This window comes from Thermobia domestica, chromosome 9 (assembly GCF_964235325.1).
Source record: "Thermobia domestica chromosome 9, izTheDome1.hap1.1, whole genome shotgun sequence".
In the NCBI taxonomy this organism is placed as follows: Eukaryota; Metazoa; Arthropoda; class Insecta; order Zygentoma; family Lepismatidae; genus Thermobia; species Thermobia domestica.
Window position 1 is genome coordinate 237,519,110 of NC_137462.1, and position 144,179 is coordinate 237,663,288.

The window sequence follows — 144,179 nt, forward strand, 5'->3', positions numbered from 1 at the left end:
CTATTACGGCTAAAATAAAACTCTTTGTGGTACAATCCTGTACTAACCAAGCACTTTCATACGACATACAAAAATCATGGGTACCCGGTGTATTAAGTCGTGATTTGGGGGCCTGTTTGATCTGGGCCCCCATTTTGTTTCGTTAATTTTTCATAATCCAGAACGGTACAAACGAAACAAACTACGGTACAATCCGGTACAAACGAAAATCCTTCAAATGAACCAAATAAATCGATCCTAGGACAATGTGGGGGGGCTGCGTGAACTTGGCCCCCCACTTTGTTTTCTTAATTTCTCATACTGCAGTACAGTAGAAACAAAAATATTTGCGGTACAAACCGGTACAAACGAAGTACTTTTTATTGATATGCGGAAATCGTTTGTACCGAGAGGTGAGGGGGCCAGGTTCACAAGGGTTAAATTTTGTTTGAAATTAAGAATTACCTCTATTGCTTGAAACACAAATCAGTCAGAGACAAGAACACGATTTCATATCTACGTTTAAGAAGCGTACTTAACGCTAGCTTTCTTTTAAAAATTATCGGATTTAGTGATAAAGCAGAAACAAATACAGCATTAAACTTCTGAGAAAACCTGCCTTGTATTTGGGTGTTTCCACAATTTGAACCACCCTGTGTAATGACTATATGTTACACAGATGCTTAACATAATAATGCTGTGCAAAAATGATTTTATATCAATTGAGTTACCAAAGTGAAGAAAACTTAAGAAAAAAGTGAAGAATAGAAAATGAGTTTACTCAGAGTAGCAGTGATTCTACTCGTAAAACAAGAAAAAGCTATTTTAATGAATGTAATGCATAGGATTTGCTTTAATTGAATCGGGTGTAAGTAGGCGTATACCAGTCGACACAATTTGCTGGTTTTTGTCTTTCTGTCTGTCCAAGATAATTTTCTAAAGTTGACCCTGTAACCTCACTAAAATGTACCAGATTTTTATGAAATAATGCATGCTTTTTCTACACATCTTCACTAAGATCTACTACTTAAGGTAAATTCAACACCATTTTTAAAAAAACATTCTAAACAACAACTTTAGTTGAAATCACTACATTTTAATGAAACATTGGATATGCTTTATCTAAATCCCAACTGGGCATATAAGCCTGGTGTCCGTTAAGAATAAGTGGGTGAATTTTTATCTGTATGTACGAGAAAGTATAAGAAAATGTTCCAGGGTAACTTTCATAAAACGTCCTGATTTTCATTAAACATAACTCATGTTTCTTTTGAAGTTCAGGAATTATTCCTGACGATTGGAATTGAAATTGATTAAAGATTTCTTCAATTTTAATAAAGAATAAATCCTTTATATAGTACACAATATTTAGTTTTGTATACTGAGAAGTAATTTTTATGTCTACCATTTAAGATCATCATCTATTATTTTAATGTGAATTTGGTATGAATTATGTGGGAATATGTATGCAAATACATACGTCCTTGAAGATTTTTATTACTTGAGAGTATAACAAGGGTCATATTTACTTTCAGTCTCACACTCACACAATCGTTTAATAAAGAAATATGTTATTTAACTCCATAAAATATGAAAGTGTGTTGTCACATTGCATAATATCTACTTGTTTTCAGTGCTATGGCACTTATGAATTATGCAACACTATAATGAATACGTTTCATCTGTGTAAATGTCATTTGGAATGTGCACTTCTTCATTTACGGTATCGTAGTTCGTGTTAAAATTAATTTGCTGTGTGTTCTTCTTCTCTTATCAGAGCTCATATCTTAATTAATACTTTCGACAACAAAACTGAGGGAAAACATTTTATTATTTGCATTTTTTATATTTGTTCAGGCTTATATTTAAAAGTATTTGGAACTTCTTACGCTTCAAAAAATTACGACTTGTGTTGGACTTGTATGATTATATGTTAAAATGATTTTTATTATTGAAAGTAGGAAACGAAACTGCAGAAGTGACAAGTGATAAATTATTTAAATAATAAATATTTGTAAAATTCACCTATTTCATATACAATTTAAGGGATGATAACAAAATTTAAGGAAATAATATATTGTTAGAGAAAAAGAAGATGTTACAGTACTAACCATTTCAACTTTATGGTTTGTAATTATTAGTATATAGTAGGCTAATACACAGCCACATAAAAACAAATATTCACACGTCGAATGTATGTTACACCTCTCCTACTAAAATCAGACATCCTTTGAATGGTCTAGATCCTGGCAGTCTGCAGAAGAATTTGTCTTGCTTCATTTTGGTTGTCAATTGTTTAATATTAGTAAATCGAAAAATCGTGAAAGTTCACACGTTCAAATTTCACTCTATGACACACTTCTAACTTCCTGTCACTTCTAGAAATTTTTAATTTTGACATCATTTTGGAGAACTTGAATTTATTTATAGTTTTGTTTGTATCGGTATTACTTCACTAAAAGAAGTACGGACAATCAAATTTTAACTTAAGTAGTACATATTAATGAATCCAAAACATTCAGAATAGTATTTGTATCAGTAATATTCGAAGAGTTGTACATTTGCAGGTTATTCATAAGTACCAGTCGTATAAAGTTGAAGCATTAGAACTACAGCTTGAAATAATGTTTCCAAATGGAATCTCAAACAGAAATTTGCCATTTTCTCCTAATCTGAGATGATTTATATTTCTCCATCACAGAAACTGTTTCTTAAGTATTCGTGTTTTAATATCTTAAGAGTTCTAGCCACTACAAGTATTTTCAGTTATACTAGTAGCAAAATATATGTATATCTTCCCAAACAGGAACACTTTCAAAAAACATGATAGAAGTTTAAATTGTTGCTACATAATCATGCGAAATATTTTGCTTTGTCCTGTTTGAAATCACCGGTGTGATTGTAAGAAAAATGTAGCAGCTTTAGTAGCTAATCTACTGTACTGAAAATTGTTAGAAGATTGTATTAAACAGTATCAGAAATTGTATTAAAAAATAAAAGTGTTTGCACTAAAAAAAATCTGCCCATGATATAAGTCAGAACCAAAAATGGCGTGCTAGATATCAATTGGTTCAGTTAATATACGAACGTCATTACTATGACTTTGAGGACAACAATCGCAGTAATTGTTCACGCAATTTTGAATTATCATTTTGTAACAATTGTTTTTTCATATTAGTACTTAGGGTTCTCTGATGGAATTATTGTGAATAACAATAGCAATCGATACAAGCTCAGATACACTGTATATGCAGAGATAGTATGGAAAGCCCCTGTCCAATTTTTTATTTTTATTTGTTACCAAAGCAATACGAGACATGAATCTACAGCTTAACATAGATTCCAATGAAGCAAGTCCATTCCTGTTGTTTACTGTTCCTGTGTAATATAATGTAAAGAGTTACAACGTAGTTACATCCCTTTTATTTTCTCTGACAAATTCAAGGTTATACTGTCTATTATTTTCAGTTCCTTTTAGGACATTATGAATTTCTATACTACATCACCTAAAACTGAGAAGAGAAGACGATTACTTTTCTGACTGAATGTACAGCCAGTGGTATTGGTGAATTAAATTTAGAATTTACTTTCGTAACTATTTCGTACTACCCTTTACTTTAGACAACTACAAAGAATTGAGGAGCAATTGCAGAGAACTCAAAAAGTACATCTCAAATTTCCGCCAGTAAAATACAATAATGTCGCAAAATTTTGGCCACTCAACTACATACGATATAGCACATGGATATCTAAAAACAATTGTTATAAGCTACTTCCTTTTATCTTTTTAAAAGAGATTCTCCGAGAGATGAGTTTCAATTCATCAGATTCCGTCTTGTCATTACTATGGTTCCCTATTTCAGAATTGATTGAAATAAATAACATAACATGGAGTTTGAGGTTTAAGATTCCACTTTCCCTTCCTCTCTTGAAAAAGCTTAAAGAAGGAATGTATGATCTTTCATTAAATATTAAATTAATATTCACCATAATAAATTTCAGCCAAGTACAACATTTAAACTGTTCCAGCAGTCAGTACTGTGATATGTGACTGCTTAGTACTGTGATATATTTGGGATTGAATATCTGTTTTTAAAATGTAGACTATGAGAAGTTGGTTTCAAACCACAAGTACTCCCATCAACATCCCACAGGTGACAATACTAACAATCGAGCAAGAAAGAATAGAATTTAAATAAATAAATCACTCCAACTACGATGAATTGATATGTGTCAGTGTGTTTACATGTTTCTATATAGGAACTTCAATTATTCCTGTATCCTCCACCGATTTTAGTGACGCTTATGAAACTTCCTCAGGACAAACCAGAAAATAGATTTTGTGTGATGTGTGTGACTTTTCTATTTTACCATATTCCGATATATCTTGCGATAAAGTTCGTTAATTACGTAGTGATGTTATGAGTTCTTCAGGCTAGCGATCCTCTTCTATCTCACTAATTTTAACCGTAAACAATATGATCTACAACAAAAGAATACACTTCATTCTAATAAAAATCGAATGTTTTAAGCAAATTTTCACTGAAAATATTTTACTTAAAATCAGGGAGGATTCACTCAATCATTATTAACACATTTCAGCTTCAAGCAATAAAAATGACAGGAAAAGCTCAAATAATAATAATAATAATAATAATAATAATAATAATAATAATAATAATAATAATAATAATAATAATTTTGCCATATTAAAAATACTTGATTTCTTTCGAGAGTTATCATATACTTTAAACATGAGAGATTCGGTGAAACATAATGGAATGTTATATTTTCTAACTTTTCAGTAAACTGAGAAAGAAGGTTTGACATTCGCAAGCAATTCAATGCAATGACATACATCAAACAAGCTTCCTTTACCATCTGCAGGTGTATTTCCCTAATTAAATTGCCTACATACTCTTCTGTGGTTCAATCCCAACTTATTCCACCCAATAACTTAATTTCACCAGAAGTGGAGCTTACCATTATAATCGCCCCAGCCACTTACATACAGGGTGTGCAAAACTCAGAAAAATTAAAGATGACGCCAAAAGAAGCAATTTAAAGATAGGAACGAGTATCCGAAAATGCGACGTTTTGGAGATAGGGGCCACCGACAATTTGTCGCAACGGTACAAAAATGGCCATAACTCGATAAGGAAATGTCGAATTCAGGTCCGGTCAAAGGCAGTGTGCATTATTTTTACCTGCAGATTTCCTTAATGTTGGAATGGATTGAAAGCAAGCACGGAGCAAGGGTAGGCTTAAAAGAAATATAGGATATTTCGAACATCTGCAACAAACATGCGACAAGAAATTGGTAACTGCGTTCATTACAGATGTTTCGCATAGTCATGATGCCACTAGGTTAATATGAGCTGAACACAGTACCAGTATGCTATGAAAGAAAGAGGTAGCTACGTGATGGTGACTGTGCATGTGGAAAAGATGGTGAGGGAGGGAGGGCAATCACAAAAGATGGAATCCGAGGTGAGGAACTAATACTAGCAATGCGACAGTACAATAATTGCACGATAGGAGTGTGAAAGAAAGCTGTAGCAGGGCGGCCCGCGCAGACGAACACAAATGATTCTGGGAAACTGGTTCGGTGCAGGACGTCATATGTGTACAGGGAACGTAAAATGAGACGACAAAGAAATATGACTGCAAAATCCTTTAGGAATCCTACATAAAGAAGGCGAATACGTTTGGCACACAGCACAAAACAAAGCCCTTAGACATTACTCGTAAGACAGAGCCAAATAAAGTCTACTGTGTAAACATAGTAAATGTGCGGTACATAAAACATAGAGACTGTACTTACTATGTGTAGTTTCACAGTAGATGTTCAAAATGACGTTCTCTGGCGTCGATGAATGCATAACAGCGTCGGACAAAGATTTGTCGTACACGGATGGAGTGGTTCGGATGATGTCACTGGCAGCGAGGATGCACGCCAGGAGGTCCTCTTCGCTCTCTACAGGAGTTTCGTAGACAAGGCTTTTCATGTAGCCGCACAAAAAGAAATCAGGTGGGGTGAGGTTCAGTGAACGAGCGGGCCATCCAACAGGACTCTCTTGCCCGATCCACCTGTCTGGCAGCAAAACAGCAGTAAAGTGGGCTTGTGCTCCGTCATGATGAAATCACATCTGCTATAGAACAACAAGCAAGACAGTTTCTAATAGTTCTGGAAGAGCATGCTGCAGAAACACCGCGTACACGGTGCAGTTAAGCGTGGAGGAAGAAAATAGGGGCCTAGTAAGTAGTCACCAATGCCTGTCCACATTTCACTGCAAATTTCTCTTGATGGCTCCGTACAATTTTTGCGCAGGGCCGTCGCGTGAGTTCTAAGTACTCGGGGCGAGAATTCACAGGCGCCCTTCCCCGCTTCAGTGAGTTATGAAAAACAACCAGAGTTTATTCTGTACTATAGTGCGACACAAATGACGTTATGTTTCAACACCAATTTCTGCGTGGCGCTAGGGTCAGTTAGGCACTCTGAACACTCCCCACTTTCTCTCTGACAAGGCCGTGTTGCCATGTTCTCATCCTACCTTCCGTCCCTCCAACCTTCGCTCTTCCTTTTACCCAAACGCCAAAAATTAGAAGGGCGAAAGATTCTGTTCACTCAGGATCATTTGATATTGTGTTTCTAGTGGATACAAAATTTAATTTCAGTTTGTTTTGTAAAACTGTTTGCAAATTACATGTGTCTGTTAGTATTTAGGATCTGTATGAGTTTTTTTCACGTTAAGTATATATACCGGCACGTTTAGGTATATATTCTGCTATTCTTTTATTATAATAATGAATTTAAATTCTCGTGCACTTTGATTCCTTAACACAATAATCACTGAAGATAAAATACTACGAAAGACTTACTAACGGTACAATAAACTGGTCTTTCTCACCTCATTTTATATCACGACCCCTTTTATCACATCCTCTTGCCTGTAATCCCCATAATTAATTTCCGGTTTCCAATAAGTTTTTCATTATTGCTGCCAATCGCTTACAGTTGTAAGTTGTATTTTTTTTTGCTTCTGGTGTTTCAATTTGCAGTTTCTCACCAGTTTCTCCTTCTTTTATTCCAAATGTTTTTTTTAACTAATCTTTATTTGTTTAATATTCTTTGCTGTATTTGGTAACAAAGTATAGAAATAAAAATATGTCTATCAAAATAAGAAGTTTAAAATATATATTTTTATATGCATATTTTTCTGCTACTAGGTCCTAATTACAAGTATCGTTTTCATTTCCCTTCGCGATCCCAAGTTGAGAAACCCCCCAAGGGACAAAGTGGACAATTTATTGCGGAAAAAGGATGAGCTTTTTAGTTTAACGTCCCACACATATGCCCTTTAGGCTAAAAGAAACAGATGATTGATTTTGACAAATTATTTTTTTTTGCTGTCCCACCGGAAATGGAACCAGGGACTACGTGCACCAAAGCCATACGCGCTAACCACTAGACCAGCGGGAAAGGCTAATTTGTGATATAAAGAAAAATGAATTATGTTTGCAAAATAACCTTCAAAAGGCATAGCCCTATTTGTTTAGTTTATGTAGTGGTGATAAAGAATCGACCTGAGGAAAGAATGGAGAAATGGTTACTTTAAGACAACACAATATGGATTTCGATTTGCTTCATATAATACAATATCATTGCACGCCTTGATTTTTATTAATATTAACGTGTTACAAGAAAAATGCAGTCGACCAATGTTTTTGTAAAATAAAAAAAAAAGTTTTGTTTTCAAAAAAGTAGTAGTAGTAGTTACATACGGAAAACAAATGTTATAATATTACTCCCCCAAGAAAACAAGAAATATTACGAAAACACTTCTAACTTTTCTAACCCCAATTTACACACTGGTCTGTCTAGATCAAAATTCAAGGGGGGAACTCCTGAGGAATTTTCTCTGTGGAAGCAAAGTTCTGGATTAAATTTTGAACACTGGAATTAATAATACGGAAGAAATAATACATACATACATCTTGCTCTAGGAAAAATGTTTCAATGATTTTATCATTGGTTTTAGACATAATTCGGTCCTTATCATGTGGGACCAGTGACGTACACAGAATTTCTTTAACGACCTCAAAACTTAAAGAGTTTCAACTTTCAAAATACGCGCGTTACAAGAGGTCAACAAAGAGTGTGATATAACAACATTTCTTATTTTAATATAATGATTTGTATATATTTGAACGTTGGTAAATGTTCTTCACTATATTCGCACAGTCACTTTAAAAATGTATAGTTTTTATACTATAAATCATGTAACACTAAAACGATTTTTGCGATCTAAGCCTTCGGTGAACTAGTTTCCCCATTAGATTTGAAAGATCTTGATAACAATACAAGGATCATTACTTGTATGTTTCTCGTCTCCTCTCTAATTTGAAAATGCACTCGTCTCGTGCGCAACACAGGCCCCCAACCAGCCTCAGAGGTTTGAGGGGGGCATGAATATGGTAGGGGGGCCAAGTCATTAAAAAATCTCTTACACATAACTAAATTGTGTTTTTTGTATTAATAATAGCATTTGGTGTTAAGGTCTAGGGGGGCCACGAAAAGTTTGGGGGGAAGGTTCCTTAGCCCCCTCTAGTTGTGGGCCTGGCGCAACACTACCTACAGGCCTACTTAAAACTGCCATATCGATGCAATTGATATGATAAGGTTACATTTAAAGAGTTATGTAACATGAAAGAACACTAATTTTGCACTAAAGAATGTCGAAAAACTTTGTTATGATGCAATAGACAAAGTTGACAATTTATTCTGGAATAATGTAATGAAACATGAATGGGACTTAATACAAAACGCTTGGACAACGCGAGGAATTTTTAAAAATTGTCAACAAACGTGTCACAGTTAGGAAACAGTGACAGCAGCAATGATGATGATGATTATTATTATTATATCAATATTAACTCTCCATGATGGAAAAGACGATGATGATTAATATGTACTGTACATCAAGTGAGTTTGTCGCCACGGCATTTTATTTTTCTTTTCTTAATAATAAAAAAATGTCGTTTGTTAAAATTGCGTGTTCATTTGTATATCATTTTAAGGCATTATGTTCAAATGATGATAGTAAAAAGTTTAAATTAATATTCTTGGCGAAAGCGTATTTATGGTTACGGAGTACTTTTCCGCCTCTCTGCCAATTTTTTTCTCTCTCTTTTCTTTTCATCTGTTGAGAAGAGCGCGAGGGGCAGATGTGTTAAGTATGGCAACTCAGCTCTGTTGACAGTCGCTCTGGGGGTGTGTAATGTGTTTACAACCCCTATTGGTTGAAACTTTCTTGTCGTCTTGAAGAAGAGCGTTGCAATAACTGAAAACATTTCACTACTCCGATCCGATATAGAGTGATGCTGGCATAGCTGCTAAGTTTACGATGAATTTCATAGTTCATTTAAGCATTGACCGGTATTTTAACAAAACTTCTTATTTACACATATAATCTTTATGAAATCGAAAAAGGACTGAAATTAAAATAGGCCTATATTGAAAATAATAAACAACTTTTGTACTTATAATGTGTTTCGGGTAGTAAGGGCAAACAACATTGGGTCTGCTTTTTTATTTACTCAAAATGAAATGAAATAAAATCTTGAGTTTAACGTTCCGCGTTTATGCCTGTTAGGCTAAGGGAGACTAAGATTAAAGGAAATGAATAATGGGAGAATTGGTTGAATGAGAAAGTAGGAGGAAACGGGAGTACCCTGAGAAAACCCAAGAGCACGATATTGATCACCACAAGCTTACTTGCCCGAGCATCGAACCAGGGACCTCACACACTATAGGTAAGCGCTCTACCACTGAGCCACCGTGCCCTTCCTATTTACTCAAACAATTAATAAAAACAGAACTTAAACAATACTATTAACTATTTGGCGCGTTAGATCAGGATTCGATTCTCGTGGAAGCTCATGTAATATTGATCCTATGCTAAATTGTAGGTTTACGTTTCACTTAACTTTGGTGCTGAAAAGGACGCTAAACTCAAATCACCACCAATAATAATAACTAATTGATAGATGAACATTTTGTTGAATATGCTCTTATGAAGACATTTTAAAATACGCTTTTACCAAAGTAAATTTTTGTTGAGTTGACCATAACACATATCTTTTTGCATACATTGAGCTTATATCGGACAGTAATGTTTATTTATATACTTAATCAAGTTCCTGATACATTTTGAGACGGCCATTTATGCTGGAAAAAAGCAACAAACGGACTTGAACATGGGATCATCAGATAAAGAACCAAGAATGCTAATTATATATATAGGCAAATGAACGGTGGTTTAGGCAAATGAATAACGATAGAAGAATTGGTGGAATGAGAATCTGGGAGGAAACGGAAATACTCCGACAAAACCCACGAACACGATGTTGTCCACCACAAACTTACTTGGCCGGGGATCGGAAAAGGGACCCCATGATTCAGAGGTAAACGCTCTACCACAGATCCACCGTGCCCCTCCTGATAAAAGGCTGAAAATAATATATTACTCTACTCAAAAAAATCATTATAATAAACAGGTTATATCTATTTAGCTGCATAAGTTTTTTTTAATTTTTTAGTTGAACGTTCCATGTTATGGTCTGAGACTAAGGAAGACATTGATAAAAATTAAGAAAATGATCAAATAAAGAAAGCGGGAGGAAGCAGAAGAACCATGAGAAAACCCCGCATACGGTGTTTTGTATGCGTCCTACACAAAACATACTTGGTGCGAGTTGGAATCGAACTAGGAACTCCACATACGAGAGATGCGGTAACTGAAATAATTCTTTCAGAGAAGTAACATACTCCATCATGGTTATATAGTTTTGTCTTCTCACATTTTTTTATGAGGCCTGGGTTCGATTTCCAGTGGGAGCTTATGTTTTCTACTTCTAAGTTAAATTGCCTTACGTCGCCAACGCTCGCTCAGTTCCCTCTCTAGCAACTGAGTTACGAATCAAATCTTGTTCAAACATACTAAGCGAAATTTTTTTTTTTAAAAAAAGTGATTAATAGATCAAGAGATTTTAAATAGACAAGGAATTAATTTTATTCATAACTCGCTCTATTTATACTCCTTATATGATATATGGGCCTGCAGATCGTTCAACCGAAAAGTAAAAGGATATATTTCTCGAGTACGACTCGACAATGAAGCGGAAGGGAATAACATGAACAACAAAATTGAACATTTTTTTCTTTCTGCATTAATAGCACAATATAGTTCTTATAACAACAGTAACTACTAGAGTTCATAAATTTGCAACACTGTTTTTAGTTCGCATATTTTCCGTCGAATTTGTCATCTGTGTCGCACTATACTAGATACCAACATAATCTGAATTCCTTGAATTTTGTTGATTTGTCGTTCCGGCGCACCCTCTGGTCGCGTCGCCGTCCCATTGCCCCGGTCGCCCCGCCCACGCGACTGCCCTGTTGTTGCGTGAGAGTTTTCAGCGGCCCACACGCTACTACGCTTTCACACTATTACGACTATTAAACACACCGTCTTTGGTAAAATAGGTTTCATCGGTGAACAACGCCTAGGCATGAAACTAAGGATCGACCACACAGTGTTGCACAAGTCATTCACAAAATAAGATACGAGAGTAGAAATCAGCTACAATCAATGTTTGCACTTTTTGTGGATGGTAGAGATGCAATTCCTGTTCATGTAGTTAGGGCTGTTCCGATAATCGAGTAATCGATAAGAATTCGATAACATTTCAAAACCGTTTCATCGATTAATTTTAATTTTATCGAACTTTCGAGACTCCCGAAATGTTTGAGACTCTCGAAGTGTTCGAGACTCCCGAAATGTTTGAGACTCTCGAAATGATCGAGACTCCCGAAATGTTCGGGACTCTCGAAGTGTTCGAGGCACTCGAAATGTAAGAAACACTAGACAACTTCGAGACAATCAAACTGCTCGAGAACCTTGAATTGTTTGAAAGCAGCAAATACAGAAATATATCAATATGATCGCATTTGTCGAGTCGCTTGAATATTTAGAAAAGTTCGGGATTATGTGAGTGTTCGAAAGAAACGACGTATTCAAGGTTATCATAGTTGTATATAATATGTATTACATATATGCAGAGTGTTCATTTTATAACTTCTCTCCTTAGCAATGTAGTGAAGGAAAAGTTTTTCCCCCACAGATCTGTACAAGGTTTAAGCAGTCTGTCAGAAGAGAGAAAGAGGAACAGAAAACATGAATCACCCGAATGAAATTGGAATCATCCAAGTCAACATTAGTCTACTAATAGTCACTTTGCCGATTGCGCCAATAACGGGGCAGGCAGAAAGATAATTTTACATATGATTTCGACAAATACAACTTTGCAATAACTTATCAGATGAAAAAAGTTGTTTGACTAGTTTGGCTGCAAGAAGAAATCATTGGAGAGGTGAAGGAACCGAACTGTTCATCACTACTTTTGATAATAACAGAAACTTCGATAATACTCGAAATGTCGATAATACCCGAAACTTCGATAATACTCGAAATGTTGATAATACCCGAAACTTCGATAATACTCGAAATGTCGATAATACTAGAAATTTCGATAATACCCGAAACTTCGATAATACTCAAAATTTCGATAATACCCGAAACGTCGATAATACTCGAAATGTCGATAATACCCGAAACTTCGATAACATTCGAAATTTCGATAATACCCGAAACTTCGATAATTTCAAATACTCGAACGGTTTCGAGTAACCGATGACAACTCGATAAATTTTCACTCCCGAAGTTCGATAGGTCTTCAGCCTTATCGAACACCCCTACATGTAGTATCTTTTGCACAGTACTGTGTGCCACACCCATGTCATGTGCTATGGCCCGAGTGTTTGTTGAAGGCTGCTCCTCCACACGCGCAAGCACCTCTTTTTCGAAGGCAGGCGTCCTGGTAGTTTTGGGTCCCCCGCGGTTATGAAATTATGGTCGCAACTGTCCCGTTGCCCGCAAACGTGGGAAAACGCGCGAGAATATGAAATGCGTGGGATGTGTCCTTTGCGGAAATCGTGCACGATATAGCCTCACCGCTTCAAGACTGTTTCCATACACCATTCCATACGTAAAAACCATATCTGCAAACTCGTCAAATGCAAACTCCATTACACTGAAAAGGTAATTCACAGAAACTACAACCGAACGAACACGACACCAGTCGATCAACACTAACCAACACAAAAGACGCTTTATCAACCGCATTAGACGAAACACCTTGCAGGCGTCTGACAGCTGATGCGGTAGACACGAAAATCATTCTAACTACAATAGAGAGGGCTTGCTTACGTTCATTCTATCGTTGGTGTCTACAGGCCCTTTACTTACTCTCCCTGTGTTTGTCTTGTTTCAAACAAAACATCTGTTCACAGCTGTTACGTGTAAGAAAATAACTGTATTACTTATTTTGTCGATACACGCAATAAACGTGGACTGTTACTTTTGTGATACATTAACATAATTTCAAGTAGACCAACATGCAGCTAACCAGAATCAGCTAGCATGTGTTCGTCTGCGCGGAGACTCGGAGTGGATCAGTGGCCGTGGGTCATGTAAGACAAGTTTGAGCGTAGATCAGTGGGTTGTGAGTCATTTCAATAACCCACGAGATTCTAAGTCCTTCTATGACCCACGAATCACAACGGACTAACACTAACCAGAGAAATGACGCAACCCACAATGATCACCCACGACCCACCACGACAATTGACCCACTTGAACAATATTAAATTTGTGGGTCAGACTGAGTCAGTCGATTTATATGGCATGGTGTCAGAGTGGATCGTGGGTCAAGGCTAGTGGCATCATGACTATCTGAAACATCTGTAATGAACACAGTTAACAATTTCTTGTCGCATGTTTATTGCAGATGTTCAAAATATTTCTTTGGGGGCTACCCTTGTACTGCCCCTGCTTTCAATCCATTCCAACATTAATGAAATCTGCAGGTAAAACTAATGCACCCTGCCTTTGACCGGACCTTATTTTGAAATTTATTTCTCGAGTTATGGGCATTTTTGTACCTTTGCAACGAATTGTCGGTGGCCCCTATCTCTAAAACGTCGCATTTCCGGACACTCGTTCCTATCCTTAAATTGCATATTTTGGCATCATCTATCATTTCTCTGATTTTTGCACAGCATCACGGAAACACCCTGTATATTTAATCAGGAAGGGTGGATAAGAAAATCCTCATATTTGACTCACTTCAACTGCGAGCAGTGAGGATTAAGAGAAAGCCTCATTAAATTTATACAATATATTGTTTCAAAATCGATTTCTTTCGATTAGTAATAGTAGAACATAACTTTAAACCAGTAAACTATATGTGCCTCTTATTGATCTCAATTCACGCCACTCTTGACTATTTTAAGCATAATAAAATCCCTGAAAGATTATACATATCGCACGAGATATTTCTTTTTTAAAAAACATATTGTCTTGGTGAGGGGTAATTCGCTCACGCATTCTTACCTGAATTTGAATCCAAGCAATTGTGGTGATAACCTGAGAAATAATACAGGGTTAGCCTAAATGATTCATCGGGTTTCAAAGCACTGTTTAGTTACAAGTATACGACGTGCAAAGATGGGTGATACGTCAAAAGATAGATACACTTATCAAGTTACTGGTACATTCTACAAATGTTCAATGTATGTGCCCTTGGTCACTGGGACACATCCAAACGATAATCTGGTACCGTCCATACGCTCAATATCATGTTTCCGTGAATGTCCGTCACAGCAACAGTGATGTGCTCCTGCAGTTTTGGCAGCGATGCTGGCATTGTAAGTACATAAACTTTGTCCGCCGCCGCAGAACATTCCTCATTGTTTTCTGTGGAATACCTAGTTCACGGCTTACGAACGGTTTACTTTTGTGAGCTGCCACAAAACTTTGTCTTACGCACTCCACGACTTCCTCCTAGACACATAGCCGTCCTTTTTCCCTTTACGTAGACAACCAGTAACACGAAATTGGAGAAACCAATGCAAAATGCTCTGGTGACCAAGTGTGGTTTTCCGTATTTGCGTATGAATGCACGCTAAACGCTCGTAACCGACGAAAATCTCGCACATTCGAACAAACAAAAACTCTTCTCCTGTATTGCCGCCATCTTGGAGAATGCTGTCATAGACCTGTTATCTAGCGTGAACGCGAGCCACGATGCGGGCTTTTTAAACTTAATGAGAATATCTATCTTTCCATTTATCACCCGTCTTTGAAAATCATATATTTGTAAATAAAAGTACTTTGAAACCCGATCAATAATTTAGGTTAACCTTGCATATTATGGTTACAGAAAAGAAAAAAGAAAGAAAAGAAAAAGAGAAAACAGATGTGAGAATTACCATCAGTTGGAAATATGAAATTTGGTACATAAAGTTTCCTTAAAAATTAGCGTACACATGCTGTAGCCTTTCCAAAAATTAATTTTCCACAGGAGGAGAGAAGAAATTTCCATAATATTTAAATTTTTCGTTTTATATTTATTCAACTTTAATCTACCTAGGTAATTGTGTGAAAAATTGATATCTTTGATAGAAAACCTATATAATATCAATAACAATATAACTTACCTTTCTATTTCTCTTCAAGAATTTCAAACACATTAAACGTTCCTGATCCCATAGTGGCTCATGTTGTCTTGAGTGTTTAATGTTTCTCAATATTAAAAACTGATTTGGTCGATGCACTGTGCAAGAAACACGGACCACCATCAACATAAAAGCGGCGAACCATTTATCTATCGATATACTTATTGCTCTTTTCCCTTTTCAAACAATCACTTTAGTCAGTGATTGTGTATTTAGAAATGAACAAGAATAATCTTTCCCAATTGGAGGTCCGCAGGCCCTTAGTGTTCTGTAGAACCAATTTAGGGGGTCCTTGCAATTATTTACATCTCATAATTCATAAGACGTTATAGTGCGTCCAGTAAGAGAACGTCTCTGACAGCTCGCAGTGACATTGCCGCTACTCGCGTGTCAAGGTTTTTTTCGGTGCAACTGTAGTTGCAATTTAATTAATGGTATAAGACAAAGTGATCGTGGTTGGTAACACTGGTATCAAAGTAGGGGCTGCAATGTCCCACCGAATGTGGTAAGAAACGTCAGAGACCATCTCTTGTTGGCCGTGCTATAGTAATGCCATAGATTCCACTGCTTGTGAGTATTTATATTGTATGCTTATAACGTAATTAAAATTCTGTAATTAATTGCTGTTAACATTGATACCTACCTCTAAACTACTTCTAATACACGTGCGGGGTCTGTACCTCCGAAACTCTGAAGTATGCTAATTGGTAACCAATGCAGTATAATATTGTACTGTACCAGATTAGATAGAGGACGAGAGAACAAATTACATGTTGTGTATTCTCAGTCTTCCTTCATCTGCCACTGAAACTTAACTGTTACTTAGTTTGCAACACTGGTCTTCGTTGCTAGCTAGGGCACAGAATCTCCATACTCAAGCATACCGTTGCAAAGCTACGTAAAATTTTGGAGAACTGAATATTAAAACCGCTTATCAAGAGAGAGAGAGGTTTAAAGGACAAACAAATGGAAATGGAGAGTTATAGAATAATATTACCAAGTACGAAAGAAATTTTCTAACTTGTCAAATTTTCTAAACGTGATTAAGACTTTTTCTACTTTCTTTGTAGAAAACCATATCACGACATGTTACAGTTAAGAGAAAACTTTCGAATTACCATTGGGACCACGGTGGTTCACTGGTAGAGCTCTTATCTCTGATATGTGGGCTTCGTGGTTCGATCCCGGTTAAGTATACTTGTGGTGGACAACAAGGAAGTATGTGTCATATTTGTGGGCTTCCTCAAAATACTCTAGTTTCATCCTACATTCTCATTCTACTAATCCCTCCAACATCATTCAATCGCCTTAATTATTTACCTCCCTTATCATAAAGGACATAATCATGGATAGTATTAACTGATAGTATTAAACTTTCGTAGCAAAATTGAATTAACTGGACTAATGTCACTCTGTACTAGAGTGAGTGGGTGAGAGAGAGAGAGAGAGAGAAGGAAAGAAAGAAAGAGAGAGAAAGAGAGAAGGAAAGAAACAAAGAAAGAGAGTGAGAGATAGAGAGAGCTCAGAGATGTTAATGAATTGAAACACTTTAATATAAAATAAAGACTATAACCACCACTTAACCACAATCATTTCACGTACTTACCCTTAATTAAGAGCGGAACGCCTTGTGCTACTGTGGGTGTGCGCTCACAACATACCAAATTACTACGTACTGAACATATATATGGAAGTGGACTCTTCTTCTACATTTCATATTACGGGAAAAAATTACCTTCTCCAATGGACTTGCTGCGAATAGTAATAATCGGCCCGAAAGTGACCACTAGTATGAGAAAAGCTTATTCTACGGCAATTATTTCTCAATGTACATGTTTTGTAAAACTATAGTAGAATTTCCAGCAGAATTAAAAATGATAATAAGGTGAAACCCTCGTTTAGAAAGGTGTTGAAAATAATAATAATAAAAAAAATACGATTTTTTAGAAGTTAACAAAGAAAAACGTCCTCTCTCGAGAAGAATATATAAATGTGGTTTATTTTGAGTTATTAATACTTCCATGTAGGATTGACAAGAGTTAAAAGTTGCTTAGGAATGTATAAATAGAGCTAATTTCGATAGATTTTTTTTAAAAAATATTTCCACATTTTTGTTTCAATTCATAATCGCCTTAATTAATACTGAAATTTAAGTAAAGCAAATCACTTCTAATAAATAGCAGTGTTACAGTTTCGCCAACGTATCATTGCTCTCATCAGACAGCATCGTGCAATATGGGTACACCATGTATGTTGACTATTGTTTTATTCTTGTGATCTGGTTCAGCACTGTAAAGGTCTGCATTGATGGTTTCAAGTAGTCTCGGAGAGGCATGATGGATTAATCTCAACGTAGACCACTATACCAGCAAGAATATCTGATGTGGGCAGAAAGGTGGTGAAGGAAACTATTCAGAACGTTGATCAGATAAAACTATTGTTCTGACCGTTTATCGTTGTCATTAGCAGATCCACTTTTCATCTGAAATTACAATCTTTTACTGGAAAATTTCCCGGTTTCCTTAAGAGATCTACGAGGTACATACCTCGAGATGGCGATTGTTGTTGGTGGATGTCAACTAATGTGGCATCCATGAGCCCATCATTTTTTTTAAACCTAACCGATTGCATATGCCGCCGAACAACAGTGGTATGTTCTATCTAACTCGTCTGCAACGGTACAAACACTTTTCCGAGGGTCTGTTTCCACGGTGATCTTGAAAAGCTCATGTGGTCACTTCCAATGGGGCTTATTTCATAATATTGTGTCACCGGAACGAAATTCGACAAATCAACTGCGAATGGTGCGTTCATTCGCTATTCTTGGCCCAAACGCACTCCTAATGTTTTTGCTGCTTGCTGTATACAATATTTCGATTTCAATTAATAAAGAATTGAGTCTCTCGTAGTTCTGTGTTCTCCATGGTGCACTTTCATAAGACTGCCTGGATACCCCACCCTATTTGCTGGACGTGTAGTGAATTTATCAATTTAGACATGCTACTTTAGTCCATTTGTATGAAGCATTACTGAAGTGAGTTTCATACGATATGTCGAATTTCCTAAAGTGTTTATGGTTATTATAACTGCATAACATGTTACATAATTCTAATAAGAGCTCTTCAATTTATTAGATTAGTTATAAATTGCCATCATATTTTTAATATTACTTATCCTTCTATAAGCAAAGCTGTTTCGCTTGGGTAACCTGGAAAAAGCAACTCATTTTCAATAACAATTCATTGTAAAAACACTTTCACCGATGCCGCCTCTACTATGAAAAATCATACTTATTATGTGTATGATTATATTACGATCTTTTGTTGTTGTCTGTATATCATTACGTATATAGCACCTGCGTTGCTTTCTTAGAAAGGTTCTTGTAACAACTTTAAAATTAGACAGTAAAATATTGTACTACCTCGAAAATTACATTTACGTTCGCACGTTACATACGAAATCGTATTTCTTATCATTTACAATGTTTCTGTCTTTCCGCTTTCACATTTTTCTCTCTCTCTCGTCTCTTTGTATTTAGTGCCAAACGAAGAGGGATTTTGAAAGCCCTTCAAGAAAATCAAGAAGAAGTAAAGACTCACCGATTCTTGATCTTCCTTTTCTTAGGAGATTCATTTCGAGTTTCTATCATTTTATGCAACGGCACATAACACACAAGCTTTGTATAAAATAGACGAAGATAAGAAATAGCACTATTCCTTGAGAACTAGATTTTAGGTTGGGAAATAAGTACGAGTTACAATTTTAATTTTAGGTTCCGTTCTCTGTATTCTTGTGATTACAATCTAACTATCGCCGATTCACATAAGTTTCCATGTAATTGACCGGAAAAGAATCTTTGAGGAAGTATGATATGTGCATTTAGGATTTAACACTGAATTTTATAATACTCATAACAAGCTTAATATTGGTGTAAATGTTCAAAATATTGCTCTAAACAATTAATCAAAGCACTAAAAAATTATGGTTGGGTAAACTGAGATATGACGTCATTGAGATGGCTGACGACAGAATTTATCCTTCAAATTTTAAAACGCATCTTCTCGATTTTTCAAAATAGAAGCTTCACTCTTACTTCAATTGACAGAGAATACATTAGAAATGATTATTTATAACTACAACTTTTCACATAATATTATCATCTTAAAATATAACACCTTCAAATGATTTGATTTGTTTTTCAGCGCCTCTTTCAACAGCGAGGCTATATGAGACTTGAATCTACAGCTTAATATGGTATCCGAAACACACGAGCTCCCAAAACCAAACCCAGATCTCCCAAGCCAAAAGTATGTACGGTAACCGCTTAGCAATGAGGAAGCTCACGCCTTAAAATGAACGTGTATCCTCAATTTATGCTTTAAGACTTAACTATTTATAATTATCAAACGACTTGAAAATGTTCTTAAGTAATCGTCATCGTCGTTTCAAGAACTTTTCAATGACCTCAAAACAATTGTCAGGTCTCTAAACTTAACGAAGTTAGTCAATTTTATATAAGAGGTAGCTGTATAGACTTAATACACTACTGTTGAAAATTAACGCATCATATCACTTGTAATGCTGTAAATGGTAGTAAACAATACTTGTATTTTTAGTAACAACTACAATATTCGGGATAATTTTTGCTATATTTCAACAACAAATAATGTGAAACATCTAGTTCAGGAAATTTCCTTAAGAGTCATATGTATGCCGTCATAATTCATGTTCAATATTTTCATTATCCATTTTCAAATAGAGATAGACAAATTACGAATGAAACGAAGCGACGATTTATATAACTATTAGGATTAGCGTTACCCAGAGACTGAAAAGTATGTTTATTATTATTATTATTATTATTATTATTATTATTATTATTATTATTATTATTATTATTATTATTATTATTATTATTATTATTACTGATGAAAATTATCCTGAATATACGAGGGGCGTCCAATAAGTTGTCTACCTAGACAGAAGAGATTGCAGATAGGCTCACTTGGTCATCACTATTTGTCGATGTAGTCTCCATGGAGGTCTATGCACAGTCGTCAATTTATGAGCAGCGAAGAAATTCCAGAGAAACAATAGTCTTTGTCATGGCCTACAAAACCACTGGGAAACAGCCTGTTGGATCTCGCTGTTCTACGAAAAACGTTGTCCCCGCAGGTGTTTCTTCAGGTCGCTTTCACCAGTCGCTCATGGATCTCCTTTGGTCCCTTCCGTTCTTAAGTGAGAAAATTGGTGACCTGGTGGTGCTCCAACTTCTGCAAATCCATTGTTCACAGCGTCACAGAAACATTCTGTAATACAAACACTCTGCTTACGACCATTGCGTTGCTTCGACTAATCTCAAATTGAGCAGCGGGGTTTTCCAAAGTGGCCTTGACATACGTATCAGGCATCAATACGCTCCGCCCATCTCTCCCTGTCTAGGTAGTTAACTTATTGGACGCCCCTCATAGCCTAAGACCTAGGCTATTTGAGAAAGCGTTTTTGATGCGTTACCCCCTGTAGCGAACGCGGCCAAGGTGGCTATTCAGTAATTTTACTTTCACCAGAGTTGTAAATCATACCGTTGAGCCAGTCAGGGTTTCCGGGTCTTTTTGCCAGGTCCAGGTGTGTAATAGCAGAGTTCCAATACTCTGTACAAAGCACCTTTCAACCAGCTGTTTCTTGCTACAATCCTCTTGCCTGGCAACACGTCTTTCCTTTTTTTTCTTTCCTTTTGAAATCTTTTAAACAGCAGATGGCCTATTGTTCCGAAATGCACCAAATACGCTCGAGCTGACGTTTTCTCCGCGTTTTTATTGCTTTCGAGCTTGTGATTAGCCATCCACATTTAACTACATGGTCAGCGTATTCCAAGCGTACGCATGAGCAATAAATACGCTTTGCGATCGCCCCAAATAGCCGGGTACTAAAACTTGAAGTTATGTTGCCCCTTGCCTTAGAGTGTTTCAACGTCAACTTAACGTTATATGATACTAATGGTTCGTGTTTTAATGGGCATATTTGGTGACAACAATATTAGTTTACGTTCACTAGTTTAGCCTGTTTTGTACTTGTTACCTGTATAAACTACTCAGAGTGAACGACGACTGCTTGACAGTAATACATAGTATCATTTACAATTGCTTCCGCTTTGGAATAATTTGCATGCGACCATACATGTAACTACAACACGTTTTCATTAAAATGACGTTGATGTTCTCACACTCATTTACATAGTAATATAGTAGCATTTTATCACAATGTTATGCATCGAAGAAATTAGAAAACGTAATTACTTGTTTGTGGAAAAGTTAGAGTCAAACTAAATTGCAAAATGACATGAAGAATATAATTAACATTACGTGACATGTGATAAACGGAGAAGTAATGCTTTAGTTATGTTCGCGTAACTATGACAATGAGTAAATCTGAACTTTCTTTCTTTTAGAAAATCCTTGATAATTTTAACATTTTAAAGACATAATTTTAAAAATAATTTCCAAATTTTCAAATAGACTAGCTTGGAATAAATACCATAAAGAAATAGTTCTTTTTGAACGAAAATTTGATGACGAAAGATTCACAAAATAACTAAATGCATTTTTTTTTTATCAACATATTAGACACACTCTCTGGGTCTTGAACTAAAGATAATCGAAAAGAGTCTGAATTAAATTTTGAAGAAGAGATGTTTCTATAGAGATGTTTCTCCAACTCTACGACTTTCTAAGTGCAGTTTCATTCCTATAAATAGATGAGCGGGACGCACAAGGTAACGCCTTCTCTTGGACCAGTGATATCAATTTAAGTGTAGTAAAAAGCCATTAGGAATTAGTATCAGGAATTATTTATTTATCGATTTACTGTCATTGATACATAAGAATGCGATGAGAGATGAGGTTATGATAACAGCGAAGTGTTGTTCATATAAGGTCACGTGATGTTATCTGAGACGAGGGTGTTCATCTTCTGCTCTGGGGCTATCAGAGAAGGTTGAGACAATAAGAGCCCTGTTAATAAGAACAAAGGAGTGCAAGAATGAATTTATGTGCAATAGATGTGTGGATGATGATGGTAAAAGTGACAATGTCGGTTGTAAAGAGGAGTGGCCTGATCACGTTCATGGAGTACAAGAAGATGGTCGACTGGTGAATATGCGTAACGTGACACAGCTGGAACTTGATCTAATAGTTCACGAAATGAAATGCAATTTTTGAGTTTTAGGTCCCACTGTTATGCTGGTTAGGCTAATGGAGACGGTAATTATGAGAAATGAATGAAATGGTGGAATGAAAAAAGTAGGAGAAAACGAGAGAACCCCGAGGAAACCCACGCACACGGTGTTTGTCCACCACAAAGTTCACTTGGCGGGAGCAGGGTTTGAACCCGGAACCCCATGCACCAGAGGTGAACGCTCTACAACTGAGCCACCGCAGCCGCAATATATTTCAGCATCCAGATAACCGGTATGTCGTGTCAAAATCTTGATAAAACATACCGCCTCCCCTTTTTTCCACTTCGAACACTGTTTCGGGCTCTTTCATCTGAAAGCAGCAGTTAAGGGTATCGCTAATCTTGAAGATGAATTCAAAAAGGAGAAAGAAACGAAAGTCTCTGGACGGTGTGATATATGTCCGAGTCAAAAGGACAGGAAAACTCAATCATCACGTTGCAATTGCAACAAGTTGGTCTGCGGGAAGCAGAGTTTTGTGTATTGTGAAGAGTGTGCTCCCGATTAAAACTTTACTCTTCCACTTGAAGCATGGGCGAAATGACAGTAAATGTGTAGTACACTTAGAAAAATCTCTAATCTCTATTTTGTTTATTTTATTTATTTATTTATGACTTCTTTTACGTGGCGAAGTTAAGGCTCTGCAGCCTTCTCCGAGCACTTAACCACGTGCATACATTTTTTTTTTAAAAAAAAGCACCAATATATAGAAAATATTAACAATTACAAAAGAAAAGTATTGAACCACATAAAAAGAAGAATATACTACTTAAGTAAAAAAAATAGTTAAACACTTCAAAAACAAAAATTGAAAATAATATACAATATAGGAAACAAAAATAACATGGAGAAACTTAAAATCCATATATCATATCGCGGTACCAGAACTATGAATACATAAGTTGTACAAATTAACATAGGTTACCTATTGATTGTGTGTTCATATGTGGGTTATTAATAATCTCGTAAAACGAAGATGACTCATGAGCTACCAGTATCCTTATCTTTACTTAAGAGAAGGGAATTTACAGATTTTTTAAATTTGGCAACTGTGGAAACGTTGTGTATTAATTGAGGTAAATTGTTCCAGAGGCGTGTAGTACTTACTGTGAAGGATTTTGAGCATGAATCAGAATTGTGACTGGGTATGGAGAGCAAGAAATTATCTTGTGATCTTGTGCTTCTAGTATGAAAGTCTGATAAATATAAAAATCTACGGGCTAGATACGATGGTTCTGACGTAGTAAGTATTTTGTACAATAGGGTAAGATTATGTAAATTTCTTCTTCCAACTAACGTCAGCCATGACAGTTTTTTATAAAAGGATGTGAGATGTTCCCTGTAAGTTATATTGAAAATAAATCTAACGCATGCATTTTGCACTCTTTGCAAGCGCTTTGATTGATTTTCTGTTAGAATAGACTGAGTCGCAATAGTCAAGATGTGGAAACACCAGTACCTTGACAAGTTTGATCTTCAGAGATATTGGTAAGAAATTTCTTAGTCGATTTAACGTATGCAGGGCACCAAATGCTCTCTTACAAACTCCATTTATTTGATCTGACCAGGAGAGATTTTGATTTAGTATGACTCCCAAATTTTTGACAGTTGTGGAAAATGGAATAACAGTATTGGACAATTTTATATTCGGGAGCTGATAGATATTAATAGAAGAGAGAATTCTTGGAGAGCCAATTAAGATGCACTGCGATTTTGTTGCATTTAATTTTAACCCATGAGCCGTAGACCAGTCGCTGATTTTGTTTAACTCAGTATTTATTTTCTCAATCGCATTATTAATATCTTGTTGGGGAAAAGAAGCATATAATTGAAAATCATCAGCGTAAATATGGTATTTACAATAGGTGAGAATTTTAGGGAGATCATTAATGTAAAGGGCAAAGAGAAGGGGACCTAGTACGCTACCCTGCGGCACTCCACTGTTGATACAATGCCATGTCGATATATGATCCTGATTGATCACTACTCTTTGTTTACGTTCGTGAAGGTAAGAATGAAACCATTTAACCACTGGTTCAGAAAAATTAAACAATAATGATAATTTCTGAAGTAATATGTCAAAATCAATCGTTTGAAATGCTTTACTATAGTCAAGTAGAGTCAGGAGCGTTAGTTTTCTATTATCAATAGCCCATCTTATATCCTCCGTTACGTTTACTAGTGCAGTGCATGTGCTATGATTACTTCGAAAACCAGATTGAAATGTATCCAATAAATTATTTGTTGTTAAGTATTCCCGAATTTGATCATTTACAATATATTCAAAAACTTTTGAAAGCACGGGAAGGACAGTGATAGGACGATAGTCTGCGATATTGTCAGCGTTGTTCTTTTTTGGAAGTGGGCGGACCTTAGCGAGTTTCCATACTGTGGGAAAAGTACCTGTGGAAAGAGAGTAATTAAATATGTCAGTGATAGGATTAAGTACATGCGGTAGGATTTTCCTGATCATGGTTATTGAAATATCATCTGTACCAGTGGCTTGAGATTTAATTCTTTGGATCGCTTTTAATACATGTGCAGGCTGTACGTGAGAAAACGAGAACAGAGAGTTAATTTCCGAAGTTACAATGTTATTCATTGTTTGCAGTTTCATGGCGGCTGGTATCATACTGCTTTGGCAGAAAAAAATGTTCAATTCATCTGGCGTATAGTTAACCGCGTTCTTGGCTATGTTTCTCCCAACACCTAATACTTTTAGCCGTTTCCAAAGAACTGCTCTATTATTTTCGAATTCAAGTATTTCATAGGCAAAGCGCCGTTTTGCCTTCCTTACTTCTTGAGTGCAACGGTTTCTTAATATTCTATAGTTTTCGAATTTTGTATTGGGACTTATTGTGCTATCACTGGAGGGATCACTATTTTTAACATGTCTCCTGTATGCTCTATAAGCTTTATCTCTCCGCGCCATTAACGAACGTAATTCATCGGTTAACCATGGTGACGGAGGTCGCGAAACGCGTTTCTTAACTACAGGGGCGTGCCTATCATACAAATTTATTATTAAAGAATTTAGAGTATTTACCTGCTCGTCAACTGTAGGGAGGCAGTTTATTGAGTGCCACGGCAAGCAGGCAGCATCGATGTTCAGGTCTACTTCATTCATGTACCTAAAGTCTCTGTATGATGTGAATTTAGTTTTATATTGCGGAACTCGAAGTTTGTAGGATATATATAACATATCATGGTACGAGATGCCGGGTGTGTGGATTTGACCGTGGCTAATTACATGTTCTTCCTTGGATACCAGTATCACATCTATCCATGATTCTGAGTTCCTTATGTGATGGGTTGGACCAAGAGGACAGATAGCAAGGTTAAGGCCCGAGATCGTATCCCGATATTGCAAGACTTCGTCATATTTTCATGCCATATGATATTATTCTATTTTCGTTCTGCATGATATTAAAATAATTTCATATATTCATTTAGTGGAGAAAGCTATAGTACATGTCGTTTTGAATATTTGTAAGTAATGAATGTTTAATGCTATTTTTCTTTTAAAAATTGCAATGAACATAGTTAAAAAACAACTGTTCGGAACAAAAAACGGGAGTTGTTTAATATATTCATCATCTTAACACATACGAACACTAGAAACACTCACTAAAACTTTAAATATATATATTAAAACATTTTGTAACAACATATAAAAAGTGTAACATAAAAACAGGGTGAAAATAATTTTCTTAAAAAGTGGCAAGGAAATCAAAAATCAACCGGAGAAAATGATCATATCTCGTAGAAAAGGTCAATTTTACATAATTTTAGCCTTAAATCCCAAACACACACAATATATTTTATGTAAAAAGATATAACAGACGGGATGTAAAACACCCCGTGCGTGTGTTTACGTTCTAAAATGTAGTACGTGTGTATGAGGGTTAAGAGAGGATTTTCAAAAATAAGACAGTCTACACTGTTACTGATACATATTACGGTAAATATTTTAACGTATCAAACAATAAATTGAGTAATCGAGAGCCCAGATCATTTCATTTCAGAAATGATGTTAAAAATATGTCTTAATTATATAGCTATTCTCTTGAACTCTCTAGTCAAAATAAAAGCTGTAGCATTATGGAATTTGACATACCTTCGATCGTGTCGTGGTCACGTACTATGGAGGTATGATCGAACGCACTTTTGGTATGTTCTGACACCAATATAGCAGATGAAAACTTAATGTTACGAAATTCTATTGTTGTTACTCAATGTTTGATCATAAAATATAATCGTCCAGCATGCAAGTAGCACACTAAATGAGAACAGAAAACTCGACTGCTTGACCACTGGTTGTAGTTGATTTATGTAGAATTCTTGTTACGGTTTTCGTCGTGACAAAAGACAACTCGCTACAAACGACAAGATCCCAGAAACTCAGAGCATCCAACCACTTCCGTTGAATGCTCTTTCTTCAGTTGACAGCTTTATCGTGACATCCTACCTACTACAAACACCTGACAGATCTGTTACGACTCAATTTAATATGACCTGCCAACTCAACAGACTTGTAGCATGCAATTTCTTCGATTCGCCTGTTTTGCAGCTCTCAGTCGTCGTACTATTGTCCTGGCATTGTCTTGTAATTTTTCTTATAGATACTTTTAACCGCACTCACTTAAAATGGGATCGCCGGATCTTCAGCAAATGGGAAATTTGCTTTTACTTTATATCGTTTGGGCTTACCCAGCTACACGTTGTACAAATTCAACCATACTCATCTTCAAATTGAATATTTAGAATTGTATTTGCCATGAATTCCGTAGTCTGGCCTATTTTAACTATTTGATATTTATGTTTCAAGAAACCACTTAATTGTCAGGAAACTGAAATTTAGATAGTTATATAAGCCCCGGAGTCAAAGTGTAAATTGCCTTACACGGAGCACAGTATATTTTGTAAAATGTATTAGTACCTGTGTAAAAATGAAACTTGATTTTGAAGTAATTAATAACTACTGTAAATTTCTTGAACTAAGAAAAGACATTGTACGTAATACTAATTTGCACGTCCACTTATCAGCACAATCTTACATTATGAACACAAATTATTAAAACTTACCTTATTTGCAATAGAGCAAATTATTCTTGAGATTATACAAATATGTGTATTACTTACGAATAACAAAGGAGTACTTGCTATATACAATAATATAATAAGATCAATGTAGGTGAAAAGTTATAAATAAAAGAAAATCATTATTGGATATAAATAATGATTCACTAAACTATTTTCTTTTTAATTTACAAATACACATAAGAAAGAATGAATCATTCAGAAGTATAGAAATATAATATCAGATACATTTCCTCCTTATAAAAGACAGAAGAAACAAATGAACTTTAAATATTATCATGCAAACACTAAAACATTCTTTTTATACATTTCATTAAATAAATAGATATATATACATGAAAATTGTACAACATATTGACAGTTTGGTTTCTTATATATAATAGGACAAGGTTTGAGAAATTGGAGGAATTGTCAATTGTAGTGGCCAGTAAAATATAAATGTGGGTCATAGTGTAATGAAATTGTCCTGTCATTCAGTATATGTGTTTTCTTATGGCACTGAATATTTATAAATTCACTAATTCTTAAGGCAAAAGAATTCTAAATCCAATAGAAACAAAGCATTTGTAGCATTTCCAAATCTAGTTTTCGATTTTTAAAATTGTGTTTTCTAATCCAACTTATAAGATAGCTAGAGGATGTTTTATAAGTGAGTCAGATCTTTTATTTAATAATTTTTTAAATGTTTATTTAGTGTGATTTTTTGCTGATTTTTTTTTCTTGCTTCTAAATAAAAAAACCTACCTTGAATTCTATGATCAAAACGTTTTACAAAGTATAAGGTACTATTGTGCACGCTGAGAACTACATTTGTATAATCTCTATTGTCAATTCGTACTAACATGAATGTAATTATAGTAAGTAAAATGGTTATCTTCTTTTACTCATATTTTATATATGTACACACTAATATACTAACTTACTATAACTATTAAAGAAAAAAGTTTTATGATTGTTTCTTCTTTATAACTTTCAGCTATAGATGCCACTAATCCGTAAGACAAGAAACAAATTGTTTTTAAGACTTACTAAAACTATTAAGAAGTTTAATGAATATAGTGTAGTCTTTAAGTCCAATAGTCATTCCTAGAACTTCAGCTACATCTAATTTCAGTAGAAGGAGAAACGAGAAATTACGAAGTTGATGAATTTGAGAACTTTTAAAGGGTGAAACGTGCCTAGATTATCTTCCGTACTTACGTCATTATGGTCTTCAGACTCGTAATGTGTCTTTAAAGGACTTTCTAGACTTGGTATTGGTGGAGGTGGAGGAGGAATGTATTCAGGAATAGTTGGCGCGTGGAAGTTATTAAATTCAGGGAAATGATGATGCTGATGCTGAGGCTGATGATGATGATGAGGGTCAGGTATTAAATGGACTGGTTTAGGTGTAATAATTTGGGGTATTTGAGGTTGTTGCTGTACCGCTAAGGCAACAAATGGGTTTAGTCCATTACTGTACGCCGTCTTGAACGGTTGTCCTAATTCATATAATGCATTAATATCATTAACGATAGGTTTGGTTAGCACTTCAAGATGATCGTTTGGCACTGGTTTTGGAGCGGCCACTACCGGTAGCGTCTTAACAGAGTGTAATTTTAAGGATTCAAATGGTGTGATAGGAGTAGCGTGATACACAGGAGTTATTGGTTGTGGGAAATGTCTCGGAGGAGGACTTTGTGCAACCGAATAAGCTCTTCCATGCCTTGAACCGAAGCTTTTCTTTGTAGATGCTCCGTTTGCATTACACTGTACAGTTGTCCATATTAGAAGAAGAAACTGCAAGAGAAATAAGAAATAAAAGTCAATTAGAGTATTTTGATATTAACGCATTCTGTATATAAATAAAGTTAAAATGCATAATCAAATGATAGAGAATTAAAAATCAAACACTTTCCAAAGATAGTACACTTGATAATAATATAAATTATTATATTTTCAACAGCGTGTTACAATTTCATGTAACAGAAATCAGTGGCGTTCATGGCTGTAAAAGAAGCATGTACATATAAGAGGAAGTGCTTCCAGCTCTCAAGTGTTACTTCAATATTTAAAATACATTGACAGATAAATATTTTCGTTTCTATTTCCATAGTTATTACTTTTAAATTTGTTATTATTACTATAATAATCAATACTGATAACTCGCAAAAGAAACAAATATGACTCAACATAAGTTTAAAAGTTATTTCTACAAAAATAATCTAAATAGGTTTTATGCAGGGGTGCCCACAAGGGGGGGCTATGACGCAAACTGCGTCATTGAAATATTTGGGGGGGGTTAAAAATCTATATAAATATGTTTGATGGGGGGGTAAAATTAATCGAAAAGAAGATTTTTTTCATGGAAGAACACCTACGGATAGACAGTTGGGGGGGGTGCGTCATGGACATAAGGGGGGGTGGACACCACTGGTTTTATGAAACACAATTAATTAAAATATAGCATATGCTATAATATATTAAATACATTTTACACTAATTAAATGTAGTATATATATATATATATATATATATATATATATATATATATATATATATATATGAAAATAAAAGTCAGTATGTTTGTGACTTAATAACTCTTGAACCATCAGACCGATTTCGATCAAATTTTCAACATGGATGGGGTTCAGGCCTGGAATGTATTTTTTTTTATTTCACTTCGATTGTGTAACTTAGGGGAGGGGGAAGGAGGGTATTAATGAACTAAACCGACAAACTGTAAGGTGATTCCTCACATGAAAATAAGAGATATAGTTCAGATGGACCTGTGAGAAAAAGTGCATAGTTTCAGAGTTTGGCTGTCCAAAATCGCGAAAAAGAAAAATTTCAAGAGCCCCTATTCCGAATTCCAGAAATTGTGGATGGTGGTTCTTATCAGCGTAAAGGAACTCATGCATACACAGCTCAAAAATGCACATTTCATTAATGTTCAATGGGTGAACAGAGTATTCCTTGCAGGGTGAAATTCCCAGATAAGCCATCAACCGAATTTTGAGATATGCTCTGAGTTTATGATTGGTCCAAAATAGGCAAACGATAAGTCTTGCTAGCAGTGAACACGAAATTCTTTGGCGTGATGTCAGAAGTGTTAAGGATCGTTAGCAGGACGGTCTCTCATACTAGAGAAAACGTATGCTGCGATGTTTCCTTTCATGCTTATAAGTGAAGAAAACGTGAAAAACACCACGACGAAATACATTGCATCACACGTTACTCTGAACACTGATAAACATGGAGCTGCCTGTTCCTAACACTACCGATTTCCCTCCGAAGCATTGAATGTTCATTCTTGTCAAGGCTAACCTCCTGCCTACTTTGGACCCTCCTTGAATTCAGGTCATATCTAAAAATTCTATTGAGAGCATATCTGAGTATTACACACTGTAGGAAATACCTTGTACACCTATTTAAAATTGACGAAATTTGTACTTTGGGATTGTGTATGCGTGACTTCCTTTACGGTGATAAGGACTACCAACCACAGTTTCTGATATTCGAAATTTAGTTCGAAATTCGAAAGTTAGCCTCCTGAAGTTTAGCTTTTTCGCGATTTTGGTTAGCCTAGCTCTGAAATTATGCACTTTTTGCCATAGGTCCAAACGAACTTTTTCTCTTATTTTGATGTGAGGAATCATCTATTACAGTTTGTCGGTATAGTTCATTAACACCCTATATATATATAAATGCATAAGAATTAAAGTGGCTTGAACCACCCGACCGACCTCCATCAAATTTCCAACATAGATGAAGTTCGCTTCCATTATGATTTTCATCATTTCACTTTGACGATGCAACTTCGGGGAGAGGCAGAAGTGAAAGTTAGTTATAAATGATCGAACATGACCGATATTAGTATCGAATCCATAATTTTCGGAGTTGCGGCGATGAACAGTGACACTTCTGATTCCATTTAAATAAAAATTCAGTCCTTTATATTAAAAGTGGAAGGTATTTCCCCGTGCGAAGAACGGATATTCTGCTAGTATATAATAATGAAATTTATTTTGCACTAATTAAATGAAATATAGTAGTATTCTATAATACATGAAATACATTTTATACTGTATTAATTAAATGAGATATTTCATGTATGTTGTATACATGAAATAATTACTTTTTAATGTTCCATTTAATTTACGGAATTAAAAATAGAGGCAGTATCTCATCCTCCAAGTACAGTTACAATTAAAAAAAGACAACAATGCATAGAACCTTGCTTTCCATTGGACTGTGTTCGCAAACTTTTTTCAAATAGTTCACCCGTTCTTCCCTGATGCTGAGAATGACAACCTCATAGTCATTTCTATACACGTATATTCAGAAAGAAGTTAGAAAAGTTCCAATTGAATTTCTCTTGTTAACAGCAGAAATTTCTATTGTTAACATGTTAATGGAGTTCGAGATATGGCCATCTTATAATAACAGTTGCAACTTCCATGTTTTGTACTTCCCGCCTTTTTCTTCCCTTTTGAAGCAAACACACACACACACACACACACACAAAACGCTAAAGCACGTCTTTAATTATTTTAAATTAAAAGTACAAATACCAAATTTCTTTCTCTAACCATAAAGGATTTCGAGATACCGATAATCGTGTAATAAGAATTGTAACATTACGATTTTTCTTCCCTTATGCGGAAATATCAAAACACGATGAAACTTGTGCTTTAATTATTTAAAATAGAAAGTCCATATACTAAATTTAATGGTTCTACGCTTCAGAGATTCGAAGATTTGGTGCTGGTTAGGCTAAAGGAGACGGTGAAGATAAGAAATGAATGAAATGGTGGAATGAAGTAAGTGGGAGGAAACGGAAGAGCCCCGGGAAAACCCATGAGCACGGTGTTTAATAAAACGAATACCGCCCCTATTTCTTCCCTCTTCCTCGCCGAATTTCCAAAAACCCTTCCTCAGTGCTACTTTACGCCACATATCCTAAGCATTGTGAACATCTCAGGTTTCTAGCTTAATAGGTTTGGCCTAGGCGTTGACTAGTCACTCAGTCACTCACTCAGAATTCGAAACAAACTCAGTACGTTTCAGACAGTACTCTCTCTACTCTCGTGAAAGTAATTGGAATTTGGTTGTACGCACCAACAGCACGCTTATATTGGTTTGCTTTTGCAAAGTGTCTGTTTTCGTATTTTTTCAGCACTTGCCCACGAGAGAAAAACATGTTGAGTAAAGTGCTGCTACGGAGAGAAGGAAATTCGTAATTAATATATAAATAGACAGCCGGTGACTGATCATCTATCTACAATATGAGAAGATAGCAGCTATACAGGTATTAATGTGGTCTTTAATGTTAAGAAATAGGATCTCCTTGTCATATACCCCAGAACACTAGATGTAGTTGCAGGGTTGATGCAATTATAAACGTAAACCACTGTCCTTGTTCCAGCTTTTTTTATATGTTTTTTGTAAGATGTATAAATAGTCTTTCATTGAAGAGAGAAGTTTTAGTTTTAAGCAAACTCTATTTCAAAAACATGTTTTGAAATTGAAAAGTAGGCGGTTGCCCAAGCATACGTACAACCAAAGCAGCCGCCGCGCCTGATAGAAATACAAGTGCAGGATACTAGTGCTGCGCACGAGACAAGATTTGAGGCTGTCTCGTCTCGAAAATGTGCATTAAAAATGATGTCTCGACTCGAAAAGTGTATATTTCTCTATTGGTAGAGCTGTGTCTCGATTCGAATTTTGTCCGGAAAATTCTGTCTCGATTCGCCCCGTGCGCATCCCTATAAGATACTACCGTATATTAAAAGGGTAACTGGTTTGCTTAATTGTGCAAGCAATATAATTTCCACAATTATCCATATAAATGGAAAGGATATAATAGGTTACTAGTAGCTAATATGTAATCATTTATTTATGATAAATACAAAACTTCAGATGTTCTACTTATTTGAATTCTCATTACGAGTATATGTATTATGTATCTAGTATGAATCCAAACAGTATAACTTATAGAAAGCACAGACCTCATTTTCTAAAGCAAGATGAATTTCCAACCATTCAAGAAAAATTAGTTGTTTGAATTTTGGCATACCAATGAACGGCTGATCAGTTTTAATTTTTTATCAGGTAATGCACGTTATCCCCAAAGTTAATAACATGTTACATACTATACATATATTAATGTATAACTCTTTGCGGACGGCTTTAAAAGCATCATCTTCTCCCAAAACACGAAGAAAGAAAAAAGTAATCGAAGTCTTTTTCTTTTTTTTTTTTTTAAATCTTAAAAGCATTTCCGAAAACTCTAAAACTTGCTCTTTTAAAAGTATAGACTTGTTCAATTTGCAATAAATGCTCCAAAATTTAAAGATCTTCTTTGTTCACATTTTGTTTTAAAAAAACATTATATTAACATTTATTATACAGATATTAATAATAAATAATGCTGAAATATTTTATGCAAAATATCTTTAAAGTATTCGTGTTTCACTGTATTACGAAATTATCAAACTGTAATATTTAAGAAGTTACACAATCTGATCAGCATCGAAATTGTTCGACTCCATTATCAAATAGCATTAACGCCAACACGACACGTGTTAAAGTAAGCTTCTCTTGTGACACAAGAATGTATATGTACTGTCTAACAGCTCAAACTTGAACAAAGCTGTGCCAATAAATATGCAGAGAAGACGCGGTGCGGATGTACACAGAGTGCTCACTGAATTGCGATCACTCTTCCACACAGGGAAGTGGCCAGCAACCAAGCTGATTGATTACATGACCACCCAGACTGATAGTACTGCAGAAAAAGGACACAATCGAGGCTACATGTTGGCCGACAGCATACTCTATAATGGGAGGTGGACAGGATTTATCCGTATTCCAATAGGGCATGATTGTTGGTACCCAAGCAATAGATGCATCAATAACCCATGCAGCAATACTTGTCGCATGCGCCCGTTCTTGTGTAGTGAATGTGTACAAGGAGTGGGAAGAAAATGGGTAACAGTCTCCAATAGACGGAAATACAGGGGTGTATGGAAGTTCAATCATGGGGTGAGTGCAGCGTCAAACAGCCCGTGACAGCCAAATGAACCATCAATGTCCGGAAATTACGTGGTCAATACAATGGTGGATGCACAACACCCGTATCCCATGCAACTATATAAGCGTACAATGGCACACATAAAGTTTCACGGCAAATGAAACACTCTTTATGACTCGTAACGCTTCGACTTCGTTGCGCTTGAGCACAGGAGCACGTTAATTGGATCCCAAACGAATGGAAGAGGGTCTGTTGGTCCAATAAATCACGGTACGTGCTACTCCTCTCAGACAGGTATGTGCCCCAAAAGCACGAAGCTATGAGCCCCTCGTGCATGGTATATACTGTACATGCAGGTGGGGGTGGTTGTATGGTTTCAGGATTCTTCTGTTGGTATGGACTGGAACCGTTGGTGTGCATGGACCACAGCGAGACATCCGTTGTGTACCTGCATGTGTTAGGGGATCACGTAAACCTATAATGGAACATCTCTACCCACACGAAAACAACATTTTTCGCCGCCAGGCCAAGCCCTTGCTCGTCTTAAAGAACATTCCACTGAGCTGTAGCATATGAATTGGCCCCTAACTCACCGAATCTTAATCCTATAGAACATTTATGAGATATTGTAGAACGATCTCTTCGCATCATGACTTTTGCACCAACATATGCGGGCTAACTGTGGACGAAGAGAACATTTTGCAATTATCGCTTTTTTAAATATTCCCAAATTTAGAATTTGGTCGTAGATATCTTTCCCAAAATTTAAGAGGGAGTAATCAATATACTCATATCCTGTGAAACAGAATGGACTCTATTCATCCATATAACCATATAATGCAATAAAGCCTTAATAGAGGAGATAAACTAGGTCAAAAATATCCAAATTTTAAATTTTTTGGCATTCCGGAATCTAAGGGGTTATCCTAGGTACCCATCCCAAATTTAAGAGGAGAGCATCAATGTAAGCATGTCTTATAAAAAGGGCTAGATTTCTGTACAAACCCTAGAAGCATATAAGTTAATAAGGCCAAATCAAAGAGAATACAATATTTTATCAATCTCCAAAATTTGAATTTTTATCAAGGCCGTTTAATCAAGGCGACAACCATGGTTAGGGAAGGGATGTATTAAAATACGTACCATTGAAATAGTGTATAAGCAATAACTGAGGTTTCTTTTTTCGCGTTCTTATACAACATCGAGATTACGAAGGAGGGATCCGACTTTTATAAGTTGCTCGATTGAACTGAACGTAAAACCAGAAACCAGCGACATTTATGTAATTGGGAAACCAAATTTGAAAGTACAGTAAAGTTTTTTTTTTTCATCTCTCTACCACCATCACTTCTAACACGTTTAACCGGTAATGACTTCAGACTGTAGAGCAGGAGAAATTATTCCCCAGAGTAGGGTCTATTCCAGTTTTGCTCAACTTGGGTTATTTTCGGAGCACTGCTTTCACTCCTCGTGAATGAGAGCTACCTCAACTCTCACCCGAACAAAATCTTCTGAAATTATCACTGCTTATAACGACTGTAACTAATAACTAACATAATGTATACCGTGCCAAACTAAACAAAATATCAAGAAACGTTAGTGTGACGCCTACCCTATTTCCATATCTGAAAGAAGTCGTCCTGACTGAATGCTAATCAACACTTACAAGTAACACTTTCTAAATGTAACACTCCGATTTTGATGAAATTTGGTAAATAGATACTACACATAAAAAAAACAATACTTTTTTGTTTTTGTTTTTTTTCTTTTTCGGAAAAACGGTTTTAGGAAGCAAAAGACTACACCCAGAATTTTGGAATTTGACGCCCGATAGGCAAGAAGATGTGGACCGAAGTGAATGAAATTGTGCACAAATATTGTAGAGGTAAGATGGAGGAATACGTGTTTCGTATTTTCCTGAAAAGAAACAAAAACTGTTGAGTGGACCGAGGCGTTGAGTGGCGGAAGGAGTGGAACGAAGCGAATGAAATTGTCTGTAGATATTGGATATGTAAAATAAGGCCTTCTGTGTTTCACAAGTGTCTCCATTCGATTTCTTCAAATTTGGCAGATCAACAACAAGTACAAACAGTATAGCCTATTTTATAGTACTTCAGGAGGCAACTTTAATCCTTACAATGTTTTTCCGCATAAGCAAAAACACGTATGGATTAATTTCCTGTTTGCTGTTGATGTGCCAAATTTGAAGCAAAACGGATAGGAACACTTGAGAAACACGAAAGGCCTTATTGTCCATAGGGTCTATACAATATCTACACAAAATGTCATTTGCTTCGGTCTACGCCTTCCTGCGCTATTGCGGTAATATTTACTTTTCTCCAGAGGGATCCTAGTCCCCAATACTGTTTTTCCGCACAAATTAAAACACGTTTCATTTATTGTTTTGGAAATTGTCTTTATACGAAGTTTCGTTGCAATTCTCTATATTCTTTAGGAACTTCTGACGTATACTTAATTGCACTTTTGAAATTTCCGTGCCCCACTCAACCGCTTTTTTTTAAAAAAAGGAAAATACGAAACCCAATTACCTTATTTTACGCCTACAGTATCTGTGCACAATACCATTCAATTCGGTGCACATCTTCTTGCCCTTTGGGCCTCAAATTTCAAACTTTTGGGTGAGGGCTTTTACCCCCCTGAAACCGTTTTTCCGCAGAAAATAAGAAAACCTGTATTCATTTAGTTTTAGCGTATTGTCCATACACAAAGTTTTGTTGCAATTCTTCATGTCCTTTACACACATCTGGCATATTGTTATTAGCACTTTTAATATTTTGTGATCAAAGTTTTGGAAAGGTCCGTGCCCCACCTAACCGTTTTTTCCAGAAAAATACGAAACCCGTATTTCGTGATTTTACGTCTACTATATCTGTGCACAATTTCGTTCACTTCTGTCCACTTGTTTTTGCCTTTCGGGCGTCAAATTTCAAAATTTTGGATGGGGTCTTTCACCTCCTAAAACCATTTTTCCGCAGTAAATAAAAAACGACATGTTCGTTTATTTCATGTGTGGTAACTACCTACCAAATTTTATCAAAATTGGAGTGTTACATTTGGGAAATGTTACTTGTTAGACCAAGCCACTTGAGATAGACACTTCAAATTTGAACAGTACGTGATATTTGTGGCGTAAGTTTGCACTAACACGTAAGTAAGTTCTTTTTTAATTCGAAGAGGAAGGGAGAAATGGAGTGGGAATTATTATAATACGATGTCCTTGGGTCACATACTGCAGCAGACTCTGCAAAGCAACGCAACGTGAAATATGCCAAAACCTATTACAATTGCTAAGCCGATTACAGAAAACTAAACCGCGAATTTTGCGGTGCATTTACGCAAACTGATACTGAATGAGGCTCCATATTCTCGTAATTTCTGAACCTTAAAAAGATGAAGTTCGGTGTTTGGTCTTCTCGCTTAAAATAAATAGACACGTGTTTTAACGTTTTCTGATATTGACCTAGAAGAAAAGAAAACGGGATGGGAAGAAAAAGTAGACCCGATTGGTCACCAATGAACCTATATAGCTACAAAGAAAGAGCTTTTCGGATCGAGTAAATGAGCACAAATTGTCATCATGACTAGATTTAATCTAATTAGTAACTCAAAATCTATCGAACGTGTTTATATGGTGTGACCTATCAAACAACTCGTCTAGTTGACGAATATACAATGAAGGTGCTGATCTGACAACGTACATAGGTAAAATCGAGGAAAATATAGAAATTAAAGTTCATTGAATGTGCTGTATCTAGCCATAGCAACGAGTTGTATTAATTGCGATACCAAATGATTTGCTGTTTACTGGATATTATGGGTATGCTTTTCTCATCTTTATAGGTCACTAGTATTGGAAGTTTATAGTGAAATAATCTTTTCTTCTTATCTTATTACCTTGATATAGGATGATATTGTGTAGTGTATATTATATTCTTTGTCTACTAGTCATGCGGAACACGCTGATATATCTATAGGACATATAGGTCAAACTGGTCTATATACAGGGGTAGACAAAAAATCTAAAAACACTTCATACAGGACACGTAAGTTTGGCCTTCCACTGTACAACGCGTGTTGCAGTTGCCGATCTTATTTTGTTTGTTTGTTTGTTTGTTTGTTTTCAATGGGTCATGTGAATCTTCCTTTTCCGTCAGCACTTACCAGTTCACCTGTGAGTGTCGTGGTGTGAAAGTGGTGCGATAAAATAGGCGACCTGACAGACTTCCAAAGAGGCATGATCGTTGGTGCCCGTCTCGTTGGAGCTTCAGTGGCAACAGTGGCGAACATTATGAGGATATCGAAAAACACTGTCCAATGTCACGAGGGCATACACAATTCATGGGCAAACGACGTCTGCAAAGCACAACAGTGGTCGAAAGACAATCCTGTCAGATAGGGACCGGAGGGCATTAAAACGGATTGTAGCAGCTAAAAAGAAGACCAGTGCAATGAAAATTACGTCTGAACTCAATTCCGGCCTGCAAAACCCGATTTCATTGAAAACAGTGCAACGGGAACTTCATAAAATTAAAATTCATGGCAGGGCCGCTATCGCCAAGCCCCTGGTCACAGCAGTAAATGCGAAGTGGCGTATCCAGTGGTGCAAGGACCACAAGGCGTGAACTCATGAGCAGTAGAAACACGTAATGTGATCCGATGAATCGACCTTCACTTTGTTTCCAACAACTGTATGGAGAACGTATGGAGAACACCGTCGCAGGCGTATGATACAGACTGTCTGCTCCCAACTGTAAAACATGGGGGTGGTTCTGTTACAGTATGGGCAGTGATATCGTAGTTTTCTATAGGTCCCCTCATAGCCCTGCATGGAATGATGAATGCTAAGGCGTATGAGGCCATTTTGGGGGACTAGATTCTACCCATGGTCCAAATATTGTTCCCTGATGGTGATGGCATCTACCAAGATGATTTGGCACCCTGTCACGCTGCAAAAACGGTGAAATCATGGTTTGAGGAGCATGATCAGGAGCTATCATACCTCCCCTGGGTTCCACAATCATCAGATCTGAACATCATTGAGCCATTGTGGTCTGAGTTAGAAAGGCGTGTTCGCTCTCATTGCCCTCCACCAGCATCCCTTAAGGAACTGGAGCATGTTTTGGAGAAATAATGGTACAAAATTCCACACACCACTATTCTGGAGCTGTATACGTCCATTCCACGTTGGATCCAAGCTGTTTGGACGCAAAAAGGCCCCACACCATACTAGGTATGATTTTCACACTTTTGCAAACGTTTTAGTTTTTTTGTCCTACCCTTGTATTTCCATCACTGAAGGGGCGGTTTTACTTCCGGGCAAGAAATTCAAATCTGTTTTTGGAACTTACTTGACAAACCCTTTCAGGAAATATGTAGGTTGTGTCAAGATTCAAGGTTCAATTTTGGAATAACCCCGGTTGGTTGAAAAAGAAATTAGCTTCTACTGTTTTTTAAATATTTTTTTTAAATTTTACCTAGAATAGCACAAGACTACTTTAAATCTTTTTAAAAAGTGAGATTCTCGTACTTAAATGTATTAATAAGAAAATCCAAGCTTGAATTTGCAATACTGCAAGACCAATCTGAGAAGTCTCGTGCGAGACGCGTGATGGAAACTAAAATAACTTGGCGAGATGCAACTAAAATAACTTGGCGAGATGCAACTAAAGTCTGCGAGATGAGAACTTCTGTTGTAACTGCGAGACAAGATCTTCTTCATTTCTCGTCTCGCATGGTCTCGCGTCCATCAGTAGATATCTATATGTCAGTTTCTTTTTCTCTTGCTTCCTTAAATTATCTTTGCATTGACACCACAAAATCACCAGAACAAACATGTCCTACATTAAGATATAAGGGTCAAATATAATCACGTCAGTTTTACATTTTTTATTATTTATCATTTTTATCAATTATGATGTGTCATTAATTACATAATTCAATTTCATTATATTCATAGATCATACGTAGTAGACAGATTCCTGGCATAAACCTAAATTGGAGAATTTGCCAATAAGTGATCTCATGTATGTGTAAAATGTACTTTTTATATTTTGTCGCAAAGTCGTGTAACCGCAAACGAGAACGTCCACCATTCTGGATTGCAAATATTATTTACAAAAGACATTGTTGTATATACATCATATGTTGGAATTAGCTCAATGGTATGAACATAAGACACTTAAAAAATAATCAATGTACGACGCCTTTCTATATACCCAATTTTCGTATAACGTTTGTAATGTTTATGCACTCTACTCCGTGGCCCGTTTTGTAACCCGGAAACATTTTTGAGGTCGTTCCCAAGAATAATGATCTCGCACCCAATCTTCGAATTAATTCCAAATTTCATTTCCCAGAAAATCGCCAAAGGGTCTAATGATGTTAAATAATATCGCAACGCACAAGGTTCGCTACGTGTTCGTTTGATACGTTATGTACTTTTATTTAAACATTACATTTCTATTTGTTCACGATTTAGATTTCAAAGTTACATATGGCATGGACCTGCAATTCTTACTGGATTGGAACCATGTTTCCTTCAACCGATAATCAAACACGAGTTCCCACGCCAAAGTCGACAATGTTAATTAGTTATTCTTTTTTCTCTAATTTTTGAAACCCCCAAAGTTCCAACGAATTATAAAAGTAATCAAGAAAATTCGGTTTCTTTTTCACCCACTACCTTCGAACATCGATATGTCACCGAAGACGTACCTGGAAGATTAAAAATAGTTCCCATCAGCATCGACAATCTTCTGCCAACGTTCTGGAAGGCCATGGATTCCATCGCGGTAGAACTTGACGGGCCGTGAAGCGAAGAAAGTATCAAGTGCATTTTGCACCTCTACTAGGGATTTGAAATGGCGTTCATTAATGTGATTGTCCAAAGAATGGAACAGGTGATAATCGGACGGTACAATGTCTGGGAAGTATGGCGGATGCAATAATGTTTCCCATACAAGGCGTAGAATGGTGTCCCGGGTCATCCTAGCCACGTGCGGCTTAGCGTTCTCCTGTAACAGGAGGACCACTTTGCGATTCAGAAGTGCCAGCTCTAGAGTTTGGAGTTTTTCTTGAACACGGCTCAATTGCTGACAGTACACAGTTGCATTGACGTTCTGACGAGCTGGTAGCAATTCCCGATGGACGATGCTGCGACCAGTCCTCCAAGCACATAGTAGGAAATTCTTCTGGTGCAGTACTGGTTTTGGAACTGGTTCATGGGATGCTAACCAATGATGATGACGCGGTGGAGCTTCGTACAGAACCTACTTCTCATCACATATCAACACCTTGTCCAGAAATGGCTCCTTCCTCAGACGAGACAGCAAAGAAACACGGATGTCTGCTCGCGTTGCCTTTTGGTTCGGAGTCAAATCATGTGGGACCAATCGACTCAACTTATAGTGGTTCCTAAGTTGATGAAGATGCTGCCGAATAGTTTCTGTACTCAGAATTAATTGTGGTCCCAGCTGCGCATATCTTAGGCCCCACGGAGATCAAATGTTCACTCTGTCCTTACGCAAGTTCACGGTGTAACTGAACTGACACAACCAGATAGTATGTTGGATATACCCACATTAACAACTGATGTTCGTCTTACCTCTATTCGCATTCAACTAACGGTATGAGGATCAATTGAACACAGACCTCCAAAGAAGCGACAGAACTTTCTTGTTTAACTTTATAGAACAATAATTTAACTGTTTTATGCTGTTGAAATAGATAATGATTTGTCATATCTTACGTAACATGAAAGAAATGAATTCGAATTCGAACTGATCCTATTTCACTTGCTTCTTGAACTTTGTCGTTTTGTTCAGATGAAACATGAATGTAGTAAAGTGCTTAATTAAATATAAATGTAGCAATTAAAGGTAAACGAAATGTTTATCTTGCAATTTCCAAAATAGAAAATATTTAAAAACAAAACCATAGGAAATCAATCAATATTTCTTTCTTATACAAATAAAAGAGAAATTGAATTTTAAAAACTGTACTGAAAAGAATGTTACAATGGTATTAGCAGTATGACCAAAAAAGGGCAATGTATAGACAGGAAAATGAGGCGCAAGGCTAACTTCATCATAAACTATATTTATTCCATTTATGTAACAAAGTGGAAAATTTGTTTCGTATTAAAAAAAATGCTTATATGATTCCAGTTTTAATACAAGTAAACAATACAAAATGTGTACCATGTTCAAATGGATTATTCTTGCGTACATTATTTCGAAAGTGTGTCATTCGTAAGTGTGCTTGTATTTTATAGGTTATGCAGCTTCATGTGTGCTGCATCACGTCAGAGACAATCGTAAAGTGAAATGACCCGAGAAGAGCTTTTATTGTGTAGGAAACAAATTATTCCATTAGTTTTATTGCTGAGTCTCTCATGTATCTTGTAAGTATAGATTACAATAAAAGCAATGTAACACTAATGTTTGTGACTTTCATCCCTAACTAAATATTTTAAAACATTTTAAAACAAATTATGTTAAAATTAGTACTTCTTTTTAAATATACTTGTCTTTGCAAACGCAATCATATGAAACAGTATTTTATATAACTAATTACTAAGTATTAAATTCATTAATTTAGATCTATTTAGCTGCAAGAACTTAAATTTCTCATTCAAAATACACGTACACTCATATCCAAAACGATTGTCGCATATCTATAACTGTCTTCTTGTAAGAATATAATTTGATAATGATTTTGCAGAGTACTTTTAATACTGACACTATGTATATAATCGGTAAATGTATATTTGTGATAAATTTCGTAGGAAAAGAACTATGAATACGAAAATTAGAATAAGTAAAACAAAACGTTGCTAAATGGACAAGAAAGTTTAATTTTCGTTTTATTGTTCTTATTTACTGCTCTTTTGACATGAAATTTGCCACATATATGTCTTTGCCAATTGTACACATACAAACATTATAAGAAATACCGGGCGAATTCGTTATCAAATTATATTCCTACAACAACATATAGACATGCGACAATAATTTTGGACATGAGTGTACATCAAATGGTATTTAAAAAATGATCAATTTTTCGATTGCAGACCACTCCTTTTCCTTAAAAAACTGTCATGAACATGTAACATGGATTACAAACTTGTGCATTTATAGGATGGATGATCTTAATAAAGTATTATACAGAATAAACTGAGAGTAGTTCTTGAGGATAAGGTTGTGTACGAGACAAGGCGAAACAGACTTATTGTCACAAGCTTTGAGACTAGACTACAGGGTGTTTCAAAATGAATATCGGAGATTGAAGGCTTTGTAATATTTATTACATTTAACATATGATATAAATAATACATGAAATGAAAGAGTAACTCAAACAATTTTTGCTATAAGTGTTCAATGTGAGCATCATTCGTCACATAGCACATATCGAATCGGTACGTGAGTTCTTCCTAAACCTTGATCAGTGTCCTTAATTGTTGCAATAATTGCTTGAAATCCTTTTTCTTAAATTCCGCAATCTTCTTAAAATTCTCCGCATAGATGTCACTGAAATTGCTCATTCACGGCTAGCCTTCCGAATTGATTTCTTGGGGCTAAGCGTAAAAGATTTTCTCACTCGCTCAACACATTCTTCAGCCACCCTTTGTCGTCCCATACTCGTCCCTTTCCACAGACAGTCGGTGTTTTCAAACTAATGATACCACTTACGGATGTTATTATTACTTGGTAAATAGCAATTGAATTTAATTCGAAAGCATGTTGCAATGTAACTACAGATTCAATCTTTGCAAAATGTAAAACACAAAAAAGCTTTCTCGTCACTAGTCACCATTTTTGCTACTGGGGTTTTCTAATGACAGACAAAAGAAGCAGTGCATGTGCATACGTGCGTTCAAAACTGTTTGAGTTGCTTTTTCATTTCATGTATTATTTATAAGTTAATTGTAATAAATACTGCAAAGCTTAAAACCCCGATTATTCATTTTGAAACACCCTGTATTGCATACTCTTCCAATAGAAACAGATGGATTTTTCGAAACGAAACATCATTTTGATAACACATTTTCGAGACGATATTCTTCCCTCATGAATGAACTTACTTGAGGGAAATCACATCTGTAAAATTCAAATCTTATCACTACAAACTAATACAAACTAAGGGGAGAAAATTTATCTCATGTACTAATTCTTGTTTGCAAAGGTTCGTACTTTGGATAAGTTTTCTTCTCTTTGCTGTAGCGATAAGATTTTAAATTTTATCAATGTGGCTTCCATCAAGAGCTGTCATTGCATATAAGTTTATTTTCTTTGAAATGTTACAAGGAAGTTAAACGAACGATATAACTGTCTTAAGTTTTTGTATACCTTATGAGAAAAGTCGGTAATTTGAAATTAACTGTTATAACCTGATATGGTAGCTATTCATTATCATCCATGTCTTGTCACTGGCGAACAATTGGAGAGACTTGCATTGCAAGACGCTGCACGAATTTCCGTTAATTGCCATTCATTAACTGCACTCGTCTTCTCATATTCATCGTTTCCCTTCCAAAATTTAGTTTACCACGTCCTTCAGAAGATCTCAAACTATGTTCTATCCAGTTTGTTTTCGTCCTCTTTCTCCATTATTACTTATAAGGCTTTCTCATTATTTTCCTCTTCCACCATTTAACAATATTTTTTCTTCATACCTTCATACCTTCTAGAGTGACTACCACTATGCGGTGTTAATTCAACACAGACCCTGCAGTGTTGGCGTTTAAAACAGTGTGTGTGTTACGTTTTTAACAATCAACCAGCGTTAAATTCGCATCTGTGTTAGTATTTTCTGTGTTGATTGGACACCATGTCAGAGTCGGTAGTCTGGAGAAAAGTGTTGAGTGTTACTTGTGGCGGTGTTGCACCAACACTAAGAAAGTAACACAGTGTGTAGTGTGTTATTATTATGTGTTAATATTACACCATGTCAAGTATCAATTTAACACAGTCCCTGTGTTATCTGAATATCATTTTCTTGTTTCAACACACAATCTGTGTCATAACTCAGGTTCAAAGTCGTATAAATAACATCGTTTTGGTGTTAATTCAACACTCCCTGTGTTAAAATTCATGGTCATACCACCAGATTTTTTTGGTGTTAGTTCGACTCCACTTCTGTGTTACTACGACACCTATTTCGGCGCTGAAATAACTCTATGTGCGGTGTTGATGTAACCATGTGTTGAAAAAGCTTGTGGTGTGCATGCTTACGCTTACCGAAGATTCTACTTTTAAAATAAGAATAGTAAACTACAGAACATTTCATTCAGAAACTCTTCATAAAATTTTTTGTCGTCCTCCCCAACATTTATTGTGAAGTATTTCTTGATAGTGCGAAACACAACCTTTATCAACATCTTGTTCAAGAATGATGGGAAACTCTTGCCTATATTGTTATTATAGGCCTATTGTATGTTTCCTCTTAATCTTGTTCCTGCTTGTTTTCCGCCATTTTTGAAACCAGTCCCCGGTGTTGACTGATGAGCTCTAGTACAATGTAGAAATGACACAGTAATACAGCGTTGTTTCTCGCTGTTGGCATATTTCTTCAAAAACATTATGTAAAACAATTGACAATAAATCGCATGTTGAAATTTTGCGAATACCTGGATTTGTTTCAGTATTTCTTTCTATGTGTTTGTCTGTAGCTTTAGTACATAAACCTTTATTATTAGATGCCTAACATATTTGGCAATCACGCAAAAATCAACACGAATATTCTACACTTGTGCCATTTCAACTACCAGCATTTGACACACAACTCCAAATGGAGAGTGAGTTGTTCTAACCACCTGTTTGTGTTATATTTTAACACAATCGTATTAACACAGGCATGTCGTTGAAATAGCACAACACTTTTTAACAGTGCGCCAAACATACTATATCCATTCTATTTAGTAACAAAATATACTATATCTATATATAAACCCAAAAGGTACTATCCACAATTTCTGAAATTTTAAATATTTTTTAAAAAGCCACTAAGTACATGTATGTACCGAATTATGTATCAATAAAATAAATTATAAAATATTCTACCTAAATAAAATTGAATTACTGTTCTACAGCAAAATTTAATTATCATATTTGTGTTTTCTGTTTCCTGAAAAAAATCCCAAGTGTGATATAGTACATTTGGGAAACAAACTACCTAATTTTATCCTCCCCTAAAAGTGTATTTCGTAGAGTTTACGGAACTTCTTCTCACGTTTAGCAATGTGCCACAGCAGCAGGTTGTGAATCTGGTATTTTTGTACCCACCACAGCTCAGAGGGAGACAAATAATGTGACTGACAGTGGACTGCGGCAAATTTAATTTCTGGGTCATGTCACGTTGGTGTGGCGGATTATCCTGGTCTGCCAGTCGACGAATTTTGCGAAGTACCTCAGACTACACTATCGCTATTAAACTCAAACGGGTTCGTTTTGTTGGTGGACGTTTCTTCGTGGGCCCCTTTTGTGTTTGACTACGTTATTTTAGTTGTGGTCACTTATTGGCTGAGGAAATAATCTCTCAATATAATTGTTTCTATTCATTGGAACATGTACACACGTACATGTTATGTATTGTTTCTAAATTTCCTGCTTAATGAAATTTCTCGAAGATAAATATCTGAAATTTTTCATGCTTTGGCTTACTAAATTCTCAGTCTTTCCAGAAAAATAAGAACGTATTGAATCATATATTAGGACACGAACAACAGAGAATGTTGTGTATTATTATTATTATTATTATTATTATTATTATTATTATTATTATTATTATTATTATTATTATTATTATTATTATTATTATTATTATTATGTGAGTCCCTATCACCACAGCATGATAGCGTGCGCACGTTCTCAGATTGCGGGTCGAGGAGAAGATCCCTACATAAAAATATTAGCTATGAAAATATTGAATAGGCAATCACGGACAGACCATAAGAGACGGTCTTTCAGCTTGGAAATTTGGTGCAAGCCTAACAACCTCATACTCTGAAGTAAGCATTTGTTCGGACATATCAAGACAAGCCTCGGACCAGGACTGATAATTTGGCACAACCTGAGCATGAAATATAACAAATCTTTATAGAGTAAATGCATTAAAAGTAGTAACGAATATGTTAGAAAAATATACAATGGATCTGACAGTTCAGGAAGTTAGATAGAAATGAAAAGGGCAGTACCGACCGGAAATTTTGCATTTTTCTTTTAAGAATTAAAACGTATATATGACCAACCCTCACGATACAAAGGCAGAAAGAGAGGATATTTTCAAACCCATTATTGAAAACAAAAGTTTGCATAAGTAAAGTAATGGCAACGGCGTTAGACTAGTGAACTTCATCCACCTATTCCTCCATCCTGGATTTTGAAGGGCGACCACTTCTCTTAATTTGTACTACAGAACCTGTGCCCAATAGCTTCGATTGGCAACTCCCTATGTTCTTTGTAACTACCGAGACACGAGGTCCTTACACACTTCACCACCACCTCTGTAGTTGTAAGACGGACTGGCATAGTTAATACCGGGATGCCAGCTGAATCGAAGGCTAGACTTGGCGCCATGGCTCCGCCAATAATACATGCAATAACTTAAATAAGATATCAGGTAATAAATTCTGTTATTGTAATGATGCAAAATGATTTTTGCTTCTAGCCAACATGGCGTTCACCAAAAGTCATGAATATGAACTTTTAGCGATTGAGTTGGCACTTATGTATCCCGGATCGAAGGTGGAGACAAATAATAATAATTTTTATAATAGTGATGGCGTGGAGTGGCCTGAGTACTAGGGTTTTTAAGACGTACGTCATCAAGTTGGGTATTGGCAATCGACTGTGCGATTATATACAAGCAAGCCACTGTGCTTGACAGCATATTCGAGAGACTGATGATTGATCACAGGCAAGTTACAATGGAGCTGTAAGTCTGCGAGGAGGAAATTGAGGCTATGTAGGTGACCATTGTGGTTGACGTCAACGGGTAAAGAATGTTATTAAGAATCATTTCATGTTATTTCAAATAATAATAATAACCATTTCAGTGCCTCAAATAGCTTGTGAATAAAAATTAAGGACATTGCCTGACATCAGGATACAAATACATACACTATGTAATCAAAAGTATCAGGACACCCCCAAAACATACGTTTTTCATATTAGGTGCATTGTGCTGCCACCTACTGCCAGGTACTCATTATCAGCGACCTCAGTAGTCATTAGACATTGTGAGAAACCAGAACGGGGCGCTCCGCGGAACTCACGGACTTCGAACGTGGTCAGGTGATTGGGTGTCATTTATGTTAGAAGTCTGTACGCGAGATTTCCACACTCCTAAACATCCCTAGGTCCACTGTGTCTGATGTGATAGTGAAGTGGAAACCTGAAGGGACACTTACAGCACAAAAGTGTACAGGCCGACCTAGTCTGTTGACTGACAGAGACCGCCTACAGTTGAAGAGGGTCGTAAAGTGTAATAGGCAGACATCTATCTAGATCATCATACAGGAATTCTAAACTTGCATCAGGATCAGGAAGTACTATGACAGTTAGGCGTGAGGTGAGAAAACTTGGATTTTATGGTCGAGAGGCTGCTCATAAGCCACATATCACGCAGCTAAATACCAAACGACGCCTCGCTTGGTGTAAGGAGCGTAAACATTGGACGATTGAAGAGTGGAAAAACGTTGTGTGGAGTAACGAATTACGGTACACAATGTGGCGATCCAATGGCAGGGTGTGGGTATGGCGAATGCCCGGTGAACTTCATCTGTCAGCGTGTGTAGTGCCAAAAGTAAAATTCGGAGGTGGTGGTGTTATGGTGTGGTCGTGTTTCTTTTGGAAGGGGCTTGCACCCCTTGTTGTTTTGCGTGGTACTGTCACAGCGCAGGCCTACATTGATGTTTTAAACTCCTTTCTGCTACCCACTGTTGAAGAGCAATTCGTGAATAGCGATTGCATCTTTCAACACGATCGAGCACCTGTTCATACTGCACAGCATGTGGCGGAATGGTTACACGAACATAACATTCCTGTAATGGACTGGCCTGCACAGAGTCCTGACTTGGATTCTATAGAATACTATTGGAATGTTTTGGAACGCCGACTTTATACCAGGCCTCACTGACCTACATCGTTACCTCTCCTCAGTTCAGCACTCGGTAAAGAGTGGGCTGCCGTTCCCGAAGAAACCTTCCAGCATCTGATTGAAAGTATGCCTGCGAGACTGGAAGCTGTCAGCAAGGCTAAAAGTGGGCTAACACCATATTGAATTCCAGCAGTACCGATGGAGGACGCCACGAACTTGTAAGTTATTTTCATCCAGGTGTTCGGATACTTTTGATCACATAGTGTATGAAGGACTCTGAATGAAAACATGGTAAGTGACAAATGTAAGTTTAAAGATGCTGAAAGTTTTGTGTTTGTGTGAAAAAACTCTCAAATTAACATATTTTATTTTTTATAGCAAATATAATTCATATAAATGTTTGCCATTGTAGCATTCCATGCCTTATATATTTTCTTACAGTGCAGTAAACTTTTCAATTCAGAACAGGTACAATTGTTACTTACCATGTTTTCTTTCTAGCTTTTAATACATTTAAATAGTAACACAAAGAAATATATTTTTTAATATTACACATAATAGAAAATCAAAGGCAACTAAGCAGAATATCAAGCACAATATCACGTAGTATTAAAAGTATTAAGCCCTTTGAACACGAGATATTATTAGTGTCCGCAGGCTGAGAGTACAGGAGTTGTAGCGTGTCATAGTTAACGCCATTTGACAGCTGACAGTTGAAACTAGACCTCCTGAAAATGCTGGAATTCTCATAATCATGCGTAAGAGGATGGGTGAACTTTTAGCAAAATCGTGCTACATTTAACAATTTTACTTTGAGGAAGGGGAAAATGCTGGTAACGGCCCTGAAGAATTTTATACTGTTTATGGAAATGATATGTTATCAAAAGCAGCAGACAAAAGATGGTTCAGTCACTTTGTTTCTGGAGATTTCAATGTCTAAGATGTTTCTCGCAGTGGGCAACCGTTGTTTCTGGAGATTTCAATGTCTAAGATGTTTCTCGCAGTGGGCAACCGATCACAAAAAAGTGAATGATATACTGGCAAAAGTAGAGGATGAACGGTAAATATTGATCAGCAGTGTTAAACCATTTGGAGAAATCTGGCTAAAAAAAAAAAAAAAAAAAAAAAAAACTTCGACTTTTTGGTGTCACGTAATCTAATTCAAAAACGTCCATCGAATTTTCATTTGTGAATCTCTACTGAAACGTAACGAACTCAAGTTATTTGTGAAACAACTCATCACAAGTGATGAAAAGTAGATAAGCCACGACTGCATACGAGAAAGATTGTGTTCGAAGAGCACTGACGACCAGGAAGGTTAAGCTGTGTGGTTGGTGGGATTCGAAGGACATCGTGCATCACGAGTTGCTGCTGTCGGGCAAAAGGAAAGACTCAGATTTTTACTGTCGACATCTAACGCGAGTGTACCTAGTACTTCAAAGAAAACTCTCAAACAAAATTGATCAACGCAAAGGGTATCTTATACCATGCTGCTAATGATAGACCATTTATATCTTTAGCGACCCGTCAGAAATTGAGAGTACTTGCCTGGGAAGTTCTAATGCATTCCCATATACCTTTATACAGTACCGTTGGACTATAATCTCTTTTGATCTCTGCATAACTCCCTGAATGATGTTAAATTAGTTTCAAAAGAGAACTATGAGAACCACGTGTCAATTAACCAGAAAGTTCTTAGAAGTTCTATAGGGACAGGATCATGATGTTGACGGAAATATGGTAGAAAGTCATTAAACGACATGATGTTTATGAGGTTCTATAAGTTATTTTCAAATCACAACAAATGTGTTTTCAATTCTCACATCCAAAGACTCAATAATTTTTAGATAACCTGATTCAAACGTAGCTATTTTCTGTAATTTTAATTCGTTAACGGTACCGGTATTTCTTTAAGACACGGTTACGCTTCTTTTAATACATGGCGAAAACGGAGGATCAATGGTAAAGTGCTCACCTTTGGTATGATAGATCAGTGGTTTGATTCCAAGTAGTGTGAGCTTGTGATGGACAACATGATGTCCGTAGGTTCTCTGGGATTTGTCCTGTTTCCTCCACAATCTTCCAATTACAACAATTCTTCCATATTCTGACTCCTTTAGTCTAAAGGTCATAAGAATGGAACGTTAAATTAAGTGTTTCATTTTTCTTAATACAGTTTCCCTACTAGAATTATGAACATGTGTAAAAAACGATTCGAAAGTCGTTCTATAGAAAAATCATAAGTTATTTTCGATATATTTTGACTGTAAAATATAATTAAATTTAAATAGTGGCAAATTAACGTGTGTTGCTAGATGCAATGGTGTGTTGCTAGATTACTCACATTGGCTACTGCATACATAAGTTATGGATACTTCTAAACATAGATTTGAGCAGTAAAAACATAATGTACATATTACAAAATGAAATGGACAGCATATAGACGGGACAAATATACTTGACTTTTTCTCTTCGAAAACGAAAAATAACTTCCGGCACTAACATTTAATCGTTTGCTTTTGCTGGAGAGGAATCCATCATGTTTGCAATAACTTTCTAAAAACAAGCGCTTGAAAGTACCACCGCTCTCTGCGGAAAGTGACTCGTTTGGAATAACGCTCTGAGATATTTGCACTCGATTATAACATAGTTAAATGAAACTGCTTGCAAAATGAAAAAGTAATTTATAAGCTTCAATTGTAGAAGAAGTGTAAAAGTGAAAATTATCAGAACAAACAAAGGTAAGATATACACATATTCGTGTTGTAGCATCAAATTTACATGCTTTGAACAGAAAGAAACATTTTAACAACATTTTGTCTGCATTTACCTGTAATAAATGTCTTGGATTTTAACCCTTAACATACCAAGCGGGGTCCTCTAGGGACCCCAGAGGGTGATATTTGGTGATACTGCTGCAACTATAAGAACCATTTTATTCTCGAATTTTATATGTGCTTTGCTCTCTGCATTCTTGTGTGATACCTACTACATAATTAGATCAATGATACGTTCGTTAAAAAAGTACAAAAAAATAAGTTGAGAAATTAAAATAACACTTGGGGTCCCCATAAGACCCAAACTTGGTAAACAAAGTTGACGATTTAGGCTTGGTGCGTTAAGGTTTAAACCCATAGAAAGGAACAAGATAGACCACTCAAATTTACAACGGTACATATATTGGGTCCTAGAGAAAATTTACTATTTTTTTGATAATTTCCAACTGTAAGAGGTGGTCCTATGTACTCCTTCCAAAATTAAAGTGGGAACATCTAAGTACCCATCCCTTTGAAAAGGAATTGGTCCCTCCACTTTACCATATAACCATATAAGGTAATAATGCCACACCAAAGAGAATAAAATAGATCAAAAACGTCCAAAATTTACATTTTTGGTAACTTTTACTCATAAAAGGGAACGATATGGTCCATTAAAACTTACCTACAAGCTCCGGTCCTATACCACCATGCCATTTTTTTAATTTTACAATTTCCAAAATTCCTTAAATTTAAGGGAGAGGTCCTATGTACCCCTCCCAAAATATAGGGGGGAACAAGGTATCCCTTCCAAAATTTAGAGGGGGTGGTCCTAGGTACTTCTAGATCATTGAACTGGACCAGGAACCATGACCTCTGAGCTAGAGACCCATGGCACAAAGTTCCTCAAGCAACAACCATACTACTGCGTTCTTTACCAAATGATGGTTTCAGTTCCATCCCCTCACATTTGAAGAAAGTCTGATTAAAAGAAATTCATACAAATGCGATGTTTTCATTAGAATGATGAAGCAATGTTATACGTCATAATAACAATTCATTCAACAATTCGATGAATGAAATTGCTTTTAAACCATTACCGTTACTACCGCAAATGCTACTATTAATAGCAATGATAATAACTTGAATTATATTACTATTACCATAAATAATAATAATAATAGCGGTAGTAGCAGTAATACTAGGAATACTATACATAATAAAGGTGAGTAATATATTTTTAATTTGATATAAACTTCACCTTATCCTCACCAATTTCAATTTAAACTAACAGCAGTAATTTCTCCGTTTTAAAAACTCAATCTTATTTCAATGTAAATCATTCTTTTTTCTGAAATAATCTTGACACATGATTATAAGGATGTTATGTATTTCCTTCCCTTTCCCTAAGTGATATCAACAGTAAGAGGTTAAAGGTGTGCAACATTCATCCTATGTAAGTTTCCCGAAACTTACAAGTTTCCCTACTTAAATTAGGACAAACGAATAAGTTTTCTTCTTCATTTTCGGTAAAATTATTATTTTTCATTCAATGAAATATACATTTTCTTTGAAGATTTTCAATCGTCCAGACTGCATGGAGTTAAAATTGGTCATGAGGTTCAATTTAGTTGCCACCAATGTTTGAAAGAAGTTAATTTTCATAAAATTTATTTAATTGTATACAGCAATGTTTCTTCTTCAGTTGTCAATGCGAAAATTAGTTTGCAGCGTACACAAATACAATAATGCGTATATGTTAATTGAAGCTTTTACACATTTTTTGCAACTTAGGGTTTAAGTCAAGCATGAGGGTAAATTTACCCCTCCACCAGTTTTAAATATATTACAAACAGTGTAATTAAAATTGTAGGGCTTTGATACAATATGGTGTATTTTTTGAGTCTTTGGTATAACTCTCACCGGTTGGTATTCAAATCAGTTAGGAATCCCCTCCCGATAGTATTACACAAAAAATTATTACAAAAAATAATAATCAAAATGTCATGAAACATAGTGTGTGATTTGTTCTAAATTAAGACTTGTTGCTATTGTTTGGAGGGAGAGTAATGAGTTAATACCATCCTATGAGGATAAGTTAAGAATAACTTTATAAAATCATCCAATTTCTATTAAGCATTGGGTATACTTTCTTTCATGCTTCTAAACGAGGCCTATTGCTAATGTTCGACATTACTGAAGGATAAGGGGTAAAATTCACTCCAACTTTCAGGTAATCCTTAAGGCTTACTTTGAAAACTAAAAACATGATTTTCATTAAGCAATCGAGTATTGTTTTTTCCTTTAAAAAAAAGATAGAGAGAAGATCACTGCAGTTCATTGAAATTGTTGAATGCCAAAGCAATGTAAATAATCATATTAAAAATCTGCCAGTTACTGTAATCTAAAACGCACGCCATCAGTTCTCCTCTCTCTTCTTCTTTGTTTCCTCCTACTTATACTACTATTACTACTGGGATTAATAATAATTATTATAATAATCACTGTCGGACATTGCTTTTTCCATATGAATACTTGTTAATATTACAGCACTACAGAATTCATATTTTATCGTTGTTTCTACTCACTATCAGGTATATTTATTTTCTTGAAACTCTTTATATTGCATTTGGCACATTTTAGTAGTCTAAGAACGGTCTTTCAACTAAATGATGTAATGCTACATATTTCATTGAGGTCACTGCTAGTGGGGGTTCAAAGTAATAAATTTCTATGCAAAGAGTGCGTCCAGGCTTAGCCCCAATTTCGTCTCCCCATGAATGTGCCCTAACGTGGTTGCAATCGGTAGCTTTCGATGCGTAGAACACGACTGTGAAGGAACCAGAGTGGTCAGATGCACTGTTCCTGAGATATCGCGTTCCAAAATTGTGGGATGCCACGAGATGGCGCCAGCATCGAGGTTGAGATCGACGTGGCACTTTGGTTTATGAAACTCAATCAGAAACATCCTCATCACCGGAAGCATTTTCAATGCAAAGAGAAACATTGGACTATCGATGACCAGGCATAAGAAACTCAATTTTTTAAACAAGAGTTTCTTTCATTCCCATTCAATGGATGGGCGGGCCGTAGAAAACAACACCTTCTCTGTGGCCAGAGATATTTTCAACTTTTTTGAATTAGATGACATGGAGAATGATTCAGGCTATAGAATAATGTGGATTGGAGTAAGGAACTAATAACAAATCAAGTTGACGAGGATGCGTCAGAGGTGGCTATTGTGTTAAAATGTTTCTTGGGTACATGTACGGAGGTTATGAGCAATATATATGTGGATTTCGGTGGTAGATACGGCGGTCAGGATTATACTGATCTATGGCTTCGGTGCATTCGTATATTGCTAACAGATGATCCAGTGGTGGGTAGGCATAGCGTGGTACAGCAGGAACTTGGTCTAACAGCTCATGGACGATGGGATGTGCCAATTGGATTTGTGTCGCTATGTAGCGTTGGCGTAGATGGTAGAGGTGTGGCAAAATGGTTGGAAATTGCGCACGACGATATATTTCAGCAGTGGGAATATCGAAAGCGAGAGAGTAGGCCAGACGTAAGGCATGTCTTTCGAGAACTTTCAGACGTTCATAGTAAGTTGGTGCTGCTGATAACCAGGCACGTGAGTGCTGGGCGTACAAAGACTTTATATGTTAGCAGGAGAAGTTTTGTATTAAGACCCCACGTGGTGCCTTTAAGATTTCGTAAAAGATTCAAACGGCGCCGGATATTAGCTTCCAATTGTTTTAGATGAGGCTTCCAAGTAAGATGTTTGGAGAATATTACTCCCAGATATTTGAGACTATTTTGAATTGGGATTGGAGAGTCAAAAAAGGTTAAATGTAGACGTTCCGGATTGCGACTGTTACAGTATTTATTGCGTTTGAGCCCACAGAGAGTCATTTGAGTCTTAGTTGAATTCAGCTTGAGCTTCCATTTCAGGCACCATGTAACTAGTTTGTCCAAAGCTGGTTGTAGGAGTTGATTAATGCGATCCACAGAAGATCCCAATGCGACATAAGGGGTATCATCAGCAAATTGTAAGGCATATAGTGGGGGCTGAGGTTGAGGCATGTCGGCTACATAAAGAATATATAATAGAGGAGATAAAACAGATCCTTGGGGCACACCGGCGCGGAGTTGAAAGATGCGTGACTTTGCCCTGTTGATCTGAACGAAAGCCTGGCGCTGATGTAGAAAATTGGCTATTAATCAGACATAGCTGTGAGTAAGCAGACGTTTGAGTTTGTAAATTAATCCCTCATGCCAAACAGTATCAAATGCACTTTCAATACCAAAGGAAATCAAAATAGATGGTAAACGCTTATTAAAATGGTTGACAAGTAGTGTAGAAAGTTTGAGTAATTGGAAGAAACTCATAGTTGTGCCCATAAGAGAAGTACAAAATAATAGTGATTATGTGTGAACAACATCCTACTGTACGTGCTCCAGACTCGCAACAATGAGGTTGATGAACAAGTTTAATACAATACGGAGTTATATCTGTGACCACAACAACGTGATAGCTTCATACTTTATACAAATACCCTCGAGGCGCTAAGAGGCGATCTCGCAGCTGAACCTCGATACTGGCGCCATCTCGTGGCATCCCACATTTTGGAACGCGATAACACAGGAACATTGCATCTGACCACTCTGGTTCCTTCAGAGTCGTGTTCTATACATCGACGCTATCGCTTGTATACTCAAGTTCGAGCAAATCCATGGAGAGATGAAATTGGGGCTAAAGGCTAATGCTTTGCTGACCTCACTCTTTGAGGAAAAAACATACAGCCATTTATATTACTCATTCCGTAAAATGCCATGTATCTTTTTTTAAGAGTTCAAATTAGGCTACTATTTAGCCACATTTTAAGGTCCAAACGTTGAAATTTTGAAACTATAAACTAAGGGGGGAAAATAGGTTAGAACTTAGAAATTTAAAGTATTGATTTTCCATTTAAAAAGCAAATGGCTTCCTTCATAATCAGGGGAAAAACAGAAGTTATTCTCCTTACAATTAATATTAAATTTTATATATACTATTGGACTTAACATCACAACAGATCGCGCTGGGTTTTATGATTGACAATCACGCGATTTTCTCGATGATTTAAATGAAAAAGAAAACTGTCCAATTATTTTCTACCACAAAAGATATACAATTATCAGATACAGCACAAGTATTATTATTAAATATGGAACATGGAATTGTTATTAATCCTTTAATTGGCAAATATTCATAAATTTCTGTCAATATGTATTTTTTTTTAAGTTTTGAAACCTAAAGACATATTATCTTTCTGATTGTTTTCGTAACTTTTGAACTATTTTTGTATTTTGGATACAGAATACAGAGTTATATTTCCAAGCAACATTGGCCTAAAATAGGTATAATATGTTGCTAGTGAGCAACATTGTCCATAACATGGTTAATTATAATCTGGATTATTTATCAGAACGAATGTTTAGTAGTAGGCCTAGTTTCTTTTAAATATCTACCTACAAAACAAAAAACCACAAGCAAAAAAGTTCTTCCTTATTCGGGAGGTAAAGCTTTTGCAGTACTGAATCTGACTGTGTCCTAGTAACGAAGATTATAGTTATCTAAATAAGTGATCTGTAAATCACGAAAATGAATACTATAAGAAAGCAATTAAATCAAAAGATCACTAAAATTATCATTCATTCACTGTAAAAAAATAATTTCTTAAATTTGAGAAACCGTTTCTTACCTGTGCACAAAGAAAATATTTTCTTAGAAATGAGATTGGACAATTCTCATTCATAAGGAAAGTAACAGTATATTTTCTCGTTTCGCTTTATACAACCTTCTCTACTTTTTTTCATTTCTCATTAATGAGAGTTTCAAACTCTTGTTTCTAAAGAAGGATATTTTCGGTGCACAGATAAGAAACAGTTTCTTAGATTTAAGAAAGTATTTTTAAAGTGTGCGTACGAGGAATGACGCAATTAAAAGCGATGTTTCTTCTTAGCTGCGGGGTCAAATAAAGGTTTGACTAGTGATTCTGTGCATCGTAGAAGCTAGCGAATTCTTTTCAAAACACTTCTTTCACCTTACTTTTAATCAATTTCAATCCAAATCAACAATATTAATTATTAACTAATGACAATTAACAAAATTTGCTTCATTAAAATCATACTTTATTTTATTTTATGAAAGTTGATCTTTGATCTATGAAAATTTATCTTGAAGCGTAATATTAAACTGTTACTAAATTTCTCCCCTTTGACCTATAGTGATATAAACAATAATCTTCATTCGGAAGTCTAAAACAAACCATGCATGAAGAGTTGTAAAAATCGCGTTTTTTTTTTTTTTTTTTTTTTTTAAGATGGAAACTTATCCTAAACATGCTTTCTAACATAGAAGTTAATCTTTCCTTTGACTATTTTAAAGTTTAAACAATAGCAGTAAATCTGTAATTAAAAAAAAAATACTATGCTTCATAAAAATCTTCGCACTTTTACAAGAGCATCACTAACATATTTAACTCGAAGGAGTTGGCAAATTCTCTCATTATTGCCCCATTTCAATTCCAAGCAATAGAGTTGAATTCGAAGCATTGGTAAACTACTGTATATACCTTATTCCAACAAAATGGAATATTTTTATGAAAGTTATTGTAAAAAATTCTTTTAAGTGAGAGGGGACGGGATAATTCACTTTTCGCTCTTGACTGATTTGAACCTCGAGCAGTGTAGTGTGCAGATGTTTCAAACAAAATATTGAACTCAAATATATGAAAAATAATATAACTTTTAGGATATTTTTTTTTGAAAGTTGTTTAAAAATATCGTAATGAAAGAGCGGTAAATCCAACTCCCCATTATCGACTAACATTTAATTCTATGCAGTGGGAATTGTTGGAAAACTACCAACAAAATGTACGTAACCTTCCACCAAAATCAATTTAATAATATATTTACATCGTGGAAAATATTTTGAAATTGGGTGAAGGTGCATAACAAATTACCTTCACATTCTTGACTAATTTTAAATCGAAGCGGCGATGCAGTTGATTACGGAGCCTTAGAAATAATATGCAAAAATCGAATATTATTTTGCATAAAAATCGAATATATATTTTCAAAAAATTCTTCGTAAAACATGTTTTTATAAATCTGAATAATTCAGGTCTCATTACGGTATATTTAACCACAAAATCCTGATTGAGTTTGACCCCAGACAGTGGAAATTGGGGAAACCCTCGAAGAACAGATACACCATATTGTATAAAATCAAACTATTTTACGAAAGTTATCTCGTCTTCTTTCCAATATATCGCGCGGAGCGAAATAAATTCAATACCAAAAATTTATCCTTGACGGTTTTTAATTTCATGAGTGGGTATGATTGTGAAACCGCAAACAAAATATACTCCACAGTGCATCAAATGTGAATAATTTTGGTAAACGTTACCGAAAAATGAAATGAAATGAAATCTTTCAGTTTAACGTCCTACGATTATGCCTTTTAGGCTAAGAGAGACGATGGTTAAAGCAAGTGAATGATGATGAAAGAATTGGTAGAATGAGAAAGTGGGAGGAAATGGGAGAACCCTGAGAAACTCCCGAACAGGAACCCAGAACCCGGACTCGATGTTGTCACCCACAAACTTGCTTGGTTGATGATGGAACCAGGGATCCCACATACCAGAGGTAAGCGCTCTACCATTATACTACCATGCCCCCTGGCTACAAACGTTATCTAGAACATTTATTTTCTTATATTAAATAAAGGAACTTCAAAACGTAAGGGAAATGATCCCCTTTTACTAGCTAATCCTTCATCGATTTCAACTCCAACCAACATCGATGTTAAGAATTTAATAGGAAATGTGCATTTATTTTTATCAAATTCGATTAATATTTATGTAGTTTGTGTTTGTAAGTTGTGATGTATGTATACATGCAAAGTCGGAGCATTCGGTAAATCAGCTTTTATTCCTTGATGTTGGTGAATTGGAACCAATAACAATAATCTTATTTTGAAAAGTTGAAGGAAATCACATACCAATTTTACGAGAGATATCTTGGGATAGGGAGACATAAAATCGCTGATTGAATCGAATAGCAGGAGATCATTTTGGTTGTTTCAATAATGACTAAAGAGGAAGAACGGTTTTGTAAGGTTTTTAACGTTTGGTAATTGTTTCATATATATGTCTAAATCGACGATAACTTTGTTGTTTGAAGTGAAGTTTCAATTTTGAGCCTTCAGTAGGACAATTTTCCTGTACAAATTCCCTTCTACAGTATTGGTAGTAGAAGAAAAGTTCCCGATATTTCCGTTTGCTTCTAATTTAATTCCTCTACACTTTATATTTATCAGTGTTCTTTCCCCCTGTTAAGACCTTGACAATTTGAACATATAAAGATAAAGGAACCATTTTCGATTAAAGTAATTACAGGATAAACGACTTATTATTATTATTTTGACATACCTGTGAATGGAAAACGAAACTTTTCCAACTGTTTAGCCATATCCCTTTCAAAAATTTAGGTGATCTGTATTAAGGAAATGTAGACTAGACGAATATTCAAACCCAAGAGGAAAGGGAATGGGCAATGGCGTAAATTTCATAACTAGGAACTACATAATTTATACATAAACCGAACGTTGTTAGGGTCTTCAAATCTGGGAGGCTCAGGTGGGCTTATCATGTAGCCAGAATGGAGGAAAATAGAAAAGATTTTAAGGTTTTAACTGGAAGTCCAATCGGAAAATTACCATTAGGAAGACTTAGGTGCAAATTGAAGAACAATATTAAGATGGATCTCGCAGAAATAGGAATACAAAGTAGAAACTGGATCTAGTTATCTAAGGAAAGAAGTCAATGGAAATATTTTGTGAACGCGGCATTAAACCTCTTGCTACCATAGGCTTTAGAGTTAGTTAGTATTAAGAAAATGGAATTATTAATTTGACGTCCGATACCTATCCGCTTTCTGTTGAAGGAGGCTGATGATTAATGAAATTGAATGACTGAAAAAGAATATGTGTAAACAGGATAAGGAAAAAACGGAAATCCTGGGCAAACTCATTAACAGCAAGTTATCCACCACAAACTCGCATGAACTGGAATCGAACCATGGAACCCTTTCACCACAGGTAAGAGCTCTATCGATGAGCCACATGCCTCTTCTAAGTTTTAGGAGAAGCAAACGATATTACAGTAGAGTGTCGATTATCCGAAGTAATTGGGGGCCATGGGTGTTCGGAAAACTGGTTTGTTCGGATAATCGAACTGCACTGTGCTGTACTGTACTTCTACAGTCAGTGCCAAACCGACAGAAGTGTGCTGATTGTTGAAACACAGCGACTGGCGGCTTGGCCGGTCAGTAGCGCCTTATGAAGGCCCCATTAGAAGCAATGTTCCGCCAGCGGTGGCTCAGTGCGGCGACTACTGTGGGAAACTTGGTTTGGGAGTGAGTGGGGGTAGGGTGGGAGAGTAACAGGTGCGAGCGAGTACACAGTTCGGTTAAGCGGTCGTTCGGTTGACCGACGTTCGGATAATCAACGCTCTACTGTATTTAAAAATGTCGCCTAATAAAATCTTGCATCTATGTAGTTTACCATACGTTTACCCTATTTGTAGTTTGTAACTTAGCTTCTCTTGAAAGATATACTGATATCCACACTTCTGGTTGCTTGGTTGATTTAGAGTTTAACGTCTCTTTTAACGAGTCGAGTTTTAACGTCTCTTTTAAGCACAAGGCTGCAAGAGACGTGAAAATACAGTTTAACGCGGAACCCCACAGCGGATGAACTCTAACGGAGCCCACAAGTAATATATTTAATACTGTCAGATATGAAGTTACACATAGAGTAAAATATAATACCTTTCTTATTTACGATTGTTTAATATTTATTTCTTAATACGAGTAATTAGACCATTTAGTAACCCATATTTGAAAAGCCACCTGTACTTATTACTAGATGAAACCCCAGTTTGCCTCCGGTCACATATAAGATTCCAAGAAAACTTTAGAAACATAACAATAGCTTCTAGTATGAAAGTATGAAAAAATGAAAACTTGTAACAAACTAGAATAAGTGTTTTGAAGTACAGTTAGAGATACTTAAATACAAAGAGGGCTTGCTCTTCTCAGCTCGCAGTGAGTTTCACCCATGAATTCGAATGAACTTTGCATGAAATACCCATTACACTGAGAGGAAATTACAGAGTTTTGTCTAAGAAACTAAAATTAATACTTTTATCTGCAGTAAACATAAATGGTTCAGTATGAAAACAAAATACTTTGATTACCGTATTAAAATACGTTTAGTATTCCAATAAGAAAGAAACGTACGAGCCTCAAACAATACATTCGGCATTATTCAGCCAAACTAACCGGCATTCACTCTTGATCTCAGCGGATTGTGAAGGCTTTGGGAGGGAAAAGTGAGAGGATTACAACAATAACATATCTGTTAACAGTGCATTTGTCATCTCGTACTTGTAATTGTAAGTTTGTCAAATGGATTAACGTTAGTAAATATAGTTTAATTTTAAAAATTATTCGATTAATCCAACTTATTAACTCTATGGCCTATGGAACCCAGAGGTTCAATGCCGCGTTCACAAAAGCTCTCATTGAATTCTGTCCTTAACCAACTGGATCCTATTTCCATTTCTGCGAGATCCATCTTAATATTATCCTCCTATCTGTGCTTAAGTCTCTAATGGCCGTTTTCCGATTGGATTTCCAGTTGTAACTTTGAAAGTCTTTGTATTTTCTTCCATCCTGGCAATAACATGATCTGCTCACTTGAACCTCCAAGACTTAATGACCCTAATAGTCTTTGGTAAACGGTATAAACTGTGTAGTTACTCGTCATGAAGTTTCCGGCATTCCCCATTACCTTTCCTCTTGGGTCTACGTAAAATAAATATTTCAGTTTAACGTCCCACAATTATGCCCTCTAGGCTAAGGGAGACGTGGAGACAATGATTAAGGCAAGTGAATGATGATGGAAGAATTGATGGAATGAGAATGTATGAGGTAAGGGGAATCTCTGAGAAATCCCACGGACACAATATTGTTCACCATAAACTTACTTGGTCCGGGATGGTACCAGGGTTCACACGCCAGAGGAAAGCGCTCTACCAGTAAGCCACTGTGCCCCCTTAGGTCCTGCAATGTGGGTTCCTATGACCATGTCATGGGACGTCCTCAGATTGCGGATCGAAGAGGAGACCTCTAGATATGGAAGTTAACTGAGAAATATTGAATAAGCAGTCGCGGACAGACAACAAGGGTTGGTTCTCTATCTTGAGGGTTTGTCATGAGGTTAACAACCTCAACCTGTAAAATAGGCACTTGTTCAGAAACATTCACATAATCTCGATTTATCCAAACTGCTCGTAAACCGAGAATTAATTTTTGATATATCCGTGTTTAAGCGTTTAGAAAGCACGAACGGAATTGTGAATGTAAATCACTTATATTAAGTAATGGTTCATCCATCTCGTTTCAAAATATGTTTTAATAAAGGAAAATAATGCATTTTCAATCTTACAAAAAGTATTCCAAGCACGTAAAATTTATTATGTAAGAATAAATAGTGTATATAAATATTCAAGTGGCTCGTAATTTTAAGCTCTTCCTCTATATGAACATAAATGAAACGTTTACATCTGTATGTAGTTTCCTATTAGTATTCAAGTTATTTTATATCTAAGAGATTGCAACTGTTTTAAGCTGGACAGCGATGATAAGTGGAATGAGGTATGACCTACATATTTCATCTGCCTACTCAAGTGCAATGTAAATAAACGAAGACTTTCTAATGGCCACACAATCATTGGCACCGTTATATCAGGGGGAGGAGGAAGTAAAAACATCCTTTCGTTTTCTACAAGATCATTCTGTTACTTGTTTCTTTTGGAATGATTTAACTATTTCACACAACGCAAACCAGAGCCACAATGTTTAAACTTTGAAAGACTAATTTACTTTGTTAACAAAAATGGTATTCATTCTGTAAATTCTGAAAATTCCATACTGCTCATTAATTTTTGATATGACCAAACATATAACCAAGGTTCAATTGATAGTTAAGGGTGAATCGGGAAGTCAGCACTGCACGCTGCAGTTATTTGCTCCGTTCCGGAAATGTCCAAATATCCACTTTGTGTTACCAGTGAATTTAAAAGTTGTATGCACTTAAATCCAGAAAAGGAATAAGATACTTGAATTGTATTGTATCGAATACTTTCTATTAAGGTCAGGTGCACAAATAAAACCGGTTGTCGATTCCACACTTGAACGAACTAGCCTCGCAATTCCACAAGTTTCTAATATTTTTAGATGAAAAGTTTTGGATATGATCTCTCTACAAAGTAACAAATAGTTGGATTAGATTAACATTGAGTGAATGTAGTGGCCAGATGTAAGATGTCACTGATCATATTAAAAATCTGTATTCGTTGTAACTAAAACATGTTACAACTATTTGCGACAAATTATAAGGACATTTGCTTATAAACATAATAAGACAAGTCAATACGTATGGATAAATAGTAATCAGAAGAATTATTATATTAGCAGATTAACACAATCCTTTTCGAGGATAACTAGATTTTACCTTTTTATTTCCAAAAGAAGTCTCACCACTTTACATTTCAATAATCGTTACTTCACACATATCTATTTATTATTTTTTTTTACCTAGCAACCTCAAGACATTTCTTTTTATCTTCTTTTTCGCATAGCTGCTCCGCTATGACGCCTCTGATCCTTTTCATGAAACAGGTACAGATTGACAATAACGATAACCGAACCGTTGTATATAATGTCGCCATGGACGGGAATTCCGCAGTAGCTTTACTACGAAGGAAAGAACCCTGGATTAATCATTACAGAACATTCACTTTTGGAATAGACCTCGTATTAAATAACGTTACATTGACACGAATATTTACTTCTCCATACCATATTACAATATTATATTCTTTTATATTTACAATTATTCATATATCCATATATAAAAAAGTCGATGGATCTATTCAATAGGGTTCTGCAAGTTTACTAGTTAACTACTCCTTCCTGCAATATGCGAAAACATCCATGTACAATCGGTATTGTTTACAAATAAAGATCATTATCATATTAAAGATTAGCAAAATCAGAAGGCAATATAGCATGCAAACATACTAGCGATTACCATTTAGTGCATTAGTAATTGAGGTTACGAAAATAGAATTATGTAAACTTTGCAAATAACGCAGTAAATTAAAGGAACTTCAATTCAAGATCGATATCAGGAATTTTAACTGAATACAATCTGCCCTCTCTTGAGTATATAAAATAAATGAAGATAAACATAACATTGGAAGTCATTACAATGAGAAAATAAATTAACAACAAGAAATAATTAAGATAACATATATACTATACAATCATTTCATACGGTATCAAGTTCAAGCATTGCTTAAACGCGTACATATAAAGATAGATTAACGAACATTTAAATTCAATCAAGCATTCCTCAAAGAATACTTCACGAACACACTGTCTCACTAAAGGTTCCCGCGACAACTGAGTGACAACCATGAACTACGCTGCTCTCAAAACCTCCTCCGCTGTGGGAAATTTATTGCTGGTGCAACTTCTAATGGCTCGATAGGATACTGCTCTACTTCATGTCGCTGATAATTATCACGTAAAGTTTCAGCGAACTGCTCAGCACTCAGACCAAACTTTTTCACTAAACCATCAAGACCAACTTTCCTACATATGGCATAGGGTCCGCTTCGAACCGCTTGTTTCACAGTCTCGTTGTCATCCACTGGCTCTTCCACGTTCTTCTCTTCTTCAATCTCCTCTTCCTCTTCTTCGTTTCCTATCCTTTTCTTCTTCTTTTTCCTTTTCCTGTTTTCTCTGGCCCGTTCTCGCTCTTTCTGTTTCCGTGCCTGTTGCATCTCAGTAATCTCGTGAGAATAATACAGAAGGAAGCGTAAATACACGTCCTTCAGTTCTTCTGCGGGCTTGCAGAATGCCTGCTTGTAAATCCATTCTGCTTCTTCTTCTGGTTCATCCGAGCCTTCAGGGAAAGAAGTAACTGGTACATCACGGAGTTGCATACGCTCAGGAATATCTGTATTCCTTACCTCATTATCAAGATCTGTGAAGTGGCCACGTTTCAATTCACTAGGCTCGTAAATTTCAAATATAGATTTCTTTGTAGGTTTCTTGCGCGTTGCTTTCTTTGCTCTTCGTCTTCTTTCACCTTCTTCTCCTTCTTCATCATTCATATATTCATCTTCTTCCATATCATCCTCATATTCAACATCGTATTTATCAAATTCATCATAATCGAAATCAACACCGAAGATGTCCTGAGCCTCTTGTAATGCAGCATCAGTAAATATTGGTCTTCTCTTCCGCCTTTTCTCAGGCCTGCCTTCATCATCCACAATGAAGCCATCTTCATCTGAATATTCACCTTCCGATTGTTCATCATCATATTGCTCAGCTTCAGCACGCTGTCCGGCCTCGGAAGTTTTCTCTTCTTCATGATCTGATCCCTCAAACAGCTGATTTGCAATAGCGTCTCTCTCTTGCTGTTCGTTTTCTTCTGCTTCACCTTCGGAATGTTCATCCTCAACTCTACGAAGACGTTTGAATCTTTTCCTTTGAGCATTGACACCCAAGTTTTCTTCCAGCAAATCATAATCATCTTCTGATAACCTATCTTCTAAATTATCTTCATCATCACTCTGCATTCGCTTTAATTTCTTCAACTTTTTCTTTTCATGTTCTTCCAACTCCTCCTGCATATCCTGTATCAAAAGACTATGGTTATGAATTTTAGATATATTATCCTTTATTTGAGTCGCTTGTTGTGTAGTAACAGACTCCAAAACTTCTATTTGTAGACTATGATTATTAACTTTAGAAGTCGTGTCTTTCATTTGGGTTGCTTGTTGAGTTATAGCGGATTCCAAAACTTCTATAGATCTTTTCAAAGTATTGATATCTTGTGACGATTTATCAGCAAACTGTTGAAATTTTTCATCTACTTTCTCATCAATTTCCTGAGAAATTTGCTGTATTTGTTGAGACATCTGTTGTATCAAGTTGTCATCCCTCGATTGCATGGATTTACTTAATTGTTGAATCATCTCTAAGACCTGCTTAGTATTCACTGTTTCAGACATACATTCTTCTGAGTTACCAATTACGGACATATCTTCACTGTGCATATTAGTCATAGCTGACTGACGTATAATTTTTCTCCCACTACGCAAAAAAAGTACATTCAATATTCATACGTCCCTTTTTTTTTTTTATAAAAATTAAGACCCTATCTTTACTTTACTTCAAGATTTGTACAGGGTTCCGGCACCAATTAAGATATAAGGACATTTGCTTATAAACATAATAAGACAAGTCAATACGTATGGATAAATAGTAATCAGAAGAATTATTATATTAGCAGATTAACACAATCCTTTTCGAGGATAACTAGATTTTACCTTTTTATTTCCAAAAGAAGTCTCACCACTTTACATTTCAATAATCGTTACTTCACACATATCTATTTATTATTTTTTTTACCTAGCAACCTCAAGACATTTCTTTTTATCTTCTTTTTCGCATAGCTGCTCCGCTATGACGCCTCTGATCCTTTTCATGAAACAGGTACAGATTGACAATAACGATAACCGAACCGTTGTAAAATACAAATTTTACAATTCCAGTAAGTTTCAATTGAAATCTTATCCTCACAATTGCACCGAATGTAATTACGATTGCGAATATGAAATTCGCATTAGTGGTGAATGAATTGGAGCGCCTTCACTGTTTGTAACTTGCGGATGAAGAAAACGGACGAAAAGTTGCGAATCTAAATGATCCTAACATGATGCGATGTGAAATTGGGCGTCACATTTTAGAAGATTCGAGAATAGTACAAATAAGTATTAATTTTTATGATCATTATAATGTATGAAATATGATACTATGCATGGCAGTACAGACAACATGAAAATCGATCTCAGAACTACAATCTAGATTTCAATTATTGTCGTCTTGTATAATGTTACACATTTTTATATTATACTATATTACATTATTTATAAAATGGCTGAAATATCCATTTTTCGCACGGGAAGGATAATATTTATGCAATTCCCATATTAGAATGTAAAGAAGTGAGCGAAATAAGTAGGGATAAGCTACGCCTTTTGCGTTGCCCCCGTCAATATGAGTGTAATAAATAAATAACGAACTGTAATGCCTTCGGCGTTGTCTCCCTCAGTATGAGTGGAATATATAAATACATATGAGCGATGCCTTTGGCGTTGCCAATGTGGGTTCCCGGACCGTCTGCAATGTCCTTTCTTGCATAAATTTGGGGTTAAATGTCATCGGGAAAATTACCAATCAGCTTAATGATCACGAAAACTATTGATTCGACACTAATATAGATCATTTTTATTACCTACGCTACGTCGAAAGTGTTACTGTTCATTTCAGCAATCCCCAAAACTATGAATTTGACACTAATATTGCTCATTTTGGATCTATTATTTCTTCACACACACCCTCCATTCCCATGATGATGGGGCTGAAGTTGGACTTGAATGGGCATCGAGAATGTTACTATTCACTCAGCGATAAAGAAAGCTATGAATCTGATACTAATATTTGAGGTCTCGGGTATTTCTCATCTCCCTTTAGTCATTTGTTTTGACCCCGTAATTTTTCTCAGTGCCGAAATTTGAAAATAGGGCTTCGTAGGCTATTAGATTTGATATAGTTCAATTCTTGTGTCAAATTTGATGGCTCTCGGCAAGGGCTCCGATTTCTCTGTAACTGTAGAGAGCCCATTCATAAAAAAAATTGCATATAACAATACATATAATAATAAAAATACATATTCATAAAATACATGGGTCTCACGTGAGCATTGAGGGTCCCGGGGTCCCCCGGGCCCCCAGTATCGTCGCCCTAGGCTCTGGGTCACTCCTTCTTTGTGTTTTGTTTCTACGTAAGAACAAACTACCCTATTTTCTGAAGTTCATCTGGTTTAATAAATTTTATCAGGATTCTTGTCAGCTAACTCAGCAGAGAATTCTGAAGAAACCGCTTCACAGATACTCAGCAAATATTTGTAGTCAGGGCTCAATGAATCCTCGGCAGTATTAGACTGGCCAAGTTGAAAGCCCTTAGCCCTTAAAGGTTCCCATATATATACTACGTGATCAAAAGTATCGGGACACCTGGCTGAAAATGACTTACAAGTTCATGACGCCCTCCATCAGTACTGCTAGAATTCAATATGATGCAATATGGTGTGGGCCCACCTTTAGACTTGATGACAGCTTCAACTCTCGCAGGCATACTTTCAATCAGGTGCTGGAAGGTTTCTGCGGGAATGGCAGCCCACTCTTCACCGAGTGCTGAACTGAGTAGAGGTATCGATGTAGGTCGGTGAGGCTTGAAACGAAGGCGGCGTTCCAAAACATCCCAAAGGTGCTCTATGAGGTTGAAGTCAGGACTCTGTGCACGCCAGTCTATTACGGGGATGTTATGGTCGTGTAACCACTCTGCCACAGGCCGTGAAATATGAACGGGAGCTCGATCGTGGTGAAAGATGCAATCGCCATCCCCGAATTGCTCTTCAACAATTGGAAGCAGGAAGGTGCTTAAAACATTAATGTAGGCCTGCGCTGTGAGAGTGCCACGCAAAACAACAAGGGGTGCAAGCCCCCTCCAAGAAAAACACGACCACATCATAACACCACCACCTCCGAATTATACTGTTGGCACTACACACGCTGACAGATGAAGTTCACCGGGCATTCGCCATACCCACACCCTGCCATTGGATCGCCACATTGTGTACCGTGATTCGTAACTCCACACAACGTTTCCCCACTGTCCAATCGTCCAATGTTTACGCTCCTTACACCAAGCGAGGCGTCGTTTGGTATTTACCTGCGTGATATGTGGCTTATGAGAAGCCGCTCGACCATGAAATCCAAGTTTTCTCACGTCACGCCTAACCGTCATAGTACTTGGAGTGGATCCTGATGCAGGTTTTGGAATTCCTGTATGATGATCTACATAGATGTCTGTCTATTACATTTTACGACCCTCTTCAACTGTCGGAGATCTCTATCAGTCAACAGACGAAGTCGGCCTGTACGCTTTTGTGCTGCACGTGTCCTTTCACGTTTCCACTTCTCTATCACATCAGACACAGTGGACCTAGGGATGTCTAGGAGTGTTTAAATCTCGCGTGCACACTTCTGATACAAGTGACACCCAATCATCTGACCACGTTTGAAATCCGTGAGTTCCGCGGAGAGCCCCATTCTGCTTTCTGACGATGTGTAATGACTACTGACGTCGCTGATAATGAGTACCTGGGAGTAGGTGGTAGCACAATGCACCTGATATGAAAAACGTATGTTTTCTGGGGTGTCCAGATACTTTTGATGACATAGTATATATATATATAAACTTAATACGTAAGTTGAAAAACATGATGTTACAAAATCATATTTTCAGTATTGAATAAATATGTAGTCTAAAACAGATCGCAAAAAAACTTACAATAATATTGATACAATCAAACGTAATCGTAAAGTTACTGGTATGAGTAAGGGGGCCCCAAGAAGACTTCTTTCGGAACTTAAGATGAACTTAAGCTTCCGCAACCTTATATATATATATATATATATATATATATATATATATATATATATATATATATATATATATATATATATATATATGAAGACTCAAAAAAAGTATTTGCGATCGCGAAAATTCGACCAAGGCCTACAGGTCCTGCACCTCATGATCCCTGTGAGGCTCAATGGGTCTTGGGCCCTTGGCGATTGGCAAGTAGTCAACGTGGCCAGTCCGGCACTGATCATCGATGAAGTTAACGTCTCAGTCTACTGAAACGAACTGAAAACGTCACGAGTCCATCGTTAGCTGTTCCAAGTCCATGGGCCTAACGCCATGAGCAAGCAGTTCCTGCAGATTTTCCGCTCCTTGTTGCACACAACTGTCACGGAGTGCCTGTTAATCAAGAAGTTTTGTGTTGAAGCAACTGACTCTAAAGCACAAAGCAACGCGCACAGGGTCAGCATTGACATTTTTGCAACGATACAGCTGACGATGGATTTCAATCGGTGCTATGTCCTGTGCATTCAAAAACTTTATCATTCCTCGCACTTCACACGCGGCGGGAGCTGGAATAGGAGTGCCAATCTTCAATCACTGCCACGATGCTTCTGAGAGAATTAGGGAAGTTCTGCTGGTGCATGCGCCATGTTAGGACCTTACTCTCTCACGTTCATGCAGTCGCTTTGCGCAATATACGGTTTCCTATCCATGGGAGATGAAATGATATCTTTGAGTTTTACGTCCCGCGATTATGCCGGTTAGGCTTGGGTAATGAGTGAAATGCTGGAATGAAGAAAGTGGGAGGAAACGGGAGAACCCCGAGAAAACCCATGCACACGGTGTTTGTCCACCACAAAGTTCACTTGGCGGGGCTGAGATCGAACCCGGGACCCCAAGCTCCAGAGGTGAACGCTCTACCACTGAGCCACCGTGGCCCCTGAGCCATGGGACACGTGGGAAACTTACTTTCTGGATGCACCTCGTAACAACAAATATGACATTGGGTAGTAAACAAAATAAATAAATAAATATTTGAGGATTACGGCAACAATTATGTCAGTTTCACAAGTCTTCAACCTTTTATACTTTTGAGGGTGTAAATACCAAAAATATGTATTTGTTTGATTTCTTTGTTTTTAATCAAGGTATTTGAAGAAAGAATGGCTAAATCCGTTCATCTGTCTATTGACAAGCATCAGAGAAACAACGGTAAGAGATAAAGAGAAGTGTTTTTTAAAATCAATTTAACGTCTAGATTCCATCTATCCTGCTGTCTATTCAAACAGGAAGCTGTTCAAATTACCTATTTCCGGTTTCAACTTTTTTCTCTGTAGAACAAAACCGGAATATATGCGACAGGTGGTTTTCCGCAATTAATTCAGTGTTTGAAGATAACAAATTAAGACTCGCAACTCTATACTAAAACTGGAAGTGATTGAAATTTACTAGTACTTCCGGTAACCCTATGTTCAAACTGGAAACAATAGAAATCAAGTATTTCTGGTTTCATCGTTTAATGCTATAGAAAAAACGGGAATAAACAGCGACAAGCAATTTTAAGTAATCGATTCAGCGATTCAAAGAAACATACGATCACTATCCGCAATACTCTACGAAAACCGGAAATGGTTGGAATTTATTAGTACTTCCGACTTCAATACTTATTCTCATAGAGGAAGAACGGGAAGGGATATCAAAAGGCAGTTTTTGACACAGGTACAACGTATTAAGAATGAGTTTTATCACAACTTTAGTCCATCTTTTGAAACCGGAAATGGTGAAAATCTACGATTTTTCGCTTACAACACTGATCGCATAATACATAAAGTGAAACTAGTTAGCGACAAACACTTCTTTTTTTATATAGATTCAGTACCAAAACATGTTTTACCTCTGCCTTAAATGCTTTATTGCAACAGGAGTAGATAGACTTTAGTTATCACTTCCGGTTAAAGTTAAACTTCACAGAGCAAAAATAAATTAATGAAATGAAATCTTTAAGTTTTACGTCCCACGTTTATGCCGGTTAGGCTAAAGGAGACGCGGATGATGAGAAATGAATGGCAATGGTGGAATGAAGAATGTGGGAAGAAAGGGAAGAACCCCGAGGAAACCCACGAGCAAGGTGTTTGGACGCCATAAAGTCCACACGGCGCGAGCTAGGGTCGAACCAGGGACCCCAAGCACCGGAAGTGAACTCTCTACAATTGAGCCACTGCGCCACCACAGAGCAAAACCACTAAGAGATAATGGGTAATGTCTTTCTGATATGCATTCACGTCTGAGGAAGAGATCTTTGATATTCTTACTCTATTGCCACTAAGAGCTATAGATGTACTACAATGAGAAAAAAATGTATGTGGCATACGTAAAGTCGTATGTTACATTTGTAAATACTGTAGTCTCTGGTCTTAACGTACACCAAACGTATAACTGAAAACGCATGTTTTATAATACTTTCTGTATAAGTGTTCCATCTGTACGTACTTTCCGTATGGAACAATATAGACGGTCAGGATTTCACAAACAAATGGACGTAAATAACATATAGCTGACGAAGGTGACATACATATATGTATGTAATATAAGGAAGACTGTTAGGTATCAGACGTCTTGCAAAGACATGATGTAACATCTAAGGGCAATGCGTATGTAGCATACGGATAACGTATGCTCCGTATTGATTTGTGTAGTAAGCAAGAGGATTCAGTATACTTGTACAACATACCGCTGTCCGGAGAACGGATTTTTCTCAGTGTACTTCAAGTTTAAGTATTGAATTCGCATAGTTTGGAAGTCAACCATACTTTCACACTGTGAAACAAAGCTCACATTTATTATTATTATTATTATTATTATTATTATTATTATTATTATTATTATTATTATTATTATTATTATTATTATTATTATTATTACTATTATCAAACTCTTGTGATATTTTCCCTTATGCCTGTAACATTCAAGATGATTCAGTAATTACGCCTTATATTAGTGTCTTCTGTTATATAACGTCGATTGAAGTATTCTAGTGCTAATGAAACATCTGTAGCTAAAGTGGTTAGATAACACAAAAAGTAACGTTGAAGACACGCAGCAGTCAATGAAATGGTAGCCAATTTCTACAGCGTTATTTTGTTCTTTTTCTTACTAATATATTTCCTCATTGCATAATCTTGAGTATCTTGCCATGAAATTACATGCGTTTTTATACGCAAATGAAATGTTTGTAGATGAAGACATCACCCACAAATGACGTTGAATTTTACCAGATTCAAGCCCGGTAGCGTCCTACATTGAAATAAATCATTTGTTTGTATGAAACTTAATTGAAAAGAATGAAATGTTCAACAATATAATGTTCCTAAGATTTACGTAATTTGAATGGTTGTGCTATACTCGTATTTCCTAAAACTTAAGAATAAAAACTGCTATCGTGTATCAACTCTCTATATAAAAGAACCCACATAGCACACTACGTCCCTGGGATGTCCCATTTTGATCCCAATCATCCCATTCGGTTCTCGGGATTATCGGGACAATGAAAAGACATCCCATGGACGTCCTGCATGGGACATCCTGAAGAATTCCCATGTAGGATGTCCACGGGACGTCCCATATGGGACAGGAGGTCCGAGGGAAACCCAATAAACATCCCTTCGTGATCCCGTTGAATATTCCGTATCCCGGGATATTGGCGGACATCTGGATCTCCCGCGAAAATCCTGTGGATGTCCCGGGAGCACATCTGGATAACCCCGAGATGTCCCGTCGTCCGTTGCGGGCTCAGTCTCGGATATCCCGTGAACGTACTTGTGCTATGTGGGAAGATGTTCTGCATAAGCGACTAGTTAATCAACGTACAGGCCATACCACTTAAGCTAGAAACATTAAATTTTGGCAGTGTATAGGGTTTCTGACGTAAAGTACTACTGAAGAAGGATTTTTGGAAATTCGAGGAGGATGGAAGATTAGGGATAGTAATTATTATAGTAAAATGTCCATATCTCAGAAGAGTGGAGACGTGAAATTTAATATATGGGTTTCCCATGTAAAATATTTAGATACTTTTTTTTTATATATTTCACCTAGAAGGGAAGAAATAATATAGGGGAAAAGGATGGAGATACAATTGTTATAATAGCACGACCATTTCTCGAAATCCTTTAAGGTGAGAGCAGGGACGTTCCCACAGCGGGTCTGCCGGTTCATGACTTCTCCCCCCCCCCCCAAAGAAACTTACTAACTCAGCATACATTAGTACATTTTCTCAGTAAACTATATTTGTTTAACAGGAAAATGATTGATATAACAAGATAATTTAATTTTACATCTCGTCTGTACTTTTTCTCTTACAAAAGCAATCGAATTCTACCATTTATTCTGAAAAAGTAGTTGGAAGTATTTTACAATTACTTATCGTCTTTTTGGGTGCAGAATAATTCTCGTTCAATAATACGTAGACATAGCGAATTGTACTAATGGATCCCTCGCACATGCTTGGAACCCTCCCAACAAATATTTCTGGGTGCGCGCCTTGGTTAGAGACATGAAATTTGGTATTTAAACATTCCGTTCAAAATATATACTAATTAAAGACATGTTTCATCGTTTATATATATATATATATATATCCTAGAACGGATGAAACAAAGTGGTAAAAAATTATGGGAATAACAATCAGTACCGTGCCGTGGGGGGGGGGGGGGGTGAGCGGGGTGAGGGAGCAAAAAATTCAGGAGAAAAAAGGAAAAAAAGAGAGGAAAAATTACTTGGAATACATGTATGGAGGCGCCGTCGTATACTCTCAAACCGGGCGCTGGTTTTCCACGGCACGGCACTGGTTACAATTGTCGTAATAAAATGGCCATATACCATATGAGGCATACAGCCATGGAAATTGAAATTAAGACTTAATTAAAGGCTTGTTTCAGCGTTTTTTAAAATATTTTTTCTTAAAAGGAAACTAAAAGGTCCATAAAAAAGGATGGGATTCCCATTGTTATAATAAAATGGCCATATAACAAAATTTTTTAAGTTTATGAACAGTTACGGATATGAAACTTGGTGTATAGCTGTGAAAACCCAATCCCTGGGATGCAAATAAGCAACAAAATTTTACTAGACTAAGAAAAAAGCTACTAGTCCACATCCTACAAGAGAAATCATTTAGTTATCTTCGGTATTATATTAAATACTCGCCGCACCAATGAATTATTTATATCGCTGTCTAATCCTAAATAAGTGGCCATTATGTTCCAGCGTTTCCAGAAATTTCGCTTTAACGAGAGAAATGAGGCAATTTTTATTTTTCTTTCTCAAAATATAAAAATAGACTTTCCAGACGTCCCGGTTTTGAAAAATTGTCCCAGCGCCCCGGATGGTTTCGTGTTTAGTCCCGGTGAGACGGAGAAATTTAGTTTCTAGTAGCAAAGTTATTTCACAACTTCTAGCGCTTTTTCAATTGTGGTCTAGTAACATTTTAGATCTGGGATCAACCAATGATTTTAAATTCCTTTTTCCTCGTATTGCGAATGCTAAACTAGTTACTTGTTAAATTTTGTCTTGCTTTTTCTTTCTTTTTGCTTTCTTTCTTTCTTTCTTTCTTTCTTTCTTTTTTTTATATATGTACACAATTAAGCAGAAACGAATCTTGAGAGAAACTGAAATTAGAACTCCAACTTTTACCTATTGAACAGAAAATTTTGAGACTAAAATATACTACCTTAGACTGATTTCTGCATTATTATTATTATTATTATTATTATTATTATTATTATTATTATTATTATTATTATTATTATTATTATTATTATTATTATTATTATTATTATTATTATTAAGGTACTACAATCAAAACACTGTCTCTTTGTGCGTACTAATATTTATTTAATGTAAGTTTCTTTGAATTCTGAGAGGTTTGTATAAACCTTATACAGTATTACTATTTTGAAAAACCTGCAATATCAATTTTCATTGTGCTTTTGTCTTGTTAAATTGTGAATTTATAACGAAAATGTTTGAAAAAATATTAGTATTAATAATGTTCCCGATGGAGCTTTAGAAACCTGGAAAGTCTGTATAAAAATGACTTGCAGGTTGTCAGTCTCATCATCAGGGGATAACGGACGAACCATTTGAAATGAATTTTGAACACAGTCAGTAATTGGGGCGACTCTGGGTATTTAACATAATTCACTTTGATGGAAATAAGTATTCTAAAGACTGAAAGGATTTTTAACTTTTCGGAAGAAATAATATCATAAACGTATTTTTGTCGTGTGAAAAATGGAGAAGGCGTAGACCGAGGAAATGTAAGGGGTGAAGTCCCCGGAAGGCTAGTTTACGAAAAAATTAAAATCATGATAAATAAAATTAAATCATAGACTGTGACTTATACGTATTCCTAACTTCTTTTTGAAATCTGTTTATGTTTCAAAGTGTATTAAATTGCTGCAAAGGATTTAAGAAAGCGAATTTCTAACGAACTTCTCTTCGGAATTATTGCATTTGTCAGCGCCAACTTAACAATAATTTGTTTTCTCCTTGTAGAACGAAAAGCCATCATTGGGTACTTACTACAGTGTATAACTTGTGTTACAAGTTGGGATATGAACAAGAGCAGAATTTTTGTGTTCTTCATCCTTAAGAACTCAATCAACTAATTTTGCTTAATCTTTCAATTTAACGACCTGCGATTATGCCCGTTAGGCTAAGGGAGAGAAGATTAAAGCAAGAGAAAGATAATGGAAGATTTGGTGAAATGAGAAAGTGGGAAGAAACGGTAGTACCCCGAGAAAACACATAAGCAGGATGTTGTCCACCACAAACTTACTTGGTCGGAGATCAAACCAGAGACCCCACGCACTAGAGGTAAGCGCTCTACCACTGAGCCATCGAACCCTCAACTAATTTTGCATGCGTACAATAGATACTTTTAAATTATGATTTAAGCGTGCAAAATAAATTTTGCTATTGGGTGTATAGAAGGGATTGCATTTCAATGTAGATTGCGTTTGTATGACCGTATCCCAGGATAGTTTCTTGTAAAATTTACTTATTTTGCCAGGAACATTGTAGCTGGGTAATGCAGCGCTCACATAAGAGTGCTCCCGGTTTTTCTCCAACCATTATGCCTGTGAAGTTTATCTTTTCTTGTTTCCTATCACAATCTCAATCTGACAATTCTGTCATAATCCTACACTTTCACTACTCATTTTTCTAGCTTGTATCAAGGGATGTTATCCTAATGTATGTTCTTTTTAAGACTTAAAAATTATCTCTACTCTACTGTTTGAGTTGAAATCATCATTGGAAAAGGAATTAATTCATACTTATTTTAGAACTACTGCATGCTTTACGCTTAGAAAAACCCGTTATCCGGACTGCGGTGTATTGTACAGATATACGGAATCAACATGTTTATTACGAAATTTTGTACAGGGTATACGTTATTCACATCCTACATACGTACTGCCTTTTTCCCACCTAGATGTTACATCATGCCGCTGCAACAGTCTTCTGTATATTACATACGTATACATATGTTATGTCAGCTATATGTTATAAACGTCAATCTGTACGTGAGATCCTGATCGCCTATATACAGTTCTTGCTTTCATACGGAAAGTAAGTTTATTCGGAAAACTTATACGGAAAGTATTTATAAAACATACGCTTTCAGTTACAGTCAAAAAATTACAGTAAATTACTGTCAAAGAAAGTTATATATTTTTTAAATATTTATTTCATACAGGTTGAATTTACTTTTATAACTTCATTTAATTAATATTATATTAAATCTTATTATATTTTAATAAATCATTCTAAATATACTACAGACCCTTCTTACATCATTTAAATATACGTTTCTATAATTTAACTAAAGGGTATACCTTATTTAATAGTAACAGGCATTTTGAATAGCCAAAACTCTTTCTAGAATAATTTGTTTACGTTTGCTAACGGCATTATAGCTATCAAAATTTAATATTGCACCTCAATATTAAAGTACACCACAGTACCTTAAGTACAAAAACTACAGGATCAACGCATATCATCTGCACTTTTACGAACACAATATACGTTTTTTCTCAGTGTACTCTTTTCTACTGTGTATGGATTAATTAGTTTGGATATTCCAGTAAAACATCGAGATTAAAAGGATAAGTACTAACAAATTGATTTTTATTTTACAATATACGAATCTACGTTCTTCAATGAAGTCTATATACACAAAGGTTGACTAACTTTCCATGTGGAAACTTGAAGAACATGAATCACGTTTCCGGAAAACCATGATAAACCCAGTAGCAATAAGTTTGCTTTGAACTGTGTACTTTTTCTTTATATGTTTTCCTCTCTCCTGCAGGGTTTACCACAACTTTTTGTGGATATCTTCGTACTTCCCAACTCCAACTACATTGCATAGGTCAATAACATTCCAACTAGTCTGTAAGTAATATTCGAAAGAACAAATCTCCTGTTGTCCTGGATCCCTCTTCTCTGTTTAAATATACAACTATTACTTTAAGCTATAATTGTGTTTCAATCGTACATTATTTAGTTTTTGTGGGAAAACTTGCACAAGTTAAAATTATGACCAAAACGTAATAATAGAAATGTCCACATAATTGGAATAGTGCACAGAGGTTTGTAAGACATGTATCTATATCAAAAATCGATAAATTTACCACATGCGCCTACCGGAGATCAGGCTCCGGTAATTTTGTATAATAAGTTCTCGGTTACAGACGTAGCATAAAATTTAAATAAAGTTTAATTGCCAAACCAAAGATATTTGATAATTGATTTATTAAACAACATGTTTCTCTCTAAGTACTCTCAAACTTTATTATTATTATTATTATTATTATTATTATTATTATTATTATTATTATTATTATTATTATTATTATTATTATTATTATTATTATTATTGTCTATAAGTTATTTGTTACTAATAACACTTAAGAAGCTGTCGAGGGCTCACTTTGCTTGAAGCTAAATTATATACAACAGCAGAATATGTTCTTCGCACGGAGAGAATACGTTTCAATTTCGACATAAAGGGCTAGATTTGGATTTAAATGGCACCTGAAGTGTCACTGTTCATTTCAATGACCCAGAAAACTATAGATTCGACACTAATATCCGTCATTTTTGACCATTTATATATACACACAGTATGTTCCATTTAAAACACAAGTTGGAATCAGGTATAAGATAACTTTTGAACGGCATGAGGTGCATGTATAAATAATACGCCAATTTTTTGCTTGATCGATGTAGATATTTTAAACATAAAAGTAGCTAATGAAGTCCACGCGTGTACATGCAGTCTTACCAAATGTAAGTGAAAGTGTAAAAAAAATTACGAAACATGGCAAATCTCATGTCACGCATGTGCAAAGAGCCCACAAATTTCAGCGCAGATTTTGTCGGTTGGATCGGTAGTCATCGTAGTCAAAGAAGAACGGTTCATTTTCACAATCAGCTTGTCCAGAATTCTGCCATTAATACTCGTATCGTACCCGCGAAAACGTGGTTTTTGAAGTTTTACGCTACACACTGGTAATACTGCATGTGATTAAGTACAACAGCATGTGTATTCAGGTAATGTTTATCACATGGACTCATTGAAAATACTAAATAAGAACATTGAAAAAAGTTGAAAAATAGAGTAACTTACATGCACCCTGCAACATTGTGTGGAAGGAAGGGAAACGTAGCCTCACAATAGTTGTTGAAAATGCCCACCATTTTGGTTCAAAAATGCAAATATCATAGCATGCTGGAGGCAACTTCACGGAGAGTTTACAGGTTCATTTCCTCAATGGCTCTGCGGATGTTGGTTTTCAAGTCTTGTACTGTCCTTGAGTTATTTGTATACATGATTTGTTTTAAATATCCCATAAGAAAAACTCTGCGGATGTCAAGTCCGGGGAGCAACTGGGCCAAAAGTTTTCTTATTACTCTGTCACCGAAAATCTCAGTCAACATATCCATAGTTTCATTTCAGCTGTGACATAACCGTGGGACGTAAAACTCAAAGATTTCATTTCATTTTTTCAGGTGTGACATGTAGCTTTATCTTATTTTAACCAACAATCCCGTCCATCAGGTTCAAGCATGGAAATAAATTGGATGATTATGTCACGATACAGGGTACCGTCAACTGTGGTGTTGAAAAAAAAATAGGCCAATTATTCGACGTCGTGAAACTGCACACCACACACCTGTCTTCTCTGGATGAAGTGGTTGCTTGTGTAACACATAGGGATTACCACTTGACCAATATCGTAAATTTTGACTCTTCACATACCCGTTTATATGGAACCATGCTTCATCACTAAAGAAAACTGTCCAAAACATCCATTCCTTGCTCTCTGATGAATGATTTAAACCAACAACAGCTGATACGTGTGTCCTTGTCTATCTGCTTCAATTTTTGAACAGACTGTATCTTAATTGCATATGTGGGCGGCTTTTTTAAGTCTCTATGTGCTGTTGTTGTGCAGCAAGTTTACGAACTGACTTTCTTGATTGTGAAATGCGATGCTCAGCGCTCTGAATCACCTCTTCCGTAAGAACTTGCGGTTGTCTGTTGCGTAGTTTGTCACGTACAGATCCGGTTTCCGAAACTTTCTTACTAATCGCTGAATTGTTTATACCATTTCCGGCACACCGCTATTTGGAAGTCTTTTTTGAAACAATGCTATCACGTTAGCACATGATTTTGATTCAAAAAATGTTCAACAATAAATACTCTCTCCTCTGTGGAGCAGTGGCATAACTACGTTTTATGCCCACCGTCGTAAGAGAATACCCAGGGCCTCACTTTAATAACATTTTTTGTGGAATCATAGATAACATAATAAATAACCATACATCCCTGTATTTGTGAATCTCTTATATCTTATACTTATCTCTTTGCAGCCAGTGACGTCAGTCTTCATGAAGAGTAACAGGAATTAATTGAATTTCTTCCTTCTTGCTTTCCTGTCATCAAAATCCTTTACTAACTCCCGTATATCAATTTTTAAAGCTTCATTCGCATTTATTGAAAGCAGTGCTAGATTACTTAAGTTATTTTGGCTCATTGTGCTTCTTACATAGTTTTAATATTAATTTCAACTTTGAGAACGGCTTCACCGCAGAACTGGCAGAAACAGGGAGCGTCAAAAACAACAAACATGCGGTAATAAGTTCCAAAAAGCTAGATGTCAATGGCATGTTTCACAATTAAAACCCTTGTAGGTCAAACACAGAATTCTGAACACTTATTTCAGATTTTAGCTGTTTCACAAAGCAAATTACTTCCATCGGAAACGAAGAACTAATATCACAACAGTAAGTTGTTTAAAGTGTCCTTCTTAGAATTTCATCATCAGTGAGATGAATTATATATACTGTATTTGCAGGAAACAAAAATAAAAATTTAGGTACTGTATCACGCAAAGATGTAAAATAACAATGGAACTGTAAATTTAATAGGTCAAATAGTTTAATATAGCTGTTAATTCTAAAGTTTGACTCAATATTTCCCGCCGAAGAAAATTATACCGGTATAGCCTATAAAAGCCGACCGAACCGATTTTCCCTTTCTTTTGTTCGCAGTGCTTGACCTACACGTCAAACTTCCCAAAGATAGCCGAAAAAAGGGGAGGGTGGAAGAACATTGCCGACTAATACAAAATTGAAAACCATGTTCATTTGACCTATTAGAAAACTAGGGTGAAGAGCAACCTTAGAAGTGTGTCCCCTCCCCCGCATTGCGGGGTTTCGCGCCATAGTAGTTACCCCACTGCTGTATAGGGATGCGACCGAGATAAGCCCCCTGTCTGTCTCGTCTCGAAAATGTGCTGTAAAAGTGATGTCTCGATCGTCTCGTGCGCATTCCTACTGCTGTAGAGTACCTCATGGTAACAAACAAACCTCTTACTATGATACAACACGAAACACACCACACTGTCCGTTTACTTCTCCCTTTGCCTATATTTAGCCTCTTCTTACAGGTTTCCTCTGGTGCTTGGGGTCCCGGGTTCGATCCCAGCCCCCGCCAAGTGAACTTTGTGGTGGACAAGCGCCGTGCTCGTGGGTTTTCTCGGGGTTCTCCCGTTTCCTCCCACTTTCTTCATTCCACCATTTCACTCATCTCTCATCATCACCGTCTCCTTTAGCCTAACCGGCATAACCGTGGGACGTAAAGCTTAAAGATTTCATTTCATTTCATTTTTTCTTACAGGTTTGCAGGGTGCATGTAAGTTACTCCCTGCCAATTTTTCTAACTATTTTCAATGTTTTTATTTAGTGTTTTCAATGATTCCATGTGATGAACAGTACCTAAAACACACATGCTGTTGCACTTAAACACAGGCAGTGTTGCCAATGTGTAGCGTAAAACTTCAGAAACCACGTTTTTGCGGGTACGATCTCATTTCATAGCAAATGTAGCGATGGGGAGGAAAGAACTTTGATGAGAGCTTCCAACTCAAATTTTATTTTGTACTTTTTCCTTACCTGTAAGGTATTCACATGCATACCCTTTATTACAACTCACATTCTCCACTTACAGTTCTAGACCCAGAATAATAAAATACACATTGTCACGTAAGAAGCGATAAGAAGGATTCAGGAAACGTAGATACACAAAGGTTCATTTCTACATAACTTGAAATAATTGTTCAAGTTTATTTTTCTGCCCTCTCACACGTGCATATTCATATACACATATAAAGCTACTTAAGCCTTTCTCATATACGTAGATGAAGCATTGGTTACATTGTATTATGATTACAATTAATAGACTTTCAAACTATGTTATGCATAAATACGTGTATCGGAAGCTTTATCCAACGGTTTTGTTTGTCTGTCTATTGACAGGTATCAGAGCAAAACCAATAAGAGGTATTGAGATGCGACCTCTAGGTGCCATCCCCTTTCTTAACTCTCTATTGAAACCGGAAGTGGTTCTAAATAATCATTTCCTGTTTCAACGTTTATCGTCATAAAACAAAAATGATAACAGATAGCGAGAAGCGGGTATTTGTAAACGATTCAGGGTCTCCTGGCAACGTACCATAACTATACAGAACAATCTATTAAACCCAGAAGTGGTTCAAATTTATTATTACTTTCGGTTTCAATACTGATTTCTACATAAGTAATACCTCCCAAATGTGGTTTTCTGCAATCAATTCAGCATTCCGAGAATAGATTCTATCTTTTCCATTATCTCTCTATTCAAACTGGAATGCTCCAAATTAATCATTTCCAGTTTTAACATTTATCGATATAAAACGAAAACGGGAAACGATTCAACGTCTTAAGGTAACGTACCATGACAATCCCATATGGAACTGAAAGTGGTTTAAACTTACTATTACTTCCGGTTACAATACTAGTGTTCATAGAGCAAAAACGTTAAGAGATATGGAGATGTGGTTTCTTGTAAGTCCCAAGAATAGGTTCTATCTCCTCCATTTAGCCTCTATTCAAACGAGAAATGGTTTAAAACAACCATTTACGGTTTGAACACTTATCAGATAGAAAAAAAATGTATTAGATAGTAATAAGCGGTTTTCCGCAAACGATTCAGGGTGTCAAGAGTGCATACCATCAGAACTCGCAACACTCTTCCAAAAACGGAAGTGGTTGAAATTGACTATTACTTCAAGTTTCAAGACTGATTTCCACAGAGGGAAAGGATTAAGAGATATTGATAAGCAGTATTGGTGATTGAAATTGATTCAACTTCCCAAGAATACGTTCCGCTTTCTCCATTAACTTTCTATTCAAATTGGAAGTTGTTCAGCTTAACCATCTCCGGTTTCAACATTCATCGCCATGTTAAAAAAAAAAAAAAAAAAAGGTTTGCTGCAATCGATTCAGGATGTCAAGAGAACATACCATCACAATCTGCAACACCACTAAAACCTGAAGTGGTTCTAATTTACTACTACTTCCGGTTTAATCAAAAACAGTAAGATATATCGAAATGAAGTTCTTGGCAAACAATTCAGATTTCTAAGAGTAGATTCTATCTACTTCTTCAATCCTCTATTGAATCCGGAAGTGGTTACAATTAATTACTTCCGTTTTCAACATTTATACCTATCACTATAGAACAAAAATTGTAATAGAGAGCAACACGCGGCTTTCTGTAATCAATTCAGAGTACCAAGAGTACATTCATCACAACCCGCAACATTCTATGAAAATCGGAAGTTGCTGAAATTTACTACAACTTCCGGTGTTAATACTGATTTCCATATATTAAAAAATGTTAAGATATCGAGATGCAGTTTTCTACCATCGATCAGTTTCTCAAGAGTAGGTTCTATCTCCTTCCTTAACCATCTATTCAAACTAAAAGTGGTTGATATTAACGATTTCCTATTTCAACATTTATCGCCATAGAACAATAATGGATTTCTGATATTGATTTAGCGTCCGAGAAACAGGTTCTATCTTCGATCTTATTAATCTATTACAACCAGTAGTTATAGATGTACTATTGTTTGATCATTGTATTCGAATAGTTTGAAACTCTGCCGTAGTTTCACACTGTGAAACAAAACTCACTTGTTTACATTTATTACAGAATTCAAATTCATTTATAAGGATGGGATATTTGGTTATTGAGAGGCAAGTTTGTGATTCAACCAATGACAGGGACCTGGAATTTCCCGCGAAAACAAAGTGTGGTCCGGTGTGTGTATAAATGTTGAACACTACTTCTCGCAGTATAGCGTCCTTGTGGTTAACCAAGGAAGTCTGACATTCTCTAACATTCAAATAATGAAATTTGTTGAATTAAATTCATTTCCATTTTACACTTTTCGATGATCAACTGAAGAGATTTTTCAGATGACCAAATATCTAGATGTATAGAATTTGGTACAAAAATATTAAACTTATGTTTGCGATGTTGTATAATTATTAATTAAGATAGTTTTCATTCCATCAAAAAGTTTTCTTTCACCTTGTCATTCAGCAATTTCAGTATTTTTTTTACAAACATTTCTAGCCCTAGACATGATGATTACAAGCAATTTTCTCCATCAGTGCTAAACGCTGAACTTGCAGTGAAATTACTACATTTAAGATCGGGAAGAATTATTGTTTGATCACAAAAAATAATATTATATTTGTTGTCTTAAGCAAATCCTTACTGTAAGAAAGAAAATGCTTTCGAATGTTTTTCATGATTCAGGCTATTAAATTACAAAATGTCTACACATTCTTGTTATGTCATTGCGTACAAACAGTTAACAAAATGAAACAGAGGCATGAGGGAATTGTGTGTATACTGTGATATATGTTGATCCGACATACATATGATATAATGTGGAACATTGTACACGAGGACATAATCATTACTTTCATCTCACGTAGGGATTACATCACCTACTGGTAGATTAACAGGGAGCACGACCTAGAACATTTTGACCCAAGTGCAGCTGGTTTTCGGTGAAATTCCACAGCAGCAACGAGCGACTCATTCAGTATTCTAAAACTTGTCTTTTTTCTTCCTGGTTATAAATCTATTGAAGAGTACGTAAGTTTGGGGTCACTCCAAGATATTTAGATTAGAGGCTGGAAATGGAAAAAGAATTGAACAGACGCAATCACATGTAACAGAGCGTTTGTTTCATTAAAGTTTTAACAAAATATTAAAGCTACAATTTTATAGACTCCTGGTTAAACGGTGAACATTCTACCCTTTCATGCAGGAGGCTTTTTACTATTGTTATTATTTCCACTTGATGTACGTGCGTTTCGGATTCTATCTAAACTATATCCCAAATAGAAACATTGGAGATAAAATTCGATTTGTAATATATTTTTTTCAAACTTATGTTATTTCATACAAAATTTAACTTTATCGGAAACCACTCCAATTGTATCATAAATAAAATATGAAATAATTGTGAAGATGATATAAATAGTACGAAACTAGTCGCAACACATAAATTTGAAATATCGATAAATGTCCTTGCAAGGGGAATAAAGTTATTTTGGCTGAAAATTTTGAAGTTAAATTAAGTTTTAAATTTAGTATTGTTCTTAGAAGGATCTAGGATCGCTAGTCTCCTAGCACTTTTTAAATGAAGCCAGCCAATTCCAGTACTTCTCTACCGTTTACAATTATTACACACGACTTGCTAACAACAGTTATCGAATGTTAGTATGATTGACCTCTCATCAAGCTCCCAAATAATTTCCCTCGTTATCCGTTCCAGGACCATGTTAAACAAACGGGCAACTGATAAAAGTCTTGATCTTTTATTAAACGTAAGATAGAATACATAAATTAACTTTCCGCAACTTAGTACTGTAGAATGGAATTCTAAGCTCTAAAAATCATGTAGCTGTATAAGTTATAAAATGCAGAAGTCGCTAACATCACGTCCGTGCTGAGGAATAGCGTAAAAGCAGTGCGAGAAGGTGGCCGAATACTGTCATGTTTTATCGAATATTTAAATTCTTGCTTTGTAGCAGATCGATCATGGTCCATACATCACTGAAATTTTAAGAGCTGGGTGGAATGGGAGTCGTAAAGACATTAATTGAACTAATGAAAAAATTAGAAATATATAATTAGTATACACGCGTAAGATCAATACATTTTAATTAGAGCCGTGCTAAAAATTGGAGAGGTAAATGAAGAGTACCAGAGGTCAAAGAGCCAATCAACAAATTTAGAAACAGATGCTGCAATTTTAAAAGAACCTATGTTATTAACTAAACTGGATGTGCCAAGTACCAAGGGAGGTGGGTACCCTGATTTGTAGCTTAGACAGTTGTCCTGAATCAAATTTTAACTGAAAACAAGTGATATTACAAAAAGCGCTGCGAAATTGTGTTATATTTTTAAGTAATAATCCATGTTTTTCATAATAAGCTAATAGTATGACGACAAGTATACTAAAGTTTAGATACAGCGGAAGTGATATACAGTGTATTTTTTTTTTTTTTTTTTTTTTTTTTTTTTTTTTTGAAGATACATAATTTTGTGCTTAATTTTGCATTACTGGTAACTTAATTTCTAGCAAATTCAGTAATAGTATTGAAATGTTAATTCTAGTTTAATGTGAAATAATTATTTACCTAAGAAATTTGAAATATTTAATGTCACTAATTTGTTCATACACTTCGACATCACCTGAATTTTGTCATTCAAATCGTATGTGTATGAACACACTCAACATTTATGAGTTAATGTTAGGTGATCCTGCTATGCTGCAAACTGAAGTATTATGTTTTAATTTATATCATTCATCAGGTCTGGTTACAATGGGTAAGAATTAAAAAGCTTATTTCTGATGTAAAAGATGTGATAGTATAAAGCTATGAGAAATTGCACATTAGATTAGTGTATTTCTATTTACGAATTTCATGACAAATTTGTCAATCATTATCGTAAGATTGTTTAGTGATTATGAAAATAAATTAAAACAAAGCCAAGATTATCCAAGCCTGCCGATTGAATATGCTGCACAACAATTAATATACTGTAAACCTATTTAGTTATTATACTGTACCTCACGCCTCTCCACTGTACGTAGAACGTTGCCTTTCATATTGCAGAAAGTGTGTATTATCCGAGGTCAGTCAGATTCACATTAGCTCAGATGATCGGATTTTACTGTACAGTATTTGAGTCAACTTATGCAGGCAGTATATTTTACCTTTCAATTCACATTTTAATTACTAGTAAATGATATTCTACTTTCAATTACATTTAGTGTTTGATCTCTTTTCGAAAATAATCAATTCGATTAATTACTAAACTTTTATGTTAATTTTGACGTATTTGTCTTCGCTGTAAAGAAATAACTTTTAGGATATTTTTCTCCTGGATATCCGATACGAGAGAAAAAGATTACGTTATCTAGATTCTTATTTATTTAGGTGTTTCTTCCATCGACAGTTCTACATGTGTTTCTTATATATATATTTGGTCTAGGAATTAATTCGTGCGGTTGGTACGCACACATTGAAACTGTAGTACAAACACAAAACACATAAATACCTTAAGAAAAATATTGTCCATCGCTAGCCACCACTTTCGCCCATCTGTCAGGCAATGTACGGATTCCGTGGCGAAAGAAGTCCTCATCCTTGGAAACGATCCAGTCAGAGACCCATGTTTCGATATCTTCTGAAGAAGTAAACCGCTGTCCAATCAAATCGTTGTTCATGCAATCGAACAAGTAGTAGTCCGAAGGAGCAACGTCTGGTGAATACGGCGGGTGGGGTAAAACTTCCCATCCGACATTTTCTAAATAGGTTTTGACCGGTTTTGCGACATGTGGGCGAGCGTTATCATGTTGAACAATAAGTTTATCATGTCTGTTCTCCCATTCTGGTCGTGTTCTGGCCAGAGCTTGCTTCAAACGCATTAATTGTCGTCGATAACGTTCTCCATTCATAGTTTCACCCGGTTGCAGCAGCTCATAGTACACCACACCTTTCATATCCCACCATATGCACAGCATAACTTTTGCACAGTGAATATCTCGTTTTGGTTGTGATGGACCTGGTTCACCTGGTTTCACCCAGGCCTTTTTTCGTTTAGGGTTCTCGTAATGGATCCACTTCTCATCACCCGTAATAATTCGATGCAGAAACCCCTTTCTGCTCTGTCGTTTCAGCAGCAATTCGCAAATGGTTTTTCGTCTTTCAACGTCTCTGTCTTTCAATTCATGTGGAACCCAATTTGACATCTTTTGAATCATTCCCATGGCTTTCAAGCGTTTGGAGACTGTTGTTTGATCAACGCCTAATGCTGTTGCAAGTTGTTCCTGCGTTTGACACGAATCCTGCTCGAGCAATGCTGTCAATTCTTCGTCTTGATTTTTTTTTTTTTTTTTTTTTTTTTTTTTTGGCTTTCCAGCTCGCTCTTGGTCTGCCAAGCCGAAATCACCACTTCTAAACCGTGCAAACCACTTCTGACATGTTCGCTCAGCTAGAGCATGGTCACCATACATTTCCACCAAAATACGATGACTTTCAGTCGCACTTTTCTGCATGTTAAAATAATGCAGCAGGACACCCCGCAAAAACACTTTATCAGGCACAAATTGCGCCATGTTCACTTAACTACAAACTGGTGTTGTTGACGCTTTAATCCACTGCCCTATACTACGAACGATACGCGATGACAGGGGTTTGCAACACATGTGTGGATGCTCCGTTCGTTGCGCCATCTCTTGTCCACCCGCACGAATTAATTCCTAGACCAAATATATATATATATATATATATATATATATATATATATATATATATATATATATATATAATATGTGTGTGTATGTTTTACTTTTACTTTAGGTTAAGATCTTTCTGTTGAACAACTGAGGAGCGGTCGCAGCGCAGAACCCCATAACTTATATTGGGTCGTTAACAATAAATAGCAAAGGTGTCTTAAAAAAGAGGAAAATTACTTATGTACACTGCAATAAAGAGAATAATATTATTTTGTCTAGTAGGTATTTCAGTAATGTTTACTGCTAATATTTTCTATGGTATATTGAATGGTATTGAAGACAAATTGAAGATTTGAAATTGATATATAAATATAGTGAAATTGGTAAAGGATAAGGCTATATAAATGTGTATTAAATAATCAAATAATTTTCACCCTTTTTTACAATGTACAGCAAGACTAGTTATTTTAATATTACTAATATAACTATTACCGTTAGAATTAACTGCGTTTATAGCCTCACTGTAGCAACAACTGCATTGTCATAGTTCTGTGTAGGGGTGTTAATTTTGAGAACTAAAGCAAAGAAATATGTATAAATTCTAAAAATGATGTAGACGCAAATCCTTAAAGAGCAGAAAATGTAAATTTAAAACTTGTATTCATATTTTCATGGTTTCTGCGCTTTAGAATTTAACGTTACTTTCGTAGAGCCTTATCAATATTTGACTGCAATCGGTATGATCTCACCTTAAAGAAATAATTTTAGTACTTGTGTTATTCCATAAATTTGTACAAATTTTAAAAAAGAATAGTTATAGTACATAAAGAAACTATGTGTAAATGTATTTTTAATAATTGAGGATGATATATTGTAAAATCAAATTGGGAAATCTAAAATTTAGGAATATTAATAAAGAAGTTCATGACTATTATATTTCCTAATAATGATAACGTCTAAGTAAAAGAGAAATTACTATGAAGTTTGAGATGCCATGAATTTTCTCTTTCATAAATTCATGCATACAGTATTATAAGCTATACAAATTTTATATGGAGTTATGATTGAACACAATTTCCAAGGAAAGTTTCTTTCACGTAAGGCTTAATGTAATACTGTACATACATGTTTATTATGGCTTTAAATTTGTCATGTTCTCTGTCACACATTTCTTCCGTTCTAACATGCACCAAACTTATTTCAAAAAATGTTTAACCTCCAATTGTTCTATTTTCTTCTCCTACACTTGCACTGCATGTGCCTTTTTATATTTTAACGTACTTTGAGAAAACCGAAAGAATAAATTTCCCACGTTATTCGTATCACAATGTTCGCATGTCTAAAAGGCATTGCTCTTTTTGTCATATCCTTTAACTATAAAATGTCAGCAATATTCAGAGGCCAAGTATTGTAGTAATATCTAATTTTATTACGATTCATCAAGTATACTGAATTTATAAATGTATGGGAGAACACTATACTTTGCAAATCGCTTACTTATAAACAATACAATACACACTAGATGTCGTACTGGCGTATACAAGTTTTTTTTTTTTCGAAGGGGTCTGAAAATGTAAAGTGTGAAGTTGGATTTAATAAAAAAAAATCTTTTTCACAATAGCTAAAAGTTGTTTCATCTAGCTACAAAATGACGTCGCATGAGCAACAAAATATTTTGTATTAAATAATTATGCAATGGGAAAAGTATTAGACAATTCATTAAATCCACTTTGATAATTTAACTTCTGCGAAAACGTTATACGTTAAACGTTCTACGAAAACGTTTAAATATCTCACGGAAAGTATTTTCGTATAAACTATACTTTATACAAATATTTTTGCAAAAGTACAGATATTATATTTAAAAATTACATGATTTTACATCAGATTGAAGTTGCACAAATTTAATCTACATTTAAAAGTAATAATAATAATTCATGTTTCTATGTACAATAGCAACCAAGACTCTTTCGTAATGGTTGTAACGCTGCTGTAATAAACCGAAGTAATGAAAAGATCAATTTCATAAAATATTCGTAATTTTTACCTAGATTTTACAAAACGAACTGTAATCTTGAACTTGCAGATCTAGCAAAATGACGAATGACTTGATCTGAGCGACATTTAAAGCCAAGCAAGTCTCTATGAATAAAGAATGGAGGAAGCCTCCATTCAATCTACTTTCACTTGTTCTGCTACTTAAGTACTTTAATTAATTTCAGTTTTAAAAAGCTTCGCTCAACTGAAATTGTCGAGAGAGGAAGTACAGCAAATATTTTAAGCAGTATTTTCATGTTTGGGCAATTGCTTATTTTAATTGCATTCGTCTAATGCGGCAAGAACATTTGCAAGTTTCTGTGCTGCGATTCCATTTTGTTTCCATGATTCCCATTCTCCCCAAAAGAATTCAAGGTAAAAAAAAATGTCTTCGTTGAATTCGAACACCATGTGTATGTGTAAATGGGAGGTCAGACTTTGCTGAAATTAGCTACTGGGGAGATGGTTCGCTAAAACTCTTTCATCTAACAGAGGAATCAAGTTTAAGCATAGAATAAAAGCTGCTACTCGGTAGCATGATTCTGGGTCTGCTTAAGATATAAAATGGTTTAGTCTCGATACCTTTGAAGGCTAACTGTTCTTATAGTACTAAATTTATTATTTAAACATTTATATGAGCTGTTAATTGCAAGGAAGCTTAAAATAGTTGGTGAATCTCAGATTCGACATCTTGAGCCAAATCAGATACAAATTTTCTTGTCAATTTTATTTCCTTTAATGTCTTATAGACATCAATTCGATTTCTTTCAAGCTGTTTCTAGGTCAACCCCAACAATCAGAGCTAGAATGAATCATGGTATTCCTGTGCTTTTTACAACTAGTTGTTGAGTCCGAGCCTTCGGCTCATTTTATACTATAGGTTAAAATCGGATTGTATTTAAAAGCTTTAACTTTTTACGGTAACACTGTTTCTCTTTGAGTTTGCCCACCAACCAATGTGCAGTTACACAAATATTAATGTTCATATAATGGGTTATTGCAAATGATTGACCCGATTTCATAAAATCAATGTAGCTTTATTATTGGGAATATTATCACAAAGCTTTACAGACGTGTTGAAAAGCTCAAGAAGTTTTTTTGTGTTGCAGCTTCGCTTATGATTTCCGCCACGAAAGCTCAGCAGTGAGCGTTTGTTCATGATGGCGACAGGCGCGGAGAAAGCTTACGTTGTACTCGAGCTTCATTTCACCTCAGTCTATCCTAACTAGAGATGCAAAAAAGCCGGCTTTTTTGAATCGATGGTTTTTTTCACATAAAAAGCCGGCTTTTTTGGGAAAAAAACGAGAATTTTGGAAATTTTGGCTTTTTTCAACTTCATGATTTTTCTATCTAAATAGCTTTCTTATAGTATATTCTATAGTTAGATAAGAATTCCATGACCTGAATGTGATATTTCGCTCTGAAATTCACCATCAAGATAGATGGAGCACGTGTTTTACGAATTAAAGCTAACATGAAGAATGTAGTATTTGAGGGTAAGTTTAGAGGCTATTTAACTTTATTTTAACTTTTGAGTTATCGACATCTCTTTTCTTCTCTAGTTTGTCATCCGTGTTTCATTTCTAAGAGTTTTTAGTACTCTAGCTTCTAGCGCCCGTCAAAGCGTACGTTTTTCAATATATCCGTCAAGCCGTACTTCCATATTTCTGTTATACTGTAGCTGTGAAGTAATTTAGCAATAATTTTCCGGACACAACCTTGAATACCAATTTATACAAATAATCAGTAGCGGATTTAGAAAAGTACTTTAGGAGGGTTTTTTCTGAATGTTTCGTTTCCTAAAAAGTCCTAATTTTATTTGGGAAGTGCTTGGAGTTTATGAGTACAGGCATAATATTTCGTTTCGTTTATATGTTTAGCAATAATCTTCCGGATACAACTTTAAAAATCATTTTATACTGAGAATCAGTGGCGGATTTAGAAAAGTATTTTGGGAAGGGTTTCTTACTAATGTTTAGTTTTTTTTAAACATTCGTAATTTTTATTTGACGGGAGCTTAAAGTTTATGAGTAAAGGCATAAATAATAGATATTTCGTTTGTTGCAGACATTTCGTAACTTTGGGGAACGGGCTTCAGTCCGAAAGACCGCCCCCCTAACCTTCGCAAAACCGTCACTGCTGGTAATTAGTAATAATAACGATTTAAAAACAAAAAAAAGGAAGTCGCCCAACTCACAGTACACGCACTATTTCTACATTCACAGATGGAATGAAGAAAAGCTTTGTCAGAATGGTCGAATGCTGGTTGAATCCCGGACTTCCCGATAGAAGCGCAAAAGCTAATCACTCAGTCATGTTTGTTGTGGAGTTGTATTTAGCTTAACTTAAATATATTCCGTAGTTTTTTTTTGGGGGGGGGGAGTTCCGTAATGATATGTTGAACCCCTCTTGTTAAAAATTCAGAAAACTTGAGGATTGGGTAAACTGTGATGGTGGTTCTATAAAACTTAACTGTAGAATTTCAAGAATATACAGAACCAAAATCTCTAGATGTGCAGCCTTTAAGTGTATAATATAAATCTAAGTATTTCTCTTATGTTTTATTTTAATTTTATTTTGTTTCAAAAAGAGGGTATGGAATATTTTGAAGTAAAAATACTACATACTATTTTGCTAGTTATTTGTGTATTCTTTAAAAAGAAGTGTTTACTTTTAGGGTTGGCTGGTTTACACCAACTTTTTTTTTTTTTAATAACTGGTTTAAACCACAAAAATAAAAAGAATGAAAAATGCGAATCGTGTGAACTTCATGGTAACGTTTCCAGATATCAAACCACCTGCAATAGTTTTATTTCCCTTTCACCTTTTAATCAAAGTGTCCCATGTTCAATTCTCGGTCGAACCACAAACCTTCTTTCATGCGTAACCCAAGTAGCGGTTCGGTCAGTTTAAGCGAAAGTATTCTCCTTGATAACCTCGGTATTTCGTAAGGATGTTAAGCCTAAATATACGAAACAAACCAAATTGTATATTTCTGCATGCCTAAATGCGTGCTGTTTTATAAAGAAGCCAATATTGCTTAAATATATTGATAGAAATTGGCAAAATTTATCGATTGCCTACGTAGCTTCCAACATTAGCTTGGATTGGACTTTCAATGATATCTACGTAATGGTACTAAATTTGTAATTTAATACCTCAGTTTTAGCGTACTGATTATGGACGTTGACCTTTAAATTTTACATGCAAAGCAATAACAGGATTTTCCCGTTATTGTCTTACATTTCAAGTAATGACGGGATTTTCCCAATGGCTAGGGCGGGAGATTCTCAACTTAAGAAATTTACTGACCGCACTTCTTTAAGCTTATGGGAGTTCTTCCGGCATAACCCCGCTGTTGCATAATAACATCAAGGCGAAACAAACTTATTTCTGTGAATATGTAATATAAATACATAAAGCAAAAAATCTAAGTCAAAAAAGCCTGGTTTAAACCAAAAAAGCCTGGTTTAAACATCCCCCAAAAAACGGGTTTTTGGCATTTTCAAAAACAACCACGGTTCTTACCAACTCTGCTTACTTTTGTATATAGGAAGTTAAAAAATTCTTATTATATACATTGGTTAATCCTGTGGAATTCATAATGTAAATATAGAAAAATTGTTTGAAATATTCATAATGTAAATATAGAAAAATTGTTTGAAATATTTTTTCGAAATTCATAGTTTATTTTCGATGTTTTATATTATCAGCATCAACCACTAATTAAATGATTTTTTGTGTTATAGAGAAGCGATACAAAGTCTGTTTTATCAATTTAAAGCAGTATTTTGAAAAAAGCCCAAAATTTCCCAAGCAAAAAAGCAAAGCAGAAAAAACCGAGTTTTTTTTCCAAAAAAGCCGGTTTTTTTCCGAGCCCTTGCATCTCTAATCCTAACAGTGTAACGACACTTCCGTATGAAGTTCAACAAAGATCCAGCAGCTGTTATGTTCATTCAGTGATAGTATGCACAGTTTACAGCTCTGTTAGGGGAAGTCAAGTGGTCAGCCTACAGTGACTGAAGAAACGATCGTGGTGGGGATGATGATCAGCAATTGCTGTTATGGTCTTCACGCTCTCCGGCACTAATCCCATGCGATTTTTTTCTGTGAGAATGAATGGACTACATGTTTCATTCTATGGCGTACTTGCTGAAGTCATGATCCTTATCTACCAACAGGACGTGGAAACAGCAATAACTGACTTCTTTGCCTCTAAGAACAAAACGTGATATCGAAATGGAATCGAGGAACTGGCAGGAAGGTGGCTGCATAAGTCAAACAAGAGGACCTTCACTCTTTCAATATACTGTACAGTTATGATGTGTGCTGAATATGGCAAGACTTATGACTCAACCTTGTACAATCTACACATAAAATATGCTGAGCTCCCTCATGGCTAAGCTGCTAACATACAAGTCTTTGGCGTGGGAGACACAGGTTAGGCTGATCCCACGTTAAGCTATAAGTCCACGCGTCTCATGGGACATCACTGCTGAACGGGACACTAAACTCAAAATCAAATAATGTTTCTAATCCTAATCTTGCATCTTTCCCTTCAATCTAAAACCACAACTTCCATATTTTCCCATATTCCTTTAAATTACAGAAAGAATGAAATAGACCACTCTACTACAAGTGATCTCAAATACGTAGATACTGAAAGAAACAATTATCAAAGTCTATACTGTGAGATATGTGTCAGATTACAGGGAATTACTGTGAAGCATCCTCTCATGATTAATGGCTTTCGCTGCTTAGAAATGATATCTTTTCTATATTGTAAGAACCTCATTTGATGCAATAAACAATTTCCCAAAGTGTTTACAGTACTGACGAAGATTAATTGTAGTGTACTCGCTATGATTTCGTTAAATGTAACATCTGGAGTTTTGCACGTTCTAATCCACATTACTTTTAACATCATAACAATTTTAATTAGCCATTTTAATACTATATTACAGTGAATAATTTTAAGCGTGAAGCGTGATTATGAAGACATAGAGTTAACCAAAATGTTTTCGAGCAGGATAGTAATTAGGCGTTTTTCTCAGCTAGGGCTACTAAATATTCTGAAGATCCTAGAATCATGAATCATGAATATATATGAAAGTGATTTAGAAATTTGTTGACAGCAACTGATTTGTCCCTAGTTTTAAATATTGTCAAAATACGATATTTTATACTGTGAGCTCCATAATTATTACGATAAAGGAATAACTTCGCACATGATTTAAAATTTAATGTATAATGATATTCTAAAGAGCACAATTCCTTTAGTTCTTTAGCATTGTAACAGATACCATTCCAGTTCTCAATAATGTTAACATAAACTATTTAGAATTCACAAATATGTTCATTTAAAACAGTAATGGCAAGTTGGAACAGGGAGTGAATCAACCACAGAGGATTTACTGGTGTCAAGATCCGTAAGAGACAATGTAGAACATCTTCACAAGAATTGAATAATCATATTCAATTTATAATATCGTTCGTCGTACACTAATTATCACAGGAACATAAAAACTGTTATAACGGTAACCGAAATATTTACTTACTAAAGGACAACAGAAAAATCTATTTATTTACCATTTTAGTGGAACACTTTACCAGTCTGCTAATGTTCGGTGGTACACTCTATACTGGATATTCCAACGTGGAGGTTATTTTCAAGGTGGACATTACTTATCCAGGAAACATTTTCAGTTCGTTTAAGAGATTACGTTTAAAAGAATCATTTTCAATAATGAGTCAGGCGGACCAGATTGAAAGACTCAGTGATTTCTTAAACTGATTCATAATTATGGGATCTTATGAATAGCCGGGGGCGGCTCGCCGGCCGGCTGTTGCACAAGGCTGTTTTAAAACAAACTGCTCATTGTTGTATATGTTAACAATGTAAGTGGTTGAAGTATTTTATCATCACAATCAGTATAAAATAGAGTATCTTTGTCATGCATCAAATTGATTAAAATTCATAGATTTAAAACTTCAGCATTTTTTTCTCCTAGCAGACGCATTTTTTGCTTTACCTTCTCCGATTTTTGTGATTTTGAAACAAGCTACATCATATATTTTTGAGAAACAATAGGAAGTAATTGTGTTTCTACTTTTAAATTGTAAAATTTTTCGTTTTAAAACCTCGAGACAATTCAGTTGTGGTTGCTTATACTTGATTTTAAAAGCTATTTTTTGTAACATAGTGGCTATATGATCATAATATATTCTACAACTTAATGCAGGATATGGAACACTTTAGTTGCCACCAGAGATCGAACAATGGTCTTCTTACAAGAGCCGCAAAATATTCACAAATTTCGGCAGGCGATTTGGTCAATCTATGTTAACTCGTTCCTGACTAAACATTCTTGCGTTACGACTAATAACATATAAAACTAGGGTTGCCATATTACCCGATTTTAGCGGGTACCACTCGATTTTCAGGTCCTATATTTGTGCCCTGCTTAATCACGAAAAACCAGCCGCTGTTTTGGATTGGAGAAAAATGTAAGACGATTTTTTTGATAAAGTGTTATATTCAAGCCAGAGTTGCCAATGTGTGTGTAATTGCACAAAATGTGTGCAATTTTGACCTGTTTGTGCATTTTGCGTGTAATGAATAGCCCAAAACATCATAGCCCAAATGTTATAACTCATTTGCTATCTGGAACGTTTGTTCTTTGAATTATTTATTTGTTTAATAATACAATAAATTTAAATAATTTTCCTAACGACATATAATTTAGAATTATTTTAAAGATAAATGTTTCTGGAAAAGTACTATTAATTTTCTGTTCTCAAATCATTGTTGTTATCATAATAAATTATATTGATAAGCACATATTGTTAATAATACTATGGATCTGCTTCTTTTAGTTAAATATTGTAAATAGGAACTGTAAAACGTTAAACTAAGAATTTGAAGATTTGAGAATTGTTATTATTTTGTAGAACTCGACACTTCTTAGTGCTAAACTACCTTTTCTTTTGTGACTAAGAATTACTTCGTATAATATCTATGAAATTATATAAAATGTAAGTACAACAAAATAACCTATTTAATAGATTAAGTTATTTATTTTAATGTTGATTTTAAGGGTACACTATTGTCATCTAGTTTCTAGTCTAATATTTAAAATTGAAAGTTACTATGTTTGTGACTTAAGAACTCTTGAACCACCCTACCGATCTCGATCAAATTTCAACATAGATGAGTTTCGGGCCGGGATTATATATATATATAGTTCCACTTTGACGGTGAAACTTAGGGAGGGGGAGATATATAAAAATGGTGGAAAATGACCGATATTAGTGTAGAATACATAGTTTTCGGGGTCGTTGAGATGAACAGTGACACTTAAACCGCTGAACGATGCCGCTTAAACCCAAATTCAGACCTGTACGTCCGAAATGAAACGTATTTTCCCACACGAAGAACGGGCAATCTACTAGTTGATAATATTTTGAAAAAATCAGTATGGACAGCTCATTGGAGATTATGTAATGGTATGTATTATTTGAACTGCGTATAATGTATTAGAATCAGACTAATAATAATAAGATTCATTGGATTAAAACTATCTTAGGCAATCGGAAGACGTCGTTGTGTATCAGTCGAAGAGATGAAGAAATCCAGGCGCATTTCACAAAATTTTCATCTCACACACTTGAAATTAGTACGCGAGTTTGCAAAGACTGTATGTACCGCTGAATATTTGGCACATTCTTGTTTAATGCCATAGTACCGGAGGAAACATTTAGAATTTGCCAATATTAGTTTTTGGAGGAATAGCCCAATTTTTAGTGAGTATATTCTCGATTTTTTCGTCAGATTGAACAGTTAATGCTCTCTGAGGCTTTTCTTTTGAAGAATTACTTCATTTATTGTAATATTTATTACTTTCGAGCAATGTTAGGGGAAAAGAAATTACGGTGACCGTGAGAAAATGTAGGATTCCATATTTCAACTGATTTGCATGTTTCGTAGCCACTGAATGCCGAAAAAGTAACTTTTCGATGTTTGTTCGTTCTGATGTACACTCGCCTAGAGGGCATACCATTCCACACATAGGGGCAAAATTTTAAACGATTCTCCAGAAGGGTAATTTAATTTTCTTTCTACCTCCAAAGGTCGTAGTAATTGACTAAACAGTAAAAAAATGTGTTTCTCTGAAAAACGGCTCTAATGATTTTGTGCATTTTCCATAAAGCAAAATTTCATTCTCAACTCTATATCGTTGTATAAGTTGTTTTTCTGGGAAGAGTAGCAGTATATTTTTACCGCATTTAGACAGATGAAAGTCAAGATATCTTTCCTTCAGATGCCGAATCGATTTCAGAAAATCACTTACCGATATATATACTCGACGCTAAAATAAGATATTTTTTATATTGTTACCACTTCCGAATTGAATAGAAAGTTAAAGGGGGAAATGAAACTTTTCTTGCGACGCACAATCAATTCCGAAAACGAATTGCTCTACTGTGGATAACTTTGAAACAATAAATCTTTAATTTCTACCATTTTCTCCTTTACTATAAGGTAAATGAAGGAGAAGGAGCGTATTGTTAGAACGCTGAATCGGTTCCAAAAAAAAAAAAAAAAAACTGCTCCTCGTTATCTCATACAACTTTTGCTCTCTAAAGATCAATATTGAAACCAAAAGTAGTAGTAAATTGCTACCGCTTCCGGTTTTAGTAGAGAGATGCGGACGCATATATTAGCTTTTCTTCAGACGCTGAATCTGCTCCAGAAAACAGCTCATGCTACGTATTTTCGTATTTGTTCTATGGAGATCTTTTCAAGCTGGAAATGATTAATTTCTACCACTCTCGGTTTGAATACAAGGTTAACGAATTAGATGGATTTGAACACTGAACCTACTTCAAAAATCTGCTTCTCGAAATCTTACAGATTTTGTTGCAATACCTGTTCACAAACAGACGGACATTGCCATCCTATAAGACTTCCAACACTTATTAACAATAGATTGTAAATCTAATAATTCCTGTTGGAAAATTATCTTCTCACTAAAAGTTTTAAAACGAGTATTGTTTCGCCTGTGATTAGTATTATGCGTTTGTCAGTGCTATTTCAGTCATGATTTTTCCTTATAATGAAGTTGCACGGATTATTCTAGCATTTTAGAATTAATTCAAGCCTAAATACGAGAGAATATTTCCGGAAATATTAAGTCTGGCTATTGAGTTATAACTAACAGAAAATAGCCCCGTAACATTTCCACTGAAAAAGTTATCTGCTTTTAAAATAGTTCTACAGTATTCACTGCACGAAATTACAGTATTCGTCGAAAAAAGGGTTTCCAGCCTAAAATTCAACGAATTAATAAATTCAATCACATTATAAGAAATAAAACTATTACTAAAATAGAACTTAGAAATGCATAGAAGTAATACACAAAAAGACAGCACCGGCTTGAATACTCTTCCCTGGTGAGGAGGTGAGGAGATTATTTTCCCTATAGGGATTATTTATCTTTTTGCCTAAGATTTTGTAATTTTTAATAGCAATTGTTCCTGCAACCACATGTATAATATACGTGCAATTTATTTTTCCTTTTATATTAAACATTTTAAAGAAAGTTAAGAAAGAAAGCTCTAAAAATAATACAAATCACGTTTTAGGTAACTGGTTAAGATTGTAGACGTCACTAAGAATATTACCGTATATATTATGTTCAATTTTTATTATGTAACTATGAAAGAGAAATTAGAAGACATTGTCAGAAGTGTAACGAATCAAATTCTCGGTAATTTTGATTTGGTCATGTTTGTATCATGATGCAGGGCTATTGTACAAGTCAATTACGTTTAGAGGAACTGTAAGAAAAAATGGTGTCGTACATAAATGACGTAGGCGAATCTAACAAAAGAAAGTGATTCAATGTTCTTTTTCTTCACATTTCCATTCATTTCATTCATTTTTCTGTATATGATTTTAAGTCATGCAAAATAAAAGGTTTCATCCTTTTATGGTTTTACCGAGAATTAGCCTAAATTTTGCAATTGAATCTTTACTTGATGTTTTCTACACAGAGAGACAAATGTATAAAAAGAACAATAGTCAAGAAATCATGTATGTATCATTTTAATAAATAATGCTAATAGTTTTTCTTTAGTTTGTACTAGAGTGATACATTAATGTAGATAAAATCGTGAGAATTCTAAGATGTGTCTATTAAATGAAAACTTGTTGCAAAACAAAATCAATAGAACCAAACAATATAAAATTTTAAAAAAGACAGTCGAATCACGTTTCCGATACTTCTAATTTTAATTCTTTGACAGATATACTGTTTCATTTTCGTCAAACTTACAATGACACAATTTTAAAATGCATAGTTTCTTCATTTAAAATCAAATCTAAAGTAGTTTTTGTAATTTGTTTTTTAAATAATAATAGATGGTCGCAACTCAAAACCAGTATTTCCCTTGCCATATATTATGTAATTCAATCCTGTAAGTTGATATTGATCTATAAATAGATAATCTGGACTATAATATTAGTCAGATACAAATAACGAAATTTGGTAGTTAGATATAGGTTAAAAAGAACACAAGGAACTCTTTAGGTTAAATGGTTATCCCAACAGTACTATATGTCAAACAGTACAATGCACTAATTCTGTTGAAGAAGTGATTTTCATACAGTATCCATAATGCATTGCCTGAATGAGAGTGATCCGGAGCTTCCCTTTGATTACTACAATTTGAATTTTCCTTAATTTGAAAGTGCAAACCACGATTCCGTTCATTAGACTAAATTAAACTATGCAAAATGAAAGATAATAATGAATGGTACACAGCATGTAATATCCGTGAGCTAACAGTATTCGAATCCCCGGCAAACAGTTCTTTTGATTTACACCCTAATGACTTGGGTTAAAAATCGTTTTAGAGATTTCTTTTGGACAATCATAAGGCAATCCTTCCTCTAAGCATCTTCACCGTAAATATTTCATCTTATCGGTACTGAACAATAAGAATATTTCTAAGGAAGCTAATAATCATCACATGTTTGAAAGGAATTCTCCCAGGATCAGAAGTTTGCTGTATAATGGTCTTCAGTCGTACGAGAGTTGAGTTGAGTTGATTTTGAGTTTTATGTCCCTTTCAACAGCAAGACGGGACCTACAGATTAACATGGAATCCGAACCACATAAGCTCCCACCGGGAATCAAACCCGGGTCTCCCACTCCAACGGCGTGTACGCTAACCGCTTAGCCACGAAGGAGCTTTAGTCGTACGAGAGTTACTGGATCAATTTTCTTGAAAAGTCTTAAGCACATGGTATCATTATGTCACCGTATCTACATTCTGGAATCACTCAAAGCTACACTCCACTCTAACTTCTCGTATACCCTGTACTTACAAATATATAGGATATTAATGAACTATACCGACAAGACAAACTCTAAGAGGTGATTCCTTATACCAAAATAAGAGAAGAAGTTCGTATGGCTCTCTGTAAAAGTGCATAGTGTCAGAGCTGGGGATGTCCAAAAATCATGGGAAAGCTACATTTCTATACGCGTTATTTCGAATTCAAGAAACAGTGAAGTGGCAACTATATCAGCGTAAAGGAAGTCACACTTATGGCATCCAAAAGTGCATATGGAAGCAATGAGCAATATATATCCAGGGTTCTCCCTACAGGACATAATTCCCAGACATACTCCCAAATGAGTTTCCAGATATGCTCTGAGTTAAAGTTGAGTCTAAAGTAGACAAAGTTAAGCCTTGATACCAATGAACATGGAATGCTTCGGCGAAAAGTGTTATAGACCGCCAACACCATAGTCCTTTGTGTTACGGAATGACATGAGCTGCCATCTTTTGTTTCACGTATATAAGTTAAAAAAATGTGAAATATACCCTGATAAAATCGATCTTAACACGCGTTATTCCGAAAACAACGGACTATGGTACTGGCGGTCTCTAACACTTCTGACATTCCGTCAAGCATTCGATGTTTACTGGTATCAAGGTTTACCTTTCGACTACTTTGGACCCACCTTGAAGCCAGAACATATATGAAAAATGAAAATTAAATATTTCAATTTAATGTCCCTCGAATATGCCTGTTAAGCTAAGAGAGGCGATGATTAAGGTAAGTGAATGATGAGGGAAGAATTGGTGGTATGAGCAAGTGGGAGGAGACGGTAATACTCCCAGGAAACACACGAACACGATGTTCTCCACCATAAAATTACTTGGCCTCAGATCCAACAGGAACCCATGTACCAGAAGTAAACACTCTATCACTGAGCCACCGTACATCCTCCCCTCAAAACATACATGAGAATTCTGTTGGAAATAATATGGGAATGTTGCACTCTAGAGAATTTCTTGTTCACGCATTGCACGTCAATGAAGTATGCATTTTTGTATGGCGTGACTTCCTTTACGCTGATATGGCTTGCCTTTCACAATTTATCGAATTCGAAATAATACATGTTGAAATATAGATTTTCCATGATTTTGGACGACCGCGGTGGCTCAGTGGTTGAGCGTTCACCTCTGGTGCTTGGGGTCCCGGGTTCAAACCCTGCTCCCGCCAAGTGAACTTTATGGTGGACAAACACCGTGTGCGTGGGTTTTCTCGCGGTTCTCCCGTTTTCTCCCACTTTCTTCATTTCACTCATCTCTCATCATCACCGTCTCCTTTAGCCTAACCGGCATAATAGTGGGACGTATAACTCAAAAATTTCATTTCGAAACAATTTTTTTCAGTTTAACCCGAGAAGGCCCAAGGGATGCCTTGGTGGCACCCTGGCCCACTTTTAATGCCATTATTCTTAACCCTCCAATACGCGCGTAGGCTACCATTGTAGCCCAGCGTTTTTATTTTCCTTGCTGCAAAGTAATGCGAGATGATAACTCAAAGGGTGTCTGTTTACCTTTCTATCAACTATCATTCTGCGTGTTGAGTGTGTGGTCAAACGTAAAATCGAAAGGAACTCATTGTTATTCTGCTTGAAAGTTTCATGGGCTACAATTGTAGCCCGCGCGACTATTGCTGTCACAAATGTTCCAAAACGTCAAAGTTTTTTCATTATAGTTTGAGTGTTGATTAGATGGTCAATGAGTTTCAAAAATGCCAATTCTGATGCGGCATGTTTTCTAGATGGCGATAGTTAACATTTTGAGACCACAAAAATTCATTTTTCGGACACAGAAATAGTGAAAATTCAGAAGACGTGACTGAGAATTCCGGGCGGCAGGAATCACTGATACCTATTGCTAATAGTAGTAAAGACAGTTCTGAAGTAAATTGTTATTTAGTAAAACACAATCTCAAATGGAAATGACACTCCTACTCGTAATATTTGCGCTCGTGCTCATAATATTGTGCTTAGTTTTCCAGGACCTAAAGGTGGGGGCAGGTCTGCGTTGTCGGAGCTTGAATATCTAGAAGTACTTTTAGATGCAAACATTTTGAGACTTAAGGTTGATTTTACCAATATTTACATTGACAGTATTAGATTGAGATTTGTACTTAACCGTGATGCAAAATTTACAGACGAGATTGTACGTGCCCTTATTGACATTTTGATGCTTTTGATGAGTGGTCAATGCTTGAAGGAAAGTGTGCATTGACCACTCACCACTTGTGTGCAGAACATGCTTAGAAGGACATTAATACGGAAACATGAAAAGAAAACTATATGAGTGTAAATAGCATATGTAAAATTATGCAAAATCGTAATCAAACTTTGATACCAAAAAATCGTTATGCTGAAAAGGTATATGTTTTATGGATAATGCGTTTATTTGTAATATTTGTAAAATTAAAAAAAATATATATACTTAATTTTTAAAGAATTCTAACACATATGTTTAAGAGGGAGGAAAGTTTAAAATGCGCCAATTTGGTCCATTTATTGATAAATACAAATAACTTTTAGTCTTTTCCTGTATCACTTTCGAAAAAATGAAGGGTGTTGGTCTTCTTTGTCTATACATAGCTTTCAAAATAAACATATTTCTCAAATTGTTTATAAAACCTTTGAAACAGTTTATAAAAACAATTCTCTACAAGAAAGACAGAAATATTAACAAAGCTAGGCAACATAATAAAATAAAAGAAAATGGGCTACAGCGGTAGCCCGCGCGACTATCCACGTCACAAAAATCCACGCGCGTATTGCAGGGTTAATAGATATTTCGTCCCGTGTCCTGTGCTCTAGAATTCTTCTAACTCTTTCAAATGCACCCTCTGATTGGGTTTCCTAAGCATTTTTTATTTCATCTCAGAGAAAATGGGGGACGTAGATTAATTTTGGGCCTGGGAGTGTTTTCATGATTTCACTTGGACGGTAAAACTTGGGGGGAGGGAAAGGAGGAGTTATAAAATAATAAATAAAACTTAATAACTCTTGAAAAAAACGACCAAGCTCGATCATATTTTTAACATAGTTGAGGTTCAATCGTGGAATGTTATCTGTCAATTCACATTGACGGAGCAACGTAGGGGAGGAGGAGGAGATGTACAAAAATCAATACAGTTAAAAATAAAAATGACTAAGATTGTGACTTAATAACTCTTGAACCGATCTCAATCAAATTTTTAACATGTATAAGGTTCGGTCCTGAAAAGGTATTTAGAGTTTGTCTCACTTTGATGGTAGAACCTAGGGGAGGAGGAAGGGAGGGATATATATAGAAAGTGGGTAGTTGATGTTAGTAATCCATATTCACAGGTGAGACTTCAAATAATTTGGCGTTTGATCCGTTATTTTGTATTTCCAATACAGGTCAAAAGTATTTATATAGATTGAATTTACACAAAAGACATAGACAGTTGAATCGTTTTCAGTTTTCACTCAAATTATTCTAAAATATTAAGAGGTTTGATTATAATAATTATTATTTTAATTTTCTCTCGCTCTTTTTTAGTCAATATTGCTAAATATATATTCATCTTCATAATAGCTATTCTGCCATTATTGACAAGTTACTTACTGCAACTGAGAAGGTTCAACGTTCGGTGGTCCTCAGCTAGTCTCTACGTCTTGATGTAGCAATTTTCTGTTTTAATACCTTCCTTCAACTATTCTTCTTCACTCCCTTAGTCTCTTTCCTTCCAAAATACCCTCCAGCACGTTCCTCATAATACAGTTCCTCCTCAGCCAATATCCTAATCTGTTCATCTTCCTCCTCTTAACAATATCTAAAATTCTTCTTTTTTTCCCTACTGCTATTTTTTTTTTAAAACCTTCTCATTCGTTGTCCGTTCAACACAGCTAAAACGTTTCTAAAACGAATTAATAAATAAACTCTCCTTTTTTCTTCATCGAAAGCCTGCAATTTTTTCATCTATTTTGCGTAATGCCAATATTTCCGCCCCATAGAGTAGGCCTACATATTGGAATCAGTAAAACAAAATCTCGATATTTAATTGGAAATTTGATTAATACAAGGATTAGCTAATCGTGTTTGAAAGAAAAATCTGACGCCTTTAGGGTGTAAAAATAATTTTGCAATTCATGGTATTTCAATAATCTGTGTCGTCTTGATTTTCTTTCATGCATCTCAGGGGTAGCCTCCCCAGTGTGGGAACCAGTGGAGTGTTAGATCTATTAAAAAATATAAACAGATTACGAAACGTTGTGATTTAGGCATATCTTACAAGTAGTGAAGCGTGGGCAGCCATTAAAAGAGGAAAGGTCATCACCTATGTTGTACACTATTATGATACTTACACAAAGTTAAACTATATTACATTTAGAAACATACGTTGTATTTCCGTTACTATTGGCGCATTGTAGAGTTTATTATCACTTATATTCATACTAAAATTTACCTATGAAAAGCTTAATATTTCTTAAATGCAAGACTTGCAAGACTCTTGCATGCAAGACCAAGACCAAGACCAAGACTGGATGTGCAAGACCAAGACCAAGACCACCCCGGTCTTGGTCTTGGTCTTGCATTTGCTCATCATTACTTACATACTGCATGTATGTTTAGAAATCTGGTTTCATTTTGGGATGGGATGTATTTACAGTGAAGAAATATGGTAACCCCATGATAAAGTGCCTCAGAGTACCTCAGAGTACAGTACTTTGTTTAATGTGATTATAATAAATGCTATCTTGGAGATTTCTTCGGTGTACACATTTCCTTCCACTTTTCATCACATGTATTCGTACACAGGGCCAGCCCTGGGCAATTTGCCGTGCAATAGCATTATTTGTGGCTCTTTCTCCAGAAAGGACAGAAGTTATAAGCCACGGTTTTAAGTATGCTACCCCATCATCAACAACGAAATTGAGGGAAAGTAGACTCGCACTCAGAAAGCCCTAAACACTACAAATACAATCTCGGTGTGTCTGTTTTTTAAATCATAATTATTATGTTAGTGGAAGATAAAGCAAACACACCTGAAGAGGAAAGAGATAATTCTTTTTATAGAATTCAATATCGAGCTTCAATCTCAATATAACAGTTTGAAATTAAAATGCAGCTAACTCTTTTATATTTGTTTCTTGATTTTTCTTCTACATCTGTTAAAAAAATTTAAAAAAACTTGTTACCATCTTCAATGATAAGATATTTTTTTGTAACAAACGCAAGACTAGTTTTGTTATAAAAACTGTGATAACTAACTAAATGGAACAGGTGTTCCAGAATTGAGTTATCGTATTTGACAACAATCAAGCAATTCATGCTGATATTTGTTTGACCATTTGCTTTAGCACTATCCAGGTGACCTTAAACTAGTGTGACTTAACCACTTCTGGATCTTGGGTTTTTGGGGTATTTTATTAGACTTTCAGTCAAGCAGCTACTGCATCGTCACTATTTATCCTAGGATCATGGTTCATACCTCATTCTCTTCAGAATGAAACAGGCTTTCAAATGGTATTACTTACATGCCCATACCATATACTAGGAGAGGGAAAAGTGATGTCAAAGGGAAAATTTCGCGGGAAACATCTTTTCACACTTTGGGCCCCTCTGGAACGGCCCTGTGTGAACGTAGAGATCTCAAAAAATCTGATAAATAGTACTCGGTAGGCTGAATGTGTGTGCCAAATTTGAAGTTTCTATCTTGAACACTAAGGGCGGGAGAGATTTTATCAAGAATCCCCACAATGCCCGAAATTACGGTAAAAGACCCTGATCTCAGGTAAAAAAAATTTTGAGACATCTCTATTTACCCTAGAACTATAATCCGCCAATCGTTCTCTTCAGAATAGAAGTGCCTTTCAGGCGGTACCATTCACATGTCTCCATTATATATTTAAGGCGGGAAAATTCCGAAGAAAGGGATTTTTTGGTAAAAATATCCCTTTTTCAACTTTTTGCCCCTCCGGATCCCCCTGTTTTAATGCAGAGATCTGAGAAAAATCTGTTAAATACTACTCGGTAGACTGAATGTATGTGCACAATTTCAATCTACTAGCTGCAAAAGTAAACCCTCCAATATATATATATATATATATATATATATATATATATATATATATATATATAGACCGACAATGCCCCATATTCCCATATACAGAAGGATATTTTGTAAAAATTTCCTGAGGCATCCCTAATTATCCTAGGGTCATGGTTCGCCCATCATTCTCTTCAGAATGGAACTGTCTTTCAGATGGTATGACTCACGTGTCTCCATCATGTATCTGAGGCGGGAAAGTCCCGAAGAAAGGGATTTTTGGGTTAAAATATCCCTTTTTCCCAACTTTTTGCCCCTCTGGACCCCCTTGTTTTAACGCAGAGATCTGAAAAAATCTGATAAATACTATTAGGTGGGCTGAATGTTTATGCACAATTTCACTCTTCTAGGTGCAAAAGTAAGCTCGCCAAAATATATATATATATATATATATATATATATATATATATATATATATATATATATACCGACAATGTCACATATTCCCGTATACAGAAGGATATTTTGTAAAAATTCCCTGAGACATTCCTAATTACCCTAGGATCATGGTTTGCACATCATTCTCTTCAGAATAGAACAGCCTTTCAGACGGCACCATTTAAGTGTCTCCATCATGTATCTGAGGCGTAAAAATAGTGAAAAATGATTTTTTTGGTAAAAAAATATCCTTTTTTATTTTGTTGCCCCCCTGGACCCCCTTTCTGCTAACGCAGAAATCTGAAACAAATCTGGTAAATACTACTCGGTAGAGTGAATGTTTGTGCAAAATTTCAATCTTCTACGTGCAAAAATAAGCCCGCCAAAAAATAATGAACATAGGCTTAATAAAAGAAAATATATTGTTTAAAATTATAACGTCATCACCTCCTATGTCTCGACGCAGGAAGGTGTGAAACCATACATAACGTCTTCTAGAATGTCTCTGGACTTGAAAAAAAATCGGACGAAAAAGCTCAAATAGCAGATTTATAACGCAATGTACCATGATAAGGTTCCGAAAGGGTGAACCTGATTTACGAATGTAGTATTGAAATAGGTACGCTTAGTAAATTTAACTATCATCATCATGAAGTCTGTTTCCAACAAGAAATATTTACTTTAAATAATATAATTATGACAAATTTTGCCACCCCGTACAAATGCATATGTAGCACATATGATAGAGCCGGCCCAGTTCGTACATTTCACTTATATTTATTATCTCTCGTTTCAAGTTTTGGGTATCATCGTGAGATGTTAAGATTCTTTTTATTTAACTTATTTATGTTACTGACAAAAATATTCATCTATTTGTAAGAAATTATACATGAAAGGGACATGTGTGAGGTGGGGTGAACTTTTATCTTCAACCGCACAAGAAAGATAAACGTGGCTTCGTTAGGATATAGACACTTTTGATAATGTAGAAGTGAAATATTTCACACGAAAGTACAAACTAATTATTTTCCAGTTGTAACAAGGTAAGCATGTTATTTCTTAAAAACACATTAAAGGAACAATTTGCACTGTGCACACAATAACGTCCAATATTGACACAATTTGCACTTACAACAGGAAAAGAACACAAACACACATATGCACAAACACTTCACTAACCTGAAACACCAACATGATATCCGGTCCGTAGTATGTCCACAAAGGAAATTGTAACCAACCGCCAGAAGGCGTAACCTTTCCTTATATACTGATGACCCTTGAGAAAATAACCACGTGTATCCAACGTTGGAATTCACTTCTCCTGATGTACTTGCCAAATAACAGGTCTCATTGAAACAAGTGAGAGTTTTGTCTGTCTTGGCTATCTACCATACATCTGCGTTGTGAATGTGAATGTCAATGCATCTTGGCTTCAGTGGACACTGTTGATAACATCGCATGTACACACACTTGCATACACGCATAAACATACGCATGGACAATCCTTTGCCGTGAGTGTTGACTTTTTTGTGTTGATAGTAGTGGTAACTGGAGAACGTCCAACGAGATGGAGAGCTTATTGTGCTGTTTGCCATTGGCTGAAGAATATCCCTTTTGCAATTATTCTGTCGCCTTCACGATCTTAAGCCAAGAAACCCAGTTTTCGTTCTCCACATGAGTGTCTGCCGCTTCACGTGACTGGTTTAGAAAATTTCACCTTGCTAGAGGCCACGGCGGTTTTTTTGTTTCTCTCTTCTCTGTTACCTGAATGGCTTCTTCACTAGTCTTTCTTGCATCAAAGCAATGCTGCTTACTCTTACAGTTAACGGTAATAAATGTCAGAAAGGTCATGCACACCAGAAACAGCTGTGTTTGCTCTTTCGTTCAAGCTTCAAGTAAGAGATAATCAACGTTAATTAGTCTCTAATTTCGTGAATAATTAGTTTAGAATCTTTCCGAAATTATAGTAAATGATAAATAGTTCATTTAGTGAGAATCCCAGTACGGTACATTATTTCTAAAACTTGAAAATTTGATTTCAGTCGTTGGGCAACAGTCAACAATAAATATGTTAACAAACAAAACTACTATGATACACAGGAAAGGTAAAATACGTAAGTTTTCATATTTATAGACTACTAGCATACAGTGGCGGCCGGTGGATTGTGGTTTCGGGTGTTGCAGTACGAACGATAAGAGACAGAAGATATGAAGTTGACTCATTGACTAATCAGCATAACTTTAGATGCAAATGCTATGTGACATGTTAAATTAAATAAAATTCCGTTTTTCAAAAATAAAAAAATGCAGAACATTTTATCCGATTAATCACCTTAATTAATTAGTAAGTTCATTCTCCTCTCTTTGATTGGAACAAATCTGTCTAATACATTCTGGTTGAACTCTGGTATTCTTATTGTCAGGTCTTTTTCGATGGAAAGCATAACCAATGGTGATAACCTTTCTTGGGACATTCAATTCCTTGAAAGTGTCAATTCTTTTTCATGTAGAAAAATACTTTTCGTCTTTTGCTGACGCCAAGATACAGTTAATATTAATTTCAGAAGCTTTGTAGATTCACTAAATATATTTCTAGATTATTGCGAACGATTCATTCTAGCAAACTCAGTCCCTGACAGTGATTCGAATTCCTCTTCAGCGTTGACTGAAGAGAGTTCGTTGCAGAGATTAGTGTTATAAAAAAAATGTACATTGAACACACTTTATTCACAGTTTATCCAGGAAAGTTTAAAATAAATTGAGGCAATGTATCTGGTGCAAACAACACTACTGCCATAAGATATCCTGTAAATTTAAACTGGATTTTTTTTAAACACTCTCCTGAATTGCCCTTTGCTTGTTTTGTCTAAGCCTTAATTGCAAATTTTTCCTCCGTTGAAAGCTGTTCAATGATTTTTGTAAGTTATTTACAGAATTAAAGCACACACAATAAAATTAAACCTAATAATTAAAAAGCAAAACAGCTGATACAAAAGAGGTACTGATATTTGAATTCCGAATGTCACATATTCTTACATCAACACACACACATATGCGTAAAAGAAAAACCTACATTCCAAATCATCCGTCTTGGTTGTTAGGCAATGCACGATGAACACAATATACTTCCACATGAGGCGAAACAATGTTTGCCAATGTGGTATGTTCTGGAAATGAAACCTCGAAACCTGCCAGATGAAGAATCAACATCTAACAGAAGCGCACTGCCAGTTCTACACCCAGAAATGTTAACTGGGAGGGGTCCAAAGTATTTGAGGGAGGTCCAATATGTCTACCTAATATGGAACCTGTCTTGTACTGCACCCGAAAAGACGATAAGTAATTCTTACTTACTGTCACCTATATTGTTTGAAAAAAATGATAGAACGATTATTTTTATAAAAAAAGAAAGAGTACATGGTGAGGCGTAAAATAAAATATTAGCCTACATCAATCGTTTCTCTGTTAAACAAGTATAGTTCGTTAGGAAAGTCTACAAATGTTAGTCGTTTCGAAATTTTTTGGAGATCCGGACCCGGTGGACACCTCTCGTGGCTACGCCTTTGAGCATTGCTAACTAGTCCCAAATTCAATGTAGCGTTCCCTATCAGACAGTTTTATGTGGAAATTATCAAGAGTATAAAATATAGTTATTTTATAAAAGAAATATGTTTATACTAAAATACTATCCACAGAGGGGGGGGGGGCGATTCTACATGCTGACTTATTAATATTTGATTCACAAATTACTGTAGAAGAAGCCTACGTTATCAACATAAGCTAAGAATTAACTTGTAAATGCGGATCTACTTTCATTTGTTTTCTCCTCTACTAGATATTTTCTTTCTTATTTTGTAATTCTGCAATCACTTTTCTAAATTGTCATTATATTGATTTGCTTCAGTATGGTCCCGTAATTTAAAAATATGAATGCATAAAAACAAATTCCATTTGTTAATTGCTATTTAGAAATCTTATTTAGCGCGAAAAACCTTCTCGTTCACTGGAAACCGTATTGTGTTGCAGAAGCACTGCAACGACCAGTCCCTTTAACTTCTGAGATAGGGGAAAGGAGACTTAACCCATTAGTGCCCTGAATTTCCTACTGGTATTTTGAAAAATTTTTACGCCTATTTGGTCTTACTAGTACTCTAAAATATATATTAGAATATTTTTGAAAAATATTTGTTTTTTTCTTGTTTTTTTTTTAGCCCGGCAACTTAAGTTCCAAACACGCAACACATTCAAAAAAGGGAACATTTTGAAAAGTTACAATTTTCAAGGAGAAAATACACTAGAAAATTATAACTATCAAAATCAAATCAATCTTTTCTTTACAGACCCTCAATTCTTCCTTCTGGAGTCTTTCAAATCAATCCAGTTGCGTCTTTCTCTTCTAAACACATTGTACCAAAAAAACAGTGCAAATCCCGCATCAATATATTATACAAAGAAAATGCAACAATTCTATAACGAAACAGACCCCAAAGTTACTTTACGGTTACAACTAGCAATGCCAATTCATGAGTTTTTGCGCTATGACGAAAAATTGCCATGGCAACTTAAGTTGCCAAGGGGCAGTAATGGGTTAACATTCGCTCCAATTGCCGCGCTGAAGGAATCTGGTCGTTGTATGCTCGCTGCAACACAATATAAGTGAGAGACTCTGTGACGGATTATTTTTCGCTTTTTAAAATGGATTAACGGAACGGACAGTTACAGAAGTAAAAAATATGTTATTTAAAGTGTATATATATGCGAGTATTAGAAAGTATTTTTTCTGCTCTTTACTACTATTGATAATAATATTTTTTTCTTGAAATACTTTGGACGTTGCGCAACGCTGCAACACTAACATTAGCCGCCACTGCTAGCATATATTACCCGCTTCGCTGGGTTGAAATGAAAATTTAAATGTACAACTCCGTATCTCATGTGTTTAGTATCAGTGCAATATGCTGTTTTCGCTTTTAATGGCATCGGAAAGATCATTAATCATCTCGGCGACCCCGAAAACCATGAATTTGACATTAATATTGTTCATTTTCGATCATTTTATTATCTTCCCCCCTCCCAAGTTGTGGGGCTGAATTTGGATTTAAAGAGCATCAGAAGGGCCACTATTCATCTCGGCGACCCCAAGAACTATAGATTCAACACTAATATCGGTCATCTTCGATATATAAAATTGAGAATCACTATATTTGTGACTCTAAATCTCCTGAATCGCCCGACCGATCTCGATCAAATTTGTAACATGGATGAGGTTCAAGGTTGGGCTGGTTTTAGGCTATTCACTTTGATGGTACAACTGAGGAGGAGTAAAAACAAATAAAATTTAATAACTCCTGAATCATTCGATCGAACTTGATCAAATTTTCAACATAGATGTGGTTCAGGCCTGGGATCGTTTTGATGATTTAAATTTGACGGTAGATCCTATGGGAGAGGGTGGGAAGGGGGACATAAACAAAAACTAATAAAGCCCAATAACTTTTGAACCACCCAAACAATCTCGATCAAATTTTCAACATATATGAGGATCGGACATTGGTGTTTTTTTTTTTTTATTGTTTCACTTTGACGAGCCAACGTAGGGGAGGGGGAGGAAGGAGATATATGTTTAAAACATTAAAATAAAAATGACTGCCTTTATGACTTCATCACTCTTGAACCACCCTACCGATCTCAATCAAATTTTCAACATACATGACTTTGGGGGCAGGGATTACTTTAGGCTATTCACTTTGACGATGCAACGTAGGGTAGGGTAGGGGGAGAGAAATTTAAAATTGATCAAAAATGACTAATATTAGTGTCGAATCCATAGTTTTCGGGATCATTCCGATGAACAGAGACATTCCGATCCGGTTTAAATCCAAAATCAGCCCCACCACTTGGGGGAGGGGGAGAAGGAGATATATAAAAATGATCGAAAATTACCATTATCAGTGTCGAATTTATAGTTTTCTGGGTCGCTTAGATGAACAGTGATACTTTCGATCCCATATAAATTCAAGTTCAAACCTGTAACTTGTTGGAGGAAAAGATATTTAAAAATGATCGAAAATGACCGATATTAGTGCTGAATCCACATTTTGGGGGATCGCTGAGATGAACGGTGACACTTCCCATGCCATGGGCCACAACATGGGGGAGGATATATATATAGTAATGTAAAGCAAAGCAAGTCTGAAATGACACTACAGGATTGGCAACGAGCAGCGAATTTTCCACTTCCGTAAAAAATCGTTTCTGTGCAAACCTACGCATTATTTGATTTGGTTTGCTGTTTAGAGTTCTTTCCATCAGCAAACCTATATGACACATGGACCTACAACTTAATGTGGGATCCGAACCACACGAGCCCCCGTCGGGAATTAAACCCGGGCCTCCCATGCCAAAGGCGCATACGCTAACCTCTTAGCCACGAGGTAGTTCAAACTTGCGCATGAGAGTAGCTATACCCTCAAGCACGCCATTTTGTTAAGGTCGATGTGATCTATCGATCGATATACCTATATATTGGTTGTTCTAAAAATTGCACCCATGAATAACAGAACTCTCCAGTGCCAGAGCTACTGATTTTGCAGGAGATCTCCTGCTTTTTCTACGTTCTAGTGATCTACTGTGAAAGAAAATGAAAAGTGAACAGTCTCCTGCTTTTTTCTTATTTTGAGAAGTTAAAGAAATATATTATTATCAATAGTGAATTTTCATTTTTTTTCTTACGTAAGTGAGGAAATTTCTCTGTATCCATACACAAAGCTCTGTAGCGCAAATAGTTATAAAGTTTTGATGTAGCCTGTATAATATGAATACAAGGATACAACTGTACGTCGTCTTCTATATGCATGCTGGTTGGCGATCTTTTACGTAAGTGTTGTTACGTAAGTGTTGGCGATCTTTTACGTTACTGTAAGATTTACGAGTAAGTGTTGTTTAGATTGGGACTTGGGTTGGAAGCAGGGTAAAAGTGAGGTGTATGCTGGGGGGACGTCGTTATCCCACTTCCAAAAATATCTATGGCGTCCCCCACTTTCTAAAAAATTACAGTAAATAAACATCGGCAAGAAGGACGGCCTATCATGCGTCACCCTACTATTTCAAACCCACTTTTACCCCTGGTTGGAAGAGTAGCTTAGATCACTTCTCCACGATCGTCAGCTCTTATTTTGAAGTAATTAAAATTCAAATTTATGTTTTGTATGTATTGTTTTATTTTGAAATTAAAGTAATAATGAATTCTGGACCTCTTGTTTTGACCGCTGTCCCCTTAATAATGGCAAATATTTGGTCCCCCTGGATTTGCACTCAAATGCCGCCACTTTATGTGTCTACTGCTTTCTCCTGTTTTTTATGTTCGAATCTTCTGCTTTTCCAACTGATCGGTCTGGCAACACTGGAACTCTCTTCTACAGCTAAAAGTAAAGCCAAAATCCTATATAATGCATACCCTTCAGCCGTCACAGCGAATCAAATTTCATTATATGGCAACGTTGCAGATTAAGCTTGAACCATTACCATTACGAATCTATTAAACGGAATAATTAGCACTTCTGACCAGAGTGTATACACTTATTTATTAAAAACTAAAATACAGTGTAACGGTTTCGACAACTTAACGTTATCTTCATCAGACACTTACTCTCTTATATAGGATATGAATTTTTTGTAAACGATTTTTTGTAAAAAAAAAATGTAAAGCTACTCATGAGCTTTTATACTGACATCCACCATTTTGTTTAGCTCATTCATATATATATCGATTGCTATACAGGGTGGCCCAAAAGTAGATATACAATACCGTACTGCATTTTATATAATTTCTTATTGTTATCCATCAGGTAGACTTAGCTTCTTTATTATTTGTTCTTAATGTATTTTTACTTACATCTTAAGATCGGAAGAGCCGAAGCAAATAAACCCATAAAATAGAATATTACACTTGATCAATGCAGGGGTGTATACCTACTTTTGGGCCACCCTGTATGTCTTTGAACGTTTTATTCGTTAAATACCAATAATATTGAATAATTATTAGTGTTTATTGTTAATGATAGTGTTACCAGTGGTAATTGCTAAGTTTGTTAAATAAAATGAAATGAAATGAAATCTGTAAGTTTTACGTCCCACGGTTATGCCGGTGAGGCTAAAGGAGACGGTGATGATGAGAGATGAGTGAAATGGTGGAATGAAGAAAGTGGGAGGAAACGGGAGAACCCCGAGAAAACCCACGAGCACGATGTTTGTCCACCACAAAGTTCACTTGGCGGGGACTGGGATCGAACCCGGGACCCCAAGCACCAGAGGTGAACGCTCTACCACTGAGCCACCGCGCCCCCATTTGTTAAATAAGTATTTGCTGATTACCAATTCGTTTAGGTTCTAAATAGTATAGGATTCAAAGCTATAATCACTGGAGAAACATCTTAGCAATCAATTTGACGCAGAAATCATGTTCAAAGAACACACTTAATGCTACGTAATTTCTCATATTTACAAGTAGATTCTCAAAGGCCTGGATCCTTCTTCCAATTACTGAAGGTAAATGGGGTTGGGATTCTAAGTTAAACCTGGGTTTACAACTTATATAGCCTTAAAGTTAAGAATTCCAATCATCCACAATGTTTCGAGACCGTGAATCTTGGGGTTGATTTAGTGCATATACTGGGTGGCCAAAAGTAGGTATACAGTTCCGTCCCGTATTTTATATAATTTCTTTTTGTTATCAAACAGGTAGACCTAGTTCCTTTATTATTTGTTCTTAACGTCTTTTTACTTACAATTTAAGAACGGAGCAGTCGAACCAAATAAATCCATAAACTAGAATGTTATACTTGATCAATGCAGGGATTTATACCTACTTTTGGGCCACCCTATAGGTTTTAGTTAGAATATATGGAACAAGATATTTATTATTTATTTATTTATTTATTTATTTATTTATTTATTTATTAGACAAAGTGTTAATTTATGAAAAGAACAATTAAAGGAGTAACTATGTTACTATTTATAATGGGTAAACATGTGAGTGAAAATGAGTTAGATGTGGCTGAAGTTCCTATTGATTTGTTCTCAGCCATAAGTGACAGAGTTTCTGAAAATAGCTTTCAGTGATAAGGGCTTTTCTATTGAGAGAATACTAAGCAGTTATAGAATGGCTAAAGTAAAGCGTTTCTTCAAGAATAAAGCACGACAGAATTAGATTGTCTTAAGACTTCATATCTCTGAATTGGATGGAGTGTATTATGTAACCAGAGGTCAGGGCCGTGCTGGGATGCTAACGAGGGCGGTGGACAAGTCTACTAAAAGGGCGCCCATACAAACGCAAATATTATATATATATATATATATATATATATATATATATATATATATATATATATATATAGGGTGTTTCGAAACAACACCGACAACGTTTGGGAGGTGACCAAAATAAGACGAAAGCTATAAACCAACCTGGGTGCACAAATGCTTCGGAGTTATAGGATGCCGAAAACATGAAAAAATGAACTCTAAAGTTCCATAGCTCCAAAACTATGGGACCTACCATAGTCGGGTTAAGACTTTACTTAGGAACTAATATGTGCTTTGTCCAAAAATACATGTTTCAGAATCCTAGGTACTCACGGAACAATTTTCGTACAGGCAGTTTGGCTACGGGCATATAATCTGAAGTATTCACTAACTACCTCTATAAAAATTGTTGCGGGACTACTGCAGGATTCTGAAACATGTATTTTTGGATAGAACACATATTAGTTTCTTAGTAAAGTCTTGACCCGATTACGGTAGATTCCATAGGTTTGGAACTATGGACCTTTAAAGTTTATTTTTTCATGTTTTCGGCAGCGTAAAACTCCAAAAGGAAGCATTTGTGCACCCAGATTGGTCTATACTTTTTGTCTTATCTTGGTGTCAGGAATCACCCTCCCAAACGTCGGTATTGTTTGAAACACCATATATATATATATATATATATCTCGTATATATATATTATCAAAATTACCAAAATTGTTTTTATAACGTAAATGGTTTAACTGTGAAAACCTCGAAATCCTCTTTACTAGAGAAAAACTTTTTAGTTTTTGTAATAACATTTTTGTCAACTAAAATGAAACTAAATATATCAACTTAATGTAGCTCTATGGCCTATGGAACCTGGAGCTTCAATGCCGCGTTCACAAAATCTCTACATTGATTTCCGTCCTTAGCCAACCGGATCTAGTTTCTACTTTATAATCCTATCTCTGCGAGATCCATCTTAATATTGTCCACACATCTCCGTCTCGATCTTCCTAATGGTCGTTTTCCTATTTCGATTTCCACTTAAAACTTCGACTGGACAGGACATGCCCATCTGACAATGGGCCTCCTAGATTTGATGATCCTAACAATGTTTGGTAAACGGTATAAATTATGCAGTTCCTTGTTATGAAGTTTCCGCCATTCCTCATTTACGTTCCTCTTGATTATTCGTCTCAGAATCTTGTGTTCAAATATTTTCAGTCTATATTATTCCCTTAGAATAAGCGACCATGGTTCACAACCATACAGAACAACAGGCATGATAATCGTTTTATATATTTTAAGCTTCAAATTCCTCGACAGAATTAAAATCCCGTCGACCTTCCATGTATTTAGTCTTCTCTGCATTTACTTATGTCCATATCCCTAAAAGCGTAAATTAAGATTCCTGCATTTCTTTATATTATTCTATCATCCCCTATTATATTTACATCATCAGCATACTTCATAACCTGCTAAATACCATTCAGCTCTAGGACCTGCTTACTGTCTTTGATTTCCCTTATAGCGTACTCAAGAACAAAGTTAAATAATAATGGCGACAACGCATCTTGTTTCAGACCATTTTCAACCTGAAAGCTCGTGGAGAAGAATTTCTCTGCTCGGACCTTACTTGAGATTTATTTAAACATATATTAATTAATCTAACTTACTTTTTCGGTATTCCAAAGTCTGTAAGAGAGCTATACAATGTTTTCCTCCTAACCGAGTAGGCCTTTCTAAAATCAATAAATAATTGATGTGTCGGGATATTGTATTCCCATTTCTTTCCAACTATTATTCGAATGGTAAATATCTGGTCGATAGTTGATCGATTTTATCTAAATCTGTACTCATAATCTGCAATAATTTAATCTGCGTATGGAGTCTTCTTGTTCTTGTTCATCTCAACCATAGGTTGATGGGCAACATGGAAATTTTAAAATTTTTCTCTCACTTGGGAGAGCTTGTTTTATATTTTGATAAGGTCTCTCCTTTGTAACTGCATTTAGATATTCTACCTTTGGCCTTCCTCTTTCTGGTTTTCCTTCTGGCTTTCCCTCTATCAACACAGTAATACAGAGTGCCGAATAAGATGGCCAACCATGCCGTTTCTTCTTTTTCCTATTATCTTCATGATCTGTCGTCCTTCATTAGCTTCCTTCAATACATCTTCGATCCTTTACCTTTCGGTCCATGATATGCGCAGCATTCTGCCCCAACACCACATTTCAAATGCTTTCAGCTTGGATATTTCAGCTTTTCTCAATGTCCACGTCTCTGGTCCGTAAAGCGCTACGCTCCATGCCAGGTTCTTAATAAATTGTTTATGAACGTCCAACGACACATTTCTTGATGTTAGTAGTCCTCTTTTCCTATTGAATGCTTGTTTAGCCTGGGCTATTCTGGAACTTACGTCTTTTTCACTACTTCTGTCCGAGGATATTAGACTTCCTAAATAGGGGAACGACTTAACATCTTCGATTTTCTCTCCCTCTAGCCATACGTTTGCCTCTTCCTATCCTGCTCTTGTGCACTTTATCACTTTGGTTTTCTTCTTATTTATCTTCATTTTGCATGTTTTCCCCAGTTGGACGTTCAAGTTTGAAAGTGCTTCCTGCAAGTTCTTTTCGTTCTCCGTTATCAGTACTATGTCACCAGCAAATCTTATTGTGCTGAAAACCTGGCCATTTATTTCTACACCTTTCTCGTTTTAATCAAAGAATTCTTTCATAGCCTCTTCTATATAGACGTTGAACAGGAGAGGTGAAAGTCTACATCCTTGCCTTGCTCCTTTACTAATTGTTGCTTCCTTATGATCTTTTCCTATAACAGCTGTCTGGTTCCTGTAAAGTTGGCATATTATTCTTCCGTCTCTGTAACCCACCTTCAGATTCTTCAGCGCTCTGAACGTGATATTCCAATCTACATTGTCAAAAGTCTTTTTCTATATCTACAAATGCTAAACAATTGGTTTATTTATTCGGATGTGCTGTTCCATGAACAACCGTATTCTTAATATTGTTTCCCTTGTTCCTTTCTTTCTCCTGAATCCAAACTGGTCCTCCGATAGCTGTTCTTCGATTTTTCCTTTCATTCGTTGTGCGGTAATTTTGCACAGTATTTTTGATGCATGGGAAAGCAAACTTCAATCTTACTAATAGAATGTTCAAGAGAATTTATAGAATGTTAACGCAAGATAAATGCTCGATAAGTATTACAATCAGTTCTGTTACTTTTCTTGTGATTGGAACAATGATTAATTCTTTTCACTCTTGTGGCAATTCCTTCTTGTTCAAGATAAGGAGAATGAGTTTGTGTATCTTGTTCCATAATTTTCCCCTTCAGCTAAAATTAAGTCAGTCAGAATTTCGTTTACACCCAGATATCTGTTTATTTACTTATTTATTTTACAGTGATTTCTATTTCTGTTTGGTTAGGTTCTGGAATATACTGGAACACGGTTATGCTGTATGCGTTTCACTTGCTCCACGAACATTAGTTTCTGGCTGCATGTTAAGCAAATCATCAAAAAATGTTTTTATCTATTCAATATGCTATCTATTTAATTGATAATCGTTCCTTCGGCTTTCGTTAATATACAGTATAAGCACGAGGTTGAGCCTTTCTTGAATTCGCTGATGCTCCTATAGATATCCTGAAAATTTTTGTTTCTATTATTATCTTCAAGTTAATTAATTTTAGTTTTCAAAAAGCATGTTTCTTTGTCCTAAAATTTTGAAAGTTTTCCACCAGATGACCACGAAAGTTTATGTAGTTATTTCGTTCGGATTTTGTAGTCAACGCTGTTTCCCCTGTTTCTCTTCTCTGCTAATTTAATGCATTCCTTCTCGAACAATGATTTATTCCTATGTATTTCTGCATGCTCCAATTTTTCTTTTGCTGAAATTTTAATGTTATCTTTATTTTCAACCCAAGTATCCTGAACACTAATGCACTCCGAACTTTCTAAAACCAAGAATCTATTCGACACTTCAATCTGATATTCCCCTCTCACCTGGCTCTCCTCTAATTTCTTTAAATTAAACCTCTCCGTTTTCAGACATTGAATATTCCCTTTATTCAACGATTAAACTCTCTTATTATCGCTGCTACAAGGTGGTAATCAGTATGACAGTCAGCTCCTCTGAACGACCAAACATCAGTTGTATTAGACTGTTTTGTTCTGTCTACTAAAAAGTGATCAATTTGATTATTTGCTTTTCTATCTGGTGAAGTCCAAACATATTTATGAATGTTGCGATGTGGGAATTGTGTAATCTTCAGGATAAGATTTTTGGATGTAGCAAATCACAAGTCTAATGCCACGTCACAACTTTCCTTACTCAGACTTTTATTCCCTATATTTGGTCTGAAAATACCCTCTCGTCCTACTCTCGCATTGAAATCCCCTAATGCAATTTTCATATGGTATTGCGGGAGTCGTTCAAATACCCATTCAATTCCTTAGTGAAAACTGTCTTTCATATCGTCATCGTTACTTTCTGCTGGGGCATGTGCATTTAGATCAATAATATCACACCGCCTACCCTTAAGAGAAGTAAAAGAAAACCTATCATTATCAAATTCAACCCATATAATTGCTGATATTATTCGTTTGTGAACGAAAAACCCTGTTCCTAATTTTTATTTTTAATTCATTCCCCGTAAAAGAAAGTAAAAAGAACGTAAAATTTTCGGACTTGACTGCTTTATTTCCTACCCATCTAACTTCCTGGTATCCTACTGGATCCATCCTTTACTTCTATTATATAATTCACTCTATTGTATAGAGATTTTAACGCGCCTGCCCTATAAAGACTTCTTATATTCCATGTTCCAAATCTCATATCGATTTTACTTTGTGGAGTTCGTGCCAAGTTATCAGTCCTGATCTGAGGATCCTGCAAATGTATCTGAACAAGCCTTTTTTACAGGATGAGGTTATTAGAATCACACCAAATCTCTAAGCTGGAGGACCACCCGTTGTCGTCTGCTCGCGGCTGCTTATTCAGTATATTCGCTGCTAACCTCTGTATCTTGATGCCTTCTCCTCAATCCGCAACCTCGTTGCGCCATACCGTAGTGACAGGAAGACCACATTTCACGTAAATTAATATAGCTGTATTTAGGGTTTGGGTACAAAACCTCGCGCTCCGAAACGTCGCCTGTCCAAAACTTCGCGGGCCAAAACCTTGCCTTGCCAAAAGTTTGCGTCCCAAAATCTCGTCATACCCAAAATCTGCCCTAGCCAAAACCTCGCGGTACTCATACCGGGACAGAATTTCGCCTGGTCTAAACTACGCAGGACGTAATCTCGCCTGGGAAGAAATGTCAGTACAAGACGTCGTCACGACGATTTCTTCGATGTAGAATGCTCTATATATTTCTATACGTATGTATTTTGTAATAACACATAATTGCATTAAAATAATGAGAAGAAAAATTCTAATGCGTGCATTGAAAATCTGTACATATAAACATGAAAATTACTATGTTTGTGACATCATACTTCTTGAGCCGCCCGACCGATCTCGATCAAATTTTCAACATAGATGAGGTTCGGGCCTGGGATGTATTTTAGAATTTCATTTTGACGGTGCAACGAAGGATAGGGGGAGATATTTAAAAATAAATAAAACTTAATAACTCTTGAACCACGAGACCAATCTCGATCTAATTTGCCACACAGATCAGGATAGAGCCTGGGATGGTTTTTATCATTTCACTTTGACGAAAAGAGAGAGATATAGAAATACATAAAAATGAAAGTGGCTGCGTTTGTGAGTTAATAACTTTTGAAACACTCAACTGGTCTCGATCAAATTTTCAACATATATGGGGCTTGAGCCTGGAGTGGTTTTTATTTCACTTTGACGGTGATCTTAGGAAATTCTAACAAAATCTATTACGCGTAATGTTTATGGAAGTATTAAATAATATCTGAGCTTTCACGATCCTTGATTATGTCTTGTAGGTTAAAGGATACATAGGTGATCAGGATGAAGGAAATGATGGAATGAAGAAAGTGGGAGGAAACAGGAATACCTCGAGAAAGCCCACTCTCACGATATTTTGTATCATCATCATCATCATCATATTATTATTATTATTATTATTATTATTATTATTATTATTATTATTATTATTATTATTATTATTATTATTATTTTATTATTATTATTGCATATTAAGAAACTCATTGGGCAAATTTTAAGAAAAGGTTTCATTCTGTAAGGTTTTGGTCCACGAGATTTTTGGACGGCGAGGTTTTGACCCGGTGAGATTTTGTCCCGCAAGGTTTTGGGCGACGAGGTTTTGGCCACACGAGATTTTGAGCGGCGAGGTTTCGGCCGCGAGATTTTGTCCGTATCCCGTATTTTAGAAATACAATAGGCACTGATTTATCAGAACACTGCTTTAAAACACACAGGAACAAACAATATGCGCAGATATGTGGATCATATTAAGACTGTGTAAGCTTCGATAATGTAAAATTTGTAAATAAGAAACAGAGTCTAGGTCAATGTAGTATTTCATGAATGCATCTTTTGACTATTCGAACTATTCTTGATTTCTCACAGTGCTTTGTTTTATAGATAATTAACTTTATACATATTTTTGTAACTGATTATATTCTTTACCTGTTCTCTGGCAAGAACAACTGAATACATTTATAATACAAAACTGGTTTACAGAAGAATAAAATTAAGAAGAGAAACATTTATCTCTAATTGATATTTCGCAGGGCACCTTATTTAGAGGGCGCCTTGTACCCTTCACGGGTTCTTTACCAACAGTAACTGTATGCATTTATTATACAAACTGTTATACAGAAGAATAAATAAAATCGTTCATCATTGATGTGGATTCGCAAGGGCGCCTAATATATAGGGCGCACTGCACCTTTCACGAATTCTTTACCAATAAAACTGTAAGAATTTGTTATTTAAAAGGTTTACCTTTACTTATATTGTAATGTTTCGGAGGGCGCACCGGGACATGTCCCGGTGTCCCGGTGGGCCAGCACGGGCCTGCCAGAGGTTCATAAATGTATTAAAGATTGTGGAACCAAGTGTAATTGTATGTACATTGATAGTTTAAAGCTGCAAACTAATTTAGTACATACCCTTATAGTTGTATCCAGCAGCGAAAGAGTCCTCTTGAAAGGAATTGGTATCGCCAAAGGATCAATTGACATTTAATGGAAATTTAATTTCGTATAAATACATGCCGATGGCAGGGTACGAGTACATCGTCAACCACATGAGGCAATAGATCCTTCTTGGCAGCAGCGTGCAGTCCAGGTAGTAGTATCCTCATATGGGGACTGTTCATGTGGGATGAAGTAGAATCCATGGTACATCTTACAACGTTCCTCACCGGCGAACGTTACAAAAACCTTCTGTTAGACCACATTGACATGTTAAATGAATCTTGTAGCTCGCATTAAAAAAATCTTGAAACCCTACCATATTTTACCATGTAAACATAGTCTTGAAAGGGACACACAACATTTTTTTCCATCTTGCAAGGAGTTGAACAATGTGCATCTTTCTAGGACGTCTTGCTTGCTACCTGCTATCGCCCTCCCGCTGACATAAAGGAAAAACCAGTTTCGCCGCTTTCAAAACAACGGGTTCCTATGGACAGGGAAGGTAAGTGCACCAAAATACACGTTTTTAATGAGGATGTTCACTGTTTGTCCACTAGAGTGCAGTGCTGCATGTGTGGAGACACATTTCTTGCTTTCAAGAAGTTGTAACATCTAAATAGTAAATAGAAAGATCGGGTTGCAAGGTTTTACTTTTTTTTATGACAGCTACAACATTCATTTAACGTGACAATGTGGCCTTAGATAATGTTCACCTCTTTGTTCGACCCCATCACTTGCAGATGATCTGTACGTACAGCAAGACAATGCTCCCAAATTGTAGTTGACTGGTTGGATGAACACTCCGCGGATATGAATATGATTGCCTGGCTCCCGAGGACCCAGATCTCAGCCCCATTGAGCATATATGGGATGATGTCGAGTAAAATGCCCTGATAGATCCTGCTCTGACCAATCCTTATGGATTATTGGGTGTGCAGCGATCATGGAACAGTATGACTCCCCAATACTTCCGGTGTCCTATACACTCCATGCCACGCCGCATCGCTGCCATTATCAAAGCAAAAGGGGATGTTGTATGCTACTAGCCAAGTGTTTCATGAGTCAATATTTAATTCATTGACGCCTAGGTTTTCTAAGGTTCTTCACTACTTCCCCTCCACTTCCTTCCTATCTTCTTCAAGTAGTAATACTTAATCATAATAGAACATAAAGTTACTAAATGACGTAGTAGATATTTTCAAAAGCTTTCTTATAATGTAGAAAAGCTCAATGCCTGAAAATTATAACGTAACAAAGTGAGATTCCAGATTTCCAGTCTATAAGCAAGAAATGGAAATATTTAATTGTGTATTCAGTATTTAGAAGCAATGGTGTGGCTTACTTTTGAAATGTTTAATCTTCTTCACTTTTCTCCCGTTGTTCACTCAACTTCAAGAAATGGTGGAGAGCGAAAGGTTTTAACGTTATATGGAGTCTATACATGATAACATTTCTTGTAACTTAAGATTCTTCAGTAAATACAGTAAGTCATTATGTCACATGAAAGAAATGATCTCACAATTAGTTAAAAGTAAGCAGATTGAATAACGGAGTGCTAGAAAGCGAAATTCAAGGACTATTATGAAAATGATGTAAAGAAAAGTAACTTGAGATAGCAAAATTTTAAATCACTTTCCATTTTTATTTGTTCAATTGTGTCTGGTTTCTCAAACTGTACATTTTATTTACGAGATTTCTCAGTTATGTATATTACTGATAATAAATTAATTTTTTTCCTAGAACCTATGCTACTTAGGTATAGCTTATTGATTGTTGAGCCACGAATTTTGTACTAATGAAAACACAGGTTGCATGTTTTGCAGAGACAGATGCAAATTCCCCTTCACATATGCTTGTGCCAACGCATATATCCATATGCAAGTATGAACTCATGAGTTTTGAGTTTTAAATTTTTGTCCCTACTTCTCGGGGATAACTTTTTTTTAGGAGAGTTTAATTACTATTAAATTGAGCTTCATATACAGGTATTAACACCGGAACCAAGTTTCCTTCAGAGAAGCTGAGAAACATTTCCAACGCTTTGCCAAACGAAACTTTTTTTTAACCTCCAATTAGCAGACACAAATTTATTTTTCCTCTCGTACTGTACAGATGATTCCATCTTTCTCTCTGTTTCTTGACCGTCGTGCTGACTTATTTTTTAAAAATAATAGTCTATTTCAAACATTAGCCTGTGATGTGATACAAAAGCAGAAACTACAAAGATAACCAAGAAAGTTCTGTTTCAATTTCAGCCACCACATTAAACATCGATATGTCACCTAAGACGTACCTGCAAGATCAAAAAATCAAAAATAGTCCTCATCAGCGCCGATGATCTTCTGCCAACATTCTGGAAGCCCATGGATTCCATCGCGATAGAATTGGTGTGCCGTGAAGCGAAGAAGGTAACAAATGCATTTTGCACCTCTACTAGGGATTTGAACTGGCGTCCTCTAAGGTGACTGTCCAAGAAATGGAACAGGTGATAACCGGACGGTGCAATGTCCGGGGAGAATGGCGGATGTAATAGTGTTTCCCATACAAGGCGTAGAATGATGTCCCGGGTCATCATAGCCATGTGGGGCTTAGCGTTGCCCTGTAACAGGAGAACCCCTTTACGATTCAAATGTGATTACAAATGTGCTGGCTCCAGAAGTTTGAGTTTTTCTTAAACACGGCTCAACTGCTGACAGTACATTTTCGCATTTAGGCTCTGACTAGCTTGTAGCAGTTCCCGAAGCACGATGCCGTGAGCAGTCCACCAAACACACAGGAGGACCTTCTGGTGCAGTTCTGGTTTCGGCTGTTTTGGAACGGTTCAGCGGATGCTAACTAATGATGACAGCTTCGTACAGGACCCACTTCTCATCATATGTGAACACCCTGTCCAGAAATGGCTCCTTCCTCAGACGAGGCAGCAAAGAAACAGAGGTGTTTGCTCGCGTTGCCTTCTGGCCCGGAGTCAGACCCATCGACCCAACTTGTAGTGCTTTCCAAGTTGATGGAGGAGCTGCCGAATGGTTTCTCCGCTCACATTGAACTGTAGTCCCAGTTCCTCACATATCTAGCTACTGTTTGTCTCAATTGCTGCCTGAAGATCTTCATTTTGTACATTTGTTGGTCTTCCGGCAGTGGTGCGTCTTCGAGTGGTTCGTCACTGTCCTTAAACTTGTTAAGCCACCACTGAACTGTTTGCGTAATCACGACACCCTCACCAAAGGTCTGGCATATCTTCCGCCCCGCTGCAGTGGCGTTTGACTCCAATTTGAACTTGCACAGCATATACGCCCTTATGACGCTCTGTGGAGGTCCCATGTTCACTCTGTCCTTACGCATGTTCACGCTGTAACTGAACTGCCACAACCACGTAGTACGTTGGATATACCTACACCAAAAACTGAGTTTCTCCTTATCTCCATTCGCATTCAATTCACGGTGGGTTGGCCAATGGAACACAGAACTCCACAAAAACGACATTTCTTGGTTAGCTTCTACATTTCAATCTGGCAATAAAACGCAAACAAGGTTAGAGGTTAACAAAATACTCGTCAACAACTGAAACCTTTACGTAACTGAAATACCATACTCGTACAGTAGAGCTTGTTTTACTTATATTTTCCCTTATTATACCGGAACAGGTCAGAAATAAAGGAAAATTAATATACTAGATTTGCTGTGCACTTTTGGAGCAAGCTTAAGTTTATTATTAATATTATCATTATTATTACTACTATTATTATTATTATTATTATTTTAAGTTGCAGATATCCGCCACATTAAATCCCATCCTTCGTGGTGGGTTTTAAAGTAAATGGGGTAAAATCTACCTCATGTTACGAGTGTGAATATGTGATTACAAAACAATTTTCCAGGATAAATTATGTAAAAATTATTCGATTTTGACAAAATATAGTGTATAATATTCCTTAAGGAACTGCTATGATCCCCATAGCTTCGTGTTAAAATTTACCAAGAAGGAAAGAATGATTTAACACTCTCATCCAAGTAAAAAAAAAAAAAAAAAAGTTCTATGATAATTTTAGTTAAATAAATTGAATTTAATGCAATAAGGCGTGTTTCGATTCGGGTTTCCGAATCATGTTTTGTGGATAAATTTAAAATCAATGAATAATAAAGGGGTGGATTACCCAACTCCAGAATTTTAAAACGTAAAAAATTACTTTAATGAAAGTTATTAGATTTTGATTGAATAACGTGTATATTTCCTTTGAAGCTTCCTTGGAATTAAAAGAAATATAGTCCCCTATTGTAGGACTAATACCCTCTGCTCCTACCCGTACTCCGATTTATAAAATATTCCATGGTAACTTTCGTAAAAAAAAAAAAAAAAATAAAAAAATAAAAAAAAAGACCTACGTACAGTGACTTATTTCTACACTTCGTTTGCTCTATTGCTAAATGTTTTAAATAGATTTAACAGTATAAGTGAGTCAATTAGGAAGAATGGGTTATGATAAATATATTGAGATAACCGAGCAAATATGTTACAGGAACACAAATTCTTGCGTTGTAACAGAGCAACTATGTTGGATTCAAGAGTAAAAGTATCTGTGGAGTGGGTTGAAAGCCTGGTTCGAAATAAGTTTATTACTATTATTATTATTAAGATCTTGAAGAGGGGTGTTTCTATATATTTTTTAAATCTTGAAATCCTCTAGTGGGGAGGTTAGAATATTGAAAAAGTACTCTACGATATAAGAGATAAATTATATTATTATATTGACAATTTTGATTGTATTTGCGCTTCTTCAAGATGGTTTCTTTTTTAAATTACAGTCCTTAGAAAATTATATTACCTATATTCCCATCGTCTTAGTTGTTTATTAAAGAAATATCTTACATATTGTAATCTGCATCACCTTTTTAGGTGAATGTTCTGACAAATAGGGCGAAGAGGCGATTTTCAAAACTGAGAGGATGTACAATGTTATTGAGATATATCGTTGTAGTTAACGTATCAGACAACAAATCAAGAAACTGGAAACTCGAATCTTTTCAAAGATAGTATAGCACTGATAGTACAAATCGGAGGCTTAATTACATAAACTTACCCTTTAATTCTTTAATTAAAGCAAAATCTGTATCGAGACTTCTATACAATGTGCCCTTCCTTTGAATATATCTTGGCCGAATGGCAGTCGCGATAAGAGTTCACTTTTATCCACGATGGTACCTCACACACGATTATCTCGGACACCTGTTGATCGTTGTGGTTTGTCGGTTGTGTCTGGAGTAGGGTTGTCTACGGAACAAAAGATAAAGTTTTCGAACTCCTAAACGTGTGTCTAGAACATGTCGAGTCTTCTCAAAAAAGTGTCATGAAAGTGATGTCTCAACTCGGAAAGCATATCTCTTTCTGTTGGGATAGCTCTATCTCGTCTCGTATCTAACTACGAAAATCCTGTCCGTCTCGTTACGTGAGCAACCCTAATCGGAAGATACTACTACTACTCATCCTGGTAGCCTCTAATTTTCATTCATTGAGATGTGAGTAGTATTTTACACTCGTGAAGTCTTTAAACATCAACTCCGAACTTACGATACTTTATAGAACCCTATCTTCTATTAGTAGTACACATGTCTCCGTAATCCTTAGGAAAACTAACGTGGTTTCCTCGGTGGACGCCTTCTACCTTGGCCTGCCAGGTCTCCGGTCCTAAAATGCTTTGAGCGTTTAACTTACGTAATTTGACAGTCCTTGACCTCCAACAGAGCCCTAACAATGACAGTCACACAGCGTACGTCAAGTTACGCAAGTATTGTTTGATATCATAGATTCAGGATTTCCACGACCGCCTAGTTGATTGAACTCCTGCATGTGTCACTCGGAATAGTTACTTGTGCTTTAATATAAGTATTGTATGCAGAAGAATATCGTATAGAATATGTTTTGAATGCTGACATCACTAATACCTACTAACACACTCTCTTGTATCAATTTTGGACCGGATTGGTAAATTCATACTGTATGCTGTTGTTTTCTTAAACGAATTTGCAGAAGAATTTTATGAACTACCTTAAAAATCGTACTATTTTGGTAACCTTGATTCCCGGCGATGTTAGAAGAGAAGAAAGTTTCGTTAGAATAAGATGAATAAAATTGAAATTGAGATTTCGAAGGATACAAAAGTTTTTCCTTTATTTTCAGATAGGAAGATACTTTCTCGAAAGTTACAACAATTTTAATTTGATTGAAAAAAATCAATAATTTTCCAAGGGAAAGGTATATTATCCTGGAAGCTGGAGAAGAATTAGAATAACAGTTCATATCTTTTAAAAATAGTAAATGTTAACAGTGCTCCTACAACTAAAAATAAAATGTAATGATAGCTACTTGAGTAGCTAATTAGATATAATTAAGAAGTTATATGATGAACTTTCAGATGAGAAATGAAAATTTAACAATTTAATTACCGTCGTATAAATGTATGTAAAAGAATGTTTTATTGTTTCATGTTAAATATAGTCTCTTGATTCAAATGAAAGTGAAGCACATATTAGCTTCGTGAATGCATTTTACTTAATTTAGCCTCAAGCTTAGTATAAAAAGCAGTATTCAAAAGCCTCAGGCTAAAGAGTGAGATTTTGTTTTCCAATTATTGCAAAGTTTTAACTTGATTTTTTTTAAAGTTATACACAGTAAGCTGTTCTAACGTTCTAAGTTGTTCTGTACATTACATGTTAGCATCGCAAGTTTGACGTTGTTCCAGGATTTCAAAAGATTAAAATCCATGGGTTAAGAATCTTCCAATTGGCTATCCGCGAACCCTTAGGGCTCTGTGGCATTATTTACAACTCATAAAAGATATAAATAACACCATACACCACTCAATGTACGTACTGTATGTTGCATGCTAATAACCAGTGATGATTTCATGAGATTTCCTTGAGGGGGGTGGGGGTGGAAGGAGAACTTCAATACAAAGGGGTTGAAAAGTAACACTGCATCAATGCTAGTAATGTCCATAGAAAACGATCGGAGATAAGAACCGGGATGCAGCATCATTGCTCTGGGGGGGAATTGCCCTCCCTGGGCCATCTACTGATACAATCACTGCTTATAGCGTATCTAAAGGATTATAATTTAGTTGCTGATAATATTGTTCCCTACATCCCAACTATTATTACTACGCAATAGGGATGACCACACTTTTTCGAAAACTACTTTTTCGGAAAATGAATGTTTCGAAAACAAAGAAATGAAAAACGAAAATTTCTTCGAAAAAACGGAAAACGGATAATTTTCGTAAAACAAAGAACTAAATTCGTTCCATTTGTTAGGACTTCCAAACTACAGTATACTATGCATACGTATAGGAAGTCTTATAGAACGGCTAGGCTCGTCTGTCTGTCTATCCATCCGTTCGTCTGTCAACAGGTGTAAGAGCAAGAGTGGTAAAAAAAAAAAAAAAGCGAGAAGCGCAGTTTTGCAACACGGATAGACTCATCTGATCCATTTGACTTTTATTTAATCCAGAAGTGGTAGAGATCTATCGTTTTCTGTTAACATTGATGATCACCACAGAACACAAACGGTAATATATATATATGTATATATACATATACGGTTTGTATATACGATAGTATATACGAGAGACGCGGTTTTCCAGTATCAATTCAGTGTCCCAAGAATATACTCAATGTTCGTCCTTAATACACTTCCAGCTTAAGCTATGTATGAGTGTCGGAAGTCTAATAGAATGGCTTTGTCCGTCCGCTAGAGACCTGCACGGGCCGAATTTTTCGGCCCGAGCCCAATCCAGCCCGAACGTACCTAGGCCCGGCCCGATAAGTTTTTCAAAATTCTTGGCCCAAGCCCGATAAATTTTTAAATTTTTGGCCCGACCCCGGCCCGATAATTTTTTTTTTAAAAATTAGCTCGAGCCCGAATCTCAATTTACCGCATAATGCCTACAATCCTCTGTAGTGAAAGTGGAGCCGCTAAGCAACACAAACTGTAAATAGCTATTGCATTCTTTGTAACATTTTTCACGGACACACTTCTTCAACGTTTGGCTTTATTCCAATTATCGTTTAACAAAAGTCAATAATTATTAAAGAATTGCAATTGATCGGCCCCAGCTCGGCCCGACTTGAAGAGAAATCAGTGTCGGCCAGCCCAAGCCCGGCCCGGCCCGACCCAAAGAAATAACATTGTCGGCCCGCCTAAGCCCGGCCCAGCCCAAAGAAATAACAAAGTCGGCCCGCCCAAGCCCGGCCCGTGCACGTCTCTACCGTCCGTCTGTCGATAGGTATCAAACAAAAACAGTAACATGTATTAAAAAGTAGTTTCTTGCAGTCGATTCATAGCCTCAAAAATAGGTTCCATCCTTCATTAACCCTCCATTCAAGCCAGAAGTGATTCAAACTACTCTTTTCTGGTTTTAACTTTTATCGCTATAGAACAAAAAGGGTAATAGATAGCGAGAAGCGATTTATTGCAAACAATTTAGCATCTTAAGACAACATATATCTATCCAGAAAATTCTATCAAAACAAGAAATTGTTTATATTTATTATTATTACGGTTTCAATACTCAGTGACATAAAGCAAAAACAGTAAGAGATATTGACATGTAGATTTTTGCAATCGATTCGGCTTCTAACAAATAGGCCTATCTTTTCCGTTAATCCTCTATTCAAATCGGAACTTGTTCACATTGACCATTTTTTGTTTCAACATTAATCGATATACAACAAAAATAGTAATAGATAGTCACAAGTGTTCTTTTTTTCAATTGAATCGATAGAGCATCTCAAGTATATATATATATATATATATATATATATATATATATATATATGTATACTGTATATCGCCACAACCCACAATACTATCGAAAACGAAAGTGGCTGAAATTACTAGTAAATTGGTTTCAATACTGATTTTTATAAAGCAAACACTAACAGGAATCGTGATTGGGTTTTTCGCTATCAACTAGGCGTCCTAAGAATAGGTACTACCTTCTCCCTTGGCCTTTATTCACACCAGAAGTGGTTTAAATTAACGATTGCAAGATTCAACATTTAACGCCACAGAACAAAATTGAAGACTTTGGGGAGAAAACCCGTCAAGTCCAAAAAGTGAAAGTGTAAAGGAGATAGCTTCACAACGGTTTTACTTCATCCGATTTTCTTCAAACTTTGCACTATATATTAGACCGAAAATAAAAAGACACGTATTTTTCTTTGTTTCTTTCGGAAAATAGGTTAGGGGGGGGGCAAAGGGCCCCTTTTCAAAAAAGGATTCCCTTGATTAAAAGGGACACTTTAAAGAAACAAAGTTCTGCCTATGAAAAGGTGACTTCAAAGTAGGAAATACAGATTTTGTCGTTTTTGCGAGAAAATGATTGCAGGGGCAATGCCCCCTTCGAAATGACCAAAGACCCCACACAATCCTTACGGAAATTGGATTTCGGTGGAGTTGCTTGAAACCGTGATATGTTGTAGATATGGTGTTCCTGAGAAAAAGTCTCAATGGATACAACCACAAATCACTGACCATTCGGCCACTACAAGGCCACTTTTTGAAAATAGTACGAGATAACGTAATTCTGAATTACGGTGGAATTGTTTGAAACCGTAAACTTACCATTTGGCCACTACAAGACCACTTTTTTGAAAACAGCAGAAGGTAGCTACTTCTAAATTTTGGTGGAATTGCTTGAAACCGTGATATGTTGTAGATATGGTGTTCCTGAGGAAAAGACTCAATGGATACAACCACAAATCACTGACCATTTGGCCACTTTTTTTTAGAACAGCAGAAGGTAACGTAATTCTGACTTTCAGTGGAGTTGCTTGAAACCGTGATATGTTGTAAATATGGTTTTCCTGAGAAAAAGTCTCAATGAATACAACCACAAATCACCCTCCATTTGGCCAATACAAGGCCACTTTTTTGAAAACAGCAGAAGGTAACGTAATTCTGAATTTCGGTGGAATTGCTTGAAACCGTGATAGTTGTAGATATTGTGATCCTGAGAAAAAATCCTGAGCTTTTCAGGGACAAAGGAAAACACTGGAAAGCTCTAGACAATTTTTCAGGATCACGACATCTACAATATATCAGTTTCATTCATTTACACCGAAATCAAAAATACCTTTATACCCGGCTGTTTTAAAAAATTTGGACCTATAGTCGTCAAACGGTCATAATTCGATAATTCGATGGTTGTGTCCATTAAGACTTTTTCTCAGGATCACAATATCTGCCATATATAACGGTTTCAACAATTTCACCGAAATCCACAATACCGTTACCTTAAGATCTTTTAAGGAAAGAGTGGTCCTGTAGTGGCCAAACGGTCAGTGATGGATGGTTGTGCAAATTGAGTCTTTTTCTCAGGATCACAATATCTACAAACTATCACGGTTTGAAGCAATTCCACCGAAATCCAGAATAACGTTACCTTCTGCTATGTTAAAAAATGTAGCCCTATAGTGGCCAAGCTGTCACTGATTGGTGGTTGCGTTTATTGAGACTTTTTCTCAGTATCACAACATCTACAACATATCATACTTTCAGTCACTTTCATCGAAATCCAGAATATCACTATCTTCTGCTGCTTTCAAAAAAGTGGCACTGTAGGGCCAAATGGTCAGTGATCGGTGGTTATTCCCATTAAGACTTCTTCTCAGGATCACAATATCTACAACATAACGCGGTTTCAAGCAACTCCACCGAAATTCAATTTCCGTAAGGATTGTGAGGGGTCATTTCGAAAGGGGAATTGCCCCTGCAACTCTTTTCTCGTAAAAAGGACGAAATCCGTATTTCCTACTTTGAAGTCATCTTTCCATCGGCAAAGCTTTGTTTCTTTAAAGTATCCCTATTAATCAAAGGGATCCTTTTTTTTTTTTTTAATAGGGGCCCTTTGCCCTCTTAACCTATTACCCGTAATTAGGAAAAAATACTTGTGTATTTATTATCGGTCTAATATAGGCCTACTATATGTGCCAAGTTTGAAGAAAAACGGATGACGAGAAACTCTTGTGAAGCTATCTCCTTTACACTTTCACGTTTTGAACTTGACGGGTTTTTGTCCCAGTCTTCAATTGGTATTAGATAGCGACAAGTGGTTCTTCTGCAATCGATTAAGGGTCTCAAGAGGAAACACCATTACAATGCGCAACACTCTAGAAAGACAGAAGTGGTTGAAATTTATTACTCTTTTTGATTTTTTAGGTAATACTAATTTCGATAGAGCAAAATCGGTTATAGATATCGAGATGCAGTTTTCTGCAATCAATCCAGCGTCTCAAGAATAGGTTCCGCCTTCTTCGTTAACCTTCTATTTCAACCGAAAGTGTTCAAATGAACCATTCCCGGTTTTAATTCTTGTCACGATAAAACAAAAAATTGTAATAGATAGCGACAAGCAATTTTCTGCAATTTTCTGGGTTTTAAGATAACATATCGTCATAACCTGCTTCACTCTTCTGAAACCGGAAATGCTTGAAATTTCCTACTACTTTCGGTTTCAATACTTATAATCATAGAGCAAAAACTATAAAAGATGTTTCCGAGAAGAGGTTTCCTGGAATCGATTCAGCGTCCTAAGAATAGATTCCATCTGCTTCCTTAACCCTATTCAAGCTAGAAGTGGTTCAAATTAGCAATTCCTGCTTCGTAACTTTATCGCCATGGAACAAAAACGATAATAGATAAATAATAACGGCTTCTTGATACGAATTCAGCATCCGAGAAACAGATTCTATCTTTGATCTTATTAATCTATTGCAGCTAGGAGTTGTAGTTATGCTACTTGTTGTACTGAAGTTTGAGTATTCAATTCGCATAGATTGGAAGTCTACCGTAGTTTTACACTGTGAAACGAAACTCACTTGATTCTCTACCAAAACTGTAAGTGGGAGAATTGTATCACAATTCCCGGTTTCAGTATTGATCATCATAGAGCAATCATGTTAACAGTTGGCGAGAAGCAGCAAGTACTTTGGGAATAGACTATCTTCAAGTTTTATTCTCTGGTAGAAATTTACTGCCATTTCTAATTTCGATAGTGATCACCATAGAGAAAAAAATGATAAGAAATAACGAGATATGTTTTTTTATATATATGAATCCAGGATTCGAAGATTGTCATCTCAATATCTATCCCTCTATGTATACCGGAAATGGTGAAAAACTACCATTTCCTGTTTGATAGGAAATGAAAAGCCATGGCCGAAAATAGTTTTTGATATGGATTCTGTGCCACAATGGTAGTTTCCATCTCTAAGTTTAATGCAACCGAAAGTGATAAATACTTAAGCTTACTAAATCTCCGGTTACAATATTGATTCTCATAGAACGAGAGAGATATTAGGAAGCGACAAACGTTTCTTTTAAATATATTAGTAGTATTCTTCTACTGAAATTACTAGCAGTAAAAACTAATACGAAGACGAAGACCCACCTGTTTAAAATTTGAATTCTTTTTTGATGAGATTATTACTGCCAGACACTTAGTTCTCTGTCCCATAGTATGTAGAACATCTTTAGAACAAATGAACCATTCAATGAACCATGAACAAATGAACCATGCATTTTGTTAGTATTAAACTGCCTATTTTTGAAAGCAACCAAATTGTTTTTGATACTGAGTTAGTTAGTTATAGAAAATAAAGAAATGAATGGGAGATCTTAGTGAGGCTCAGTATCAGTTCATATCATCGCTTCATGTTTCATATTTTGTTCAGATCAACTTATTACAAAGTTGCTTGATACTATTACGATAGTTTATTACAGGAACTTCTTTTTGGTAATTTGTTAATCTTTTTTTACATTATAAAATATATTGTCGATGACGTATCAATAATCACTATTAGTAAATAATTATATTTTAATATTCAGTAAAATATAAATTTTACACTGTTTATCTTTGACAATTATTAATTCTAATTTATATCCCTCGAGAACCGGGAATCAAAAGTCTGTACATCACAATATTTCGTGCTGAGTTCACACGCGTACCAGGTTCATCAAAGTCTATGACTATATCAACTTTTTCCAATATCAGATTAATTTAACGCGTTTTATTGAAATTTCTTGATTTTACTGAGGTCAAACCCAAATTTTCTGGGATATATTTAGAGAACCAAAAGCCCATACTTCTTAATATTAACCATGTACACTAAGCGCGTTTAAGCCTATAACTGTACAAATTTAAGCTACAATTAAATTATTTCTGTCGATAATATGCATTATATCTACGGAAATCCTTTGGTTATTTAATAGCGATGGTCAGTAACTCGGGAATCAAAAGTTCGCTCACCATAATATTACATATATAAAGGTAATGAAGAAAGTTCTGTTGCTTATTGTGGAGGTGTGTTCCATTGACCCTCAAACCATGAGTTGAATGCGAATGGAGATAAGGCGAAGATCGACTGTTGTTGTGGGTATATCCAATATACTACCTCGTTGATATGCCAGGCCTTTGATGAGGATGTTGTGACTACGTTGACAGTGCAGCGGTGGTTTAACAAGTTTAAGGGCGGTGAAGAAACATTCGAAGACGCACCACGTGTAGGAAGACAAACACATATACAAAATGAACATCTTCAGGTAGCAATTGAGGCGAACAGTGGTCAGAGATGTAAGGAATTGGGACTACAATTCAGTGCGAGTAAAGAAACCATTCGGCAGCACCTCTATCAGCTTGAGAAGCACTACAACTTGAGTCGATGGGTCCCACATGATTTGACTCTGGGCCAGAAGGCAACACGGGCAGACATCTGAGTTTCTTTACTGTCTCGTCTGAGGAAGGAGCCGTTTCTGGACAGGGTCTTAACATGTGATCAGAAATTGGTTCTGTATGAAACTCCACGGCGCAGTTATCATTGGTTAGTATTCATGAACCGGTTCTAAAACAGTCGAAACCAACAGTTCACCAGAAGAAAGTCCTCCTGTGTGTTTTGTGGACTGCTCATTGCAACGGTCTTCGGGAAGTGCTACGGGCTGGTCAGAGTATCAATGCAAATGTCTAGGGTCATCAGTTGAGCCGTTCAAGAAAAAACTCAAACCTCTGGAGCCAGCACTTCTGAATCGCAAAGGGGTCCTCCTCTTACAGGACAACGCTAAGCCTCACATATCTAGGATGACCCGGGACATCATTCTACATCTTGGATGGGAAATACTATTGCATTCGTCATACTCCCCGAACATTGTACCCTTCGGTTATCACCTGCTCCATTCCATGGACAATCACTTTAGAGGATGCGTTCAAATCCCTAGTAGAGGTGCAAAATGCACTTGATATCTTCTTCGCTTCACGGTCCACCAAGTTCTACCGGGATGGAATCCATGCGCTTCCAGAACGTTGGCAGAAGGTCGTCGATGTTGATGATGGAGACTATTTTTGATCTTCCAAGTACGTCTTTGGTGACATATCGATGTTCGAAAGTGGTGGGTTTAAAAACGATATAACTTTCTTGGTTACCTTTATAGTTACTAAGCTCGTTAAGATCTACCACCTTGCCAAGTTTGGTAAAAATTGGATGAGTTCCATCTCTCGAGCCGTAATGAAATTTCTTGATTTCACTGATTCCAAACCTGACATTAATGGCTAATAATTCGTGATCAAAAAGTCTGTACACCATAATATTTTATACTGATCTTCCATGCATATCAAGATCGTCAATATTTACGATAACAGGAACTTCCGTCAAGATCGTTTATTTAACCAAATTCGTCTTAGTAACATTTCTTAATATCACTAATTAAAACTCAAATTTGATGGGCAATAACTCTAGAACCGAATCCCGCACACCATAATATTTCATGTGCGTAGTTAATATATCGCGGTCCATAACCGTACTAATTTTGGTTGTGGTTGTATGAGTTTAATCAATAGTAGGCATTATACAATATCCTTTCATTAAATCCAAATCCAAGATGGCACGGCACGGTGGCTCACTGGTAGAACGTTTACCTCTTGTGCATAGGATCCCCGGCCAAGTAAGTTCGTGGCACACAACATCGTGTCTGTGGGTTTTGTCGGGGTATTTCCGTTTCGTCCCACATTACCATTCCACCAATTCCAAAAACTTTTCGAAAAACGAAAAATCGTCCAGAAACGAAAAATTATCGCAAAAGGAAAAATCATCAAAACACGAAAAAAATTTCGAAAAACAGAAAACGATTTTTTCCAAAAAACGAAAAATGAAAACTTTTCTTAAAAAGGAAAACGAATTTTTTCCGAAAAACAAAAAGAATTTTCGAAAAACGAAAAATGTTTTTTTTCGAAAAACGGAAACTTTTTCGAAAAGAGAAAAACGAAAAATCGAAAAATGAAATTTCCGGAAATCGAAAAACAGATTTTTCGAAAAATCCCATTCCTACTACGCAGATATCAAAATTTAGAAGTGTGGGGTCTGTACTTTCCCTTAAAAATGAAAACAAGGTCCAAGATTCTGAAGTAATAGGGAACCACTCGTTTAGGCGATACACTCAGTCTAGAAGGTTTATTTTCCTTCTAGACACATTATATTGACATTATTATTATTATTATTATTATTATTATTATTATTATTATTATTATTATTATTATTATTATTATTATTTAACATTCGCTGAAACGTCCTTAATTATTTGAGTGTTAATGATTTTGGTTTATCAGAGATAGTAATTGAGAAAAATTCTAAATGTAGAAATAAGACTATGGGATTGCTGTAAATAAGAAACCCGAAAATATTTTCTATTAGCATACATAACTTAGCGTGGTTCAAATTGTGAGAAAACTATCTCTTGAATTCTATTACTAATTGTTCCGAAACAGTTTATTTTGATTGAAAGTCAAGGTAGCTTCTAACAGGCTTTCATATTTAGTTATGAAAATATCAATTCCAGGAACGTGCTTATGCATATTCAGAAAAAAGTATTTATTTTTTGCTATCCGTACAATCTGTTTCCTCAATTAATAGTTAGATTAAAAGTACTTTATCTTCTTTGGTGGTTATAGAAAACCCTTTCTTTCTTTTGAATTTCTTGTTATATATTGTAAGGTTTCACGTGATTTCACATCATAATGGATGTAACAATGTTTTTACAACATGTGATCGAAGTAAAGACTTATCGGGAACAGCCTCGAAGAAGAACGTTATCCACCATCGCCAACAGTCATCAAATGATAGAGATCAACGGAGGTAGCCAACATTTTAGGAGAAGAGAGGAGAGCACACAACAGAAAACATCAATCTCGCCCAGTCGATCAAACCACACACTCTCTAAGATACCTGGTTATTGAGAGCTACCCTTCCTTTAAGCTCTAAGATGGACGGTTATTGAGCTCTTCTCTGCGCCTCTAAGACGCACGGTCACTGAAATGCACCTAAACACCAACTTCCCTAAGACGCACGGTCATTAAGAATTCCAGCTCCCCTCTCTAAGACGACTGATCATTGAGAGGAACCTATCCTATATGCCCTAAGACGCATGGTCATTGGGTTCCACTAAACTTCAGCAACAAACCTTCAAGATAGAGGAAATTTGTATTATTTGTAAGATATTGTATTTCGTCTTCATAATCATAATCATAGATATTCTGCCCTTATTGGGAGGTCACTTGCCGCAGTTGAGAAGCTTCTATGCTCCACGTTCTTCCGCCAACCTCTTCGTCTTCACGTATTATCTTTCTGTTTTTATATCGTCCATTAATTGTAGCCTCATTCGCCATCTCCCTCTCTTTCTTGCCACCATACCCTCTAGGACGTCCCTCATGATACAATTTCTTCTCAGGCAATGTCCCAATTAGTTTCTCTTTCTCTTCTCAGTAATACCTAAAAGTGTTCTTGCCACCAGCACATCCCATATGATACATAGTTTCTTTTTAGCCAATGTTCCAACCACTTTCTCGTCCTTATAAAAATGTTAAATTATTTTTTCTCCCTCACAATTTTTAAGACCCGCTCATTCTTTTTCCGCTCGACTCAGCCAATTCTCTCCATTCTTTTCCACACCCAAAGCTTTCAGTCGTTTTTCAACATTTTTGTATAATGTCCACTTTTCTGACCCAAACAAAACAATACTCCACAAGAAGAATTTTATGAGTGTTTTTCTCAACTCTTCATTC

The 144,179-nt window shown here is 35.9% G+C and overlaps 1 protein-coding gene across 1 annotated transcript; it reads right to left on the bottom strand.

The window, feature by feature from the left end:
* Nucleotides 1-28,072: 28,072 nt before the first annotated feature.
* On the bottom strand, nucleotides 28,073-112,398 carry LOC145660627 (uncharacterized). The gene is made up of 2 exons (XM_081725909.1): nucleotides 111,813-112,398; nucleotides 28,073-29,729 (listed from the first exon to the last, which is right to left on the bottom strand). The coding sequence occupies exons 1-2, from the start codon at nucleotides 111,825-111,827 to the stop codon at nucleotides 29,061-29,063; spliced, it is 684 nt and encodes a 227-aa protein (XP_081582035.1). The 5' UTR covers nucleotides 111,828-112,398; the 3' UTR covers nucleotides 28,073-29,060.
* Nucleotides 112,399-144,179: the final 31,781 nt, after the last annotated feature.